General features: G+C 38.5%; 6 protein-coding genes across 15 annotated transcripts; 1 reads left to right on the forward strand and 5 right to left on the reverse strand.

Moving 5' to 3' along the window:
* Window positions 1–207: 207 nt before the first annotated feature.
* Window positions 208–79,660, reverse strand: LOC109420404 (receptor expression-enhancing protein 4). Of its 9 annotated transcripts, none has more exons than XM_062860931.1 (8): window positions 79,368–79,660; window positions 44,400–44,472; window positions 17,608–17,805; window positions 17,350–17,463; window positions 6,592–6,818; window positions 6,403–6,520; window positions 4,602–6,075; window positions 208–1,600 (listed from the first exon to the last, which is right to left on the reverse strand). In XM_062860931.1, the coding sequence occupies exons 1-7, from the start codon at window positions 79,397–79,399 to the stop codon at window positions 4,732–4,734; spliced, it is 2,106 nt and encodes a 701-aa protein (XP_062716915.1). In that variant the 5' UTR covers window positions 79,400–79,660; the 3' UTR covers window positions 208–1,600; window positions 4,602–4,731. The 9 variants fall into 9 exon arrangements, with proteins under 9 accessions (XP_062716915.1, XP_062716914.1, XP_062716913.1 ...); XM_062860930.1 differs by lacking the exon at window positions 79,368–79,660 and adding an exon at window positions 53,066–53,574 and having other exon boundaries at window positions 44,400–44,895; XM_062860929.1 differs by lacking the exon at window positions 79,368–79,660 and adding an exon at window positions 53,066–53,574 and having other exon boundaries at window positions 44,400–44,967.
* Window positions 20,474–22,799, reverse strand: LOC134292140 (uncharacterized). The gene is made up of 2 exons (XM_062860934.1): window positions 22,325–22,799; window positions 20,474–22,264 (listed from the first exon to the last, which is right to left on the reverse strand). Exons 1-2 carry the CDS (start codon window positions 22,782–22,784, stop codon window positions 20,490–20,492), a joined length of 2,235 nt encoding a protein of 744 aa, XP_062716918.1. The 5' UTR covers window positions 22,785–22,799; the 3' UTR covers window positions 20,474–20,489.
* On the reverse strand, window positions 22,941–25,567 carry LOC134292141 (uncharacterized). Its single transcript, XM_062860935.1, has 6 exons — window positions 25,242–25,567; window positions 24,959–25,086; window positions 24,589–24,897; window positions 24,072–24,267; window positions 23,666–24,013; window positions 22,941–23,568 (listed from the first exon to the last, which is right to left on the reverse strand). Exons 1-6 carry the CDS (start codon window positions 25,366–25,368, stop codon window positions 23,084–23,086), a joined length of 1,593 nt encoding a protein of 530 aa, XP_062716919.1. The 5' UTR covers window positions 25,369–25,567; the 3' UTR covers window positions 22,941–23,083.
* A 5,461-nt stretch (window positions 79,661–85,121) lies between the features above and the next one.
* On the reverse strand, window positions 85,122–91,115 carry LOC109402332 (baculoviral IAP repeat-containing protein 7-B). Its single transcript, XM_019674998.3, has 4 exons — window positions 90,750–91,115; window positions 90,380–90,680; window positions 85,745–87,059; window positions 85,122–85,484 (listed from the first exon to the last, which is right to left on the reverse strand). The coding sequence occupies exons 2-4, from the start codon at window positions 90,557–90,559 to the stop codon at window positions 85,396–85,398; spliced, it is 1,584 nt and encodes a 527-aa protein (XP_019530543.3). The 5' UTR covers window positions 90,560–90,680; window positions 90,750–91,115; the 3' UTR covers window positions 85,122–85,395.
* Window positions 91,116–105,476: 14,361 nt separating this feature from the next.
* Window positions 105,477–108,280, forward strand: LOC109420402 (acetyl-CoA acetyltransferase, mitochondrial). Of its 2 annotated transcripts, XM_062860936.1 has the most exons (4): window positions 105,477–105,635; window positions 105,806–106,451; window positions 107,192–107,750; window positions 107,967–108,280. In XM_062860936.1, the coding sequence occupies exons 1-4, from the start codon at window positions 105,615–105,617 to the stop codon at window positions 108,256–108,258; spliced, it is 1,518 nt and encodes a 505-aa protein (XP_062716920.1). In that variant the 5' UTR covers window positions 105,477–105,614; the 3' UTR covers window positions 108,259–108,280. The 2 variants fall into 2 exon arrangements, with proteins under 2 accessions (XP_062716920.1, XP_019550276.2); XM_019694731.3 differs by lacking the exon at window positions 107,967–108,280 and having other exon boundaries at window positions 107,192–107,918.
* A 6,416-nt stretch (window positions 108,281–114,696) lies between these two features.
* LOC109420401 (ribosomal RNA-processing protein 8) lies at window positions 114,697–116,456 on the reverse strand. The gene is made up of 4 exons (XM_019694730.3): window positions 116,280–116,456; window positions 115,743–116,221; window positions 115,007–115,243; window positions 114,697–114,947 (listed from the first exon to the last, which is right to left on the reverse strand). Exons 1-4 carry the CDS (start codon window positions 116,352–116,354, stop codon window positions 114,734–114,736), a joined length of 1,005 nt encoding a protein of 334 aa, XP_019550275.3. The 5' UTR covers window positions 116,355–116,456; the 3' UTR covers window positions 114,697–114,733.
* Window positions 116,457–144,179: the final 27,723 nt, after the last annotated feature.

Below are 144,179 nucleotides of genomic sequence, written 5' to 3' on the forward strand. Positions count from 1 at the left end.
CAAATCTCGGCATTTGTAAACCGAGATTCGGCATACTAAATCAAGTGTGTAGGTATTCCTAATTTGATTACCTTCTGGATGTTGGATTTGTCAGTGCAGCGAACTCGTGGTCCATATTTTGGCAGAATCTAGAATCGAAAATGAGTTTTATCCACGCACAAGTCAAGACGATCAGGATGTTTGGAAGAAAATAAAATAACTCACTCATTATTCCAACATTGAAGTTTTATTTTATCTGTCTGTCATTACTAGACCGTGAAATATTGTGATACTAACTAAATCCTGGGGAACTGTTCCTACATACGTACTTCAACATGGGAGTTACATTGAATGCTTCCTAGAGTCTTAACCTCATACAATAAGTTTGAGCATATATTGTGTCATTTTCAGCGCGTGCTTGTCTCTTTTTGTCTGCTTTATCATCAATGATCAATTATATCCAGAGCGAAAGCTGCAAACAAATAAAACCCATCTTTCTTCAAGGTTCACTTCATACGGACTAACTCTTTTAATTGTGTGTTTGCTTATTTGTTCGTTTCATTCCAATTGAATAAAAATTCACAGCTCCACTAAGCTAACATTCTCATCCAGGGTTTGTCACTTCAATTTGATTTTCCATTCCAGGTTGTTGTCTATATTGATAATCACGTGCCATTAGTAGCATAATAATTTTGTGTTATCTGATCGTAGAGAAGATATGTTATGAGAAAACAGAATCTGTTTTGTTCGCATGTGGCTAATCTTCAATGAATATGGCAATTCAACGTCTGATACATAGATAAAGTTGTCATCCTATCAGCTAGCTTGTGGAACTGGTGGTTCAAGGTTTTTATTCGGTAATATGAAGTTCCAAGAAGCTAATGTGACAGAAAATGTACTGCAGGTATTTACAGTGAGAACGGAGATCAAGCGAAAAAGTTCAATATATTAACCAATAAAAAAAAATTATTCGTGAATTCTGTTCTAAATAACAAGATGAACAAAAATACTTTGAAGATGGTCTAAAACATAATCTAATGTAAAGCTTATTACTTATAGATAGAGATAAAACTTCCTCTAATCAGTTCCATTTTCTAGGGATCAGTGGTTCACTATATATTTGTTTGGATTTTGGCATTTCATAAACATTAATGTGACTTTATGCTCTTTTTTCGTAATAAATGCTTTCATGTTATATTCATCTGATACAGAGATGACATTCTGCTTTTTTGTTTGTTTTAAAAGTACCATAATTGCATCTTCACTCCTCTCGTAAACGATTCGTAATTAATATAATAGTCTAAGATAAAAATCGTTCATATTTACTCGTACCGAAAGCAATAACTATTGTGACGCGATTAAGCTCTTGTTTGTTGCCGTGCTCATCGACCGCCTGTCATCATCAACCTTTGTATTTCCAGTAATAGAAAGCACCTTCCGAGATGTGTAAGTCGTAGAAACGTTAAACGTATAGAACTAAAGCATGGAACATAAAATGTTTGAAAATGGTATCTCTACTGATACCTCGCAGGAATTATTTTTCCGTCTTCGAGCGGGTTTTGATGACTTTTTCCGGTTTCTTGGACCGAGGTAATGTAGTGCAGCTTGCAGACATTTTATCCTGAAATTAAAACGTAGTGGTTCAATAAGTATCAGTAATATATATGTCTTTATAACATGTAATTAGTAAAAAAACAAAATGGATTAAAGGTTTTAGCTTACAGTAAGTATTGCTGAAAATGAATTAAGCTGCAATAACATGAAGCAATAAATCTATTGCACGCCGAGACATTATTTGCAAACCAATCTCTGATACGGTTCTTCTATGCCACCAAAAGGAAATCCAGACTGACATCTAAAAATGGCGGAACAACCATTGCACGACTCATGTTCTTTGTCTCTCCTAGGTGTATTTCATCTTATTTATGCAAACTTATCCCCACGGACTAACAGACTTCACATCGTTTCCCTTTTTAACGAACTATTCTAATACTCTGAAGTTCGCAAATCTCTCGCTCATGGCACACGCATCGTTTGTGCTCCTGTTTGACGTTTGCTCACAAAAGCCACAAACTTACTTGCAATGGTCTAATATGACCTGTATGACACAGGAGAAAAAATATATATTTATGCACTTCTGATATATGCACCTTTTTTATGCTCCGCATAAAAAGTGGGAGGGCTATTCCAGGGGGCCAGCAAAAGGCAAAATCCCCGTAGCTCACAACAAAAACACGTTTAAAATTGTTTTCGCTGAAAATTTATGCATTACACAATTTCTTACTGATTTATTTGCTATCTCCGCGTTGTCGTGTAATTTCGAACTATAGATAGTAGAGTAAACATAGATCCGTAATGATTAGTAATCCTACATTATAGAGATCTGCGGAGGCGGCCATTGTAAGCCAATCGTGCAGAGAGAACTGTCAAAGTGTGAGCCAAATGAACATGCTTATCGTTCGTAGGAAGGCGTCGTTTGAACGGTATTGCAATCGGAACTAAATAAATTTAAATTATTTATTTTTAATATCCAGAAATTGACGGCATACGTAAGTTTAGTGAAAAGATAAAATTTAATTATTTCTGCTTTCAGAAGCTCATGCTTATGACGAAACTTTTGTAGCTGCACTTGTCGAAAAAAATCCATCGCTGCTTCTTGCTTCACTTCTGCCGATATGATTAGCGTAACACTTTAGCAATAAATTTCAAATTTCGTCGATTGCTCCGCTATTTTACAAAATTTTGAAAAAAAAATTCTATCATGATTAGAAAATGTAAACAGAACAACTTGAACCACAACGAAGTCACGCACAAAGTTTGAACATCTAGCTTTTTAGCAAATGTTGGCAGCTGTTGTAAACAAAAGAAACAGCGTTGCCGAACCGACATATGTAACTTCCGCTCATCTCTATGTAGAGGATTTCTAGTAATGATGAATCCGTTGTATCCAAACGAACTGTCAAAATCTGTATCCAAACGAGCATGACGTCACGATTTGGACAACATCAATGGAGCGCATGACGTCATATTCAATCGTCTCACTCTTGAAAATTACTACTTACACGCTTGAAACATTTTAGTTAGCGGTGTCCGCGGATCTATGTTTACTCTACTATTTATATTTCGAACGATTGCACGCTAAAATTTTGGTAAACTTTTGCTAGTTTTACACGTTTTACTTAAGTAATAACTTATGGTAATGACTAATTCGCAAATGTCGTGCACATCTGTCAGAGTGCCCAAAAGTGTCAATTTCCCAAACATGTCAAATTCATGTGGACTACGGCACATCTATTCGTGGTTGACGTCCGTGCTGCCCCGCTGGGCTATTCAGAACAAATATTGTGCATAGTAAAAAGAAGTCGCAGGGGCGTCTCGGGTGGTTTCAACAGGGTACCAGGAGATCTCAGGAGCGTTTCAAGAGGGTCCCAGGAAGCTTCAGGGCAGGGAGTACCAGGAGGTCTCAGGGTAGCTTAAATGGGTCTCAGGGTCGTCTCAGGAGGTTTCGGGGGTTCCATGGGGCCTCAAAGACGTTTCAGGTGGGACTCAGGGGACTTCAGTGGAGTTTCAGAGGGTCTCAGAGACGTTTTAGAGGGTTTTAGGGTGACCCAAGGGGTTTTATGAGTCCTATGAGTATTCTCAGGGGAGTTTCAGGTGGTCCCAAGGAGCCCCATGAGGTGCCATGGAGTTTCAGGGGTGGTTGAGGATGTATCAAGGGATTTTTTCTTCTCCTTTATGGCTCGACGTTCGCGGTCAAACTTAAACTTGATATACCCCCCAAGGGATCTCAGAGCCATTTTAGGGGTCTCAGGAGCATTTCACGGGGTCCTAGGGGGTTTCCTGAGATCTCATGGATGTTTCAAGGGGTCTCCTGAGATTTGGAGGGGTTCCTGGGGTCTCTATCAAAACGCGCCTGAAATCCTCGTAATCCATTTGAAATTCACTTAAAGACCCTTAAAATCCTGAGTCCTCTTTAGAAAACCGTTGAAGCATCCCTTAAACCTTCATACATAATCCCATTGAAACGCGCTTGAAATCCTCGTTTTCAATTTGAATTGCCCCTAAAATCCCCTGGAACACATTGGAAAGGCTCCAAAAATTCCCTGAAACGCTCCTGAAAACCCTTTAAAACTCCCCTGAAATGCTATCAAACACCTTTAAAACCTCTCGGAACGCCCTTAAAATATTCCTGAAAGCATCTGAAACTCTCTGAAATGTTTGATCCTTGCGTTGCGATTTTCGAGGGGTAACTTGGATTTGATAAATATTATAAGCAGATTCTGCTTCACTGATGCTAGACAGATTTCGTTAGCAAATACCTAAGTTACATTATTAGAGAGCTAACAGATATAATTCTTTTTTTTTTCAGAAAAAATATATCTGGAGTAATTATTCGAATAAAGTATAAAATATTAAATGATAAATAAGAAAACCTAACACTACAAAAAACAAGTAAATGATATCTGAATCGAACATGCTTAACGTGAAAATACATTTTTAGTAATTAAAATAAACAACTGAAAACACGTAAACCAATGAAAAAGTAAATGAAATATTGCACAAAATGCAACTAAACTCACTAACTAAGCCATGAACTCAAGCAAAACAAAACCATTACGTACAGCTGAAGAAAATTCCATAGAAAAAAGTGCCTCTCGATCGTCTAGTACACAAGGAATTTCAAGCAATAGTTCTCAAGTACGGAAATACGGGAGGAAATCTTGTCAAGGGGGGTCAGTTTAAGGATAAAAATCAAATTTCAGTTTCCTTGGGAAGGAGCGAGTCTTTCGTCTGGGTTTGCGTTATGTTTGTACTGGATGTCCCCGGCGAGGATGGACCGTCGTGCTTGAACATCCCGGTTAACGAACTCATCAACTTTTTGGATTTGTGTTTCTTGTCTTTGTCTTTATCGGGGGTGGTCGTTGGTGCGGAAGCATGTTTGGGTTCAGGTGGTGGAACTGAACCAATCGATGGATTGCCAATTCTTTCGGGAAGTTTTGGAATGGTAGAGGTGGTTTTCAGAATCGGAGTAATTTGCATAGGTTTAATGGCCGTGGGAACTGGAGGAGCTTTTCGTTTTCCATGTGACAATGGTTTTCTGGGAGTCAAGTCATCCATCTGACTGCTGCCATCCGAGAGAGCTAGTGACGAAGTTGATGACGTCAGATCAGATATAGAGATGCTCAACTGGTTAGGAGGTTCTGCTGGAGATTGAAGGTTCTCCGGGGAAATGGGTTTGAGTTCAGAGGTTGTGAATTGTTCATTGGAGATCTTGTCTGAAGAAGGTTGTTGTTCTAAATCTTGGAGGTTTTCATTAGTGTCTGACAAAAGTTCAGAAGATGTCTTGTTTTCGGTAGGCGAATCTATTGAATCAGTGGAATTATCCAACAAAACGCTACTTTGTACCGATTCAATAACTGTTGGAATCGTGTCAACGTTGTCTAATACTTTGACCTCCACAGAATCCACACATTCTACATTATCGGTTATCACTGGTTCATCTATTAGAAGCGGAATATCCACGGAAAGTTGAATTTCGCTACCAGCATCCGTTTCTATTTCCAGGAACTCATCTTCACTAGAAACAGAAACAGTGTCACGAAACAGATCTTCCGAAAAACTTTTCTCCGATTGGTCCACTTCAGGTACTGAAGCTAACATCGAATTTTCAGCACAGGGGTCGTCCAATTCATTGCTTCTCTGATAATCTACGAAAAGGGCTTCAGTAGTGCTAATTTCTGATGGGAGTTGTTCATCATCTGTCATAGTGTGTTCGGTGGAAGTGGCTGTTTGTTCGTGTCTCCTATCTTCTGGCGGCGTTGATGTGTTTTCAGTAGAATGGATCTGTTTTTGTGACTCCATCCACTTCAAAAATAATTCATAGTTCTGATCTACTTCCGGTGGGATGATATTCGGAGATGAAGGAGCAGTGTAAATTACGTGACTGTGAGATTCTGGGAAATAACTAGCCTGTGTAATTGCTGGAAGTGGACTGGGAGGAATTTCAAACAGTGTGGCAGAAGGAGAAACGAACTGAGAACTATTGCCATAGAATCGGTCTGTATCTCTGCCATCATAGAAAACAACGTCGTCATCCTTGTGTATGAAAAAAAAAGAAATACTATAATTGAAGCGTGCAATAAAACTTCATTTTCTAAGAAAGTGTAAGAAAAGGAAAACAAGTCGGTTTAGGCTTGACACTATAACAATTTAAAACTCAACTACATCTAAAAATGGGTAAACCTGCTTCATATATTCCATCCGACACAATCGTCTTACGGCATCTTATAGTGGTTCTCAGGGATGGTATAAAACTGAAGAAAACGAAAGCGATAATTCAACATATAGAACCCCAATATACGTTTATGTCAAGCCAAAACCTTTGGAAAAGTTTATTTATCCAGCCGGAATGATTGAACTTACCTCCCGTGTTTTAGATTTCACACGTGGCCTAACGGTATTACTCATCGAAGCCGTTCGACTCAGTCCGGGTTCGGCACTCGAATATCCTGAACTGATATCGTCTGAGGATCGAATATAACTAAAACGGAAAAAAAAACAGAAAACGCTCAGATCAAGAACATGGACACAACCTAATGCTAAGGAACCTACTTATACGGCGGCGGTGGATTGTGGTGTGGTGTCCCGGCTATTTCCACCTCTGGGAAATACATTTCCACATGGCGACCGCCGGAAGAGGATCGGGCACTTTTGGAGCGCAGCACCCTCTGGGGCCGGGTCAGTTCGTCAATCTCCTCCTGGGTGCGGTGCGTGTCCGGTTCCGACAGGTCGCTCAAGCTGTAGCTTTTGCGTAGCGTTTGCACCAAACCGCCACCACCCTGGGATGCGAAGCGTGATGGTCGAATGGGTGTTTTGCAACGGAATTTACGGGGAAAAGAAGACACGAATGAATAAACCAGGAAAAATAATTGATATGTATAACATTGCTCGATAGTTCGAAGGATGTAAAAAGTTTTGAGAGAAAGTCCAACTAAAAGAAAAATACATCCTTCTCACTTAAACCGGTACAGCAATGATTGTGTAGCTTGTAATGAAAAAGTTACGGTGATGAATATAACAAAACAGAAAAAAGTGCATACATACCGTGAAAATTAGAAGAAACGAAGACGGTTAAGATACGTTACACAAACTTAATTATTTGCAATAAGGTTTTGCCTTGAAGCGCTATGCGGAAGCGATTGTTGGTAAGCTGCCTAGTTAATTCTCTTTCATTTCACATTTTGCAACAACGTTTAAAATCATTAGAAACGGCTTTGAAGCAAGGAGGAGTTGCGCCAGCTCGATATTCGCATGGATTTTTGTTATAACAGTGTGTGAAGAAGAATACGGATCAGGATCGCGGTTGGTATTATTTTAGATGTGAACAGGTGAGCTCATTTCATTTGGATTTTTCTATTAAGGTATTGTTAAGAATCAACCGTATTCTGTGAAACTCGAATTTAACGGCTACGCAGTCTTGATAAATCAAAACAAGTTGTTATCTAACCTAACATAAGTTTTTCGTTTTTTGTTCTGTGGTTTTGTCTGACCAAGGGTATTATCGGCAGCTTTGTTCTCTTCATCATGAGGGGTGTTTGTCGGTTAAATTGCTTGAAACTTGGTTAAGAGTTGCGATGGGATCGCGATCGGGTGGCATTATTTGAAGGAAAAAGTGAAAAACTGACGCGTGTTTGGGGCAGTTGCGATGGGGATCTCGGTCGTGTTGCATTATTCAAAGGAAAAAGTGAAAAGTGACACGTGTTTGGGGCAGGTGCATTGCCCTTCCTCGTGAAGTGATAAAAATGAATGCACACTTGGTAGCAAACAGTATTGCGGAAAATTGAAGGAGTCAAGGAGTGGTTGCGGTCATCCGATGACATGGGTGAGATCATTCCGAGTTTTTTTTTCTTTACATACAAGAAGCAGTTGGGGTAATTTCGCCAATGCATTTTCATGAGGACTCCTGGAGTATTTAATATCTGCAAATTAATCTTGTAGCTCTGGTTCTGACCTAATACACTAGTTTACAAAATAAAACGAAAGTTGTGAACTTCTGTCTACGACCAAAATTTTTGAAGCATAATTTAGCGCTGATTTCGAAACCGTGCTTAAAAAAAATTGAAGTAGAACAGTTTTTGAGTTTCAGTTCAATATCGAGTTTTAGAATTTTTTAAAATATGGAATTTAAGAAAATTCAAATATGTTGCGTTTTGTTCAACCAATTTTAAATCTTTTTCCATAAATTTGACGCTGAATATAATACTATTCGATCATCTCAATCCAGGTTTTGCGTCAGATATTAAAGTCAAGATATTGGCAAATTTTGGGGACGATCTTCTTAAATTTTAGCAAATTTTCCAAAAAAATATATGAAGAAATGTATTTTTTCCAATAAGAAAAAAACAATTTAAAAATTCTTTCTCAACGTTCATTTGACATATCATATGTAGGCGAGTTACAGTAAAAAATTCAGCTCAATCGGAGCTTTGATTATGGAGAATGAGATGTTTGAAGTGAGCGACTTTTCTTGAAAATAGAACAAAAATCGATTTCAAATCATCAACCTTGTATGGAAAATCGAAAAAATTTCCGCTCTACTGCAATTTTTTTCCTTCGCGTTTTTGAACTCAGGGCATAATTCTACACCAAAAACGGTCATCAGCTTACCGAGTTCAAAAATGCTGTAAACTAGTGATATTGAAGCGATAAAAATGTTAGGTGAAACTAATTGCAGCTCAAAATAATCACTGAGCAAATTGAAAATAATTGGCTTAATTATTTCAACGGCCGTCGATCACAGGAACTTCTCTTAGTGAAATACATAATTCGAAAATAGCTATCTCTTAAAAGTTTATTCTCCGTATACTCTAAGCTCAATACTGTGGGAAACGCGCGACTATTTCCGTGAGTCGGTCGGTTTTCTCGAAAGGAAGATGGGGATGCGTATTTTGAACCCGAAATCAGAAGCACGCGATAACTTTCGTGGGAAAATCGATCGTTGACGTATGTGTATTACCCTTACTATCGCGACCAAATAAATCATAATCGGAATGAAGACCGTGTCCTGTATTTTCATATAACTAGTGGATCATTTCACCTACCAAAGGTGGCCCCAAGATCCACATCTTACCCTACCCTACTAACAAATACTCCTTCCCGAGAAAACTGTGGGGATACTGTCCCGGGTAGAGGTAAAATACTGACGATCAAAACATGATATTGGTTTGATTGATATAAGAGATAAAAGATCTGAAAATAATATCTGAAAAATGTTCCTGGAACATCTGAACAATATCAAAATTTGATATTTCAAGATCATACGAATAGCTCGCTGCTATTGGTTAGATCCTTCAAAATCTAAATATGATTTGATAATGATGTTCCAGGAGTAAATTTTTTATTTTATTTTTAGATCTTTTATCTCTTATGTCAATCAAACCCATATCACTTTTTGATCTCCATATCAAAATATGCTATTATTGAGCTCTTTTTGTCTACTCGGGGTGGATTCCACGGTTTCTAGTAGCAACGGTTGTCTAACTAACATTCCTTCCCCTTTCCCGATGACCGTAAGGACGTGGCCGGCGCCGTTATTGACTTTAAAACAGGGCTACCCAACGTACGGCCCGCGGGCCGCATCCGGCCCGCGAGGACATTTCATGCGGCCCGCGGCACGAATGAAGAAAAGTTATGACTTTTGGCCGGTGGAGCAATAATTTTGAATGTTTCCCTTTTTCCAATGAATTATATTTTCAAAACAAGTTTGACATATATTTTTAGGTAAATTTTCAAAGATTTTCAATCAGTTATTTTGAGTTCTGTAAGAATTTCGGCCAGGAGAGGCCTCAAATTTTCACAATGAACTTTGAAATGTTTGCAAAATTTTCAGAATTCTGGCTGACATTGCACATAGCAATTTAAAAAACAAACATGTCAGCGTAACCTCAGAGTAATTCTACTCATTTTCAGAATTTCGGTTCAAAACTTCAGTTTATTGTGCGCAATGGCTTAATTTTCTCCAACAGCGGAAGGAAAAAAAATCTTAAAATTCATAGAAGATTCAATAAGAATTCTTGTGTATTTTTGAGATTACGAATCTTCGTTTATGAAGACATTTTTTTACAATATCGTCTCCAACTCCAAAATTATTCCAGAATTTGAACGAATTTGGATTTATAGGAATTAGCCATAGCCTTGGCAAGAAATGCTCAGAAAAGTTTCAAGAAAACGTATGAATTATAAAATTTCAATTCTGGCCCGTCAATTGGTGTGGAGTGTAAAATATGGCCCGCGATCGTTAAAGATTGGGCAGGCCTGCTTTAAAATATTAAACTCTCGAATTGTGCACATTGAAAGTGTGTAGCTAGTCCCAAGCACCATTCATTGGGTCTCTGTGCAACTTCGATTGTTCTGGTCAATCACGGAGTAGCAACTACGAGGTGTACGGTTATCTTTACTTTGCTTTGCTTTGCTTGCTTTGCATTTTCTACTCGCAGTGTAAGAGAATATAGATCAAAGTGAACTATGAAATGATAGATATGATAGTATTCGTATGCAGAATGTATGTATATGTATGCAGAAATTTTAAGTTTTCGAATTTTGCCGCTAGGTGGCGCTGTAAGCGTTCAATAATCAAACCCTTTGGTATTACTGTAGGTGACTAGTGGGTCAACGTTGTATGGAGAAACTTTAAATTTGATCGTATCAACCCGGAACAAAGCTTTTTCAATCTATATTAGCGTCCAAAGCAACTGTGCAAAATTTGAGAACGATTGGTTGTGTCCCCGTATTCCGCATTGCGATTGAAATTTGTATGGAAGTTAGTATGGGAAAACGTACTTTTTTGCATTTTACACGTAAGTTGAATTCTTTTGTCTAATATCATGTAACTAATGACGTAAAAGTATAGCCCAGGATATGCCGAAAAACTTTGCCGAAGTCCACAAAGTGATCCGACGCTTGTGAAAAAAGTAATTCGCCTGGTGAGATTTTATTATTGACTAGCTGTCCCCGGCAAACTTTGTCTTGCCTACTGCGTTTTTTGACGTTTCAAGTCCGTAGCCAAGCGCCCAAGTCCCCGTTCAAAATGTATGAAAACCCGATTTTCAAAAACTCTCAATTTTCCCATGTTTTAGGCCTCATAAACCTTTCTTGGGTGAAAACTAACAGAATAAGACTTTGACGACCCAAATCTGACCATCCGTTTGCAAGTTATGCGCGGTCCCACGTATGCCACTGCATTTTTTATATATAGATTTTATTCCTTTACATGTTAAATCAGGCCAAACATTTCAATAGGTCCTATCTGCATTTGAGAGGCTCTCTTTGTTCACTTTCTCTTTCAATTATTGCAATGTAATGGTACACTTTTAAACCATTTTTGCAGTACAAATCAAAAGACGATTGTTATGCACACTTAAAACAGAATGCCGAGATCAGCTGTGCGGATCTCGGTTAAAGTTCATTTGCTGAAATCTCGGCTAAACGCTTGACGTTTAATGTTTGATGATAGCGGCACCCATGGGTGCTGCTATGAACAAACTTGACTTTTTGCTGATATCTCAGTTAGATTTCAATTGCCGAGCGCTCGGATGTGCAAATCTCGGCAAAAGAATGAAAATTAGCCGAGCTCAACTGAGTGTGTGACTATCGTTCAATGCAAGGAGACAATCATAATACAAATAAACAGCTGAGATATTAACGAAAGAGAGGGAAACCAAAGAGAGCCTCTCTTCTGCAGATAGGACCTTTAGACATGTTCGGCCTGAAATGTTAAGCACCACCGGGCAATCTGTACGTTAAAACTTTTCACAAGTGTCGGATCACTTTGCGGTCTTCGGCAAAGTTTTTCGGCATATCCTAGGCTATACTTCAACGTCATTAGTTAGATCGTTTTAGACGAAAAATTTCAATTTATGAGAGAAATGCAAAAAAGCACGTTTTTCCTTACTAAATTCCATACAAATTTCAATCGCAATGCGGAATACGGGGAAGCAACCAATCGCCTCCAAATTTTGCACAGTTGTTTTGGACGCTAAAAGGAATCGAAAAAGCTTTGTTCCGAAAAATCGACTTTCTTGACCCAGTCTAGTGACTATCAGGCTTGACAGAAACTCCCTCGCGAGAAAATGAGGAAGCGATTTCGACGATTTTCTGAGGAGTGAAAATAATACCGTAAACCGGGGTCAAATTGATCAGCGGGGTGAAATTGATCATTCGGATACTACATTGTAATTCCATACTAGGAACTCTTAAGCGTCGTAATGATCTAAAACTTTTTACGCCATCTGGTTCGTAGCTGTCTAGAGATGATTGTAGACTTTTAATTTTTTAGAAAAAAGTTAGTTTTGCCTTATTTTTTAAAGGAATTTGCAAAGTATTTCTCATTTAGCTGAAATCATTGCTACTAAACAATCGATTTCTAATAGGACTTCCCGTAAATTCTCTGTTTTAACATTTTTGTGGAACCTTGATTAGGAAGTTTTGTAGCTAATCAGAACATGAAATAGTTATAAAAAAGTTCATTTTATGATGAAATAGTCATTTATTGCGATAGAAACCACTTATTTTAAAGTCAATTGCCTACCTTTAGGCGTTTAAGGGGAAATTTCCAAATTTAATTTTGCATTTAAAGTATTAAATTCACTAGTTGTAAGATTTTAAACGCGTTATTCGGTTTTAGAAGAGCAAAATTAAGTGGAGAAGGAAATTTTCCTTCCCAACCGATGCTTAATTGTATACTGATCAATTTTGCCCCAAGGTGGCATTTCCAATTTTTTGATATTTGGAGTTATTTAACTTAAAGTTTAAATTTGTTGAACAAAATTCTGTCACATGGTTCCATGGAGATCCACTGGGTACTGGTTTTACAGAAATTCTTTTGGCAATATTTTAATTGGCACTGATGTTATCCGCAAAAGTTGTTTTAAAGTGATCAATTTGACCCCGGATTACGGTACTCAGAAATCACAACGCAAATCCTCAACAGCACCGAGCGCGAGCTTACCGCGCAGCGAGGAGTTCGTCCAACACTCATAATTACTTGTTGTGTTTCTCACGTCCACTCACACTCAAAATGCTCTCGCGAGTTCCTCTCCCATACAAAGAAAGACTCTCGAGGCGAAAATCGCACTCAAAAACCCGAAAATATCATCGGCTCTTTTTTCGTTCCCCTCTTCCTCGCTCAGTTTTTATTGCCTCTCTGTTTGGGGTTCGTTCGCTCCCTCGCGACGAGGCAAAAGCAAAACACCGCTCTAGAGCATGTTGCAAAACTCTTTTGATTTCGAGGAGGATTATCAAGCCTGGTGACTATATGCCAAACAATTTTGAACGAAGACCGCAAAGTGATCCAACGTCTGTAAAAAAAATTATACCCTAGGTAAAATGAGGATAAATTTTATTGTTGTTTTTTTTTCAATACATGTAAAGGAATAATATCAATAATGAAATCTCAATACTAAGTATACAAGTCTTTGCCTCACTTTGGATAGGGTGGTAACTTTTTTCACAGCCATCGGATCACTTCGCAGTCTTCGACAAAGTTCTTTGGCAAGTCACCTACAATAATACCAAAGAATTTATTAATTGAACGCTTACAGCGCCACCTAGCGGTAAAATTCGAAAACTAACTTAGATTTTCTGCATACATTTGGCCAAGTTTTCCCATACAAACTTCAAGCGTTTTGAGCGCCCCCTTAGACTCAACCGATTTCGCTCAAATTTTGAACGTAGCTTCTGGGAGTCCAACACAACTGATTTAGGAGGTAAGACTTGGCGATTTTCAAAATTTTTGTTTTTCATATAAGTGTGAGCCACCCTAATAGGCAGTCGGGAGCCTGAAATTTTTGCCAGTCTTGGTATGGTGGTATGAACTACCAACCAAGCCGATCTGTTTAAAAGTACAGGTCGTACGGCAAAAGTTTCACGCATTCGATGTATTCATTCAATACATGGCCTTCATGCCAAATTTCACCTTCTATAAATTTTCACACTTGTTCACAACCTAACGAGTACTATCGCAGGTATCCATCAATTTATTATCCACTTTGATCTCTACTCCCTTACACTCTGAGAAGAAATTGACCGATAAAGCCATAAAATGATTATCTACGAATTTCTTCCTTTTTTCATAGAGATTCCTCCAGATATTTTTTTAAAGCATTCATCTAGAAAACCATCGTTTGATTTTCTCAAAAATACTCAAAAAAAAATTGCTAAGGATTGCTTTAGAAATTCTACAAGAGATTAAAAAAACAAATTTGCATTAAATATTCCTTCAAGATGTTTCTTTCCCAGAAATTGCCCCAAGGTTTTCTTAAGTAAGTCTAAGAAAATCCTCCAAGGAAATTTTTCTACAATTTTTTTCAAAGATTCTTATAAGGATCCTTATGGAAAGGCTGGAAAACATTTTTGGAGATTCCTGCAGAAATTCACACAGCCATTTCATCAGAAATACCACCGAGTATTTCTCTATGTATTTCCTCAGAAATTCTTCCGGGGTTTCTTCCAAGCGTACCTCTGGGAATTTCTCTATGGCTTCCTCCAGGAATTCATAAAACATAGATTAGGATATTCCTTCTGCACTTTCTTCTGAAATATATTTAGACACTTCTTCGATATTCTTCAATTACTATAATAACTTCAGAAATTTCAGTAGGGATTCTTTCAGAAGTTCAAGTTCCTTCAGGAATTGATCTTGCGGGTCCTTCAGAGATTCCTTCATGAGAATGTACAAGTGAAGGAGAACTTTGACTTACTGTGACATACTGGAGCTTTTTCTATTGATACTTGTTAGTCGTTTCAAATAAACCGATCAAAATGTGTTTCTACTATACACAGATAAAAATAATGAGATTTACACGTCATGTAAACTTCATTTTAGCCATGTAAACTTAGTGTTACGATGGTTTACATGATATATCATGTAAATTTGTGTTATATGTCATGTAAACACACAGAGTCATGCTGAATTACATGACACATAATGGAAGTTTACATGACATTTTATGACTTTTACATGATATGTCATGTAAACTTCTGTGATATCCAACGCTCCAATCATGTGCATCATATATCACAGAATTTTACACTATTCTTTCGATCTGTGTAGGGCACTGCATGAAATTCTCTCTTTCTCTTTCACTTTTCCAGAGATTTTGTAAACAACAAGAACATAGGCGCCAACTTGTGACGTAGTTGGGGGGGCGAAGCTCTCCAAAATTGGACAATATTCAACTTTTTTCAGCTCAATGCACTAGTTTTCACGTGAATAGGCCTAAATTAGATGAACTGCGTCGATATTATCCGAATTTCATTGATTTTGAGAGGCCTTGCCCCCCCCAACTACGTCACAAGTTGGCGCGTATGAACAAGGTCAAGAAACGTCAAAATCCCATACAAAATCAGAAGAATGCAGTGCCCTAGCCCTATGCGATTCTATTTTTGCGTTTCATCCGATTCCCTGACCTTCTACGAGTCTTTGTCATTCGTTCGGCAACAGAGGTATCACATGTTTTCAGTTGTGAAAATGCCGGACAACAAACCTGCAAAACTTGTGTTTGCAAGAGATCCGGGAGGTACAAGAAGACCTGGAGGGCAGCGTGCAAGGTGGACGGATCAGGTGGAAAGAGATCTGGCGGGCGAGCGTTGAGCGTAACCGAGGTTGGTGATTGACAGCCACGAACCGTGTATATTATTGATTTAATTTTATCTTAAATTTGCTGTTATACCAAATAAATGAATGAATGAATGAAATCTTCTCGGTTTAAACAAAAAGTAGGAAACCGCGTGATTCGTGATGAATAAACAAAAAAATGTTAATTTGATTTAAAAAAATGTTTTATTTTCATAACAACTATTTGTATTTGTTATCGAATTCTCAAGGCAAAAAATGTGGGGGAAATTTGTGCTTTCATTGTGGTTGTGCTTATTCTGGTTCTACTACAATCCTGATCGATTTTGCAATACAATCTGGATAAAACACTATTTTTAAACGCTCTTAATACTAGTCTATGATGTGCTGTCAGGGATTTTGTCACACGTGGACGAGGTAATCTATTTGCTTCGGGTTCGTCCCTATTATGTACTTATTCTAACAAAATAAAACTTAAAATGCGAAGCAAACCTCCACTGTCTGATGGAGGTCTGAAAGATGTGCACTACATGGATTGGAGCTCGATAGCCTTGGTATGCTGGAAAATGTCAAGAAAGTGAGTTAAATGAGTTTTATTTTAACATGCCGCTTTATTTTTAAGCACTCCTTCTTCCATATTTGTTAAATCAGCACACCTAAATCACACTTGAGGTTTTTTTTTGCGTTTCTTTGATCAAAGTTAAAAAATAAAATTAGACCTAACTGGCGATTGTTCTAATGACACAGGATAAGTTATGAAACTAATCAGTTCTTTGATAGTTTACGAATAAAACATAACTTGAGCACTTCATTGGTGTGAGCGATCGTTTAAGACGAGTAAAGTTAAAGCATGCCCTAGTCAACATCAACGTCCATTGATTCCGAGTCCTTGCGGAGTTTCTTACGACCGCGGGTGTTAACTGTTTTAGTTGGAACCGAATTACTTGTAACGGGAGTGGTTCTACGACTTCGAGTGGTTGTGGAACCAGTAGTGGTTTTCTTTTTCTGCACCGTCCTTGACCTCGCAGAACCTTCCTCAACGTCTAGTGAGCTTACTTCATCGAAATGCAACTCGTCGTTAGTTTCGTTGTTAGCATGATATTGATCGATGGCAGCTTGCGCTTCGGCAAGCATTTGCTCCTCCTCCTCAGAGTCGATCTCGTAGATAATACTGTGGTTAAGCGTGTTGGCTTGCGAACGCTTCGAAGCGGCTTTGTTTAACGCAGATTCTGCCGAGCGGGAACGTCTAACGCGGGAAGTATCCGTCGGCACGCTAGGACCATCTACCTGTGATGTATCTTGGTGAACTTCCGTCAGCGAAGCGGAAGCAAGTGAGTTATCGGATTGACTCTGGCGCATCAAGCTAGGCATTTGAGGTGCATTTAAAGCCTGAATTTTGATATTTGGTTATGGTTTGGGTTATTTTTCGTGGAGAAGAAATGAAACGAAAAAAGAAAAGAAAGGAGAAAATCCAATGTTGTTTGATTGCTGGCCGTCCTGTGCTGGGCAAAGGCGTAATTTTGACTGTTGTTATCAGTTACTGTTGCTTAGGCTTAGAAGATTAAAACAAAATAAAATAAAAAATAACGTTGATTTAAAGTGATTTAAAAAAAAATAATCGTGCAAGAACAACGGATGTTAGCTGAACAAAAAAAGATCAATTAAAACTATGAGTGATGATTGTGCTCTTTGAGATAAGTAACAGACAAAAATTACAGCGAAAATCCAAGAAAACATACCTTAATTGCAGTTTGCATGATAACATTAGTGGCATAGTTGACACCTTTGGATCCTAACTGTAGCACAGCCGTATAGCCCTTTTCTTTGGCTTGGTTGATGTAATCGTCGATTTCCTAAAAGTGTTATTAGAAAAAGTGTTGTATGAGACTGTTTCTATGAGTTTTGACGAGAGCAGGTACAGCCAGTACAGAAGTGTCCCGCTTGCTTTAAAATATAAGCTTAACCGAAATATCCCGCTCGTCCAACCGAAAACCCACCTGTTCTCGTCGGGTCAGCATCGGATGCACAAACTTTCGATAGAGCGTTGAGCTGCCCCGCGTTGCCGGCGAGAGCAACCATAGCACGATGATGACTTTGATTTCGTAGTAGAACGGGAACCACGAGAGCAGAATGTCGGTGAACGTCTCGATGCAGGTGAAAAACGCAAACACAATCCAATACATCATCCATTTGACCTAGATATAATTGGAAGAAGAAGTGACAGGAAAAGTGTGAGTTAATCCGAATAGATAAAAAATATTAAAAGAAGTAACAATCTAATGGAAATCTTCGATAAAAAAATGTTCCTGATTTCGCAAATCTTATTTGAGACAATCTATGTGCTACTAATACTAAGGTGTGCTTCAACTTGAGTTTCAAATGATAAAAAATAAAGCTTGCTGCTTCTGTGAATGAAGATATGTAGCAGCCCAATCGAATGCATAATCTAGACGATCATTTTGAGAAACAAAACTGATTTGGAGATTTTAAGCATATTTCAGTAAAAAATTCAGTTCGCGTAATCATAAACGGACTTATGCTCTACACCTGAGTTCCGGCTACATGTATTGATCTTTTTCGAAGGATACATAATCACTCCGTTTAATCGTAAGTTAAAATCTGTTGAACATAGTCGCACGTCATTAATTGAGTGGTTGAGTTCGATCGTTGGCGCACTTTTCAAATCTGCCGGTTCACTTATATAGGTATTTGTTCTACCTCTTACACTCTTGCTCTTGCCGGTAGCTTTCGCGCCAAATTCGGATTCGTAACATAACCACAATCACAGTCGATCCCCATAATCGTAAAAAAAAACATTATGCACATTATATTTTTTACCACCACGAGAACAATCATGCTAGACAATCCCGTTCGAATGCACACAATTTAAAAAAAAATGAGATGTATATATTTGGGAATTTCATATAGGGATTCCTCTGAATGTCTTCTGTGAATCCTTCACATTCCAGAATTCCTTCCAGGACTTTCTTCAGTTTCGAGAATTTCAGTTCTCCGAGAATACCTTTTACCAGATTATACAAGGAATCATATCAAGAACACTCTGGGAGATTAGCAAATGGAGGTCCTGGAGGAATCAATAATGAGACTTCTGGAAGATTTTGAAGGATTCCTAAAAATAAGCTTCTGGGTGATTTCCATAAAGAAGTGGAGCCACTTCGGCGGGGCTCCTATTGTTCGCAACCATTGCGAAGAGTTAGCATTTCTACATAAATCATAGATTTCGACACATTAAATAGACGTAATTATCTGCCTCTTTCCATGCACTAATAGCTTATCAAGTTTAATCAATGAATCATCACAGTAGACTGTCGCCCTGTATAAACGAACCAAAAGAGAATACGCAACCTAACAACTGATAAGGTTAGGACCCTACTGCACCACGCAGTCGTAGGCTGATCACGTGATTCAGAAAGAAAGCATGATAAGGTGTCGATGTGTGATTCCTTTAGGTTTAGAATTAGTATATAAGCACTACTTGAACCAACGAAATACATGATCTTTTGTCAGTCGAAATAGTGCGTTTCACTGTGAAAGAACTCATCCTCGGGAAGTGACTCCTCTACCAAGGTGGATTTCAATCCTCTAAGAAAGCCAGGACTTCTAATGCAAGTAACCAGCTCTTAGGTTTTGAATTTTCATCTCAGAAGTTTCACTTCACCTCTTCGACAATATTTTATCTGAGCCACTTCAGTAACCTTACGCTCTCAAACCATTAGAGCAATCGGCCTGAAGTTTCGCAAGGATACAATATTTCGAAAGGTTCGAGATTATTCCGCCAAACTGCAAACGTAGCAGTGTGTCCGTCTCAATCAGCCGATTGAGACGATTTCATCGGCCATTCATCAAGGCCACTCATCGAGGCCACCTTCAGCCGAAGGTTCCGCCAGTTTCCACCAATGGTCAAGTAACGACCATTTTTTGGTCCTTCGAGCCGGATATCTGATCCACAACCGTGTGAGCGGAGACACCCATCCGCTAAAGGTTGCTGCTAGCCACAGGGGTTAGTCCAGTCCAACCACATTCCAGGAGGAATACAAGGATTCCTCTGCACAGCTACATCTATAGTTAGGACATAAATCCACAATTGTAGGTGGATGATCGGTCCACTCCGTTCCCAGACCGTTGCTTCCGGAAACAAGTTGGTGACAATCAGCCGATTGTACCATCAAACCTCTAAACCGTGATAACACCCAAGAAAGGAAAGCATCGTCGTAAAGAAGTACATTATCAGTGAAAGGAAATCAAAGAAATTTCGTGGTAATCTCTGTGTCCAGCTACAAAGCTGTAGCAAATGAACAATATTAGGGAAAGACGTGTTCCCAGAAAACAGTAAAAGTGACCCATTACAAAGTGCAAGAACTATAACCTAACACGCAGAAAAAAATATATTAAACTCTAAAATAAACGACTTTGAATCAAAAATAAAATACCATTGATCCACGGCCTAAGTGCGATTTTCATTGAATCAAAGACAGCGAGTATTAGCTTCAAAGCATTTATTTTGTTGTTTTTAAGTCTAGGTTACTTTAGCTTGATTGTAAATTCAAAGTGAAAAATATTTGATTCTAATATTTAATTTCATTGAAACAAATATTTTACGACTTTATTTCAAAAATATTTATTTTTGAAGCAAAAAACACATTTTTTAGAATCAAATACTTTTTTTTTTGTTTTAAAAAATATATTTTTTGATAGTAATATATTTTTAAAAGACTATAAAAAAATATGAATGAAATGAATTACCTGCTTTCATTGATTGCGATCTTATAATTACTGAGACCATTGGTCGAAATTCTCTCATTAGTTATGAGATCGTATTCAATCAAAGCAAATAATCCAATAAAAATGAATAAGACTTTTAGGGAACAATATTTACTATATTTACATAATTACAAAATCTTAATAATAGTTTTTCGTTTACTCTATGTAAATTGACTGAACGCATCTGCAGCTTTTCGATGTTGGTAATGATTTGCTTTTCATTTGTTTTGTATACTTCAAATGACTGGAAATGATCAATAAATTGACGGGACTGTATTCTACAACAAATCAGAACGAGTTTGTCGTTATTATCCAAAATTATCTTTTCCAACCAAAAAATGCTCATCAAACTATGCTGCATTATATAAAAATACATATCGTTGCTAAAAACCATTCCGTGCTTCTGAAATTTGTCTATGTAGCGAATGACGTCACCAATCACTATGCCATCAGCACATAATAGCTGTTTGTGTTCATCGCTTAGTGGTGAGTTGAGTATTTGAGATTCTCGTAGATCTATTTCAGGCACTACAAAATTTTTACAGAATACATCAGAAGCAAATTTGAATCCCGCCTTGATTGCTAGAGATTTACACAAATTTATCTTGTTGTTAGTCGCTCTGCTATACTGTTTTGAGTCTCGATGTTTTGCTTCCTCTCGCATAGCCCACTGATGTCGTGGTGCACCTGATTGCATAATAGATGTAGCATAATGTAACAAGTTATGGTGCTTGGGTTTGAGTGTATCGTTAAACAATGTCAAATATTGTGAGTGATGATCCTGTATTAGCTTTTTTAAATTATCCAGATATTCAATTGGAATTTCACGCAGCATAAGAATGTGACAAATTTGCAGCAACAGACAAAAATGGTTCCAAACCTCATCTTTCTCAGGTATGAGCATTCCAATAATAAGTGGAAGGAAGTTTACTAACGTTTTAATTTCACTTGTAGTCATTTTGATTTTACTTTTTGATATGTTTGTATCTCTAATATCGCTGGGTATATTGGACGAGTTTAGATTTCCGAACACAAACGTATTTTTTCTAAAATTCAATTCGTCAAGTGAAAATATTTTCTTTACATTTATAAAATAATTAAAATAGTGGCCAAGTCCGTAAACGCATACACCTTCCCAAAGGTCATGCATTAGGTCAAAGTAAACATTGTAAGTTACATGGAAGGAAGGGATCTCATTAAATATGCTATCTCGTTTAATGCCACTAAGCGACACGTCGTCTAAAATTAAATCTTCTTCATAACTTTTAATAGTTCTGAACGTCTCAACGTACTCGACTGTATCGTTTTCTCTCTGAGTTCGGTTTCTTTTACATAGTCGACAATAATAATTGGCTCGGGCGGACTCAACAAGGTCCAAAATACCAGAAAGTCCTAAGTTATCACCAGTAATGAATCCTAACATAAAATGCACTACTAGTTTTTCTCCTCTAACGTGAATCTCTAACCCTTCTTCTTCTAATTCGATGAGTATGTCCACTAAATTACGAAAAAGATAACTGTTATCAAATTCCTTTCTGTCTTCGGACAATATAAAGCCTGCTATATGGATGTTCGACAGTTTTGTCAAAATATGTACAGGCAAGCAGGGAACATAATAATAAATTCCGCAAATTGAAGTTTTTGACGCGTGAGATGAAACGGTATCACCGGTCGTAAAATCATCAAAAAAGACATTCAAAGGCACAATCAGCTTCTTGTCACAGTTCACCGTGCGTTGCTTCCAGAGATTACCATCGATCATGGTTCGGATGCATCCGTCACTCGAAGGCGTTAAGTTTTGTAGAATGATATCCAAAACTCCATCTGATTCCAAGTATTTCCGAAGTTGAAATTTCAATGGCATAAGAATAGCTGAAAATTAATAAGAATTATAGGGTATCTAACATGTAGCTATAAAAATTAATATTTCACCTGTAATGGGGTCGTTGCTCATTTGTTGTTCATTTCGTACGATGCCCGGACGTAATTCGTTACTAAGTACAAACTCTTTCGGTTCTGCATATAAATCGTTTTTCTTCAGATACTGAATGAATTTGTATTCCGTTTCGTTGCAACGCATGTTATTGAATAATTCATCAAATACTGTTTTACCATCTGCCGTAATGCATCCTGAAGACTCCAATAATCCAATTATGCTATGAAGCGGGTTCAAGAACATGTTCTGAATATCTTGGTGTATATCAAAAACTACTTTTCTCGGAAGAGTGTTCGCACTTAGGTATTTAAGATTGAAATTTAAAGAAGCATTTTCCATTTGATTGATGATCATATGTAGATTATGTGTGAATATTGAAGTATGTGTCGTCTCATCAGATAAACGCCCGTCCTCGCGCCCGTCGTATTTGTCATCATGGCCATCTTCAGTTATCATCGCCTGTCGACCGTCATTGACCGGTGCTTGATGAATGGTCTTGTCTGTTGTTGTTTCGGTACGTGTAAAAGAATCTTCGTTACATGGCTGCTCTACTGTGCCATCACTTACAGTATTGTTGGTTCGCTCAAAATGTTTGTTAAGATGTCGGTAAAATGAGTGTTTGACGTTATATTTCCTGGAACAATCACCGATGTTGCATTCGTATACATCTAGGTTTCCATGGTGTTTATTTAGATGGTTATGTAAACGATGAATTGATTGCGATTTCCAAGTACACCGAGGCGCTACACATCGAATCATGATTCTTGCTTGGGTTGTTGAACACTGGTACGCAGCGAAGAACACAATGCCACCACGTTGATTTGTTCACGAGGGACCTCAAAATCAAACATCAGATTTGCCAACAAGTGCCAAACCGACAATGATTGGCGGGGAAAAGCAATACCATATGATTTGTAAATTTTCAGGCAAACGTCGAGTGCTTTTTGAAAGCTCGGTAGCTTGTAAGATGTAACGTTGTTCCATACGGAAAACGCCGATGGATTTTTTGGGTCTTCTCCGTGGGCCACAATAAATGGAGCTAGTTCGACACCTCGTTCGCGTGTTGTTTTCAATATCTTTGCAAGTGTAGTTTGGAGCTCCGACAAATCCTTGACCAAAATCGCTACGCTTTCCCGGGATTCAACAAAAGAAGGCTTCCATCGCGGCTTGCCGGGTGTCCTGAGAATGGGACTCGGCATGATATGGTGCAACAACCAGATGGTGATGAGTCCTCGTCCATCTATTAAAAAAAACAATTATTGTAAATTAGTACAAACATCAAACGATTCCAATATTAAAAATGTAGACATTCGAGGGTTAACTTCTATTTAACCTACCGTCAGAAATGTCATCATCCTTCAGGCAACTTAGTAGAGCTTTTCCGGCGGTATCAGTAACTTCAGCTTCCAAAACAGGCAATACCTTCCCGACAAAAGTTTCCCATCGGTCAAACAGCAGCTTTTCCTTTTCCGGAAAACGTTGTTGGAAATCTATTTGGATTAGCTGATATGCTTGGTGATGTCTTAGTACAGGATACTCAGACAAAATCGAAGCGGTGTTACGTTTTTCTTCGCCAAATAACTCAATGAGTCTTATTTTTGTCGTCTGCTTCCACTTTATTTTTACCTCCTCCCAGTCGTCCTGATTATGGGTTATCCACTTTTTGGTGCATTGGTATTCCGTTGCTAGAAGAAATGCTTATTGTTAGTTTCAGTATTATGAGCTAATATAGTTAAAACTTACAATCTGCTTGCGTAAGGTCGTTGCTCGAGCCAGGCCTTTCAGTGTCTATAGCACCCACTTGGCTCGCGTCCTGAACCGCCAGCCTTTCTTCTTTGTAATTTATGTTGCGGTCACGTAGTGTTCCTTTTGGCAATTTCCTCAGTCGAACTTTTCGACCTGCGTTATCAGTCGTCCATGTAGGTTGATACCAAGTTTCCTGTAAAACGAAAGATCATCCAAAACTCTCGTCAAATAGTTAAGCAATATCTGCTTGTTGAATATAAATCAGGACCAACAATTGAAAAGGCCGCATCAACATGTTGTAAACAAACATGTTTCTGTCGACTTGAGGCCTTTTGAACTCCACCCACACACCTCACCACCACTAACAGAAAGCGCAAACATCAAGCTTTCTGTTAATGGTGGTGAGATGCGTGGGTGGACCCAAAAGGCGACTGCAACGTGTTTGTTTACACAATGTTGATGCGGCCTTTTCAATTGTTGGTCTTCAAATCATCAACATATAAAAAATACTTACTTGTGGTTCACTTGGAAAAAGGGAATGCAGTTCAACAGCTCTGTTTTGCAGTTCGGAGGACGTCAATTTTGAAAACCGGTCCTTGAAGCCGTCTACCACGATTTGTGTAATGACGCGCTTATCGAATCTTGTCAAGTACTTTGCAGTTTTATACTTCTCGATGATGGCCCTGCCTTTTGCTGATGTCTGTAGCAAGTAAGTTGCTGTACAGTTCCCTCTCGTTACATCAGCAACAGCCGGCGGGGGTGGAGGCGGCGTACTGGCAGATGCGGATTCGGCGGAAGAATCAATGGATAGTGGAGGAAGATTCTGTCAAACAAGAAGGATTACCTTAGTAAAAACAATTTTACGAACAGCAGCAGATGCTTACCAGGCCTTTTCTCCATTCGTTGATGCCGTAGATGCACTTCGTCCTCTCCGCTAGAAACGGCTGCGGGATGAGTTCCTCAACTTCCTTACGTTCGATTATCTTGAGCAGATCAACTGTGTAGCCGTTATCTAGAATGATGAAAATTTTAGAAATAAATTCCATGACATAACCTAGTTCCAATTCCAAACTTTTTTTTTTTCGTTTCCCGTTTACGCCATTTGTTTTGCATGGTGATTGGAATTAGGTGATGTCACGGTTATTAGTTTCACGTTATTGTACTTACCAAGGAAAACACCCACTGTGTCATCCGATAAACCAAACGTTTTTAACAAATTTAAGGTTTCTAGATCGTCGGTGCCGAGCGTTTCGACTACGACCTCTTCTTGAACTATTTCGTCCGGCGAGTTCATTTTTGCGACAATAAAAACAAAATGGCGGTCGATACACTTGTGCAAAATGGTATATTTATTTCAAAGTACTTATTTTTTTAAATCAAAGACACAACGACTTTGCTTCTAAAACTTTTTTTTTTGAATCAAAGTCGTTTAGTATTAGAATCAAATATTCATTTGCTTTGATTTGAAAAAAGTTTTGAATTTGAATCAAAGTGGTTATGCATTTGATTCAAATATGCGACTTTTTTTCTGCGTGAACGATCGGAACAAACTTTCTACATTAAGTACATTAAAATCTGAAGTAAAAAAAGTGTTTTACCAATGCCGATTGAACATACTCCAGTGAAAGAAGTAAATACCGCACAGAAGATGTCGGATATGAAAACCTCAGTTCATCTACGTGGCCAAGTCAAGGCCAAAATAACGCGCATTCGTAAAGCGATTGAGGAGGCTAACGCGACAAATGCTCAATATGACTCCGCGCAATTGAAAATGTTTTCCCACAATCTGGAAAATCATTACAAAGAGTTCTTGAACATCCATCATCATGTGGTGGCAGTGTGCCCTCCCGAGAGAATTGAAGAGCAAGATCAAGTATACCTGGTGTTCGAAACACAATTCAATGAAACCTATGTGTTGCTGGAACGAGCAATACAGGCAAGCCGTGACCGTTCCGTGGTCCAACCGCAAGTGCAAACCAACGAAAGCCCTCGCATCATTGTTCAGCAGCAGCCATTAAAGGCTCCAATTCCAACTTTCGATGGCAAACCAGAAAATTGGCCTCGCTTTAAAACCATGTTTTCGGATGTGATGCGATCCTCCACCGACTCAGATTGCATCAAGCTGTACCATCTCGAACGCTCTCTAGTAGGAGCAGCTGCTGGCATTATCGACGCACGCACTCTCAATAACAACAATTACGCCCACGCTTGGGAAATTCTCGAAGACCGTTTCGAGAACAAACGGGTAATCGTTGATATCCATATCCAAGGTTTATTAAGTCTCCGTCGTCTGAACCGGGAAAATCAAAAAGAGCTACGAGAACTCATCGATGAAGTGACTCGGCACGTCGATGGGTTAGCACTTATCGACAACGAGTTGGATGGAGTCGGAGAGAGATTTGTAGTTAATCTTGTGTCTGGAGCATTAGATAAGGATACCAGGAAAGAATGGGAAGCATCCATCCCGCATAAGGAAATTCCATCCTACGAAGACACCATTGAATTTCTAAAGAAACGGTGTGCCATCCTCGAACGCTGTGAAGGTTCATCGAAAATTCCATCAATCATGAAGCCATATATCCCTGTAAAGAATGCTGCCAACCAAATGAAGAACGCACAAGCCAAATCATGTGCTATTACCAGAAGTTCCGAGACAATTTGTGATATATGTTCTGGTATGCATTCCAATTTCAAATGTGAGGTTTTCCGTGCCATGTCCATTCCTCAACGCCAAGCAAAGGTTCGAGAGCTGCGAATGTGCTACAATTGTCTACAAAAAGGTCATCCAGTCAGTTCCTGTAGTTCATCCAGAACCTGCCAGAAATGCCAAGGTCAACATAACACACTTTTACATGTTGAGAAAACATCCTTTGTGAATACGAAACCTGTGCCATTCAAACAAGAGCTTGGACAAATCCCAAAAGTTCCTGAAGAAAAACCTATTACAACATCTTGTTCAATAAGTAAGGCTCCTCTTGATAATAGCCTTTTGATGACGGCTGTTGTTAATATTCTGGATAGTAATGGCAAATTTCATCCATGCCGAGCATTTTTGGATTGTGGATCGCAGGCTCACTTGATATCGGCAAGACTTCTGCAAATGTTAAAGCTTCCACACATTCCTGCCAAGGTTGAGATTATTGGGGCCAATGGAAAAAAGACAACTCTCAACAATATGGCCAAAACTGAAATACGTTCCATACATTCCGATTATCATGCACAAATAGAGTGCCTCGTTACAGATCGGATCACAGGTGTGATGCCATCTCGAAAAATCAACACGCAATTCTGGTCAATTCCTCCCGGATTACCACTTGCAGATCCAACGTTCCACATTCCAGGGGAAATAGATCTCTTGATAGGAATCAAGCTATTTTTCCAACTACTGATGCCAAATCAGCTGAAGATTTCCAACGATCTTCCTATACTTCAAGAAACTCGTCTAGGATGGGTTGTCGCTGGAGCTATGGACGACGAAAACGTGGATTTAATCTACAACCGACAACAGTGCCATGCTGTCATTCTTGATCCACTGAATAAAACCATGGAAAAGTTTTGGTTTCTGGAATCCGTCGGATCATCTCCATTGCTATCTAACGAAGAGCAGCAATGCGAATCCAAATACTGTTCAACAACTACTCGTGATATCAACGGTCGCTACATCGTTCAGCTACCTTTGAAGGACACAGCATCTAACCTAAAGAGCAATCGATCCCTTGCTCTCCGTCGATTTTTTATGCTAGAACAGAGACTTAAGAAAAAATACGAGATGAAGGAGTTATACGGCAAATTTATTGATGAATACAAACAACTTGGTCATTGCCAGCGAGTGAATGAGCTTGACGACACTCCAGGAAAGATAACTTATTATCTACCACATCACGCAGTCCTCAAACCATCAAGTTCCACAACAAAGCTTAGAGTTGTGTTTGATGCCTCAGCGAAATCCTCGGGTGTTTCCCTCAACGAGACATTGATGATTGGTCCAACAGTCCAAGATGACCTCTTTTCAATTCTTTTAAGATTTCGTAGGCATCGCTATGCCTTTACTGCAGACATTTCCAAAATGTATCGCCAAATCCGCATCGACCCAAGCCAGACATCCTTGCAACGAATTTTCTGGCGAAAAGAACCAACCGATCCGCTGGAAGTTCTAGAAATGACAACCGTCACCTACGGGACATCCAGTGCACCATTTCTAGCCACGCGAACTTTGAAGCAATTGGCCATCGATGAAACAAAACGCTATCCCGTAGCGGCGAAAATTGTGGAAGAGGATTTCTACGTTGATGATGTCCTTTCTGGTGCCGATACCGTCGAAGATGCTATTCAATCCCGATTGGAGCTGACCCATCTTTTGCATTCCGGAGGTTTTCCCATACACAAATGGTGTGCTAACGACGAAGCCATCATTGAAACAGTTCCAGAAGGGGAAAGAGAAAAATTCCTTACCTTTGAAGATGCTGATATAAACGAATCCATAAAAACGCTAGGATTACTATGGGATCCAAAAAAGGACATTTTCCTCTTTGTTCCTGATTGTTTTTCATCAAACCAAGAACCTCCGACCAAACGTCGTGTTCTTTCCGAAATTGCAAGGCTTTTCGATCCCCTTGGTTTGGTGTCTCCCGTAATAGTGAACGCCAAGGCTATAATGCAGCAGGTATGGTTAAGCAAGTTAGATTGGGACGATATACTTGAAGGTGATTTACTTACGGAATGGCAAATATTTCGTGATTCACTTCATCAAATCCAACAAATCAGAATTCCAAGATATATGGCACTACATGCAGCTATTCATTACGAAATTCATGGGTTCGCCGACGCGTCCAACCTGGCATACGGTGCGTGTATTTATATTCGTGCAGTATCAAATCAAATCGTGAAAACTACGTTGATATGCAGTAAATCCAAAATAGCGCCAATAAATGGTCTAACCATGCCAAGAATGGAGCTCTGTGCTGCGCTATTGCTATCTCGATTAGCCTCAAAGGTTGTTCCTGCCCTCAAGATGAATTTCAACCAAATCACATATTATTCTGATAGCCAAATCTTCCTTGGGTGGCTAAGAAAGTCTCCCATTCAACTAGAATTATTCGTTCGCAACCGTATCATGGAGATTAACAATCAGACACAAAACGCCCAATGGAGGTATGTACGAACAGATGAGAATCCAGCTGATGTGGTATCCCGCGGCCAACTACCACAACAGCTTGCCGTGAACTATTTGTGGTGGAATGGACCATCATTCCTCCGCAACCATGTGATCCAGAATGAAGAACCTGAACCTATTCCAGATTGCGAGTTACCAGAATGGAAGCCCACTGTGATTGTTACGCCTGTCGTTCGACTCGAGACTCTTCCATTTATGACCAAATTTAGTTCCTTCCGACGACTCCAAAGAATTGTCGGATATATTTTGCGATTTATAAGGAACACTAAATTGCCTAGGTCCCTAAGAAATATTTCAAAATTTCTCACCATTCCTGAGATGAGACAATCATTGGAAGTCATCGTCAGATATATCCAACAAACCGAACTATTTGAAGATATCCATTCCCTGAAATCTGGTCAACCTACCCGAGCAGAAGGGCATACCTTACAAATACCATACGAAGAGCAACATGTGCTCTAATACCTAAAATTGTTATTGCTCCGTTATTCTACAAAATGTTATGAGAACATCATAATAACATTTGGAGGTATTTGAGCAGAGTTTGGTATTGATGTAGTATTTGTTGGTTTAGCAGTGAAAATAACCGAATAACAGGATTTGCTATTGCATCATGAAGTCATCGATCAAATGAAACATTTAATAACAAAAAATGTTATTAGTTTGCTATTCAATAACTTTACGATAACAAATACAGCACTTGAAATTTTAGGTATGCATTCATTATTGAAATAACAAGACTTGTTATTTTCTAGGTGTTATTTATACAAAATTTTGGTATTCGTTTTTGTTATTTTGCCTCTTATTACCACCTAATGAAGGGCATATCAAGGTATGGTAGTATTTAAGATAAATACCTTGATATGTTATTCTCTTGTTATTTTCTTCTGCTCGGGTACTCGTCGACTTGCAAACCTTTGTCCCATCATAGATAACGATCTTCTGCGTGTTGGAGGTCGGTTGCAAAATTCACGATTATCATACAATGCTAAACACCAACTAATTCTTCCAAACAAAAATCCTATAACGGAGTCCCTTGTGAGAGCATTACATGAGGAGAATTTACACGTTGGTCCGTCCGGCTTAATATCCCTCATTAGACAACGGTTTTGGCTCCTCAACGCCAGAAACACAGTACGTAAGGTAACGAGATCCTGTATTATTTGTTTCCGATCCAACCCAAAACTGCTTCAACCACCAATGGGTAACTTGCCCGAAGCCAGAGTGGTTCCTTCCGCTCCATTTTCCAGAACAGGAGTTGATTTTGCAGGGCCGATTTTTATTCGTCGAGGAGGAAGAAAATCAGTACCGGTCAAGGCCTATATCTCGCTATTCATCTGTTTGTCTACAAAGGCAATACATTTCGAAGTCGTATCGGATCTGACTGCAGCAGCATTCATAGCAGCACTCCATCGATTTGTGGCCCGACGCGGTCTTGTCGAAGAAATACATTCAGACAATGGAACTAATTTCGCCGGTGCTAGAACTGAACTACACGATTTATATCTGTTGTTTCAAAAGGATCAAATGCAAGGAAAGTTGAATGATTTCTGTCAACCACGGGAGATAATATGGAGATTCATTCCACCTCGCGCTCCAAACTTTGGTGGACTATGGGAAGCCGGAGTGAAGAGCACAAAAACACACTTGAAGAAAATATTACGCAATGCTTCCCTAACATTCGAAGAATACTACACTGTGTTGACCCAGATTGAGGCTATCCTCAATTCACGCCCTCTCTTTTCCCACTCCACTGATCCTACTGAACTCGAGGTGATTACACCAGCGCATTTCCTCATAGGTCGTCAATTAACTGCTATTCCTGAACCTACCTTGGAAGATGTCCCAGAAAATCGGTTGACCCGTTGGCAACATCTACAGAAATTACGGGACCACTTTTGGAAACGCTGGTCAAATGAATATTTGAACACATTGCAAACTCGTCAAAAATGGACCAAACATTCAAAAAACATTACTCCAGGAGTTGTAGTTTTGTTAAAGGAAGAAAACACGCCGCCCCAGTCGTGGAAATTAGGCAAAATTGTGACAGTGTATCCAGGTGCTGACTGCACTATTCGTGTTGCTGATGTCCAGACTGCCGCTGGTCTGTATCGCCGACCAGTATCCAAGTTGGCCCCACTTCCCTTTGAGTCTAATGTCCCACAATCCAATAACGCTTTAGATTTAAGCGCGGGGGGTGAATGTTCGCAACCATTGCGAAGAGTTAGCATTTCTACATAAATCATAGATTTCGACACATTAAATAGACGTAATTATCTGCCTCTTTCCATGCACTAATAGCTTATCAAGTTTAATCAATGAATCATCACAGTAGACTGTCGCCCTGTATAAACGAACCAAAAGAGAATACGCAACCTAACAACTGATAAGGTTAGGACCCTACTGCACCACGCAGTCGTAGGCTGATCACGTGATTCAGAAAGAAAGCATGATAAGGTGTCGATGTGTGATTCCTTTAGGTTTAGAATTAGTATATAAGCACTACTTGAACCAACGAAATACATGATCTTTTGTCAGTCGAAATAGTGCGTTTCACTGTGAAAGAACTCATCCTCGGGAAGTGACTCCTCTACCAAGGTGGATTTCAATCCTCTAAGAAAGCCAGGACTTCTAATGCAAGTAACCAGCTCTTAGGTTTTGAATTTTCATCTCAGAAGTTTCACTTCACCTCTTCGACAATATTTTATCTGAGCCACTTCAGTAACCTTACGCTCTCAAACCATTAGAGCAACCGGCCTGAAGTTTCGCAAGGATACAATATTTCGAAAGGTTCGAGATTATTCCGCCAAACTGCAAACGTAGCAGTGTGTCCGTCTCAATCAGCCGATTGAGACGATTTCATCGGCCATTCATCAAGGCCACTCATCGAGGCCACCTTCAGCCGAAGGTTCCGCCAGTTTCCACCAATGGTCAAGTATCGACCACCTATATTGGGCACTTTTCTGCTATAACTCAGCCAATTTTGAACCAATTGAGACATTTTTTGGCACGCAGTGACATACGTATAGTATCTAGCCGTTTACAAAATTTCAAGTCAATTGGTTTGTAATTGACTGAGTTATAGCGACAAATGCCCAAAATTCCGGCCACTGCCCAAGTGGCTCGCTACCCCATGATCTCCTGGAAGATTCCTGGAACGAACTCCAAGATGATTCCCAAAAAGAAAGTTCTAAAGAATGCCCAAAATGAACTCCTGAGGGATACCCAGAAGGAACTTCAGAAGAATACCCAGAAAGAGCTCCTGAAGATTTCTAAAATGAGCTTCTGAAGAGTTTCCAAAAAAAAAACTCGTGAAGGATTCTTGGAAAGAACCCTTAAAGAATGCCTAGTGAGAAATCCTGGAGAATTTATGAAGGCGATTCTAGAGTGAATCCTGTAACAGCTCCTGAATGAATACATAAATAGGAAAAAAAAATCCAGAAGAAACTCCTGCAGGCATGCAAGAAAACCCTTTGCAGGAATTCAAAAATAACTGTTGGAGAAATCCCGGAAGAAATTCCCGGAGAAATTTCTGGACGAATCCCCAAATTACTAGAGGTTATTTGTTGGGCATTTTAGTCTTTGGAGCGAAAACCCAGAAGGTTTTCCTGTAAGAATTCCAGAAAAAGGATTTTCAAAAGGAACTTTAGGGTAAAATTTATAATGAAGAAATTCCAGAAACAAACCCTTGAAAACCCTAAGGATCAGTAAATCGTTGAGATGTTTAAAAAAACCTTCTCATGGAATTCCAATAGATAACTAAACGGGACCGTATAAAATTACCCATACCCATTACTCCAACCGTATAACGGAACCGACACTGCAAAATATTTTTGCTGGTAATCAGCAAACTTTGCTGATTTTTGGCGTGCTGATTGCATTCAGCAATACAAATTACTGAGTATCAGCAATTATTTTTCAACTTTCAGAATCATCCAGCAATTTTGACAGTTGATCAGCAAAGTTGTGCTGAAATTCAGCAAAAATGTTGCTAAAATTCAGCAATTTCTTTTGCTGATTTTTGGCGTGCAGGAAGCATTTCAAAAAATGTGGTATGCAAAGGCGCGGCTACGTCCAATTACGTGGGTAGGACAAATGTATGGAATCATAGAAATGTTTTTATAGCATTTCTATAACATTTTTAACATGTTAAACTTTAGTGTAAATTACGTGGTATATTCGGAGAAATTCAAGGCGAAAAAAATATACTGAATTCCATTTAAGAATTCCAAAGAAATGCACAGAAAGGATTTCTATTGAAAGATCCAAAAAGTTCATATACTTGAAGGGAAAAAAATAAGAAGCTTAATTTAAAATTTCTTTGGAGCAATTTTCTTGTAATATCTCAACATTTACTGTTACAATTGATAAAGCATCTCCTAGAAAAATCTTTGATTCCTTGTAGCAGCTTATTTTGGTGTCCTAAGAAAAGTCTTTGTGGGGGGCACGAAGAAATTGCGATCTACCTGGGGCATTTTTTTTTTAGAAATATCTGGAGTAACTAAATATTGGAGAAATCGTTCAAAAATGTTCATTTATTAAAAAAAAAAATCCTACGTTCACAGAATCTCTGAAACATTTTTATAATAACTTTTTGGTTAAACTTTTTACAGTATTTCTCATTGAATCCAAACCAAATTTCGTGTCTACTTCTTGATTTCTTTATAAACAGTATTTCCAAGTTTTTGAAGTTATTCCAATGGAATCACTAAAGAAATCCTGGCAGGAAATGCCATATAAAAAAAATGGTAAAAATCGAGGAAGGATTTGTTCAAAAAAGCCAAAAAAACTTCTAAATTCTTATATAATACCTATTCCTACATGAATGCTATATCTTTATGTGCTTCACTGAGGAATTCACTGCGGTATTGCTGGACATTTACTTCATGGAATTTCTATGCAAAATTTCACATTCCGAATAACGAAAAGCTAAAAAATGTTGAAGTTTAAGTATAAGTAGCGGTGCAGCCGTTTTTTTTTTCTTTAGAAGGTTGTTCGATACAAAAGTTTTCTCCAAGTTATCGATTGTAGAAGAGAATATTTCATTATTTGTATATATTGATATTTTTTTTTGGGTTTTCCTTGAAAATTATGGGTAGGACAATACATGGACTGTCCTACCCAGCATATTTTGCTGGTAGGACATGTCCTACTTGTCATATCCACTCCTCGCGCCACTGATGGAACCCCATACATGCCCTTAAATCTCAGTGATGTTGTTGGAGGAATCTTTGAAGAAACCGTTAGGGTGAACCCGAAAATAATCCTGATACAAAATTCAAGAGATTGCATATTAAAATCTCAAAAAAGTTCCTACCCTAGGAGCACACATGTCATATAAGAGTAACGGCAGCGCAAGTTGTGGAGAAGCAAATATGTCATAATTTGTGTACAATATAATTACATCAAACTAACTTTTATGCAAACAAAACTGCCGCAACTCCTATATGGCATGAGCGTTAACTTGCTTCCTTCTGGAATATCATCAGAAGAAGCTCCTACAGGCTTTGTACAAAATTTTGTGAATTTATTCCTGCAATAATCTTAGAGAAAACTCATGGTCCTGGAAGAATTTCCAATGGAAATCTCAGAGGAAGTCCCACCGGAGCAAGCTCTGGTAGATTTTCCGGAAGAACTCCTAAAGAGATTCCAAGAAAAACTTCTGCGAATACCCCAGAAGAAACTTTTAGAAGTATGCCATAAAACTTTTATGAAGTGGCGGGCAAAAAATTCCTACAATCAATAACTTCGTGGTGTTGAAAAAACGTGGGGCCCATATAGCCGAGGCGGTAAACGCACGGGTATTCAGCATGACCATGCTGAGGGTGACGGGTTCGATTCCCGATCGGTCCAGGATCTTTTCGTAAAGGAAATTTCCTTGACTTCCTTGGGCATAGACTATCTTCGTGCCTGCCACACGGTATACGCATGCAAAATGGTCATTGGCAGAGGAGGCTCTCAGTTAATAACTGTGGAAGTGCTCATAGGACACTAAGCTGAGAAGCAGGCTTTGTCCCAATGAGGACGTTACGCCAAGAAGAGAGAGAGAGAGAGAGATGATTCCCAAAATGAACGTTCTAAAGAATGCCCAAAAAAGAACTCGTGAGGGATACCCAGAAGGAACTTCAGGAGAATACCCAGAAAGAACTGGAGATTTCTAAAATGAGCTTCTGAAGAATTTAAAAAAAAAACTCGTGGAGGATTCTCGGAAGGTACCCTTAGAGAATGCCTAGTGAGAAATCCTGGAGAATTTGTGAAGGCAATTCTAGAATGAATCCTGTTGCAGCTCCTGAATGAATCCAAGAACGTATTTATGGAAAAAAAAGTCCAGAAGAAACTCCTGCAGGAACCCAAGAAAACCTTTTGCAGGAATTCAAAAATTACTGTTGGAGAAATCCCAGAAGAAATTCCCGGAGAAATTTCTGTACGAATCTGACACATTCTACCGTGACGTAACAACGTTTTGACGCATTCGTAGTCAGATTTTCCACTATAACTCATGAAAACGAGCGTAAACCGCAAAATATTTTTTCATATTCAGATTCCTTGTAAAATTTCTGATATATTTGTCCTATTGAACATTTAGTTTGCATCAGAAAAACGTGTTCAAAATGCGTATTTGTAGCGTCACGTTACAACGCGCTAGAATCCGACCCTCTCTAGCGCGCTACGCTTACAAAATCTGCTCGGATTTTTATGATATTTTATTTTTTTTTCCACCATTGAAATTTATTGGTTTTTTCTTCAATTCAATGGAATAAAACATTTAAATTTCGGATTTTTTTGTTGAATAATCGACTTTGACATTTCGTGACGTTACAACGCCCGTTCAGTTTCAAACAGGGTTCTGCTCGCGTTGTAACGCCACGAAAATGCACATCATGTTAGAATCAGAATAATCAGCCAAATTTACCTGAATTTGTGAATATATCATTGCATTATCTTCACTGCTTCAAGAGGAACTTTATTCTATTGAAAATCCGTTTTGTGATAAATGGCTCGGAGGGCCAAGTTATTGCTATCAATAGTATGAATACTCCTTCATGAAGGTTAATGACACCGGCACCCATCTATGATTTAGTATCACCCATATTCTTCTAGTTTTGTTCCACAGTCTAGCGCGCTGAGATCCATTATTTTGCACCGCCAGATATTTAAATTTTTCAGCATATAACTCATCACACCGTCGAGATAAGGCACATTCTACCGTGACGTTACAACGTTTCTACGCATTCGTAGTCAGATTTTTCATTATTATTCATAAAAACGACTGTAAACCTCAAAATATTTTATCATATTCAGATTCCTTGTAAAATTTCCGATATGTTTGTTTATTTAGTAACATTTAGTTTTCATTAGAAAAACTTGTTTAAAATGCGTATTTGTAGCGTGACGTTACAACGCACTAGAATTCGACCCCCTCTACCGCGCAACCAAGATCTTGAAAAATTTTAAACTGAAAATTTCTCCCACCATTGAAATTTATTGGTTAGTTCTTCAATGCAGTGAAATAATACATATACATTTCGGATTCGTTTTTGGATAATCGACTTTTACATTTCGTGACGTTACAACGCCCGTTCAGTTTCAAACAGGGTACTGCTCGCGTTGTAATGTCACGAAAATGCACATCATTTTTGAATCAGAATAATCAGACAAAATTGCCCGAATTTGTGAATATATTATTGCACTATTTTTACTGCTCCAAGAGCAACTTTATTCTATTGAAAATCCGTTTTGTGATAAATGGCTTGGAGAGCCAAGTTATTGCTATCAGCAGTATGAAAACTCCTTCATGAAGGTTAATGGTACCCATCTTCAGCCTAGTACCACCAATATTCATCAAATATTGTCCCAAAGACTAAACCGTTGATATTCATTACTTCGCACCGCCAGATATTTAGATTTTGCAGCATAAAACTTATCACGCCGTCGAATTAAACATTTTTTCAATAATTTATGCAATGTCATTGATTCAATTGAAAACGCTTTAAGATGTGCGAGCAGTTATTGAACCAAAGACATAGGGTATCGCGCTACTTGGGCGGTGGTTTTCTTCGTCTGTTATTTTCGTCTGTTTTCCACTGTAACTCGGTCAATTTTGAACCGATTGACTTGAAATTTTGTACACGGGTAGATACTATACCTATCTCACCGCATTCCAAGAATTGTGTCAATTGGTTCAAGATTGACTGAGTTATAGTGGAAAACAGACGAATATAGAAGTCACCGCCCAAGTAGCGCGATTCCCTACCTGAGGATCTGCATACCACTTAGGGGCATCAATTTCTGTCATTCCAGAGACAAATAGACCTAATTCTGACAAAAAAAAGTTGTTTGATAAGTCAAAAACTGTGAGATTCAGACACACTGATTAGTTGAGAAACTATTTTTTGGTTAAATCTTTGGGCACTTTATAAGAAGTTACAACATTTTGAATATTTTTAGAATAAATATAAAGTGTATTATTTTTCAAAATTTCAACTACCACTAGTCAATTAGAAACTTGAACCAAACGGCTTTTGAACTGAATTTTTTTGACAAGATAAACAACTTTTCCAAAGACATCAACATTCTAAAAGTCTAAAGTCTAAGTAATTAGAGTCCCGAGATATATGAGTTTCAGTTTCGTAGGTGTTACGTCTGTTAGTCGGTGATTCTTGTTGTATCAAAAATAGATGTAACACTGACGTAATATCCATCCCATATATTTCAAGATCCTAACTATTGAGACAGTTGGTGTCCTCGACAAAATTGTTTTGCTGGTCAAGAACTTTCAATTGATGGGCCGTATCTGGCCGTATGATTTCAAATCCTTCCACTAGGAGGCGCTAGACGGCATTAACCTTTTTTAGTTTTACTTATCTCAGGATCGCGATTAATGGGAAAGATGGTTGCTTCATTAAAGTTGTTTGGTAGATCACTAGGCTTTCAGTTCAATAGCCGTATGGTATTAATTTCTGCCACACAGTGGTGGTAGTTGCAAATTTTCAAAAGCATGCCAATTTTATTAATTACCCACATTCAACAAGCAGTAACTTTTTATAAAATATATCAAAAATTCTCAAATTTTGAGTGATAGTTCCTCATCTTGTTATCTGTAATTTCTACAATTTTGGACTTGATTGGTTAGCTCTACACAAAGATGGAGCGCTTTAAGCAGAATCACATTTTTGACTGTGTTCTATAACCTCTTATATCTAAGGAATAAGTGAATCAAATTAAATTAAAATTTGAGAGTTAAGAATTATTTATTGATATTTGATTACAATTTGATTTGAATACAATACATATGTCCAAAGTGAAAAAAGTTCCAGCTTGTAGAATACTTTATAAGAAATTCTAATCCCTTGCCTGCTTTTGCAAAATGGAAATTAACGTCTTCTAGTGGCAGAATCTCGCATCTATTGGTAAATCAACTGCAAGTCCTTTACTTACCAAACAACTTTGCCGAAGAAATCGTATTTCTATGTAAAAGGGATCCTGAGATGTATGAAATTTAAAATTTGTAGGTTCTCTAGCGCCGCCTGTTGGTGGAACTTTAAATCAAACTATCCATCAACTGTAAGTCTTTGACCAACTTAATAACTTAGTAATTTTGTCAGTGTTTCATCCGTTGGCCACTCATATCACAGAAATTTTCGGTTTGAGTGGTATTAGATTACGATTAAAAATATTTATAATATCGCAGTACAATTTCATCGTAGATTTTGGCCTAACACCATCTCCCCCGTCCTTCAAAAATCTACGTAGTTTATTAACCGGCAATAGTACGCAATTTATAAACGAAATCTTGAAAAAGAGCTCATACACAACGAGAACGAAACTGTTTTGAATATAGAACTACATTTGTCCAATTCAGAAGCCGTCCAATCCAGAAAGATTTGGTCTTTTCCACAGAACTTTTTTTTCGTGACGTTACAACGCAAACTTCAACCAGGTGAAACTCCGGCTTCCGTGAACCGATTTCCTTTTTTTTAGTCTCATTTGAAAGATCTTTTCGAGTACAAAGAGCATACAAAATTTCATGTTTGTAACGTTTTCCATATTTGAATAAAATTTAAAAATGTGGATTTTTCGTGACGTTACAACGCAATAAAAACCCATACTATGATCAGCCATATTTCAGAGTTGTAAAGTCTTCCGATTAAAAATCTTTTTATGCTAAAAAATCTACATACATTTATCTACAAATGATGGAAGACTTTTGAAAAATCAGTGTGTTGGTGTTTAAAATACGATAGTTTGGATGAAAAGTGTGCCTAAAAGACTTTCAATCGCGATTTTAATGTTAATCTTAATCGTCGTTCAATTTATATTTATTGTCACACTAATATCATGTCGAATACATTTTTGGATGACAAAAGTAATGTAGATGAAAATGTCACATATGCCAGAACTCAACTTTGAAAAATTGGTATTGATGATACGGGGCCCGTAGAATGTGTCATCTCCATATTTACTTGAGGTTATTTTTTGGGCATTTTAGTCTTTGGAGCGCAAACCCAGAAGGTTTTCCTGTAAGAATTCCAGAAAAGGAATTTTCAAAAGGATCTTTAGGGTAAAATCTATAATGAAGAAATTCCAGAAACGAACCGTTGAAAACCCCAAGGATCAATAAATCGTTGCGGTGTTAAAACAACGTCTCATGGAATTCCAATAGATATCTAAACGGAACCGTATGACATTACCCATACCCATTACCCCAACCGTATAACGGAACGTCATACATACCCATAAGTCTCAGTGATATTGTTGGAGGAATCTTAGAAGAAACCCTTCTGATTTAAGAGATTGCATATTAAAATCTCAAAAGAATTCCTACCCAAGCAACACACATGTCATATAAGAGTAACGGCAGCACAAGTTGTGGAGAAGGAAATATGACATAATTGTTGTACAATGAAATAATTACATCAAATTAACTATTATGCAACCAAAACTTGCGCTGCCGCAACTTCTATATGGCATCTGCGTTAACTTGCGTACTTCTGGAAAATCATCAGAAGAAGCTCCTACAAGCTTTGTACAAAATTTTGTGAATTTATTCCTGCAACAATCTCAAAGAAAATTCAAGGATCAATTCCTGGAAGAATTTCAAATGGAAATCTCAGAGGAAGTCCACCGGAGCAAGTTCTGGTAGATATTCCGGAAGAACTCTTGGAGAGATTCCAAGAAAAATTTCTGCGAAAACCCCAGAAAAAAAAACTTTTAGAAGTATGCCATAAGATTTTCATGAAGTGACGGGCAAAGAAAGTCCTACAATCAATAACTTCGTGGTGTTGAAAAAACACCAGTTCAACATTGGCAAGACAAGATCCTGCGGGCACGTATTTAGAAAAGAAAGGAAAAAGCAAACGTTATTTTGACTGGCTAAAACGGGTCCTCTTGTTCAGTGTCAATAATTAGGGATGGAATACGTCCAAGTAATACTTTAAGTTTCGTTTTCCGAGGGCGCATTCCTTTCAGGATTTAATCAGTTTTTTTCCAGGATTTACTGGATAAATTTATCCGGATGTTCCTGTGAACAATTCTAAAAGAGTTCCTCTAGGAATGTCTTCTACAGTTCTTCACGAGATATCTGTATCAATTCATCCGTTAATTTTTGTGCTAGAGGGTTCCCCAGAATTCCTCGCGGAATTTCTACCGGAACTATTAAATACATTTCTCAGGGATAAATCCTAAAACATCATCCCAATTCATTCTGGGGTATCTTACAGAGATTACAGATTTTCACTGAGTTTCACCCAAGGCTTCTGCCAGAAGACCTCTCACGTTTTTTTCAGGAGTTCTACCAGTGATTTTTCCTGGAGATTCTCCCGAAGTGTCAACAAGAGAATTTCATTTATAGTTTCTCACAGGATTTTCCGCGATTTCTTCCGGAATCCATCGAGGGTTGTTTCCAGATTTTCTTTCCAAAATTGTTTTCTTAGATTTTTTCCCGGGATTTCAACAAGTTTCTTCCTGGTGATTATCCTGAAAATTTTACCGAGTTCCTCGCGGAGTTAGACCCGGATTTTCTTCCGAGGGTTTTTCTTCAAATTATTTTCTGAATATTTGGAATATCTTCTCAGAATTCTACTACCACCTCTTTTGGTAGTTACAAGTAAGAATTACAAAGAAACCTCTAAAAAGGGAGGGTTTTAGGATGTCCAGGAATGCTTGTAGAAAATCAAATAAACATGCTGAAAGAAGAATAAAATTGGGTCGATTTTGAAACTCCATGCATCAGCGTTTTTCAGTGTCCAAAATGGGACCTTCTGTCTCGTAACCTTTATTGAATTTCGAAGCTACTGTCTGCGTTCAGAAATCTATTCTGAAATAATGAGTTTTCAATCATTCTGGTTAAAATTATAGATTTTCCTTGTGTTCTGAAAAAGAGTTCAAGTTTTTGCTTGCAGTTTGTATAGTTATATTTCTAAAAATGTTTGAAACATCAAAACTCTGTAAAAAATAACGAAGTTTCAATAACAAACCACCGAACTAACAATCACTCATTTAACAGGCACCATTATGACGAATTAATTCAGCATAATGTTGAATAACATTTGAATTATTTTCACGTACAACCTATGTTCGGGTTTTGTTTTGTTTGTCGAGTTGTGTAGTATTGCATGGAGTTAGGCAGATGAAATTTGGATCCCAATGGCTTACGTAATGGAAATACGTACTGGTGGATCGCCAAATTGTTTTACAATGAAAAGTGGGTTGCAAGCTGAAAAGGTTTTAGAACCCCTTTATGGGATGAACAATTGGTGAACAATTTTGCCTCTAACCCCCTCAATAACGTTCGGAATTTCTGGAAAAACATGAGAGGATTACTTCTCAGATTTCTACTGGCACTTCTCTTGGAAAATCCTTAAATTTTCCTTGAAATCCTCGAATGAGGTATTATGGTTAGAAAAACGGGAATAATCTCTAAATGAATCCGGGAGACATCCCGGTTGTAATTCCGAGCGAAATTTTGAAAAATATATAAGGAAACTCGGAACAGTTCTTGCAAATTTCCTTGAAGAAATGCTGAAACTAGTATCACGAGGATTTCCTAAAGGGATTGTTACATTATTCCACGATGAATTTCGGTAAAGAAATAGAGAGGAATGTTTTTCTTGAAGAAATTTTAAGGGCCATGGAAGGATTCCGTATTGAAATTTAGTAAGAATTCCCTGAGCAGTTCTGGGTGGAGTCTCGAAATGATTTAGGGGAGGAATCTAAGAAAGAGGGTTTAAGGGTGTATAATGTATATCCAGGAATGCTGGAAGAAAAACAAGCAAACACGCTGAAAACATTGCAATGAGGAATATAAATAAATAAATCCTTAGAGGAATTCAGAAAAATAAATCGAATAGATTTATACACAAATCCCTTAACGAATCACTAGATGAAATCTAAATCCTTGAAGAATTCTTGGGATCATTGGCCTCCTCCAGGATTCCAGGAAAGTATTCAGTTTACTATTTTCGGTTACTCTAGAGACGACTAGTTTTACCTTTTTTATTGATGCAGTATTAACAGAAAGCTATGATACCGTCAAATGGGGTAACTTGCAACACTTTTCGACTTTGAAGCAATATCATTGAAAATCTAAACATTTGAAACATCCTGTGAAGCATCGTGTACGCTAATTACCCCGAGTAGAATACTATGCAGCACTTGGTTTACCAAAATACTTTGCCAACTAATCAGGAGGTGCGAAATACATGCTTGTTGCAAGTTTCCCCATCTGTGGGGTAACTTGCAACATAGGACATGAAGCTAAGTTAGCTATCTTTCAACAGCACTAACAATCTAGTATTTAGTCGTATTATAAATTTTTGATGTTATGCATGTAACATACCATGAAAAGATGTACACTAGTCAATTGACATCTATTTTTTCATGAAAGGATTGATAGTTATTGCAAGCGAGAGTATATCGTTTAGCAGCAGGTCTCATGTCCCTCAAACACAAAATATATATGATTCTCGAGAGTTAGCACTCATTACAAAATGTCAACAATGATTATTGTCATTTCTTGAAAAGGTAGAGTGAGTCATCTTCAAGTAGCTTTCAGTTTGAAGTGGTGTTTGGCAATTTCAGCTAAATTAACATGATTGAAACACACCTATTCTACTTTGTAAATGTCAAACTCGCTAATGTGGGTATTAAACTGAAACAATTTACTCCATCTAGATTCAGAATTGATGTTGGTGATTGCTTTACAGCGTTCAGAAACAAAAATTGAACTTTTAACATGATGAAACATGAATGAAACTTCAAAATGTGGTATTTCCTAACAATGTTTGAAGGTCACGTGCAAAAAATGTAAAAAATGAATTATCATTTGAAAATGAACGCGTTACGTAATCAATAAATGATCCATTTCGGTTATTTCTGTCAAATATATAGTGAAATGAAGATAAATAATAGAAGGTTTCGTCAAATTCAACTGTTGCAAGTTAGCCCATAGTGGTTGTCGAATATAACAATGATTTGTTGCATTACCTTGTCGATAAGTTTAGCAAACTTTTATCGTTTAGCTAAGCTTACTATTAGGTACCCTAACTGCAAGCAAGGTCATCAGACTTATCGCACCTACCATAAGGGAGAGGTCAAGCACGATTTTCATACTTGTTTTTAAGGCATGAAAGGAGCAATCCGTTTTAACAGTGTAGCTAAACCATAAACAAATAAACAAAGCTAATTTTTATACTAAATCGATCTTTGATACACATAATCTCTATAACCGAAATAGTAGGGCATACTAGTTTTCATTATTATAAGAAAATGCTTCACATTTAGTGTATGTCATCGTGTTGCAAGTTACACCGCTGGCGCTGTTGCAAGTAACCCCGTTTGACGGTACATGATAAATTTGCATCGGTCCTTCATCACCAGTACGTACGAATATGAAAATGAGTCGCTATTAGGCACGGCCTAATGTAATCCACTATATCATACTGTTGTGTGACTATAACTATAACTATGACTATAACATGCCATCGTGAATGCCACTATCGAATCACTTTATACTGATGATGGTGTATTGTACAACTTCAATCAGAGTTCTCGAATTGTGTAACATTGCCCTAATTCAGTTCGTAATATGATTCTTGTAATTTGGTTAGCGGAAATCCTACTGTTAAAATATTTAATTCAAAAAGTATACTTACATATTCTTTGACATTTTTGGTCCTGACTGCTTTGTACGATGCATAGGCGGGGTACAGCGTGCCGAAGAGTAATCTAAAACCGGGAAACAGAATGTTGGAGCCGAGCGTTCGCGGACAGATGAAGATTGCGACAAGTGAGCACAGGCCCATTCCGGTGACGGACATTCGAGGGAATGGAATTTTCGACAGCATCTGAAGAATGGCCCCGAATCGTGATAATGAGCTAGCCACTTGCTCCTTACTGATGGGAAGCGGCTCATCCTGGTACTCTTCGACCGTCGAATCGTACACACCCCCACCGTAATCAGATTCGTTCAACGATGATAGCGAATCATTGTAGCGCGTGCGAAATCTAACATTCGGCGGTACACTTTCAACACTATCGTAGAACACTGCTGAGTCGTTCAGGTAAACGTGCCGCTCTCGACCGTTCGCAGCTGAAGGGATACGCCTTCTAACGTACAGCTCTTCGTCTGGCTCCGGCGCTGCCATTCTGCTATTTTTAGGATAGTTCCGTACCTCAAACTTATTAATTAGACTACTAACATTGTTGTCCACGTAATATCTTCTGCTCATGACGAACGGTTTTCATTTGTTAACTTGCAGATCAATATCACATTGGTATCACACTCTTCGAAGCATCACACTTGAACCGTCTTCCGTGACGATTTCACAAGCGCACAGAAAGCGTATGGAAGCGCAAGCAGGAAAATTTATTGATCTATTCCATCCGAAAACACAAGCCGGAATCACGAGTCGTGAATTTGTCCCGTGCACGATTCTCACTCACGAACGGCAGCAACGACAGTGAAAACCAACGTGAACAACAGCAACTTCTATAGTACCGTTGCACTGCTGCACGGTTGCACTTTGGTCTGACGACGGCAACCGACAACAACGCCAGAGGCTATAGACACCAAGTGCAGAGAACACACACTCACTCTCGATCCGTTCCGTAGTCCCATTTCCCTTCGATTTCCCAAAGGTTTAGCGCTGGTGGATAGGTTGGGTTCGAATTTTCATCGTTTATTTGTGCAACAAGTCACGAAATGCGATCATCTGCGTTTTTTCGTCTCCGGCGACAGCACGCTGCATAGACGAGCTGAAGAAACATTCCTTCCTTTGGCTGAGGGAGGCTGCTAGTTGGTGGTAAGAAATGCACACATCACATCAGTTTTTCTTTCAGTTGGAAAGTGAGCAAGACAAGACACATGTGTGAACCGTCGTCGTCGACGTCGGGTGGAGCTGTTAAAACTAATTTTAGAAGCTAAACAAAAGAAGCGTTGCGATTTTCGCGCAACAACGAACGGTTCGTGCCGTGCATTTTGGCCGAGGCAATGATCGATTCAAATCAACCATAATAGCGGATGATTTGTGGGTGGGAGCAAGCCAGAGTTTGTTGAGGAAACTAATGCACTTTGATTGAGCAAGTCATGTCGGAAAGGTTTTCCTTGTAGGCTTGATATCCCCCATGCATATGGGGGAGCTGGGAAAATAATGATCGAAGACTAGGGCGATTCGAAAATTGTTGAATGCTACCCAAATATTCAACAGTCTCGAACAATTCTATTATAAACCGAATGTTAATTATTCCCGCTTAATGTAGATTTTTGGTGCCCCAATAATGCCCAAATATGATTATTTCAAGATCATTACAGTTCTTGTTTCGCTGATGACACGAAAACTACACTACCAAAAATAATTTTAGGAAATGGCTGTTACTTGCTTTGACGCAAACCCTCATAACAGGTGTCACAGTCACCAATTCACAACAGCTGGAAGTATTTATCTAACTGTTTGGCATTGTTCAAAATTAGTCTTTTATTTATTTATATTTCATTGATATACTTATAAACATGCTATATTTCATTCTGCGTTTAGGGTATTTAGCCAATCATGGACCCTTAACCTATAGTGTACCCCTATTAATTATTCTCAAATTTCTGGCTCAAATCTGCTTCTACCGGTAAACTTCCACCGGAAGACCATGGCTCATAGTCAGAGCCGTAGCGTGGTCCCATGGTACCCTTGGCAAGCATCCAAATTGGCGCCCCACGACGATTGAACATTGTTAACTTGCAAAAATGTGGTCATTCATTTTCATCTTTCAAAATGTCTTTAGCTGCACTGCCCATATTCGCATAGTCGATGTAAGCGCCAGTGTACTTTTCAACATGCTTTTGGAATTTTAACAATGAATAAATATAAAGTTCGAGATTTTTTCCGCGTTGACATCTAACTAAGCGTTAGACCTTTTTATCTTTTTAATAAAACTGGTTACAAATATGCACACGCGTTAGATATTAGCTTTTGTACGGTGGTATTGCCAATGGTGGTTACATCGACTATGCGAATATGGGCAGTGCATTATGGTGTTTCGAAGAAACTAAATTCCCTCGTTTTTTTTTTTACTTTCTTAGAGTGTTTTTCACTTAATAGAGTTTCAGTGGTTTTCAGGGATCCTCAAACAATCTATTTAACAATATTTGGACTCAAACGATTCGAATTGGTTTTCCCAGAAGGTTTCTTCTGAAGTTTTATCGAAATATTTCCCAGAAAATCTGTAAGAAATTTTTCAGTAAACATTAGACGAATCGTAAACAAGGAGAAAACCAATAATATTTTATTTTTCAATTTTTTTTTTCGTGAATTTTAACTAATGCTAATTCTTTACGCACAAGAAATACCAGGAGGTAATCCTGAAGAAATTTATGTATAAGTATTTGTTAAAATCTCTGGAGAAAATCATGAATAAAATAATGCTAGAATCTCTGGATGAATTGCTGCAGGAATATCCGGAAGAATAGCTGATGAAAATCTGGGAGAGATTTCAGCAAGAATTTCTAATGGAATTCATGGATAAAATCTTGCAGGAAGTCCTGGAGCAGTTCCTGAAGAAATGCCGGAAGGAATGCCTGTAAAAAATGTGGAGAACCATTAGAAGAATTTCTGAAATAAGATTTTTTGAGGGAATCCATGAAAAGGTTTCTTGAGGAATCTCTGTCTGGAGGATTTCCTAAAGAAATATCTAGAAGGTTTTTTTTTGAAAAAATCCTGGAGGAATTCAAGGAAGGATTAAAAAAAAAAGCTTTGGAGAAATTTTGAATATTTATTTCTTAAGATCTTCCAACGCAATACCTGGAAAAAAATCTGAAAAAAATCTAAATTTATGGTTTTTTGGAGGAATTTGTGAAAATCAAAAGTTTTCTAGCAGAAATTCATGGAGCTATCTTGTAGCTATATGTAGGAATTTGTAGAAGACTTTCTGAAGGAAACTGGTCGAATTTCTAAAATAATCTATGTATGATATTCTAAAAACAATCCTGAAAAAATTTCTGAAGAAATTCTCGGAGACATTTTTGAAGGAATCTAGGGATATATAAAGTAATCTCTGCAGGATTTTCTACAGGGATGCTTAATCCTAATCCGTAATCCTTAAAGATATTTTTGCAGAAATCTCTATAAGAATTTATGAAGGAAACTTGGGAAAATTTCTTGAGAAATTCATTGAAGATGTTCCAGAAGCAACCCAGGAAAAAATAGTGAAATGCGTATTGAGAAATAAAACGTTTAACTCCTTGAAGAATTTTGGAAGGAATCAGTGAATGAATTTCTGAAGATATCCTTGAAGAAAATTATATCTGAATGTTTTTGGAAAGAATAGAGAGTATGGAAAATTATCAAATAAAATCCTTCAAGAAAGATCCGGAAGAACCCTTTGAACAATTTCTGAATTGACTTCCAGATAACTTCGTGAAAGCTCCCTGGAGGAATTTCAATTTTTCTTCGTGAAATTTCATGAGAAATCTCCAGAAGAATTCTTGATTTGATTTTTAAAGGATTCATGAAGAAGCTTCCATTTTTTTCGAAGAAATCCCCAAAAGAAATAAAAAAATGATGAAACAAAACTAGTAAGAAATTCAGAAGAAAGACCTGGTAAAATGTATTGAGAATTCCTAGGATATTTAATTTGTTCTGAGGAATTATGAACTGAAAAGAGCATCATCTGAATATTTTCCATTTAAAATAAATTTTGTCAAAATATTTCAATGAATGCGACGAATGCCCTCGGAAGTAACTTCTAGAGAATGTTTAGGAATAATCAGAAAGGAACTTTCACTAGAACTTCGAAAGCATATTGATTTTGCTTTACTCATTGAAATAACAAACTAAAATAGTTTCTCAAAATAATATAGTAGGCAGTGAATCAAAATTCAACCGTCGCGCAACAATAACGACAATGTCGCAACCTGAATTTGTTGCGACATTCTACCCAATGCGACATACGTTTGTCCCAACTTGAACAGAATAAGACAAAGATCGTGCACCACGAGTTTAGAGATTTTTAAGGCTTGCATTATGATTTTCGAGCGGGAATTTCGAGTCGGTAAACACTGCAACGCTGCTGAAGATGTATCATCAAAAAGTTTCGATTTTGGGTTGGTAATAATTGATTATTCACGAGTTGAAAAGTACGCAACAAATTCAGGCTCCGTTTTGTTTGTTTTATCTGGTACCAGTTGGGATAAAGAGTAATCGCCGCGTCTCCTTTGTTGCTTGTGTTGTGCCTCTTTTCTCTGACAATTCTCTTCACTGATAGTAGGTAAATTTCCTGGTAACATCGTGTTAAATATTCAAAATAAGCAAAACAAAATTTGAATTTTTGAGAAATCGGAAGAACGTAAAAAACACATGATCAGTCTTAGATACTTCAAACAGTGAAATCTTAATAACATACATCCTTTTCGCTTTTAACCCTAGGGCTTTTGGCACCCTTCTTAGGCTGGCGCCCTTGACGGGGGCCCACCTCGCCAACCGCACGCTACGGCTCTGCTCATATTCCAAGACAGAAGTTCCATGTGTCGAAACTAGGCTGGAAAGCGCTAATTTGATTATTTAAGCAAATTTGTAAATGTAAACAAGTCTAGGGGACAACAGTTAATTAAAAAAAGATAGGAAATATATAGAACTTGTTGCCCTACCGTTGGTAATGACAATTCAATAGGACACCATCGGTGAAGTACTAGAATTGAAGTAATGAGCTGTATTTTTGTATGGTGAGAAGATCAATTCTCCGTTTCTGCAATGAAATAGTTCGAAAAGCGTGGGTATTATGAATTCCTAGCCTAATTTAACCCTCCTTTGGCATTAGGGGCTGTTCATAAACCACGTAGACCAAATTTTGGCCATGTCAGACCACCCCCCCTCCCCCCTCGTAGACTTTTGTTCATACAAAAAATTTGAAATTTGTATGGAGCGTAGACTTTGGCCAGACCCCCCCCCTCCCCCCAAAAAGTCCACGTGGTTTATGAACGGCCCCTTAGGGTCATTTTTTACCTAAACCGTACACTATGTCAGCGAGCTGCTGCCAACGTGATGTGTGGCTTCGTGGTCGTGCGGCTTGTGTCACCAAGCATTTAGTCGCATCGTGCTAGGGGCGCGGGTTCGATTCCCGCCGCAGCTGTCAGGAAAAGTTTTCGGCTGTGCCACTGGGCGTTGCATGCTAGTCCGTTGTCTAGTGTCGTGCTTCCTTCAAAGAGCGAATAGCTCACTGGAAGTACTAAACGTGTCCGTGTCTTTTTTTTTTAAAGGAAGGTCAATGCTGTTTGAGCAAAACTTTGGGTAACCGTGTTGTTGTTTTCTACATTTCTTGAAACTTAAACAACACAATCACCCAAAGTTTTGCTCAAACAACACCAAGGAATCATAATACCCACGCCTTTTTCACTATTACATTGCAGAAACGGAGAATTGACCTTCTCACCATACAAAAATTCAGATCATTACTTCAATTCTAGTACTTCACCGATGGTGTCCTATTGAGAAATTATGATCTTGTACCGACTTTTCGAACCCTCTAAGCAGAATACCCTCTTTGAATGAGTGTAATCAGTTTCGTACCTTTTAATTCCGCCCTATGTTGCTTATCCTTTGACAAAGGATAAGCAACATAGGGCGGAATTAAAAGGTACGAAACTGATTACACTCATTCAAAGAGAAATTATGATTTTTTTACGATCAGAGCAAACTTCAGCTACTAAGGGATCCACTATTGGTAAAATATCCTATGATCCATTTGATGAACACTCGTATAATACAAACTGTTCACTTCAATCAGCTTGGCTGTCATAATATTTTTGACACATACAATAATCTGTTATTATAACCAACAAATCACTAACGATTGCCTCAGTAAATGTACAGTAAATTGACGAATTCCATAAGCGTTTTAGAGACGTTCACAACATTTCAGAATTCAAGGAATTTCAAAGGAAAGTTTTTGAGGAGATTCTGGGGTGTTTCAACACGTCTAAAAAGAACTCGACAACACAAACACAAATGTATCACAACAAGTTGACTTGTAATGATCTAAGAAAACGCCATAGCTAAAGCTCACCATTTTGAACGGACAGTTAAACAGTGTCCGTGATCAGTGGTGAAAACGTAGAAAATTAGTAGGAAACTAAAACCACCCACAAATGCAGGCCAACATAATTCTACACCCAACAGACGTTCCCAACACACCACTCTATCTCACGCTCAGATACACGCTAAATATGTACGACAAGCCAATACACGATATATGTTCACAAACGTAAACGAAAGATCCAAGTATGAACAATTTTGATCAGATGTCGAGCAAAAAAAGGAATAAAAACCCTTTTTCAGTTTCACCTAGAAGAAGGCTGCCAAACACAGCCGAAACATCGGGCAGTTAGCAAGCTACCGTTTGAAATCTTGAGACTGAATAGCCGAAAACTCCGAGTATCAGAATCTACCAGTCGAAAACCACAGTAAAATTCTATGTTATTTTTTTTTGCTTTTAGTTACAGTTTAAGCTTCTGTGAGTCTGCAGCAAATGCTAGGGGTAGACTGTTTTATAAGATTACTTTATTTATCGGTGAGTTACGTCACTTAAGCGCATTCGCATAGGCAAACTTATATCAAACTTATTTCAAAATTTAAACCCTACAAACCCTGCTCAACGAAATGTATACCCTAATGTGCACAATATTCTGCAAAACTTAGCATTACAAGAGTAACTCAACATTTGCATGCCTTTCCTTCCAACGAAATTGATCAATCGGTACAAGCCGTATGAACTAATCCGTAAGATAAATAGGGTATCGGGATGCTTCGTTGGCATAGCCCCCTCGTTCGGCCTATCTCAACATTAACCAAAAACTCAAACAAACACGCATAACTGGATATCGGAAAAGCTATACGGCAAACAACTGTAACATTTCGTTTCAATTTTAGAACTTTTGAGCATTAAAAATGAATGAAAATTTCACTTTGTTTAGCTTTTGTAGACGCCATGATTCTTCGGCTTAGTGGGTAGTCTATACACATGATCATAAATGGCATGATTCTGGAACATTTCGAACTGACTTTTCAATAACTGAACATTTGATGCGACGGTCAAAGACGCTATTTTGAACTTGTATATTTGTTTTCAACGAATAATAAATATTTTACAAGTTGAATGTGGGCCGAATATTGAGGACATTTTTTTCACTATGTACCCAAATCTTGGCCCATCAGTAAAGTGACGTCAACAACACCGATAAAGTGACGTCAACAACATTGCTTGCGTAAGAACCAGAAAGAACGAACAGGAAGAAAGATTTTGTGTACGATGACTGTAAAATTATAACACAATAATAGGGTTGCGTTGTTTTCGTTAATAAATTAAGAAAGAACTTAAGTTTAAGTAATTTATTTACAGTTTTTTGAAAATTTGGCTCCAAAAATGTAATGTACAAGTAAGATTGGTGAACAAACAGAGATAATACTTCAGCAGAAATATTGAAAAAATTAGATAATAAGTGGTTCTAGTGCATGGAAAGCAATAGGCCAACGTTGTATCCACTAATAGGCCAATTTTTGTACCATAGACCAACGTTGCATACCATCGCATCGAGTCTTTTCAACTTAATAAAGTAAATTCTTGAATATTTACGTTAGTTTACTTCCAATTGGGGAAACATGCATTACCTTGAGTGTGTAATAGGGTCAACATATTATTTCTAGTGCTATTAATTCATGAGTTATGGTCAAAATTGTCAATGCGACTTGCAAATTAGGCCAAGGAATGGTACATATACCCTATGTTGACCGAATTTTAAACACTGACCGCACGTACATCAATCTCCATTCCTCAATCACTTCTTGCTCCACCGACCGATTCAGGCACAAATGCAAAAAACCTGTCTGCCACATTTTGTACCCAAGATGTAACAGCTATATTTAAATAGCATTTGTACGTTCTTTATTCCGTTCGCAATGTAAGATGCCGCTTGTATCTATTCACTGGCGTTTCCTGCCGTCCCACAACGAAGGAGATCACGCTTCAGTTTTCATTATTATTACTACAACAAATGTTCACCGCCGGGTGACGACACGAATCGCGTAGCTTTAAGCGGGGTTTATTTTTATCCGGCCACATCTAGGACTGCCACTTGACACACGACCGAAGAAACTTGCGGCTCAATCAATAGTAAACTTTCATGGATTGATTCTAGTTTATCTCTAGCTGATCAAGTTCGATGCACCACATTGCCAAACTATTTAAAACGCACATTCCACACTTAAGCAGTACAAGCACCCTTGCAAAAACGAAATCTTCAGAAGCAAATGAAAACTGTAGCCAGAAAAAAAATCACAAGCGCACGATCGGACGCTTCTCGACTGGGGCGAAATACGCAGAACAAATTCGAACGAACGCGAGTCAACGACTGACTCGATCTCGAACGAATTTTTCCGACAAGGGTGAGAAAGTTAGAACACTCGATCATGTGTGGAAAGTGCCTAAAGGGATCAAATGGTGTTGAGAAACGACGGTGGTATGTAATGGTAATAAAAAATCTCGAAATCTGAGCGCGAGTTTCCCCCGTGAGTGTTTATTTTTCAAGAGAGTTGGGTTTTCCACGTGATGTAACCCTCGAAAGGTCGTACAAGGAAATGAGAGAATGTTCAGAATAAGCTATAATATCGTGAGGAGCTATACTTTATGGCAGTTTTTTTTTCCTTGTACAAAGTATTAATTTCGCTGAAAAACTAAGAAAGCCCAGAAGGAACTCACGAGGAATACAAAAAAAATCTGTAGGGATTTCAGAAAATAATCTTGGAAGAATTCCCGTAGGAAACTCTGCAGAATCGGAGGAATTCCTGTACGAGTTTCGGAAGAAACATCTTGATGAATGTTTTGATTAAAACCCTAATTGATTTTTCTTAACACATATCCGCCCAGCGTCCTATTTATAGGACAGATGACCCGAACGCCCAGCGTCCTATAAATAGGACAGTCGTTTTGATGTGAATATCTCCAGAATTATGCAAAATTTTAGAATACTTTGTTCAGAGAAGATGTCTCCACACCCATACCTTGCTCATAGTGGACAATATAGTTTGTGACTGGTTTACTAGGTGGCGTAAACGATGCTGCAAAGAATACATATTGCCACGATGTACGTATGTATATATGTATGCCGGAACATAGGCATAACCATGGGCATAACTCTGGAATGCATCAAGAAATTTCAATCAAATTTGGCATACACATTTCTTAGGATGTGGGGGTGGTATCAGGGGTATTTTAATTCAAGATGGCGGCTTAGGTTCCAAGATGGCGATCAAAACCCCAGAATATATGCTTTTTAACGGCAATGCTGCTTCGGATAATATGCAATATGGGTTTCTATCGATCGGGCTTCATAAGTAGAACTCAAAAATGAATATCCGACGCCATTTTGAAATCCAAGATGGCGGCCATGGAATGGTAGTTTCATCTATAATACCATGCAATATGGGTATCTATCAATCGGGCTTGATGAGTAGAACTCAAAAATCGATATTTGACGCCATTTTGAAATCCAAGATGGCGGACCATATCCAAGATGGCGGCCACGGAATGAAAGTTTGAGCTATGATACCATGCAATATGAGTATCTATCGATCGGGCTTCATGAGTGGAATTCAAAAATGAATATCTGACGCCATTTAAAATCCAAGATGGTGGACCATATCCAAGATGGCGTCCATGGAATGGTAGTTTGAGCTATGGTACCATGCAATATGGGTATTTATCAATTGGGCTTTATGCGAAAAAGGGTAGAGGGTCATAGTGGATGATGGGGTAGTGGGTAGGGTAAACGGTGGAGCAGACAGTCGGGTCAGAAGGATAGAGTAGAGGGAGTGGAGTAGAAGGTTAGAGTAGAGGATAGGGTAAACGGTGGGGAAGAAGATAGGATAGAGAGTAGAGTTGAGGGTAGGAAAATGGTTAGGGTAGAGAGTAGGGTAGACGGTACAATTATGCACAGTATAGACTAGAGGGTACGATAAAGGATATGGCAGTGGTTATGGTAGAGGATAGGGTAGAGGGTAGGGCAGATGATAGGTTTGAAGGTTATGATAGAGCGTAGGATAGAGGGTTGGAATAGAGGGCAAAGAGGACAGTAAGGTAGAGGCTAGAGAGTAAGGTGAGGAATTGAGATGAGATTAGATAGGCTAAGGTATTTTTCGAGATATCTCCAGGAATTCTTTCCAGGATTTCTTCAGGCATTCCTTTCGAGAATCTTCCCAGGTTTATTCCTGGGAATCCTTCAGATATTGCTTCTGAGATTTCTGTACGGATTGCTCCGGAGTTCTTTTCAGGGATTTTTGCAGAGGTTGCTTTGGAAAATCCTGAAAGGATTTTTTTAGTTATTCTTTTCTAATTTCCTTCAGGGATTTGTGCTGGAATTCCTTCAAAGATTTCTTCCAGAGTTCAGGCTGTGATTCCAGAAGGGATTCGTCCCGAAAAGAAAATATGAAAAATATAGATTTTTTCCGAGATTTTGTTCAGGCAATCCTAGATTATAGAGACATCTTCTATGGTTCTTACAGGAATACCTGCTAAGCTTCTGGCCGGCATTCCTGTCATGATCTCTCAGAAATTTTAACCACCATTCTTTCATGGATTTCTGCTGGAATTACTTCACAGATTCATTTTAGTATAGTTTCAAAGTGTTCTGTCGAAACATATTCAGAGAATCCTAATGAAATTCTTTTTGCGAGCCGGGATCTTCGCTCGGGATTTATACAGCAATTCCTCCCGGTTTTTTTTATGTGAATATTTCATGAATTCCTACAAAGCTTTCAGCTGAGATTACCTCAGAATTCTACCAGATATGCCTCTCAGAATTCCTTCAGTAAATCCACCCGGGATTCCTTCAGGGATTTCTACCGGGAATGTTCTTCCCCCCCAGCGTTATGTTTTCAGACTTTTGTACGTAATTCCAAATTACAATTGGTAGAACGAATAAAATTGATTTTTTGGGTGGTTCATCATTCATGTGGTTCATGTATCCGAAAGACACACTACCTTTTCGATGTTACTTTGATAGTGCCCAGAATTACACCATAAAACCCACACGAATAAAAAATCATGGAGTGAACAAACATAAGTGGAGAAGCCGTGTAGAGTATATCTAGTTGAAATTTTATATCAAAACATAGAATGATGATGAACCTGGGCGTGTTAGTGGAATACCTGTAAGTACGAGACTAGTCTGAAAAGTTTACGTATGGTGAGTGCGTAAAGAGAGTTTGTTGGGTACAGTGTTTTAACGTTTGGTTATGCTACACATAGTGAGCACTCTTTATTTGATTTGCGAAATGTTGAACACTGCAATAGAAACATAAAATTACAAGGGCCATGCATTGCATACTTTTAGGCGTTTGTCGGGTTATATTTCTGCCCCAATTTATAAGTCCTTTTTCTATTATTTTTGAGTGGTTATCATCGCCCTCACTTGTTTAGAGCTGTTTTGTATCCATACGGATCAGAATATAACGATAGCGTAGAAGTTGTGCTGAAATAGAACTCGAGAACATTATCAGATATTGAGGACCTACAATGAAGAATTTTTTTTGGAACTACACCATAGACTTCCATTTTTTTCGTCAAATCATGCTTATTTTATTGGAACTTGACCTTTGATAACAAATTTATTTAAAGATTTAAATTGTGAGACACCTTGGGCGTTAACGGGTTAATGAATTCCGATTCCTGATGCAGCTTATGAAAGTATCCTCAAAGAAGGAATTTAAAAAGGGACATTTGGGTAAATACGAACTTCTGAAGCAATTCCAGGGTTCAGAAACTCTTTCTTCGAAAAATTCCCATCGTTTTCCAAGAGTTACTGACCGACCTGACCGACTGATCAGTTGAAACGCTGGTTCGAACACTTTGGAAACCTTTTTCAAGTGTCGGCCATGCCATCAACACCTCAGCATGATCTGCCAAGGGTTCGACACATTACCCGTGACAACACCGAAGCTTTATCAGTGCAGGAGATAGAAACAGCCATCCGTAGCATGAAATCGAATAGAGCCCCGGTGCACCGCGGTGGCCGATTGCATATTAGCTGACATGCTCAAAGCAGTATCCACACAACTTCTGCATCAATTATTGTGGAATAACCGGCTATTTGTATTCTACCGGTTACCGGTTACTGGTTAAAAATCAACTTGATTGTCAAAAAATGAATGTCGCTGAATAGCTAGTGGCAACGAGGAATAGCGCATACAATAAAAATGTTTAATTTTTTTTTTCAAGTTACTCTTTTTATAAAAAGGCTACTTTGGAGGCCATACTGAAGCGACCGGTAGAATACAAGTAGCCGGTAAATCCACAATACTCTGCAACATATGGGAAACTGCGTCGTTTCCGGTCGACTGCATGCAAGGCGTCTTACTAAAGGTACCCAAAAAAGGTAACTGACTGTATGTGATAATTGACAGGCCATCGTGTTACTCTGTATCGTTCTCAAAGACTTGGTGTTTTTTCGGCTTTTAGTCACAGAAAAAGCGTTGATCATTCTAAATCATTGCCTACGTTTCGATACTGTGGTTGGAATCTTCATCAGGGTTCGATATGAATCAACTTCTGAACCTCGTGTTGATCACACGGAGGATTATCGTTTTCATGAGGGTTGTGTACCTGGGGTCTCCAGTTAGCCTAGTGATTAAGGCTATGGATCGCCAATCCGGAGGCGGCGGGTTCGATTCCCGTTCCAGTCGGGCAAATTTTCTCGACTCCCTGGGCATAGTGTATCATTGTGCTTGCCTCACAATATACAAATTCATGCAATGGCAGGCAAAGGAAGCCCTTCAATTAATAACTGGGGAAGTGCTCAAAGAACACTAAGTTGAAGCGAGGCAGGCCAAGTCCCAGTGGGGACGTAGAGCCATAAAGAAGAAGAAGAAGAAGAAGAGGGTTGTGTACCGCACTTGTAACATTAGATCAACCCAGCACCCTGGTTAAGATGGTGGGTGAGTTGTACGCTTACTGTCAGTGTTGTCAGTGCAGCTTTTATGTCTACAAAAAAGTTTGGTGGATTAAATTGAAAAAAAAACAATGAAAATTTCACATTATTGTAATCAGGATTAATTGATTACACAAATTGGAAATATTTCCGTGGTGTAACAATGATGCCAAATGCCAAGCAAAATTCATCGTATATATGTTGCAAGATACTTCCAAAAATTGCAACGCGCTTCCATTATAATGTACTAACAAAATATAAAAAAAAATCCTGGTCATGAGAACATTGTTAATAAGTTTTCTCAACATGGCTTCCCTTGAAATCTAGGCCGGTGGTCGGTCCATTATCGATGGTTTTAATCAACATCACCATAAGATCGACTTAAATTTCTTTCAACTCATGCCAGAGCTAAAAGCATAACTCAAGAATACTAGGATTTATAACGTTTTCAGTCTGGTTGGCCTCCATCAAGAACGTCTTAAATTTGTTTCATCTTAAGCAATCGAAGAACTATTAATCAAAAACTTTTTAATTCGAGTAAAAAAAAAGCTTTAACCTGCCTTCAACATTTTTCAAACTCTTGTTTGAGTTGTTATCTAAAGTTCTGAATTTATCAATAGAAATACTCTTCATATGTATTGCAACACAATGTCACGGATAATTATTTTTCTTTGAAAGATTCTGGCTTTATATGATTCTGATCCATCAAAACCATATGATATTGTACTAACGCGGATTTAGTGATCTCGGCGCGGATTTCATAAGGCTTGGCGCGGATTTTGCGGTTTCCAAATCGACCCTTCTGTAACAGCCCTGTGACTTGAAAGTCATCTCGAGCTCTTATACGCCTCCGAAAGCCCACGATCTGGCTAGTTGGCCCAGTCTTATTATGATCTGCAGGACTTCGTATGCAAACCGGCTTAGGATTTCGGGTTGTATCATAGTTTTATCGTATCCCCGATACAACCTTCTAAATAAAACCATATTCTGACTTGTAAAATATTTGTTTTGATTATTTTTCACTAAAGCCTGTATCCGCAATATTTGGGACATAGAAGTACGGCAGTAACTCTGTCGTGAATCAATAAAAATTGGCCAAAAATTAACTGAGAACTCTTCGATGATTGTTTTTTTTTGCAAAATTTCATAAAAATCGATGCATTACTTTTAACTATGGATGAGAAACAAACAAACGTGGTTTTTAAGATTGCGTACAATCATCACCCATTTTCATTCGCATACTAGATGGTTCTTTTCTGCTACAATTCAAAGTTCTGTGAGGATAATTATGAAATTTCGTAAGCAATTATGATACTTATGACACTTTACTTTCTTGCAAAATTTCATCAACTTTTATCATTTGGATTGAAAGTTACTGGTGTTGATAGGGGATAGTGTTAGTGAAAATGTTTTATGTTTTTCATGTTCGATGTTTGCCCATTCATAACTTTTGAATGTTTCTGCCAATTTTTATGAAATTTTCACTGAAGGTAGTTGATTATGTGTATATTATGCCTGCAAAATTTGATGATTATTGGTGTAGTACTTTCAACAATACAATCGATACAATAAGGGGTACTCACTAATTGTTGTCTAAGGGGCTAAAATCACGGTCAGCCCCAATATATGTTTCGACTATAAAATTGTTGATAGTGCATCGATTTTTTTTTGAAATTTTGCCAATGCAAGTAGATTGAGAGGTTTGTGTTCAAAATTTCAGCCATTTCCTTTATCAAATTCAAAAGTTACAGCGCTGACAAGCTAAACCAACTACAAAATTTATTCAATTGTTCGCGTTCTACTGTTTCATTGCTACAACACAAGGTACTTCACCGATTCACATGAAATTTTGCAGGTGTAATGAACGCATCTTAAGATATTATCAGGCAAAATTCGAGCAATTTCAATGTATCTATTGCAGAGTTACAGCAATATTTCTGTGTCCCGATTATTGCGGATACAGGCGTTATCAATGGTTGATCGTCAGAATAAATTATGCTTGGTTGTTTATCCAGCCATCAATTGGAAAGATGCCGATCTGGAATTGAGATTTGTTTTCCTATTTAATACGTGTTAGAAGACATGCCACGGGAAATTAGTGGTGAATGTGACTATGATAATGACAAAAAATATGTGCGCCATACAAACTGTGCATTAATTGGAAGTTAAATGCATTTAATTTACTCGGTGGAATTGGGTATAAGAAAGGTTTTAAAAAGGTGGCGGAATTTTAAAGACATTATGTAATTTTTCTGAAAATGAAATGACGGAAACGTGTTGATCGTTAAGTTTGATCTAAAGCTGTACGTGAAATCATAAAATTGAGTAATGATTTTCTGTACTTACATAAATTATCCCGGCTAAGCGACATATTTTTCTGATAAAACTCTGTGTTCCTGATGATTTCTCCAATAGGGCTATAACTGAGCTTATGATAGAACTAACGGTTTTATCACAGCAATTATTAGTCTATGTTACGGCCACGAAATCTTTTACATATTGGTTTTAAGCATTTCCTTACAGTTTTGTACATTTGTGTTTTGTTGAAATGGTATACAATAAGTAGTAAAGCCAATTCATGACTAATTGCAAGTCTCTAATTAAAGATGTTTATAGCAGAAGCTATATGATAGTTTTATGGAATACCAAAGGTGCAAAATAAAAAACTAATATAGAACAACTAGCTTTTTCACATTCTCGCAAAAAAAAACAAGATTAAACACAAATAAACCTTCAAGGCATGCTGATTGTTACTTGGGTAGAAACCATAAGAGATTGAATAATGGTTTCTTCAGCAAACTTGCTCTCAATAAGTTCTTTTACAACAGAGAAGTAGAAGTAGAAATAACGTTTAACACGTTTAACAGCAAAAGCAAACGAAAACTCCTATTTCAATTGAATGCTTTGTGAAACAATTTTCGCCTGAACTGACCTGCACTACGCAACGATAAATTACAGTGCTGCATCCCACGAGCCGCAGTAAGACAATTGTCTGTTTGTTACACACAATCATAAGCAATAATAATAATCATTCATAGTTACTTGCTTCAGTACTGTCACATAGCGCATATTGCACAGTGGAATTTGCTTTGAGGATTCAGTATAACCGATCGCTTCCAATTCTCCACTGGATGCCAATATAATTATAGTGCTAATTCTGACGGCGCAGTTGCGAAAAGATTTGATCTTCAATTATCATCCGGTTCATTGTACATGATGTGGACGAGACCGCGAAGTAAGGTGTGCATGATGAAAAAATTGCGTCGTAATATGTGTCGCTTTTATACAAAGAAGTGAAATCGAACGAAAACAGATCTGACCAAAATTAGTCATACCTATGTAAACATATAAAAACGAATGAGGATATGTTTACTCGTATCATTGAATACTAAATACCTAATGGTCAAATATCCAAGTACGCTAGATTCAGGAAACTATAAATGAAAATGTTATGTTATGTGGGGTAAATATAAGGATGAAAGTAGCATTACGATCAGCACATGAATGGTGTCAAGAACGTGGATGTAGCTATTACATGACATTAAAGTTAGACTGGGTCAACAAAGTCGATTTCCTAACAATTTGTTTTCGATTCCTTCTATTGTCCAACCCAGCTGTGCGAAATTTGGGAGCTTGGCAATTTGTATTGGAATTAAGACTTTCTCATTGGTGTTATCCCTTTACATATTGAATGTACACTCCCGATCATAAGTTTGGGGTGACCCCCTCAAAAACATGTAATTTTTTAGGCTCATATCTTCGTCAATTCGCGTCCGATTTCAAAATCCAAGATCTCATTCAAAAGATAAAAAGTCAAAGAATCTTTGAATATTAATTCATATAAAAAAAATGAAAAAAGTTTATAGGTCAACTTAAGCTAGAGTTGCCAAATTTTTTGTCGCAGGGTCACTCCTCAAAATGATGTGCCGGCCAAAAGTTTGGGGTCACTATCGTAAAACTTGGAAAAGTGATTTGTTGATATCTTTGTCATCTTTCATTCAATTTTAATTCTTCTTGGTTTATTTGAAACACAATGAATGATACTTAGGGGTGGTGGGGGTAAAGTGGACAACCTAAGCATTTTGGTCGTTTCCCGCGGAAATGCGGCAAAATCCATCTGCTTTTCCGAGTAACATGGAAGGTAATGATATACTCTAAAAATCTTGTAAGGGATTGCCTTTAAAAAATATTGTTTTCTTTGATTATTTTTTCACCAAATCGTGCATCAAAACAGCGTGAAAAAAATTGGTGGGGGTAAAATGGACAATCGATGGGGTAAAATGAACAAGTCGTTAAAAGTTATATAACAGCATATTGTTTCTATGTTTTTAAATACAAAATATCAAATTTTATACGATACCTTTATTTTGTTGTTTTTAAACTTTTAATCAGCGGTCGGAATTTTCGCTCATTCTCACGAAAATAGAATTCTCCCTCACGCCAATTTTCAGCGAAAATCTGGCTTGAGAAATCTCCCGCACAAAGAGCAGAGCGAAAACATTTTTTTACTCACTCCCAAAGGTGCGAGAATTTCGTTTGCCCTTTGTCGGCCGATTATGTTGTCTTTCCTTGACTCATATGACGCCGACGATGATTGGTTTTATGCATTATATTTTCTACACCCTCTGTGTGGTTGGCGTGGTGGTGTGGATAGAGTGCGCGTGTCGCGTATGTTTTTAGTAATGTTCCAGGTTCGAATCCCGTCGCGGGCACAATTTTTGTTAATCTGCTTTGAGAAGATTTTCGTGAAAATTGGTTGAGAGAAAATTTAACGGAACGAAAAGAATTTATCTGCAGGTTGAAGCGATTTTCAGTTATCATGAATCGCTACTCTCGAATGAAGCGCTGGAAGGGAAAAGTGTTCCTCAAGCAAAATAGTGAAAATAAGCTCTCCCGCCGCCGTGAGAATAGCCATATTTCGTATCGCTGAAACGAAAATTACGAACCCTGCTTTTAATACAAACTTTGAAACACACTTAAATAATTATTGTAAAAATAGGGTAAAAAACAAGCACTGTTTTGAATGAAAATTATATTTTGTTGATATCAAATATTTTTTTATAACTTTCTACTTCAACTATCTCACGATAGGTATGACGGCTGATAATTCTGAAGTTTGCAAAAAAAAAAATGAAATTTTGATGAAATTTGAACCGATTGTCCATTTTACCCTCACGGTCTGATTTTGTTAAAATTATTTCCAAAACTTTTTTTTTACAAAACTTAAATTTTTTTTCGGTCAAATATATTCCTCAACGTGGACTTTATTGGTTAAGGGTGTAAAACTTGTTATAATTTGAAAATAACTTACGAGAAAACCTTAGCAATTATACAGTCATAGCACAATCATGGGTCACCCACAATTATGGGTCAATTCCATTTGAATTGCATGGTGAACTGACTGACTAATAATTGTGACAGAGTGACCCATATTTGTGCAATGACTGTAAGTAGATTTTACATCATTTCCGATTTTTCACGTGATTTTTTTTTAGTTTTTGGTATCTTGAAGAGGTTTATTTGATTTTGATGACGGGCTTGGTGGTCTAGTGGCTACCGCTTCTGATTCGTATGCAGAAGGTCATGGGTTCAATCCCTGGCTCGTCCTTTTCATCCTACTTTGTATCTTTCTATCCACTTTCTCTCGCTCTCTCTTCTCTACATATACAACTCATGTATATTCATATGTTCATAGCCATCGCTAGAACCAGAAACGAATTGGAAAAAAGTCGTTTCCCTCCCTTCCAACTTCCACTCACATCACAGTGTATATATAACGCCTATAAGTTATGCAATCAAAGCGTGCTGTGCCGCTTGACCATATTCACCTTATTCACCACACAATCTATCACGAACACTATAAATAACCCCTATCCATGGATCGCATCACTGACCCAACGGTGACTCCCAGATCTCCCATCCTTTCCGTCTAACAACAAATACCCCAGTCCGTGCGGGTTGTGGGGACGCAGAGTGCTCTCGGTCTCTAGTAGCAACAACCAGTACACTCTAACATTCCTTTCCCTTCCCAGCTGACTATAAGGACTTGGCCGGCGCCGTTATTGATCAAATATGCATGAGCTGCTAAAATTGCACTTTGAGAATAAGTGGAATGTCCCAGCCCCTTATTCAGTTGGATCACAGTGCAACTGGTACCAGTTCAGATCAATCACGGAGGAGCAACCATTGACATGTATAGTCAGAATTGATCGTTGATCGATCGAAGAGGTTTATTTGCTTTTGATGTTCAAGATCAGCAAAAGTGTAATGTTTCATGCTTAGGCATAAGCTTCAATCGTTGAAACATTTTGAAAAACAATAAAAGCCATGAAACTGTACCCTGTCCATTTTACCCCACCTATCCACTTTACCCCCACCACTCCTACTGCATAGTTATTGAGTTTGTTAAAATGTACGTACTAAAACTTAACGTAAAATTGTCTATTTTTTTCGTAATGTGTTATATAAAAATTGTTGAATACGTTAAATTAAATACATCAAACGTAAATTTAGTTAATTATCTTTGAAATGAGCCAAAAAGAATTAAAATTGAACTATAGATGACGAAGATATCACCAAATCACTTTTCCATGTTTTACGAAAGTGACCCAAAACTTTTGGCTGAGGGGTGACCCCAAAGTTTTGGTAGATGACATCAAGAATTAATTTACTTAATCACTTTTTTCCTAGATTTTTCAGCCAAGTTCGGCGAAAAGCAGTTGAAAGCTAATAGAAAATAAGTTGTATTACCGCTCTCATCTTAAAATTTGTTTGAACCTATTTCCAGCAAGACTGCCGTAAGTTAATATAATTTTTTTTAGAAAAACAAAAATAAATCAATAAATATTTTGAATGAGTCATAGGGTTTTGAAGTCAGACGCAAATTGGCGGAGATATGGGCCTAAAAAATGACATGTTTTGTGGGGGTGACCCCAAATTTTTGACCGGGAGTGTACATCTAAAGCTAGCTCAAATGAATATGAATTATATCAAGCAAAAATTTGGTAATTTCTAAACTCCCCGCCCTTTACGTCACAATTTTAAAACGAAATACCTAATACACAAAGGGGCACAAACAAGGCATGATCAAAGCGAAAAAAACATGTATGTTTTCTATATAAAATCCAACGCTTCAATTAATTATCACAAAAATGCACATGGATCTGTTGTATTCCAAACTAATTTATTATAGCATCTTCCAAACCATGTACGTCAAACGCTTCCTACAAAGAACGAACAGAATCAGCTGATTCCTTCCGTCTCGTTTCGGGTCAGTGCGACCGTGTAGCCGGCATTGATTCTACATAAAATTACACCATTTATGGAAACCCGGCTGATATTGATTTTTCTCTGCTAGGCTCTCAGCGCACTACCTAGTAGTACAACTAGCAACCAGTTGACTCATACGTCAGCGATGGATCTATATGGACATACATACAGACTCGCACATGTTGATTGACCTTCATCAGACTGGATGGAGCTCAGGTAGTATACGCAAAATGGTTAGTGACTTGCGGAGTCTTGAACTTCAGCTGCTTCCGAAGGTATTTCCACCTCCGCATTGTTCTCAGACCCGCGACGGATACTACGCCGCCGATTCAACCCGAGGGAGTCACAATAATTGTTTAACACCTCTGGTTGCACGTTGCTGTACCGAGGAGTGCGCCTCTGGGAAGTGCACCATGACCATGGCTGTGCGGCGGGCGCTTGATGATGCATGACTCTCAATGTCGACACAGCGTAAAACTTAGTGTAAGGGTACGAACCAACCATCAACATCGTTCCTGCCGCAGCGCAGCAGATCGCGATGTGGGTTTGGCTAAATAGGCAATTTTTGTTTTGCGACCAACGAGTTGAAAATAAACTCAGCAAAGAAGCAATCTGATGAACGTTTTATTTTTTTTTTTTCTTTCTTTTTTCATCCGTAGGAGGCAATCTTGGAGAATGCTGAGTAATTTCTTCTACTTGAAATGGAACATGGTTTGGAGAGCAAAGTTGTATATTAGGTTGACCAGAAGTCGTCGGTTTTACTATATATCTTTTTAGTTTTCTGTAGTTTGTTGGGTCAGCTAGGGCAAGTCTCGTTGGATAAATGTACGACTCGTGCTGAAAAAAACAACTTTTTGCAACTCGTTACATAAATAACTATAAACGAAAATGTGTACCGTCGTTGGGGGTGACAATGGGTCAGAGGGGCGAGATTGCGTCAAAACATTATCTAAAATATCTCATCAAATATTGCGAGTATCGAATCAAAAATTTTATGGTGGCATTAGAAATTAGAAAATTAGATTTCTAGAACGATTTGTTAATATTTGACAAATTATCGAAAAAAGCTTGAAAACAAGGTCTTTTTAAAATGCCACTTTTAAGGCTCGATGAAACATCATACTTTTAGGTGGATTGATACTTTAAAGAATCTCAAACGCATAACCTTTACATAATATAGTATTAGTAGTAATATCAACCTTGACCAGAACTTCATCAACTTCCTTTATTGTCAATGCGGAACGAATTCGATTCTCTTGACCCATTCTCACCCCCCTCGAAGGGGTGAGAATGGGTCAATTTTCATACACTTGAAACTTTAAAGAAAATTGGCATACTCCAAATATGTTTTCATCATCTGTGCATGTATTATCAAAGATCACATTCCAGTGATCAAAGGACTTTTTATGCAAAGACGCAACATTTTTAGAACAATTAATGTGGAAGTACGCATGTTTGACCCAGTCTCACCTCCAACGACGGTAGTTATGATTTTTCGAAGTTAAAAAATAGCCGAAAAACACTAAATAGATTTGAAGCACTTCTTAGTTTCAATGGGTTTCACAGAAATTTTGATCGATTTCCTTATTTGGGATGCCAATCAAAATAAAACAGTGGACTTGAGAATCAATGAACATATTTAAAGAAGTGGACAGGGCTAGTACTCTTATGTCGTTTTCGTTTTTGATTCAGTTCCAACCTGGGTGCGGATATTCTGCTTAGAAAATTGAAAAAGTCGGCACAAGACTCTACAAACGGGACCTAAAAAAGTGATAGTTTGGTTTTGTCATGCCAAAAATTTATGAACACAATTAATTTTATAATTCCAATGGAACCAAAATACGTTATTGTCATATTTCTACTTATCAACGTGCATTAAAACTGTTTCAAAATATTTACGTTCCATATACAGGGTGTTAGGTTCATTCGATAAATGGTAAAAAAAAGTTCTACGCATATGGTCAAATCTCAACCGTTACGTAGTTATTGAACTTTCTATGTTTTTGATTATTATTGCCTTAACTGGCTATAACTTTAAAATGGTCAAACTTATCGCCATTTTGTTATTGAATTTTCTATCAAATGCCATCTTTGAATCGATTCGTTTAGTTAAATAACTAAGTTTTCTAGAGCAGCTAAAAATAGTGCGTTTTAATTTGTTTTTGACAATTATCTTTGAAACATGCGTAATAAATTAAAATTCTTTCTTTAGCAAAGTTGTGGCCCCTGTTCCACTCTACAATTCGTTCTTTGGCACCAAACTTCTAGCTCTTATCGTTTTCTTGCAATTTTGTTTTAAATGTGTGGCACAGTGCGCAAAAGAGGGCTTACCATGACAGTTTCAAATTTATGATCTGAAATGCGATTTTCGAATGAGTGTAATCAGTTTCGTACCTTTTAATAAAGGTACGAAACTGATTATACTCATTCGAAGAGGGTATTCTGCTTAGAGGGTTCGAAAAGTCGGTACAAGATGAAATGCGATGTTTAAATCGAAATTGCAAGAAAACGATGAGAGATAGAAGTTTGATGTCAAAGAACGAATTGTAGAGTGGAACAGGGGTCACAACTTTTCCAAAGAAAGAATTTTAAACTATTACGCATTTTTCAAAGATAATTGAAAAAAAAACAAATTAAAACACACTACTTTTGAGCTATTTGCTCTAGAAAACTAAGTTATTTAACTAAACCAATCGATTCAAAGATGCCATTTGATAGAAAATTCAATAATCTTTCGAATAAGGGTAAAAAACTGCGATAAGTTTAATCATTTTCAAGTTACAGCCAGTTAAGGCAATAAGAGTCAAAAAATGGGAAGTTCAATAACTTCGTAACGGTTGAGGTTTGACCATATCCGTGGAACATTTTTTTCCCCATTTATCACCCTTTAAAAAGTTTGCACTCAGGAACCTAACACCCTGTATCATGCATATAATGAAAAGTGAAGCAGATCTTCATTTACTGCATTTCACGAGGCAAGTGGGACCTATTCACAGTTTTTATTCCAATGGCTTAATATAAGTTGCTGCAAATAGGGTAAGAGTTTTGTGGTATCGCGCATAAATTACGTATTATATAATATAACAAATCGTTGAAAATGAACTCAATTTTAACTTTTTAACTCTAGCAGCTCGTGCAAAATAAATTGTTTTTTTTTTCATACAAAACGCGCCATGAAGTGAAGTGACAAAAAGATTTTGAAACTTGTTCTTCATATTACATAGTTGATGAATTTCGGGGATTCAAGATTTTGAGTAACATCTTCTCCCTTACGATCATTAAATAATGTTTCTTTAACCGCCAATTTTGAAAGGGTCGTTTTACTATTTTTATTTTTCAAAGATGGTTCCTGAATGCTCATAAGAACTCAGTATGGTGCGTTAAATGAAAAAAATAATGGAAGATATTCAGAGGAAAACATGAAAAATACATGCACTTGAAAAAAAAAATTTACCCAAGGATTTACCATTTAAACAACAACTTCATCATCTAAATAGAGGTAATTAAGTATAATTCTACAGTAGATTACTTGAGGTGTCAATTTTTATTGACTTCTGTGCTAATTCCGCCTTGGGTAATGGACAATGCGAGATCAACCTATGAATTTGTGTTTATTTTCATAGGTCTCACTTGCCCCAGATAGCGAAATGCACTGGGGTAACTGAAAACAGCAAACTAAAGGTCATAAATATAAAACATATGCAGTGTTTTCGCTTGAAATCCTTTGCAAGAGCTCCAAATATTATCCTGAAACCGTAAAAGTCAGGCTTATTCTGCGCGGCGTGTGAGGTGACACGAGTCGAATGAGGTGACAAAAGTCGACTCGCCCCATTTGATTTACATTAGTCGTCTCACGTCACGTCAAACCGTCCGTCGCACCTCACACGCCGCGCAGAATAAGCCTGAGTATTTATAGAATTACAAATCTATTTTTAAACGACGAATGTAGTAGAGCATGTCAATCTCACCTAGTAAATTGATAATAACATATATACAACAACTCTTTATGGTTGAAAAAATAACAATTTATGTATCCAAATAATCCGTAGGTATGATACCTATGTTTTCCATGTAGAATGTCTAGTCTTAAAAATAAATAATTAAATAAAAATATAGCTGTAGGTCTCACTCGCCCCCGATTCTCACTTGTCCCGGGCTAAATACCTTATGGAAAACGCATAAGAACACAAGATCAATATGAGACAGGGTAAGTAGTTGAACATTGATAACATGCAAATAAACGGTAGCATCATCCTGTCCCCTTCTAGCCTTAGGACTTTTCGGCGCCCCTTTGAAGCTCACTTAGCGGGGCCCATACTACCGTAAGCTACAGTTACATAGGATCACAACGGCCTACTGTTCGCCATCATACCAAACAATTTAATTTTGATTCATAATAGTCATAATTTGATTACTGATTTGAGATTCGGTCTTCTGAGTTAGACTATTTCCTCTATTTCCTAAAAGTTTTTTTTTGGTTTAAGGTTGAATAAGCCGTCATTAAGACTTCTTCAACCACAAAAGCTTTGTTTACGTGTACCACGCTTTAACGCGGGTTTAGGTATTAGAGTGTTATCTGCTAATAAATACCACTAATCCAAACGATACGATATCAATTTCCAACGGAATTCACTCACTGATATTTTGTTTTTTTGACCAGTCGGAATGAAAGCGTGCACAGTGACGTTACTACTCTATCCCCTCTGATTATACGGCGTTGGTTTTAAGTACAAGTTCGTTAGTATCCCAAGATTGCCGACACAATGGCCGACTTTTGTACCTACTCATGATTTTGAGCGCTCAAAAAAACTACTAAACCAGCGCATCGAATCTTCCTATTATATTCTTACAATTGAGGAAGAACGAACTTAAAATTACACAATTGTTAGTAAGCTGCTTCTCGAGATTTGTGCATTTTAAGTTTGGAAGAAATCTTAAACTGGGATTCAAACACGTTCGTCCTTAACGGCATCTTTTTCCCCAAAATGTTAACGCAATATTTGCGTGTTTTTGTACAGCTTTCGTCAAATGCTAATCGTACACGCCTCTATCAGTGGGACAGTCATAAACAAATAAGAACCAATACCGCTGCTTCCGCTGTGCAGACAACTGGCAATATAAACAGTTACCCATAGCGTGAATGAACGAACAGTTTTGCCTGATTCCACATGCGATACGTTAAATTCAATTCTGTCCTATTTAATATTCAATGCATGCAGTCTGTTAGTCATAGACAATACGCCTCTGAAGAACTTGTGAATAAATGCATTTGATCCGAAAAGAATCGGGGAAGTGAAATGTGAAATGCTTCGGATAAAATTGAGCTCCACGCAAGGGAATATTCTCGCTTGCTTGGATCGAGGCAATACAACACAGCGAGCACATTGAACTTCACTATGCCAAACCCACGCAGGATTAGTCGAAGTTGTAGTGCGGCGGCGACAGGTCTGGCACTTGTACGTAATATGCTTAATTTAGTAACTAGTTACCTAACCGAGATACAGCACCATGCAAATATTAGATGGCAGTTGGTAGCTTTCTTCTCCATTTTTGGGATTACATTGTTGAGGCGTAGACATTAGCTCTTTTTTTTTCTTTTACAACTATAATGTCTATCATAACGTTGATGATATTCTTCCACATCATGTACCTAGCTAAGAATAAAAATATTGAAATATTCAAAAACGAATTAGAATAGTTTGTAAAAAAGCACAATGGTTGCGAGAAATTGGCAGGCTAATTTTCAATTTTTTTAAGTGTGATAATATTTTGCTGCATGCATTCCAATATTAGGTAATAAAAATACCCAATGATAAAAATTGTACAAACATTGAAATAGTGACCAAACAGTAGTGGTGGTACATATCCGGATGAAAACACTATAAGAATAAACTTGCAAAATCGAAATATTTTCTTAGCTTTGCATATACCTACTACAAGGAATGTAACGCGTAATAGATTGATGGATTGGAATAAACACTTAATAGTCTGATTTTATGGCAGTAATCTTGCTTCATCGTAATTGAGTCGTTATCCTTTTTGGCGTAACGTCATAATTTAGACAGAACCTGCTTCTCAACTAGTGTTCTATAAGCTCTTTCCACTATATAGAATAAGTATTTTAGTTTGTAGTGGAGCCTCGTAGCCGTGCGGTTAGGGTCAGCAAGCTTATAATCGCACCATGCTATGGGGTGAGGGTTCGATTCCCGCTTCGGCGTTGAAACTTTTCATGAGAATAGTTTCTTCCCCGTTTCCACTGGTGCATGCTCCGTTGTCCGTTGTCTCATGTTAAGTTTAAAACAGTCTGTACAGCCGAAAGCTGAAGACGTTGTCCGCGTCTTTTTTTTAGTGACATTACACGAAACAGTTGATATATAATATAACAATCAATAATCGATGTCTCCTAAACCGTGCGTCGGGCATAATGCGCTGGAGAGCCGACCAGATCCACTGTCTAGTGCACTAAGTTCGTCGTTAGGTTTCACGCATGGGTTTTGAGACAGTTGCCGCGTATAGGGAGTTTTATCCGCGACGACAGTAAGTGATTTTCTTTCAAGTAATCTGCATTATACAACATTTGTATTATACGACCACTAGCAAGAGCATTGCATATTGAGCCACAATTGCCTTATACATGATGTGACATCCGCTTATGACACGGTGCACGCCGAATGAAAACACAGTTTTATATTCACAAATAAAATAGGTAGGGTATCGGGATGCTTCGTTGGCATAGTACCCTCGTTCGGCCTATCTCAACGTAAACCAAAAACTCAAACAAACATGCATAGGGAATCGCGCCACTTGGGCGGTGGCTTCTATTTTCGTCTGTTTTCCACTATAACTCAGTCAAATTTGAACCAATTGACACAATTTTTGGAATGCAGTGCGATAGGTATAGTATCTACCCGTGTACAACATTTCAAGTCAATTGGTTCAAAATTGACTGAGTTATAATGGAAAACAGACGAATATAGAAGCCACCGCCCAAGTAGCGCGATACCCTACCAGGATATCGGAAAAGCTATGCGCTATACAGCTGTAACATTTCGTTTCAATTTTGGAACTTTGGAGCATTTAAATTGAATGAAAATGACACTTTGTTTAGCTTTTGTAGACGCCATGTTTCTTCGGCTTAGTGGATAGTCTATACGCATGATCATAAATGGCATGATTCTGGAACATTTCGAATTAACTTTTCAATAACTGAACATTTGATGCGACGGTCAAAGACGCTATTTTGAACTTGTATATTTGTTTTCAATGAATAATAATTATTTTACAAATTGAATGTGGGCCGAATATTGAGGATATTTTTTTCACTATGTACCCAAATCTTGGCCCATCAGTAAAATTACGTCAACAACACCGATAAAGTGACGTTAACAGCATTGCTTACGTAAGAACCAGAAAAAACGAACAGGAAGAGAGATTTGGTGTGCGGTGACTGTAAAAATATAACACAATAATAGGGTTGCGTTGTTTTCGTTACTTAATTAAGAAAGAACTTTAGTTTAAGTGATTTATTTATAGTTTTTTGAAAATTTGGCTCCGAAAATGTAATTTAAAAGTATGTTTGGTGAACAAACAGAGATAATACTTCAGCAGAAACATTGATAAAATGAGGTAATAAGTGGTTCTAGTGTATGGAAAGTAATAGGCCAACGTTGTATCCACTAATAGGCCAATTTTTGTACCATCATAGACCAACGTTGCATACCATCAAATTGAATCTTTCCAACTAAATTAAATAAATTCTTGAATATTTACATTAGTTTACTTCCAGTTGGTGAAACATGCATTGCATAGAGTGTGTAATAGGGTCAACATATTATTTTTAGTGCTTTTAATTCATGAGTTATGGTCACAATTGTCAAGGCGGCTTGCAAATTAGGCCAAGGAATGGTACATATACCCTATGTCGGTTTGCAGCCACATGGAAATCGAACAATTAACGAGACAGAACGTACTGATGGTGCGCCGTCGCTGACACGATGAACTTGCAAACAAATGCCTGTTCCGGTTGATGGTTACCATGCGCACTCTGTATACCCATGGTATGGGTTCCACCTGTCTGTAACATGCGGGGAGGAACAATGAAACCGTCAACAGCTCTGGGACTACATGATTGCAAGCAAAGTGAACTCTGTTCAAATGTGACCGTAGTTTTGAAATAATTTTGAATGTGCTTTTTCAGTCACTAGATCTTCTAAAATAATAATGTTTACAAGTTCAAAGTTGGTGCTGATTATAGTTTGTATGTAGCTCAATGGCAGTTTTGATTTTCCGTCGGTTTTTAAAGAAATACTGGAATGTCAGGAGTTGATTCAGGATGATCGGAAGTACTAGGGTAACCTCAAAGGCGAAGTTACGCCAGAAGTGGCACTGAGAAATTATCTACAATTTGCATTCGAAATTTGGCTTACAACCAGTCCTGCAAAATATCAGTCTCAGTGTCTGTTTTTCAGCCGAAAATGCATGACTGCGGCGGTCGTTTTCAGTTCCTCGATGTGAGAACTGACAGAGTCCGAGAGCTCCATTCGTGAGCGACCCAACAAGATCAATTCCCAATCATCCACACACTACTCATGCTGAAAGGCCATTCGTCTCAAGCGGTGGCTTGTGAGAGTGAGTGCCCTATACGTTAGCACGGGTGAAAACACTCAACTACAGAAAATTGAATGGAAATTTAGCCCTGTCAGCTCTCGCATTCAGCACGCTGCGTGCGAGTGTGAGTACCCATTTCATTTCGCTCCCGTGCTGCTGATCGGAAAGCAACTTTGGCAGGAAAACCAAAACGGAGAAAATGAAAAAAGCAAAATATCGCTATCATAAAGGCCTGTCGAAAAATTGCAGCACTGCTTACAACCTTGCCTCATGATTTTGCTTTGAGATCCTCATAAAATTCATGTAAACGTTCCTTCTGAGATTTATCCAGATACTTCTGAAATTCTCCCGAAAGTCGCTCCGAGGTTTTCTTCAAAAATTTCTACGGGAATTCTCTCAAAATAATGTCTGAAATTTCTACAGACATTTCTTCTGAAACTCCTCCAGAAGAACAAAAGTTCTTCCTGGAATATCTCTTTTCAGGAAAACCTTTTGGGACTACGTCATAATGTTGGACTACGTCATAATGTTTCGAATGGAGGATAACGTACATCTGAAACCGACCTTCTGATAATGTTGTTATTGATCAATCAATCTTCTGTATATGAAGGGTCAAAAGTAGACGTGCGGAGCGGACCCACATGCAGGGAATAAATATCCTAGAAATGCTCAAGGACTTCTTTGTAAGAATCCTTCAGTTTAGAAGTTGTAGGAATCTTTCAGGAGTTCTTTCTAGGAGTCATCCAAGAGTTCTTTGTGGGAATCCTCCAGAAGCTTATTTGGAGATTTCTGCATGAGTTCCTTATGGAAATCTTCTTGGAGTTTTTTTTTGTGAAGAATTAGCATTAGTTAAAATTCACAAAAAAAAATCTACAGACCTTCTGGGAAGCAGTTTCTTTGCAACTTCTCTAGGAGTTCTTGAAGAAATACATAGATCGATATTTCAGACTCTAGTTTAATGAAGTAACAAGTTCTACTAAAAGCTCTAAAGTAATAGTAAAGGGAATAGATCGATATATTAAGCATCTTTTGAAGGAATTTCTAGAAAACTCGCAAAACAAATGTCTTGATTACCAGAGTGATTGGATTATCCGGAAATGTTTTTCATGTTCCAAGATAATCAAGTCCGACCTGTAACTGTAGGCCAAAAAACTTTGTCCAAGATCTCAACGTGATACAACGCCCACGAAAAAAAAATATACCATGAGCTTAGTAAGTTACGAATAAATATGTATTGTTATTCCTTCACATGTAAAGTAAGAGTAAGAATCAAACATTTATTAAAAGGTCTGTCACGACAGTTTGATATCGATATATATCCAGTAGACCTGTTCACTTTGAAACTTTTTTTCTCCGATTCTCCGTGACACATCAAATTATCAATCCACATGTAAAACCAAGTCTTCAGTCCAAAATTGAGCCAAATTGATGAAGATTTAAAGGTGTATCAAATCGATTTTGTGTTTTTTTTAGCCGTTTTCACAGAAATTTACTCAGAAATTCACAAAATTGCTCCAAAAAGATGCCGGAGATATCGTTAAGATATAGTTAGAACAATACTCTACAACTTTGCCGAAGACACTACGGTGTTTAAATTGCGTATTTCGAAGTTATTCAACAATTTTAGTTAAAAAATCGCGAAAAATCACAATATTTTTACGATTTTACATATAAAAGTCATGTAATTTTACATTGTTTTAAGTGACTAAATTAATTGGCGATTACTCCTTTGTGTGACGAACATTTCGTCCATACATCGTTTTTGTGTAGGAATTCGTTTTCATTGACTAATTATCAAAAGTATGTCACGTTGATACTAAAAATCGCACAGAGTTACCAGCACGAATTAAAACAAAGTTACCCATGATTAAGACGTCATGCCATCGTATTCTAATGTCTTTTGATTTAAGTATCAGAAATGGTACAGATGGTAAGGCTCGAACTTGCGGATCAGAAGGTCCCAGGTTCAAGCTCAAATACATGATAAACTTTTTTTTTCTTTCTTTGTAGCAGTTAGGATGATGAATCTGCCATGACTTACAGGCAATCTCCCAAAGAACAATGATCGGGACCTGCCAATTATGCCCATTCCAGGACTAGCTAGATATTTAGTTTATACTTGTTGACAATAAATCGTGTCGACGATATCAGCTGGGCAAAATATTGAGCATCTGTTTGATAATGATCAATTAAGCTAAAACAATTCAATACGATGATGGAACTGCTTCTGGAGGCAACATTTTACAGACAACTGTGGGTGGAGCTAACTTGTTATCTATCTACCCACAAATCAGCACAACTACAAGATGAAGGGAAACTTCATTCTTACTATGTACTCTACGGTTCCGAAACAAATTGCAATGAGATGCAGTGCGTAGTTTCATCAACTTAAAGCAGGATCGAGACGCAAAAAAATGCTATTCCAGGACTCGAACCTTGAATCTTCGAATCCACAATCTCATGCTTAACCAACTGCACCAAATTTAAACTGATGCAGATGAGACAAAGAAGTGTAATGACGTTTAAATCATGGGTAACTTTGTTTTATTTTATGCTGGCAACTCTGTACAATTTTTAGTATCAACGTGACAAACTTTTGATAATTAGTCAATGAAAACGAATTTCTACACTAAAATGATGTATGGACGAAATGTTCCTAACACATAGGAGCAATAGCTCATAAAATTAGTCACCTAAAACAATATAAAATTACATGACTTTTACATGAAAAATCGTAAAAATATTGTATTTTCTGGTGATTTTTTAACGAAAATTGTTGAATAGCTTTGAAATACGCAATTTGAACACCGTAGTGTCTTCGGCAAAGTTGTAGAGTATTGTTCTAACTATATTTTACCGGTATTTTCGGTACCTTTTTGGTGCAATTTTCTGGATATTGAAGTACATTTTCGTGAAAATGCTCGAAAAAACACAAAATCGATTTGATACACCTCTAAACCTTTATCAATTTGGCTCAATTTTGGACTGAAGCCTTGTTTTTGCATGTGGATTGATAATTTGATGTGACACGGGTAGGTCAAAAAAAGTGAACAGGTCTAATATCCAGTTTTTTTTCACTGTTTTCTGTTTGTCTTATTTATTCTATATCTATGTATATCAATTTCATCTTTTATAAAAATCAATTTGAAACCGATTACTTCTTTACTTTACTTTTTTTTACTGAGATACCTATTAGTTCAGTAACAAATTTTGAAAACGACGTATAATCAATGCTACACCATTGATTATACGTCGTTTTCAAAATTTGTTACTGAGTTAATATTTCTGATGCGCAAACGGCTGTGCGCGATTTGGTCTAATCTGCAAATTTGAGTGAGTCTAGTTCTGGTACTTTGGTACTTGTTAAATAATCAACATTTAGGTCGTTTAGTAAATACCTTTATAAACCAGTGTTGCAAAGATTCAATTCATTCATTTGAACACTAATCAACCAATTTGTTCAGTCATTTTTCCTTCTAGTTATGTACAAAACAATTTCATTTAATCAGAGCACCTATCAAATGAGAAGCGAACCCTTGTCAATAGGAAGCAATCAGTGAAGTACTAGATTGAAAGTAGTGAGCTGGATTTTTGTATGGTGAGATGATCAATTCGCCGTTTCTGCAATGAAATGGTGCAAACAGCTTGGGTTATATGATTTCTTGCCTAGTTTGATGCTGTTTGAGCAAAAGTTTGGGTAACTGTGTTGTTGAAGTTGCAAGAAATAAATAATACAACAACACAGTTACCCAAACTTTTGCTCAAACAGCATCAAATTAGACAAGAAATCATATAACCCAAGCTGTTTGCACCATTTCATTGCAGAAACGGCGAATTGATCATCTCACCATACAAAAATCCAGCTCACTACTTTCAATCTAGTACTTCACTGATTGCTTCCTATTGAATAAATTGTCACTCGAATGAGTAGCTTGACACGAAACACTAAAAACCCCGTAAAATTCCGCCATACTGAAAAATGTCGAATGTCGGGTCAAAGTCGGGCCAATTTTTATCGAATGTTGGACCACTGTTGGACCACCATCGATTAACTATTGGGTCTAAGTTGGGTTTGGTGGCCAAAATAAAAATAGGTGAATGATAGGTTGATGTCGGGTTTGACGTTATCAACGATGGTAAAAGCTTTGAACCTACAACACCACACATTTCTGGAGCAACATTTGAAAAAGGCATACAAGCATTGGTAAACAATGACTTCACACGTCGCTCCCAAGCCCCCAACAGCTTATTCACAAAAACTAAGACCGTTATCAGATAGAGCAAACGTCGATCTTTCGGATAACGCTGTTCATTTGCGTGGGCGGGCTGCTGTTATGCCCTACAGAGCGTTTTCGAAAAAAGACACAAGACCTCTTGGGCCCTTTTCAAATGTTGCTGCAATTGTAGCTGGGGTTCAATTGAATGATATGTGCCTTGACTGAGGCTGGAGCTGATGTCAATTGAATGATCAAAGGCTAGTCATTGATATTCCGATGGTAAATGGAAAAATGAGTGGTTACCTATCTCAATTTCAGCTTTAAATATCGGTTGATACTGATTTTAACCCGGAACGTGGGTAGATCACCTTCTAATGGTGCGTTACGGCGTTAGATCTACCATAACAATTTTTGATTTCGTAATTCTCCAGCTCGGCTAATTTAAATGCAAGAAAATTACAACATCAAAATTTTGTTTACTTGTTGTGTTTTGTTTTATTTTTGTATTTTCACTACTAATACTCCATTTGTTTCAGTGTTATTGCTTGATTTTAACTATAACTTTAATATATTAACTATTTGTTTCAGCGCTGTTCAGGTAAATAAAGTTGTTATTGTAATGTAATGTAGGTCAATTATATATCATAATATTTATTATTTCAGGTAAAATCAGGTAATTGGTCAACTATATAATTAATTATATTTAAATTACATGATATATGGGATTTCGGGAGGGGTAGCCTAAGGAAGCTAAATGAACTGGTTTCTGGGCAAATGTTCGTGATGTGGCCAGACTTTGTCACGAGATAACAACCATCGTGTTGTCTTCCGAAGGTTTCCAGTGAATTTAGCTTACTCTGCTACAACAAGCCATCAGGTAGATCATTCCCTTCCGGTATGACTGCAGCCATAGGTAATCCTTGCACTGATGGTGGGTACTCAATCATCATCATTATTAAAAAATATCTCGATTTTTACCGATTTACCTGCAGTTTATCATCGATAATCATCTATTGTAGAACTAAGAGGGGAAACGTTTGTTAGGGACTGAATCTTACCGGGCGATGAAATTCCACCCAACATAGCATAAAAATGCGTGGATTTATAATATATCAACGACGAAAGACGCTTCAGTTCGTAGATAATAAACCCAACCATTAGAGACAGCTTACACAGCCTCCATGTAATATCCACAACACCAGTGAAAGAAGAAGTTTGCATTCATTATCGATCGACCGAGGGCTCCAACAATTCTCCATCCTTCACTTCAGCCTTGCATCCGCGGCAGCTAGCCATCGAAAATTCCATTCCACTAGAACAGCTCCGGTGCGGCGCCTTATCCATTATCCTTCAACTGCGGTTAAAGATCCGACATCAAGCATCTTTTGCCACATCCAAAAATGGAAACTAATTTGAATAATCGTAAAACACCACTGTCGCAATCTACATCCTCGCACAAATGAGTTGGTTCCTCTTATTTTTCCTGCGTCTTTGTCGCAGCACAACCGAATGTAACACATCATTCTTTATTGGATTGGAGAACCATGTCATCCAAGATTACTCACATCACAACTCGCGAAACGATGGCACTGATCATTTTCGTAGACTAAGACCGCTCATGGGACACCTGAATGGCCACAAAACTATAGTATTCAAATAAAACCTAGTTACCACGCCGACCGATTAGCGATATTGATATTTTTTGTTCTTCCCAGGAGGATTTCACAAACTGACAGAACACTCGCGTTCGCGTACACAAACGTACCCGACCCAGTCGCGTTTGAAAATCAACTCGAGTCGGGGCTAGGGTCGAGAGAACCGCCAGGCCAAACAGGCTGCTTTGTTGCTTGTTTTGCCGTCTCCTCGCGGTGGTCAACCGTCAGCTGCTCTCTCGATCAGCAGTCTTGCTCACGAAACACGAGATGCCAGAGCAGCTGTTCTGAGAGAGAAACAAGTGTTGCCAATCAGTAAGGATTGTGCTTTTACAATGAAGTGAATATTTTTCATATTTTTGATAATAATACAGTGTCGGACAAAACAATACGACAATCAGCCGTTTTTCATACAAAATGGCCAACTATGAGGATATGGTCATATGGTGCTTGGTATCTAGCTTGTATTCCTCCCCTGTTGGGGAAATTAAGCCACTGCGTCCAATTAAGCTGAACTTTTGTGGCATAATCAGTGCCAAATTTAGGGGGGGGGGGTCAGGCCCCCGGGCTCCCACATTTCAGGGGCCCCCACAAAATTTCAGCGAGAAACAAAAGTAGTGCAAGAAACTCCTCTTGCTTTGATTTTGGTCATAAGAGTTTCAAATTACTGTCTTGGCAAGATGTATGTGATGTCGTGATTTCTTTGAGAAAAAAAAATGTGTCCCCAAATTATATTACAATTATGTTTTTTGTGCAATTGCTTAAGAAAAAATACCGGAAATCCCGCAGAAGATCTTCGACTGAATTCTAGTTCTGAACTTCAAAACTATAAATCACAGAGTCAAAAAGTTCCTGCTAGGTTTTTTTTTTCTGTTCAAAGCTTTTGAAAACATTTTGAAGAATTTTAATGTAGTTCTTGGAAGAAGTTAAGCGTTTTTTTTCGCAATGGATCATTAAAATAACTAAAACCGCCGCTATGAAAAGAGCAGTGGAACTCATTAGTTTGATTTGAAATGAACACCAAAACCGTTAAAACTTTTTTTTAGAAGAAATGTAGCAGCTGAGTGTATAAAAAACATAAATAAAAAAGGTAGCATGAATTTAAAGCAGGTTATTTTGAAAAGTTTCAGTCCGTTTTTTTTTTCTTGAGTTGAGAGATTTGCTTAATGAATCCATGGTGAATTCTTGATAAAAAAAAACCATAGATTACTTAAGAAAATATTAGAAGAAGTTTGTGGGAGATATTAGCTAAAAATTTGTCCGGGTTTCCCGCTAAAGAAGTTTACGAAGGAAATTAAGTCAGAAATTCCATCATGGACTTGAAATGGGATCTCTCTACAATTGCTTCAACATTTTGCAGATTTCTCTTTGATTTCAGAGTTTTGTGGAAAATTCTTTTGGAAGATCGCCAGTCACCCATGGCAGTCACATTAGAACAAGTTTTTGTTCAGTGTTCATTTTTCATGGCGATCGACCATCCATTTTTCCAGAGACTGTAGCAGGAATGCACCGATTGCGCTACATTTTTTTTTTTTTTCTAGAAATTTGTTGAAATTTTTTGCTGTAAATTCTTCTTGCAGGTTCTCTATGAACTCTGGCATGAATTTCTACTATGTCTGGGATCTAATGCTGCGATTACACTCTTGAAAAGCATTTTTTACTTTACATAAATTTATCATTGTTTTAACGCTACAATTTCAACCCTGTTATGCAAAAATTTAGTAGATATAAACTTTTTTTCTAGTTCTGCTTATTGTTCTACATTCAAATTCTTCTATAACGACCTTAACATATTTGTAAGAATGGTTCATATTTTTTTTCACGTTACATGGGGAAAAATGTGTCCTCTTTATAAAGGGCTCCCGAAACTCTGTGGCCCGGGCCCCCACATTTGTAAATCCGGCCCTGGGCATAATATAATACAACAGTGACATGGGAAGATTTGATCCTTAAAGATTACGCATTATATGTACGAAAAAATAAAATTATATTCGGAAGCCTCCATTTACGTTGAATTCTAGTATATTGAATGATAAAATGTGTCAGATAATTATTATTTTTGTACCATGATCCCCCTCAAGGCTCCACATTTTCAAAGTACGCCATATTCTTAAAAATTTAAGGAAATCTTACAATTTGAAATACCGTGAGGTCGCCATTCACCGCTCATTTTGGGTCAATTTTACAAAAAAATATCAAATGTTAGTAAAGTATCGTAACAAAAGTGAATGTAATATGCTGCCACAAAATAGTAGTTTACGCAACAAGGTGCAGAATGAAGATTTTTACAGCACAAGTCGTACATTTATCCAACGAGGCTTGCCGAGTTGGATAACTACGACGGGTGCTGTAAAAATCGAGTTCTGCACCGAGTTGCGTACAACGTTTTTTGCAATTTCATAAATTACCGTTTGAGGATAGTTTTTAACAAAACTTTTCCATCAAACTGCGCACTGATGTTCATTGCTGTGTTTAAAGAAAATCTGATCATAGCATGTTATACTGTGCAGTTGTCACAATTTTTTAAAACTGCATCCAGAAAGCATCAAGAAGTTGATCAAAATTGAAAACAGTGCTGTAATGGTTCATTACGCAACGCAAATCAGTGTTGTAACGAACCATTACAGCATTGTTTATTTGGTGTGGGAAAGTAGGCCTTTTCCTGACAGATTTGCGTAAGGTAAAACAGCCTATTACGATGAGAAAACTTTCATTTCATTAAGTTTTTATATGAGTGTACCTGAAATCACATTTTTGAAAAATATTTCCCTCAATGCGCTGCAGGGCAGCATGGGAACTGTTTAGGGCAAACAGCGGGAGAAATATCCAACAGTATAAACCGTAAAAAAATCCATTTTGATAAAATAGGATGAACTGAACATCTTGAATCATCAATATTATGGTAAATAAAAGATATTATTTTGAAGAATTAATAATTTAGGGTAGGGCGGGGCAAGATGAGCACCCTAAGGATCACTTTGAGTTTATTGAAAGTGAACACAATTTTTCAAGGTACCTCTCAGTAATTCTTTTCTATATCATGTTTTCTACCACCCATAAACATGGCAGGGTTCAAAATTCACAATAAGGATGATTTATTTGACTAAACAAAAAAGATGTTTTATGGTCAGTTCGAACATGCTGCGGGGCAAGACGAGCACCCCTACGGGGTAAGAAGAGCACTTCATTAAAAACCTAATATTTTAACTATAAATTGGCCATACTGTTATTGATGTAGCAAATCTTGTTTATAGCTATGGTATCACGTTCCAAAATTATCAGTTTCTTTTAAGATTTTTTAAAAAAATGCGGTTTTATGATACTTTATACGAAATGACCCGAAAAACAATTAACGATTATTAAGTGACTTATTTTTAGAAATTTGCGCAACCCAATAGTTACAGAGGATACGGAAACCTATGTTTGGCACTATTGAGTGGATTACAATAATTTCAAAGTATTTTCTATACTCCCATCAGGGGTGCTCATCTTGCCCCAATATAGAGAAATAACTAAAATTGAATAAATTTAAATGTTTGTTGTTAGAAAATATTTTCTAATATAACTTAAAATGTTTTGTAGTATGCTAGTAATGTTGGCTGATAACCAGAATTATGGTAAAAAATTGATTCTGACGTAAAAACCTTATTTTATTTTGATGATTTCTTATAAGAAAATGCAAAAAATCCATGCTATTCACTAATTTGACGATATTTTTCAATTCGTTCATTATGAAGCACCTTTTTTTCAGGTTTACAAGCAGGATGAACTTTATTCTAACGGATTATGATGTTGTTTGGACAAAATTCATCATAAAAGTAGTGAAACGGAGAGGTGCTCATCTTGCCCCGGGTGGCCATCTTGCCCCGTCCTACCCTATGTGGCTTCATGAAAAAATAATCCAGTGAGCGGTGAATGGATCCATTATGAGCGGTGAATGGGAGCATGAGCGGTAATAGGAGCCAAGAGATAACACATTTTAGTTTTCATTTTTTCGGTGCTAAACATATTTTACGATCGTTTTATATTTTTTCTATAATAACAACATAATTATTGAGTTGTTAACGAGAATTAATGTGAAATTTTCGCCAACGTTGATTTTTGATGTCCTAAACTTTACGAAAATGCCGTTAAATGAGCGGTAAATGGCGACCTCACGGTACACTATATTTATCAAAAATACAAGAAAACTTAAAGAGAAAACGAATAGTAAGCCTCTGAAGTTATTTTCGCTTTAAATGAACCATGTGCTCAAAAGGGGATCAAGTGTCACCCATTTTTGTAAAAACTTGATAAAACATGCCTCTATAAAAACGCAGTTTTGAAGACTTGAACAATAATTCAATGCCTTTCTGTTGTGATTAACTTGCCATTCTTTCTGTGCGAAAATCGGATCTAGTTTTGTGTTTTCCTTAAAGTTACTTTGTTAAATTAGGAAAAAGGCAGCAAGTCTACCTAGTCTCCCCTAGACTAGGAACCAATGAATTGTTACGAACGTGAATATTCTTCAGCCCCTCCGATTATTAAGTAGCGTGCCGGCCCTGAGACCCAGCTAGAGGGGTTTCATGCTGCTGAGCTTGTCCGGGAGTAATTTAGGGACCACTGTGGCTAAGGAGTAGCCCTGCAAGTCTCTGTAGTTACAATATAAAAGACTTTAATATGAATCGATTGAAAATTATGTCACATTTGTTGTGCAAGCACATGGTTAAGAATTGATTGATAATTACGATCACTGTATAGTGTTTTGGCCGACTTATATATAGGGTGGGGCGGGGCAAGATGGGTCAGTGCCATTTTTGGGCGCATTACTCATGTTTTGTTTATGTTAATAATTTTGTTAGATGACCAGCATGAATATACAAAAGTTTGAAGCATTGATTGAAAAATTATTCACTCTCATTTGGAAATAAAAAATAAAATGGTTTTTAGTCATTTTTCCTATGCGATACATTTCATATAATCTCCATATAAACGGCCGCGGGGCAAGATGGGTCACCTTCAATTTTGAAGGTAATTTTGGAGCATTCAAAAGTTATTTATTTTTTATTACAAGACTATCTCATAAATGACTTAAATCAAGCAGAATGAACGCTCAAAATTAAAACATAAAATTATGATAATTTTTTAGTGAAAACATCGATTTTCAAGTCGCCTTAGGACCACTCAAATCGTAAAGTTTTTTTATATTCCAAATAAATTTATAAAATGTTTTCTAGTAGCTTTTGTTTACTCAGTATGGATATGGAGCATACATGAATGCGGAACAAATCTTATATGTTGACGTTTTTCGTTGAGAAAATGTGAATTACTTAAAAGGTGACCCATCTTGCCCCGCACTTTTTTCACGGCGCCAAATCGATCACTTTTTAAAACTGCTCGTTTAACATCATATTTTGTATTTAATGATCTTTTTATCGACTTTTAGCATAGCTAACTAGTGTATTAAAGAGTAGCGGACGAATACAAACCGATACGATTTGTATTTACAAAGTTATGGTGATCCATCCTTAGGTGACCCATCTTGCCCCGCTCCACCCTATATATTTGTTCATTTATAAGGTATATTAGGTTTAGGTATGTGGTTTAAGCTTTTGAAATTTGAACAACCACATCGTGGATGCAATTCAAGGAGTGTGATATTATTATTTTAATAATATAAGCAAAATGTCAAGTTATACAATTATTTATTGTATCTTATCTGCGAATTTCGCGCAACGTTAATACTAGACGCGCAAGACAACTCGATAAACCACTTGATATCAAGCGCATTAGTACTTATGCCTACCTCATTCATGTAAAGAATCGTCATGAATTCTTCCGCTCAAGCAATGTATCCAGAAGGATCACGGAGGAATTGATCTTTCCATTGTCGATCTTGAACACACAAGACAATTGTAATTCTTCCACCATAGGCAAACTATAAACTAGGGTGCAAACGAGATTACGATAAGAACGTACGAACTCGTCCTTTGATCACAGCACGGCATACCGGACAATTCGTTACTGCTGGAGCACACTGCACGCAAGAAACTGCAAGTAGAGGATAAGGAGAGGCATATGAAATATTATAGTGTTAAACGAAAAAAAAACTTAGGTGTAGCAAAATAGGCTTAAATAAGTTCTATGATTGAGTAGGATGTCAGACCGTTTGAGTACTATTTTAGGCATTAACCAAATTTAATAGATATTAAATTAACTTTGTCATAGCAAAAAAAAATCCTAAAATAGGACCCTTGCCCAAATGGTCCAACACACCGTAATACATATGACATGATCATGTTTCAACTTACCCAAATGACCACAGGGACAGAACACCACACCGACCTCATCCGCCATACATATCTTGCACTCGCGAGCATCTTTCAGTCGTTTGTTTTCCTCTTCCAGTCGTAGAGTTTTATCAATCTCCGTAGCTTCGGTGGGCCTTGCTGCAGCAGCCATCTGGGCTAGAGATTCAGGTACGTTGTTGCATTTCACAGCTGTGGATGTAGTGTCATTATGGTTCGCGATGCTGGAGGTAGACGGCGGTGATAATGCATCAGCGCCAACGACTACTTCTCCATCAGATGCTGGCGCAGAATCGAAGGAGGGCGAGGGAGTGGAAAAAGTTGAGCTAAATGATGAGAGGTTGGGTCCTGCAGTTGAAGAAATTGCTGTCCACAGAAGACGAGACACCTCGTTCTCTATGCGACGATCCATACGCGATGACGTGCTGGGCTCGAGTTCTTCATCTTGAATTTGACCGTCAAGAACTGCTTCTATTAGTGCTTGTGTATCAGCGTATGGTTGACCACTGCTTTCCAACTGCCGTTTGGTGACAGCCCGTATACGACCTGCATTCAGTCCCATAGATAACGCTAGTTGAACTGGTTCTGTAGCAAGTGCCTCGTCAAGACTCATGGTCACCACAGCTTGGCCACTGGCCTGCATTTGTTGCTGCTGGTTTGTGCTTGTGTTCTTTATCTGGCTTTGAACATTTTCAATGAATAGTTGCCCTTTAACCAATTGTACGAACTGACATTTGGGGAAGCACCTAGCATGCTCAAACCACGGATCATCATCAGCCAGCCAGAAGCGTAAACCGCCATCACAGTAAAAGCAGTGGACTTCATCTGCTCTGCCTAAATAATAGAAGCCAGCTTGAGCCAATCGTTCCGGATCTTGGATATGTCCTGTGGTCCAATTTTCAAACGATCTGATTCGCGAGTCCAAGGAACTAAACTGCGGTGCATAAGGAGATTTTACTGGCTGTATTCCAATGCTAGAGTCTAGAACGGGATTAGAACTGATGCTACTCGAGATAACTTTTACGCAATTGGGAAAGAATTTTTGATGCTCGACGAACGGATCATCGCCAATTTCCCATTGACCAATGACACCTTCGCACCAGGCACATTTGACCTGATCCGCGTTGTACGTATAGTAGAAACCGGCTTTGGCCAGCGAGCTAGGGCTGATGTGCGATACAGGCCAGTTTACGTACGTTGCCAGACGATGTTCTTCACGCTTCAGTTCATCGGCATCAAAAGAACGTACGTTGTCGGTCCGATCGGGGTGCAATAGGAATGCACAATTTGGGCTTAGCTCTCGATGTTTGGATTCAATCTGAAAATATAATGATTAATTGATTGTTAGACATCGGCATCTAGAACTATAGGGGGTTGTAGGGCAAGATGGTAACCCTAAGCATAGGACTCAAATGAATAGTAACTTTTATAAGAGTAAGACTAATTAACATTCTTTTCATTCATGTGACAATCACACATTTTGGTTGATAATTTACCACCACCCATGGCGAAGATGTAATTTCTGTTCTTCACTGGAATTGTCGTGGTATTGTACCGACATTAGTTAACAATTTACTATGCGATGATACTGCTTTATCCCAAAACATGGCTGACACGCGATGTAATACATTTTTTTCTAATTCTTATATCATCCAACTCTTATGGAAGGATCAAAACGCAGCACTCATTTATAGAGTCACTTTGCTTCCGATAACATGTATTGAAGCCGTCACATATCAGGTGACTATCCGAGGTGAAAGCCTCAGAGTCGCCTCCATATATCTTCCTCTGAGAACTGCAATAGCCCACGGGAATCTCATCCACATCTGCTCGGTTATGTTGGAGCCACGGTACCATAGCTTTCAAATCCTATGGTACAGATTAGATGGAACTGGTACGATAATAGCCGTTCAACCTTGATATATGACCTCTGCGACGACTTAGGGGCAAGACACTGTGCAATCGAGACCAACTCTGAGAGATTCTGGGTTACTCTTTTTATCGATAATCGACGAAATTTGTTGAAAGACTTCCCTAAAACTGCAATTTTCATTCAGGACACGCAACACTTTGCAGTTTGACATTGGTACCAGATCACACTTTGGCATAAATGGGAAAAGTTCTGAGGAACTGTGAGGAATTCTGAAGTACGCCTCGAACACAGATTTCCTCTCGTTAGATCTGTCTTGCCCCTAGGCGACGACTTCAACATAAACATGTTCAACACTGGAGCCACAACTAGGTAACTGGTTTTGCGAAATTTCAAGAGTTTTGTGAATATCTGAACATACACCACAATAAACAAAAGTTTATCCTTTGGAACTACGAAAACACATAATGATTCAGCTTTTAAGACCAACAAAGTGATTATTTTATACCAGGATTAGTTTTACCAGCAATTTTTATCCGCATTTCCAAAAACGAGTTACCTAGTTCTAGCATTAAGGGGACGAATTAGTTTTTAAGATATCGTGATCACCGTAACGGCACTTTTGAAAAACATCATTTCGAGATAATTGAGTTTTGGGTTTTGTGCTTTGCCTTATCTTTATGGAAGGTGCTCCTTACAATTGGCTGTAACTTTGGTTCTAGTCCTCATTTGGAATGCGCATTATCAATTTTAGATTATGCAATAAAAAAAGTTCGATTTTTTGAATCCCAAAAAGTATGTAACCCCTTAATGAACCATGGGTCTCCAGTTAGCCTAGTGGTTAACCCTCGAGCAGTCGCGTCGTTGGCTACCTGCAACGACACCACACTCACGCTATATACCAAAAGCATGCATTTTTCATAGTGCGTGTACTCAGTACACGACGCGACCACTCCCGGGTTAAGGCCATGGATCGCCAATCCGGAGACGGCGGCTTCGATTCTCGTTCCAGTCGGGAAAATTTTCTCGACTCGCTGGGCATAGTGTACACTGAGGCAATAACACTTAGGATTTTCATAAGTTGTAATTTATGAATGGGCGATTTTTCTGATTCATTACACTCTTATTTATTTTATAGCTTTTATGCTTGCGTTTCATACCTATAACTTATGATTGCCATAAGCGGCATGGTTGTGAAAAAAGCATTTTTGAAAACTATCAAAATTGCTACAGTAAGGGTATAGATTAGCAATTAGCTGCGGCTTGGACAAACACACATTACTCAAAGATCTGTTTTCGGAACTGAAGGACATAAAAAGTCAAATTGCCTTCATTTCTTTATATCAAGAATTCTCCGCCCAAATCAACAACAAATCTGGGATTACGTAAGTAACACGATCGGTCGTACTTAATCGATCTTAACGACAAGGAGCAAATTTGACGGTCATATTTTTTGCCACAGAATGTTTGCCACTAATGCAAACTTAAATGAAAGAAAAAATGAACGCGCTCCTTGTCTTTTTATTTTAAATTATCGATCAAGAAAAATCAACCATTCTACTTAGTGGGTAATTCCAAGATACAATGTCATGTCATGATTTAGAGAAGAATTAATTCATCCATTGTTAATACAATTAGAATACGAATATTATTTTATTTACGCCATGAAATTCATAATTAAAACTGAAAACTTATGATTTTGTTAAGGGACTGGATATTGAATTTTTCCCTCTTAATCATAAGTGAAATTTATGGCTTTCAACAATAATCGTAGTGTCGCCAAATCATAAGGGGGCTTACGTTCTTCGTAAGTTTTTTTTTTTGCCTCAGTGTATCATTGTACTTGCCTCACAATCATTGGCGTAAATACGGAGGGTCTAGGGAGGGTTTAGAACCCCCTAGAATCCGAATGGCTCCCTCTAGAAAATCTTCAAATTACACTGCGAAGGATATTAAAATTGGCTCTTAAGCTCCCCCTAGGAATTTCACCTAGTGACGCCAATGCTCACAAAATACAAATTCATGCAATGGCAGGCAAAGGAAGCCCATCAATTAATAGCTGTGGAAGTGCTCAAAGAACACTTAGTTGAAGCGAGACAGGCCAAGGCCCAGTGGGAACGTAGAGCCATAAAGGAGAAGAAGAAGACGATAAACCATGGTAGGCATATGCGGGTCATTTTGTAACTTACTGATCTTTATTTTATTATTTACATACGAAATACACCATAATAAACGTTAAAACTTTTTTTCAGATTCAGCATCAGCATCAGTTGGTTCAATAATTTTCCAATATTAGAATTGAATGTCATTAAATGATCAACTTAAAAACTTAAGAACATAAGAACGTTTACAAATCCACACAGAATTTTATATAAAAATAAGCGAAAAACTCGATCAGGAGTGAAAAAACGAAAATGCCCCATAAACACATCTCTTAACAATACATTACAGTGATGACTTGAAGATTTTTTAGAAGGATTAGTGCAGCAAACAATTTTATAAAAATCAATCATTGGAGAATTATTCCGAAAATATTCCGAAATAATTTCTGAGGTAACAGTGTATTACCTGTAGAGAATGTGTCTAATCTTACAATACCCAGTTGGAAGTTTTTAGTTTTAATTTTAATTTTTAAAAAAATGTTCAATTTCATTTGTTTTTTAAATTCGTTTCAATCTGCCTCAGGGTACCTATAGAAATCACGATATGAAAAATATGCTCTGCATTTCGAGGGCTGTAATTGTGTTGAATTTTAATAGCATACTCACATTCGATACCGAATTTCCCACGAAGATAGTCACTCCACAGAAGTGGCATTTCACGTTCAAGTACTGTTCGGTGGCGTAGAATCCTGCCCTGGCTAAATGGACCTCGAACGCATCCTCCATGACCCATTCCGTGTCTTCCCAGCGACGGTAGGTGCGAACCCGGTTCACTTCAACATTCATGGCTGCTACTTTTTTTTTTCGATGGACCAAATCTCACACTCTCACTTTTCGCCTAGGCTCCACAACAAATTACCAAAATGTCGAACTCCGTAAGTGACCCTCGCACGATTTGTTATGATACCTGCAAAAAGATAGACATTAATTTATCATACCCTTCTTGGTAGGTAAGCATTCTAAAAACAAAACAAACCTCTTAGTAAACAGCATACATCGGATATAATGCCCTGTTTATGCCTGCCTGAAAAATGTTTGCTTCACGATCGATCCAGATTATTGTTCGTGAACGAATGTCACCATATTTTTTTTTCTTTACATTCTAGATTTTTCAGGCATCCATTTGCGCGAAACATGCATCTTTATTCGCAACAACTGCACACTCGGAGATTCATCAGTTTAAAATCAGAGACATTTATAAAATTACTCGATATTCCACGCTTTCTGCAGATTATATTCTAAGGAAAATCTTTTTCTTTGCTAACAGTAGATAAGTTTTTTATTTTTCAGTAGTAGCAGCACAGCTTTTGTGCAACCTTGAGTCTGACAGATGGGTCAGATGTTACCTTTGACGGTTCTGCTGAATAGCACATGTAGGTCTCGTTTCCAATGTTTGTCGACTTTGCTGAATCAGCTCTGTATAAATACTTAAGTTTTGAGAAAAACAAAAAAATAATTTTCCAAATGCTTAATTCTCAGTTAAAGTTAATTGTAGTATTTTTTAGAAAAGATAAGATAAATTTATTACATTCGCTCACAATAATGTAAAATAAATGTCCAGACTGCATTCACATTCATATTGCACTATCTTAATTTAGAGTGTAACATATGGCGACTATCTTGAAGGAAAGAAAGCATTAGAACCGCATTGAACTTTATCAATCTGTTGGTTCTATTATATTATCGGTGCAGTTGAAACCAGAATTTTCAACACGGGAATGTGAACTAGACTGGTGTGCGTTATGATATTATTTAGGATCAATTTTTTTTACCATAGTTTCACTTGTAAACCAGATTTACCTACCCCCAGAATTGTATTTTGTTTATTGAACAAGTTGGATTGCAGGAACTACCGCGCGATCACACTACTGAGCGCTGCCTACAAGATACTCTCTCAAATTTTATGCCGCCGTCTATCCGCGATTGCAAGAGAGTTCGTGGGGCAATATCAGGCTGGATTCATGGGTGAACGCGCTACAACGGACCAGATGTTCGCCATTCGCCAGGTGTTGCAGAAATGCCGCGAATACAATGTGCCCACACATCACTTGTTCATCGATTTCAAATCGGCGTATGATACAATCGATCGAGAACAGCTATGGCAGATTATGCACGAATACGGATTCCCGAATAAACTGATACGATTGATCAAGGCGACGATGGATCGAGTGATGTGCGTAGTTCAAGTATCAGGGACACTCTCGAGTCCCTTCGAATCTCGCAGAGGGTTACGGCAAGGTGATGGTCTTTCGTGCTTGCTGTTCAACATTGCTTTAGACGGTGTAATTAGGAGAGCGGGGATAAACACGAGTGGAACGATTTTCACGAAGTCCGTTCAGCTGCTTGGTTTCGATGATATTGCCCCAAGTAACACAGAAAACATCTTTAGATTTAAAAACTTCAAAAGATGCTCTATAAACGTATTATAGGAGCATTAGAAAACATCAAGTGTTATTTTTAAGTTCATTTTTTGTTGCGTGCTGACTAATAGCAAAAGAACATCTTTGGTTGTATAGCATGAAAAAATACGTATAAAATTCTAATATTCAACACCTATCACCGTCCAATGTTGACAGCAATAATTGTTTACGTTTTAATTCGAAGTTTGTTTAGGAACCATACTGCGGTCATCCTGCGGCTACTCAGTTTCATCCGCCAAGGCTCTCCCAAGTGATGCGGGGGAAAACCTGCCTACGGCAAAAATCAGCCGTAAACCAACCTAAGTAATCGGCTAGATATTAAATAAAAAAGATCTTCAGCTGGACCGGGACCAGTTTAGTTTCAATAAGGTCGACAGCTCGATACAGCGCTGAGTTTCCATAAGGAAACTAACATTCCCCTCGCCAAGTTTTTTTGAGCAGCCGCAATTATCGTCCCTGTGCAAACAGGGTCAACATTCACTGAGAAGTATCCGGAGAGAGAGCTTGGCGTTACGGTCCATTAGTAAGCCAAATCAGCAGCCGGAACACGGTCGACAAATTCGTCAACAATTTCCAGCAAGATACTGTTTCGATTTCATATGCTGCATTTCATAGTTGCTGCCAAGTACTCCACACTCAGGAACCATCCAATTACTGGTTGTCTTCTGGCCAATCTACTGGTTGTCGACATAAACTAGTCGGGTATCACCGTTATCTGTAAACTGTGCACAATTATTTTTACCGATAATCTTACAACTATGAGCCTCAATCAGCATAATAAATCGCCATTACTATTGATTTTGTTTTGACACTGACAGATCAACCAACTAGCTATATTATAGTTATTTTGGCGTTGTAGTGATTATCACAAAACAAACAAAGACGTTAGCATGTTGAAAAGCTGTTATTTCAATGTATTATAAATGTATTGGCAAGCTCTAGCTTTATAGTTGCTCGCGAGATGTAATTTTGATGAAATTTAAACTTCTTCTAAATCAAAATAAAATATTTGTTTTTTCTGTCCCTCTTTATTCTATAGGAAAAATGGTTCGAATTACAGTACCAAATGAAAATATGAGTACGGTAATAAAAGTATGAAACATAATGACATTATAAAACATTCCTTGATTTGCTCATCGTCATTAAAGAAACTGCTTTAAAGTTTAATAATGTTCTATTATGAGCCATTGTTTGTCTATAACGGGTCAAGGGTCCATTTTAATGTATGAACCAAAATTACAATTGCATACAAAATATTTTGCACACCACTGTAAGCTCCATGGGCAATCTGCCATATTGCTTTTTCCGTGCGCATCAAAAACAACAAACAAAACTGTTACGTCCTGGAGTTCGGGGTGGCCGGGAGACATAGCAGTCTATTCAAACTCACAGGCGTAGCGAATAACAAATTAAAACATAACTTTATTTACACTAATAGAATGTACAATACAAGGACGACACGTTACTACACGAAGGCTACATTACTTCTAATCTAATTAATCTCTGCGAATGTGCATCGGCCGAGGCATAACGAAATGCTATCGCCGAGCACGCAGATCGGCGAGAGCATGAGAGCCAATCCAGTGGTTCTCAACATCTCCCCCTCTAATTGGTTTGGCGGTAAACCATAACAGCGGTCTTCTGGCGCAGGAAGAGCGATGATGGTGGACGTTATAGCTAGCGTTGCCGGTGATCAGGTTGACGAAGACTGAAGTACGGAAGACCGGAGCTTGATCTTGATTCCACCTTGGTTTATCATCCACTCGAAGACGTCGCTGAACACTGAGGCACGTCCACGTGCCAAATCCATCCGATGCCCATGTCGATCCACAAAATATTGGGCGAATTTTGGATCCGACTTGACTCTGATTGGTGGGCGCTTATCGGAGATAATTTCTGCTTCCCGAAGTGATCCGACATTGCATGACTTGAACACCTCTGCTGCACACTTTTTCTGCTGAGCGTGTTCGAAAACCTCATCACTACTGTCGTCGTGTGGTGCAGGTACGACAATAGGGTTTTTTATTGCTTGCTTCTGCTGCTGTTGTTCGTCACGATGAAACGTCGACACGGGAACAAACAGCTGATCCACTCGTGGCTGCCGCGGTTGCTCATCATTTATTACCGCCGCCGTAGAGTCGGCATCGTTTGGAAACGGTGCTTGGTGTTGTGTTTCCTGCTGTTGTGTGCTGATCGGGGAAGACTCGTATGTTGGCTGTGATACTCGAGTAGCCCAACATAGTGAAAACATCGACTGCATTTGTTGGTTGACTGTTTTCATTCGCTCCGCAAAAGCCTGGTACTGGAGCTCCATCAGCCGATTCATACTGCTGTAGTATTTCTCGCTGGCCTCTCGCATCTGCCGAAACTGCTCATCGAGGTATTCTTCTCGATCGAGTGGAAACCGGCCTGACGATGATGGCGGCGGTGGTGCTCGTACCGCTGACTGCCCATCATATGGTAGCGAATCAATGGGCCGTTCATTGATTCCAGCTGGGGTTTGATGCGAGGGTTGATCGTTGAACTGGTGCTGCTGCTGAGAACGCATTTCCACGGGCACTGATGGGAATGGAGCATTTTGGTTCTGGTATACTGACCTCAGAACCGGCGAGTGTTGCCACTGATCCACCTGACGCTGGTGCAGATCCTGTCCAGCCATTGAAGCCGAATGCTGGCGCTGTGCTTCATCACTCCGCCCGATGTCCATCGTGTCGCCATCGCCCATCTTCTCCTCCGCGGAAAACTTAACGTGTCGCGGGTCCTCACTGCACGCACGGATTTCTCGTCGCCACTGTTACGTCCTGGAGTTCGGGGTGGCTGGGAGACATAGCAGTCTATTCAAACTCACAGGCGTAGCGAATAACAAATTAAAACATAACTTTATTTACACTAATAGAATGTACAATACAAGGACGACACGTTACTACACGAAGGCTACATTACTTCTAATCTAATTAATCTCTGCGAATGTGCATCGGCCGAGGCATAACGAAATGCTATCGCCGAGCACGCAGATCGGCGAGAGCATGAGAGCCAATCCAGTGGTTCTCAACAAAAACAGTATCAAATGGCTGATTTATGTTACATTTTTCAATTCAAATCAATGGCGCATAAATTCTTAATGACTGAAACTATAAGTTTCACCATAAATTTTAAAGCGCAAGTTAAGCAATCCTCTAGCACAGGGGTTCTCAATCTTTTTCAGATTGCGACCCACTTTCGATTTTTAAAGATTTTGGCGACCCACCAGAACGTATTTTCATGAAATACGCCATTTCGGCAAATTTGGACTGACTTTTTAATAAATACATTTTATCACTTCCTTTGATATACTAACGTCACGTAGTTTCCAAATTTAAAAAAAGTAAGGTTGAGGTACCCATGGGTCCATTTTCGTTAAACTCAAAGAGTTTGAGATAAGTTACCAGGTTTCTAATCAAGTGTGACTCCAAGCAGAAGTACAGAACAGGTTTTAGGTATTCTCTCACATATTCTAGAAATAAACAAAAAAAATACATGTTATACAAATTCTTCGATAGTATAGCAGCAATTTTGTTCTTCTGCAGAACTATAAAATTTACTTTAAAACGAAAGGTCGAATTGAAAATGCTATAAATGTTTACAGTGAGTGGGTTAACATCAAGTAGAGTTTTTAGAATTGTAGTACTGCTGGATGGTCAGATGAACCCTCTTGAAAATTTTAGTCATACGCATTTATTCTATTTATGTTTTTATTGAAATCACTTTTCAGTTGTTCTGATTACCGTAAAAGCTCATATTATCGACATTTAGCCAAATTTTACCGAAGATAAGTTCACTTAAGTTGGGTAAAAGTACGGTTTCTTGCCGTAGATTGGTAATTATTTACTGAGTTTTGGTATTTCTAATTTATATTTTGTTATTTTTACTGCTGAACTTGGCATGTAAATATCTAACTGACAATGCAAACTGCAAGCAACAACAAAAATCCTTTTGATTGAAAACTAATCATTTCAGAATCGATTTCAGAACGCAAATAGTAGAGTCAATATTCAACGTACTCCAGACTAAGACGAGAAATACAAAATATTGAATAGAATTGTGGGGAAACCGCACTTCTAGAATTAACTCTTGTAGAATCCAAGGAAGTATTTATTCATTATAAAATGGTTAGCTGACAAAAGATAAGACATTTATTACAATATCGCCCAAGCCTTCGCGACCCACCAAACATCAGCCCGCGACCCATAGTTTGAGAAACGCTGCTCTAGCATCACGGAACATGTCCCATTTTATTATTCGATATTCACAAATTTAGTTATCATCAGCTCAACTTATTGAAAATCTGTTTTCATGTTGAAGAATCTAATTTCATGTGTTCAGAAAAAATAAATGATTTCTTAATTTTTCATTTTCCATGTTTTTTTTCTGAAACTAGCCACGCTTTGAGTACAGTTGGGTCTCTTAAGGGACTGGTCATATATATGCAATCTTCAAGTTATATAACTTTCAAAAAGCATTATTACGAAAATTGGGTTTTTAAATTAAGAAAAATGTATTAATTTTTTGCTTTTATACGAAAGAGCACCTTTTTCTGAACCACTATGGTTTTTTTTCAGATTTTTTGAACTTTATTTTGGTACGTAAAATCGATTTCGAAGAGATTTATCGAAATCACCTTTTGACAGCTGGGCAACTGCTTGACAGCTCCGCCCAGTACAAAATGCGACGAGGGGTGATTCGACAAATCGCTCCCATACAAACTTCAAATTGATTTTTAAATAGGTCCCCGGGCACCAAAATTCATGAAAATTTGGATTTAGGGTCAGTTTTGCATGCAGATTCCGAATATGGAATTATCTCAACACCGTTAAGGTGAATCGGGACGCTGTGTTATTTTTCCTATCTTCCCTCTCTTTCTAACAATTTGCCTCGCGATTTTGAAGATGGTAATCTCGATTTCTATCGCATAGATGAGGCTGAAAAACAATCAGCATATACACTGCAAGTGAGCATACACAATGATAGATTTTTGTTCCATTTTATGAAGTAGAATCCGAGATTACCATCTTAGTAGAAACAGAGCAATGGCGGATATTTCCTCGACCGTCCCGTCCGCCCTTAAAGAAGCCAATTAAAATAATAAGCACTATAAAAGTTTTCTACATATCTCTATCACCTGGAAATAGCTTAATTTCAACCTTTAATTGTGATTGTGTTATATGTGATGTTTGCAAGTTTTCTAATTGATATAGGGTAAAAGCTCCCTTAGTGGAGGTAGTACCAATAGTGGTGGTAGTGCCAATTTAGCACTATTTCCAACAAAAAGCTTGCCAATAACATTTTTAATAGATGCATCATAACTAATTAATAACAATAATTCAGTTTTGTGTTCAGGATTTGCCGAAAACCCTATTTTAAACAATTATTTTCCTTAATTTTTGTGCTCCTTTGCACCTATAGTGGTGGTAGTGTTCCTATAGTGGTGGGTCCCATAAGAATTCAATGGGATGCGCCACTATAGGAACCAATGTTAAATTTTACCTCCATAATAGGAACCGTGTACCTATAGTTGGTGCAAGTGATTTATTAGCAAAAACTGAAATAAACAATGGTTTTTACATTTTTCCTAGCAAATTTAAGTGAAAAACTACCGATTAACGTTTTCAGACTTTTTATTTTGTGGTATTATCAATTTTATTCAATTATTTTTCGGCAAGGAGCTACTAATAGCACCACTATTGGTACATTTACCAATACCAATCACTCGATTCAAACTTATCAATATTGGAGAGTTGCTTCAAACGTACCTTTTGAGTTATATAAGTGTATTTGAGTACATCTTAAATAATCTGTAAGATGTTTTATAAGCCGCCATTTTTTGCGCTGTTTTGCTTATATAAGTGTTTGATTTAGAGTCAATAATGCAGGAAATGAACAGCGGACTATGTATGAATCGTGAATTTTAAACTATTATAATACTAGTTGTGCTACTTGGGTGATATTATTGCTCGTAAATTTGAGACGATGGCGGAAACGTACATCCGACTAAAGAGGCCAGGCGAATCGGATTAGTCATTAATGTGTCGAAGACAAAGTACATGATGGCAAAGGGCTCCAGGGAGGAATCATCGCGCCCGCCACCCCGAATTTATATCGACGGTGATGAAATCGAGGCGGATAAAGAATTCGTGTACTTGGGCTCACTGGTGACCGCCGACGACACCAGCAGAGAAATTCAGAGGCGCATTGTGGCACGAAATCGTTCTTACTTTGGACTCCGCAGAACTCTACGATCGAATAAAGTTCGCCGTAACACGAAGTTAACCATTTACAAAACACTGATGAGACCGGTCGTCCTCTATGGGCACGAAACATGGACCATACGTACAGAGGACCAACGCGCCCTTGGAGTTTTCGAACGTAAGATGATGCGTACCATCTACGGCGGAGTGCAGATGGAAGACGGGACTTGTTGAAGGCGAATGAACCACGAACTGCATCAGCTGCTGAGAGAATCAACCATCGTCAACACCGCGAAAATCGGGAGGCTACGGTGGACGGGTCACGTCATCAGGATGTCGGATAGCAACCCGACTACAATGGTTCTCGAGAGTCATCCGACCGGTACCAAGTGGAGGACGATCTGCGGACCCTACGCAGAGTGTGGAAGAACTGGAGACAAACAGCCATGGACCGAGTGGAATGGAGACGGCTACTAGTACAGCAGAGGCCACCCCGGCCTTAGCCTGATCGGTAAGGTAAGGTAAGGTGTAAATAGTGGGCCGGTCTCAGCGAAAATTGCCCATATGCTGTTTGTAAGCAAAAATGACAACTTGTTTATATTTTGCTTATACATTTTTCTGGCGCACTTTGAAAAAATAGTCCATTTTTTTTAATGCAAACGTTACCATCTTCGAGCATCAAAAAACATAACTGAACCAAGTAACCTAAATCAAACTTGTCGAAAAATAATTCTTGTAACACAAATGAAAAGGTCTTCGAGTCTGGTATAAATTCATGGAACTGTTTGTGGGGTGTGAATAATGATTAGTGATATTCCCCTTGCGTGTCCTTCCCCTAGTAAGCATCGGTGACAGCAATCATCATGACGAGACAGGGAGTGTGTTGCTGCCTCATTGAGGAGTGGAGCTTTGGCGGAGCCAGTCGCCTGAATTGCGAGGTCCCGTATCATGCCAAGTGATTCTACTGCAGTTTGCTAAGAATGTCGGAAACGGATGGTTATAGTGAGTTGCGTAATATTCACATTGGCGATCCTGCCAGGAGTGCATCATAGTTTATTTCAAGTTAATCAAAAGGTAGGTAGAATCACTTGGCATGTAAACAGTGAGAACAATTGGTTGTTTGTGTGTGTGAAGTGTTTAGTGCTACAAACGCGGCGAGCTGAGAATGCGAAGTAGTTTTTTTTTTTATCCGCGCCGTTGTGGATGTGTATGCTACGGTTCGAGCACATTCACATACACCCAGGCGCGGTGGTATGGTTGACTCTCGTTGTCGACTGATAGCACGTGATAGTTGAATGGGTGGTTCGTTAGTCGATCATTGCGTGCATGCTTGATCATGTTCTTGTTCGGCACTTGTGACCACGCTTTCGTAGGATGGTTCCGCGGATTGTTCATGTGCATGTTGTCACTCGGTTGAAAAGTAAAGGCAAACAAATGACGTGGTGTGTGTGGCGGCAGATAAGGTAATCGGTAATTGGGAATAGAGTCGATAAATACTGGCGGTGACTCGAGGCTGGTATGATTGGAAAAACAAGGTAAGCATAAACGGGATTTTTCGCTTTGGAGCGAATTAATGGCATGTGGAACCGCTAAAATTATTCTGCATAAAGAAAATGCAGGGACGTGTAATGAAAACCGTCCAAAGAAATAGCGTGTTGGACAACCGCTGAAAAGTATTCTGCATAAAGAAAATGCAGGGACGTGTAATGAAAACCGTCCTAGAAAATGGCGCGTTGGACAACCGCCGAAACTTGTTCTGCATAAAGAAAATGCAGGGACGTGTAATGAAAACCGTCCAAAGAAATAGCGTGTTGGACAACCGCTGAAAACTGTTCTGCATAAAGAAAATGCAGGGACGTGTAATGAAAACCGTCCAAAGAAATAGCGTGTTGGACAACCGCTGAACAGTATTCTGCATAAAGAAAATGCAGGGACGTGTAATGAAAACCGTCCAAAGAAATAGCGTGTTGGACAACCGCTGAAAACTGTTCTGCATAAAGAAAATGCAGGGACGTGTAATGAAAACCGTCCTAGAAAATGGCGCGTTGGACAACCGCCGAAACTTGTTCTGCATAAAGAAAATGCAGGGTGTTATGGTAGTGTAATACTACCTTTCGAATATGTATATATGAATGAGAAAGAGAAAAGAGATACTATCGAGTAGCGAGAGCCGAGCTACCTCTCAAGTTGTGATGTACTCAATATACGAAATATAGTCAGAAATGTTTTACCTATAGACCGAACAAGATGTGTTTCATTGGTGTACCGAGTCCACTTTCTTGTTCACAACACAGGGATGTTTAATGAAAACCGTCCAAGCAAATGGCGTGTTGGACAAGCGCCATAAATTGTTTTTGCTAAAGAAAATGCAGGTATGTATAATGGAAACCGTTCAAGGAAATGGCATGTTAGACTGTTGGATAGTCGCCGAAAACCAAGGAAATGGCATCTCTGTTTCACCAATACGAGGTTTCTGTAGCCAAACTGACAACCTGTCTCAACACAGTAGCTTGGTTTTTTTTTGCGGGACAAGAAAACAAGAAGACATATCAGTCCCCTACCGAAAACAGCTCAGCATAGAGAAGATCCAGAATCGTTTGCCTTTGTCTGCCGTTGAGAAAAGGCCGTATTACGCGCACATGAGAACTTTTTGTTCGGAGTACCATGTACGTCATGTCCCAAAGCAGAAGTTGGATAAGAAAGCGAAGATGATTTTCGTCGGGTACGTGGATGGACAAAAGGCGTGAACAATCCTCGGTACCCAATTACGTAATTTATGTTTAGTCCTTTACTGTCAGATCGGTGTAACACGCTAAATATGATTTACACAAAATGCAATTTACACGGGAAAAATACACGGTAATGCATATTATTGGATACCGGACTGAACACACAAAATTTAATGGTTTTCTTTGGTACATCGAGGTCTTGAAATTAGTTTATGGTAGTATCGTAATACTGCCAGAGTTGATGTACACGTGCTGTAGTCCCATGTACGGGAGCCACATTACAAGCAAGCTCCCAGGAGCACAGTACATTTTGAGACTGAAAGTTGTGCGCCTCATTTTTCTCAAGATGTGTCTCATGAGCTGCGTCTCATGCGCTGATTAAATTAGAAAATTTCACGACAAAAACTTCCTAAACGAACGAGAATTGAAACCTTAACCTTTGCATTGAGAGTCCCTAGTCGTATCTCATAGACCAACCAGACACTTGTGTTCTGTACGGAAAAAAGTTGTTGAGGTTCTTCGTTACCAAGAAGTTGTTTTTCACCTTAGATACCAACAGCTCACGCAGCGCATGAGACGAGCTCCCCGGGAGCTATGTGCCTAGCTCGCACCCACCAGATTTTCGTGAGCCTCCTAGCAGCGCAGCACACTGCGATTTTGAAGAGCTGGGAGACAATTTGGTGAGAGCCTCGCTGTCACATTTATGTACACATGAGAAATGGCAAAGTATGAGGCAATTTTCCTGAGTGTACGAATCGAAGCAGGGACTGAACCCGAGTGCTTTGCCGGTTGCCGTGGACGACGGCTCTGAGTCTGAGGAGGAGATGGACTGACAAAGATAAAGAGAGCAATAGCGTGGATTTGGGGTACATTGTGGAAACAAATCACAAGCCTGATTGTTAGACTATTTTTTTTTTCGGAGAAGAAGGAGAATGTGGGGTGTGAATAATGATTAGTGATATTCCCCTTGCGTGTCCTTCCCCTAGTAAGCATCGGTGACAGCAATCATCATGACGAGACAGGGAGTGTGTTGCTGCCTCATTGAGGAGTGGAGCTTTGGCGGAGCCAGTCGCCTGAATTGCGAGGTCCCGTATCATGCCAAGTGATTCTACTGCAGTTTGCTAAGAATGTCGGAAACGGATGGTTATAGTGAGTTGCGTAATATTCACACTGTTGAATGATGAATTTTGAATAATAAATGGCCGGGGTTCTGCTAAACCGAACTAAGTGTCAAAAAGATAATTCCGAGATAATTAAGCTTAAAGTTCAACCACTCAGAAATAAACAACAGCGGAGATTATTTGAAACTTTTCCGCACACATGTAACATACAAGCCTTCATTAACCATCAGAAATGAAGAATACATGTAAATTATTTGAAATCATTGATATAATTACATTTTATTTCTTGGTACTTTGCACTAAGTTCACTCTGGCTGATCAAAAACATTAGAAAATGGTTTATAGTTCAGTTTGGCTGAATGTGTTTTTTTGTTTCAGATGAAACCAGTGGGATAGTGAAAAAAATCTCGATTTTTCATCGTCTATCAAGTCGAAATCGATATCACTCACAATTCTTTACATGAATCAAAGAGAACGCGTATAGTGTGGTAGCACGAAGGTCTCAAAATAGTTTGAAATATGAACGGCGGAAGCCCTCGCAGCTCAGCCCTTTCCACCCATGCTTTTACTTCATACGCGGTGCATGTGGAGGCACAGAGCAAGAGTGAATATGTCAAACGATGTCCTTGCATACCCTGAGGTCTTGAGATGTGAATGTGAAGAAATTTGTGTACTTAAAATTTATGCTGGTCGAAGAAAACCATGAAAATGTTCTGCCAAAGTGCACTAAGTACAAGAAAGTTTTCAAAAATATGAAAGAGATTCGAACTTGGATCATCTGAGTGATAACCAAGCGCGTTACCTCTAGGTCATATTACCTTGCTGAAGGTCAGTCGTTAAGTCTGAATCAAGTTCTAAACATTCTTCTCAAGGATGGTTTTCGTGAAAACGCCATTTATCGATCAGCCAAAGCGAACCAAGTAGGGTATTGGTTCCTTTATTAAGCATGTGGCTCCCATTTTCATCCCACGAAAAACAAAGCATTGAGGCGCTGTTTATTTTGTTTCTTATTTTTGTATTTTTTGTTAGAAGTGAGCACCCATGAAAACAAAAAGAACGGAGTCAATCGGTGCCGTAATCACTTGTTTTCGAATAGGATGAAAATGGGGGCATGAGATTACTGATGGCACACCTACCCTATTTGAGTTTTTTCAAGCTTTATTATTCTAATTAGGCTTGTTGATCAATGACGGCTCCTGTGTTAAATTACCAGTACCGTGTGCGCACCTAACTTTGCGCAGGTCCATACTTTGCGCATTCTTGTAAAATAACGAAACAAATAATTAAATGTCAACATATTTACCAGTTTAATCATTGCACTAGCATTGTGTAAACATAAACATTATTTGACAAATATTTAATTGCCATAAAATCTTTGTTTATGTTGAATAATAAACAAAAAATACACAAAAATGTCAAAATTTGCCTCGCCTTAACACGGTTGCCAAGAAGTAACTCTACTAAAAATCAACATTTTCCTCGATAAAACTGTGCAACTATGATTAATTTTGCAGTTAATTGACAAAAAAGGTGATATTCTAGTAATATTAATCACAGTTCGTGATAAATTTTTCAATTTAATTAGTAAATAGTGGTGCGCAATGTTTGGAACCATTATTTGCCCTGTGTTCCTAATTTTTGCGCACTTTCAGTAAATGCATGTTGAACGTTAATACATGACATATGAACTATTCAAATATTATGTAACACCAGTACTGATAATTTCAGGCCTGTCTCTCCACCATGTAGCAGATTTTGTATAGAAATTAGTAGAAAATTGTATGAACCGTAGCACTATGGCACTCTCCATCTGTCTACATTGAGACGTGATTTGTGAACAGTCCTTTCATGGGCAAATATTAAATAATAGCATTTTTGATTATAGTTTATTGCATTGCTAACTGGACTGCGACAAAGTGCGGAATCTCAAATAAAAGTGCGATATTGCATGAAATCGTTCCGGTGTCTTCACCGCACTTATTCTTTACGAGCTAATAAGTGCGGTGAAGACACCGGAACGATCTGACGCAAAATCGCACTTCTATTTGAAATTCCGCACTTCATCGTCGCACTTATAACCGCGCAATGCGCAATACTTTTTTGAACAATTCATAGCATGCGCAAAGTTAGGCACACTATGCGCAAAGTTAGGAACAATCGAAGATTTTGTGCGCAAAGTTAGGAACAAGGCAATGAAATAATTTTTCTATTTTAAGTATTTTTTGGTTATTATTATGAATTTTTTAATATTTCAGACTCAAAGAAGGATCATTAGTCTATCGTATGAGCATGTTGTTCATGATATATTTTGTTTGTTTGTATTTTTTATAACGACTAGAAATTTGATTTTTCTTAACTGCGCAAAGTTTGGTACATACACGGTATGAGGTGTATCGACATAACGCTGGTATTAAAAACCAGTTGGTTTTTGTATTGTTGAGAATAAATTGATTCTAAAATGCTGTGGACTTGGTTCGGTCTGGCTGAATGTGATTTGGAAAAATGGCAATCAGCGCCATTGAAACATAATTGGTTCCTCCAACACCAATATTTCTAATAACGTGTTCATTTCTCTCACCGATTGTATCTATGAGTCGTTTAGAAGTTAGAAATCTGACGGCTATGAGGAGAACTTGAAATGTTCATCACCTGGATCAAAACTAAAATATTTCGCTGATTCTATCGAATGGTTTACAGTTCATTCTGGTTGGACGCAAAATACATAATGTTTTGTATGTTCCGCCAAACAGAAATTTTGAATTTACTCCATGAAGAGCTGTCAGAATTACTGGATTTTTACATGGAAGGATGATCATCATTTTCTTCACCTAATGGTTAAGAAAACTCAATTTTTCAAAAAATGGTCTTTAGTTCGGTTTAGCAGAACCCCGACCAAATTTAATTAATTAAGTTTAATTCAACATATCTAATTATGAGATTTGTAAGCCGAAATTCCGGAATGCCCAAAATGTTGATTTTTTCAAATTTTAGCGTTTCGGAGGCAATGCGTCTCTACAACTCCAAATTTAATATTTGAAGTCAATAACAATAAATAATCTGTAAGTTTTTTTGTTTCGAGACTACCGTTCTCGGAATTCGTCTCTTATCTGTACGTTTGGCACAGGCTAACTTAGGAATCCCAGTTCAACTCATCACGTTTCAGACATCGACTGGCTTCGATTTGAAGCTGCCTGCTTGCTGATTTCAGTTCAGTTCATTTACCTATACGTCTGAACACACACGCATCGTGGTGTGTCTCCCTTGAAGCGATAATTGATTAAATTAAATATTAAATCGTAGTCGGTATCGCTACTAAGATTAGAAAAATATTATTTACGGGTTCAAACATGTTTCTCAAAGTGAATCAGGTAGATACTTATGTGAAATACATCATTAATTTCTATGACAATTGTTGCTAAGGACCGGTTTCCTCATGACGTAGAAGAACAAGAAGTTTTTTTGTATTAATATCTCTCAACCGGTGATTGTGTAACATCTATATTTACTAATTTACATATTTTTCTTCTCGCCACCGAAGGCCATCGCCCAAGGAGTTCGCCGTTATTCGACGAAAAGACACGATGTGGTCATTGTGGCCGCAACCCGAACCCCTATCGGAAGTTTCCAGAGCTCTCTGTCGTCTCTGACGGCCACCCAGTTGGGAGCTGTTGCCGTGCAGGGTGCTGTCAAGCAGGCAGGCATCGCTGGCAGTGATGTTCAGGAGGTGTATATCGGTAATGTGAACGCTGCCGGCCTGGGACAGGCACCGGCCAGACAGGCCGTGATTTTTGCCGGTTTGCCGAAGAGCACCATCTGCACCACCGTCAACAAGGTGTGCTCATCGGGAATGAAGAGCGTTATGCTGGGAGCTCAGACCTTGATGTTGGGTCAACAGGAAGTCGTGCTGGCCGGAGGAATGGAATCGATGTCCAATGTACCGTACTACTTGAAGCGTGGTGCCACTCCATACGGAGGGGTACAACTCACTGATGGTATCGTATTCGACGGGCTGACGGATGTGTACAACAAGTTCCACATGGGTAACTGTGCTGAGAATACGGCCAAGAAAATGGGCATCACTCGTCAGGATCAGGATGAGTTTGCCGTAAACAGTTACAAGCGCAGTGCTGCGGCTTGGGCTGATAAGGCCTTCGACGCTGAAATCACTCCAGTGACGATTCCAGGTAGGTGATAGGTGATATATGCCGGAAAATCAATAGCCAGAAGACCGTTCACCAGAATGGACTGTTACAGAAAATTCTATCATTATCCTTTTATAAAATGTTTTTAAATGCAAGTTGTATTATTTTGCCAATAAGATGATTTGACCTTGGCCTTACATTCCATATATTGAAGCAATTTTCAAAATCATTTAAGGATTTTTGTCGCCCAAATTGCCTTATATCTACCTAATCGTATCATTTAGTTTGTTAGGGAAAGGTTTAGGCCAATTCTAGAGTCAACAAGATTTGGAATACACCCCATGATGAAGAAAACACTGCCTAAAATAACCGAACTTGCCCTGTGATAAATTATATTGTCGACTACTGAACAGCTTTTCATGGTTCTTGTATGTAATTTCCTATTGGTATCACTTAATAAAAGTCTTAGTAAAGATTCGATTATTGAAATTTTAGAAAGTTTTGCATTATAACTGAGAAATTCTCTGTCCATATTCAGGTGTTTGACGGGACATATAAACATATAAAAAAAATGTTTTCGTGTTGGCTTTGCACAAGATAAAAAATACCTGATTTATGATACGTTCAGTGGAGTAGTATTCATTAAAACCGGTTAAACAGTGTTCTGACAAATTGAATTCTGGAGAATGGTCTTCCAACAAATATCAGACAATCGATGATTGATTCATCAGGGCCAGTATTGTTTTAACTTCATTGTTGCATTAAACAATATACCTTTTCAGGTAAACGCGGCAAACCGGATGTTGTCGTGAAGGAAGACGAAGAATACAAGCGAGTCAATTTCGATAAATTCGGTCAACTGGCGACCGTGTTCCAGCGCGAAAATGGTACAGTTACGGCAGGAAATGCTTCCACTCTCAACGATGGAGCATCGGCACTGATTCTAATGACTGCAGAAGCCGCTGAAAAGTTCAAGTGCAAACCACTGGCCCGCATTGTTGGATTCGCCGATGCTGAGACGGACCCGATTGATTTCCCAATTGCTCCGGCTCTGGCTGTTCCAAAGCTACTTCAGCAGACCGGAGTTCGCAAGGAAGACGTTGCCATGTGGGAAATTAACGAGGCCTTCTCGGTGGTCGTTGTTGCCAACCAGCGCAAACTGGACATAGATCCGGCAAAGATCAACGTACATGGCGGTGCCGTTTCTCTGGGCCATCCAATTGGAATGTCCGGTGCTCGCTTGGTGACTCATTTGGCACATTCACTGAAGACTGGACAAATCGGATGTGCCTCCATTTGCAACGGTGGAGGTGGTGCCTCGTCTATCCTGATCGAAAAACTGTAAGATCATTGCTTTCATCATAAAACTGTCACAAGTGCTTCCAAAAATTCTGTAAAACAGATGATCAGGGATTTCAATATGATATGAAAAATGTGCATTTATTAGAATTTTAAAAACTGTTTCATGTAATACAATCTGTGAAAATAAACCAATTTCAATCCGTTTAACGGTTGTCTTCCGTTTCTTTTCCCCCTTCCATTGCATATTGAAAACAGAGCAAATCCTTCCCCGGAAGATTCGAATACGGGGCGACCCACGCCGACATTAACGCTTTACACCCACGACCATTGCTCGTTGTGCGATGATTTGGTGGAGGAACTGGAGGCAAAGTTCAATGGACGTTATCGGCTTGAAAAAGTGGACATTTCAAAAAAGGAGAACATCAAATTTTTGCGACTGTATCGGTACGACATTCCAGTGCTGTTCCTCAATGGACAGTTTTTGTGTATGCACAGATTGAATAGCAATTTATTAGAACATAAGTTAGCTGAATCAGAAAACAAATAAAATGTAAGATTCCCATGTAAAATATGTAGTTAATATGCATAGAAGCCTAATATTTTTCCACGACTACGTTGGGCAACTTTTGTGGCAAAAAGGCTAAGCGCTATCCTTTCCATTGCTGATCTAGATCGTCATTTTCGAATTCGAAATCATCCGGTTTACACAAATAGTTGAAATGAAAGTCGCATTACAGCCCCATTTAACCTTTTCATAACTTAAGATATGAAAAGTATTCATTTTCATGGGCGGGAAAAGTCTCTTGATAGACAAACGTGAGGAAATTGAAAAGTAGAAGCAGTACTTCGATGAGCACCTGAACGACTTGGAGAACGTGAGCACGGGGAACTAACGTAACGGAGGAAACGACCTTAAACAGAGGAAATGCCTTAAACGTCTTCCTGGAAAGTTAAAGCACGAGTTGGGCTCGACAGCCGCAGCTAGCCGGGAAACGATTTTCACGATACCCTGTTGCTTTGCGGATCACATGGATATTAGGTATAGCCAAAACATTTGAAACAGCTGGCAGAGCTATACACCCGTCAGAAACGCGAAGCAGCAAATGTTGGACAGGTTGTGAATGCAGGTTGTTAATGTACATAATATGCAGAACCGAGCACGACAGGATTCGTCTGGAAAGTAATGGTACGATAGACGGAGATATATTCGAGGTAGTAGAAAAAATCGTGTACCTCAGAAAGTTCTAAAATTTCTTTATGATAGGTTTTCAATGCAATTAATTTAAAAAAGTCATAAATTAGTCCATTTACGTTTTTTTTTTGTTTTTTTGATTTCATAATATAAGCTTCCGATGAATCATATTGATAAAGTAACAATTTGACTTAGATTTAGATCCATTTGGCATGACTTAATTGTCTACTACATAATTATGTAAAACCATTTAATATCATTAAAATGATGTTAACCCTCGAGCAGTCGCGTCTTCTACTACCTGCAACGGCCTACGTTCACGCTGTGTATCATAAGCGTGCATTTTTCATGGTGCATGCACTCAGTACACGACGCGACCGCAGCCGGGTTAAATTTAAAAATTGCAGACTTCTGTAGGGGAATTTAAAGGGTTTACACTCTAATATCATGCAATTTCACGACTTAACATTTCACAAATTACATTTTATATTTGTTAGAAATTTAAATAAAGTCTTCGTAGACTCATTTTTGACCATCTCAGACCCCCCCTCCCTCTCGTAGGCTTTTGTCCATACAAAATTTTCAAAATTTAATATCATAGACATGGCCAGACCCCCGTCCCCCTAAAAGTCTACATAGTTTATGGACAGGCCCTTTTTAAACTGTAAACTGCAGTTTTTTTTTGTTCTTTTTTTCCTCATCTGTAGAGCCTTTTACCCACTACGTCCATTATTTAGGAATATTGTGGTTTGACCCATATTTAATTTGGTGCTAGTCAAGTATCCTGTCACAATTGAGCTGTGATGGACAATAGTTGATGTAACACCTGATCCCAACTAGGCACAACTCGTTTTATAAAGTTTATTACCCTGTTGGGATTACTTCTCCGAATTTCCAAGGGCTCTAGAAACCATTTACCAAATATCCAATCTGTGATGGTACAGCACTCCGCAGTTGCAGAGTAAATGTTCGGCAGTTTCGTTATCCGTTTGACGGAAATGACACTCGGAGGATTGGATTTTTCCAATCTTACTTAGATGATATTTACTCAGGCAGTGGCCAGTCATCAGACCAGTAATTACCCTGAGATCTCTTTTGTTTAGATTCAGTATGGACCTGGCTTTTTCTAATAGAAATACACTAGAACGCCAATGGCGCTGTACTCAGTTTTCCTATTAAATTATTTTAATAACTTTAGTTGTAATAATTGATTATGTTTACGTGCCCATTTTGAAGAGGACCTTTTGTTTTGGTAAACAAAATTTATTTGACACTTAAAGTACCGCTACTGACGCTGTAAGGGCGAGGCAAACTAGATGTTAGTCACACGAACAGTCGCGACATTGGATTTCTGTGGCTGGTTATTCTAATCTTTTTCTGCACTGGGTTTTATGAACTTATTGCTTGCTTGGATGTATTCGTGGCATTCCAATTAGATTCTACCGTGGACATTTCCAAAGTTTTTAGTTTCATCCGAAGAGCACACTCAGGAACTCCACAGAAAGGTTCAGGGCCTACAAAGCTTGATGCCGCACCCTGTCTAGCTAAATTGCCGGCGTTTTCATTTCACAGAATTCCACAATGACCGGGCACCCAGTATAAAGTTACCTAGTTCCTACTGGCCAATTGCTTCAGAGAAATAATGCATTCCCACACTAGCTTTGATTGACACGTGAAAGCTTTTAGCGCATTTAGAACCGCCTGACTGTCCGAAAAAATACAGATCTTTTTTTTTTTTTTTTTTTTGCTAGGTTTCTAGCTGCACTCTGAATAGAGTTGAAACCTCTACACTAGACCCGAAGATAGAAAAGAGTACGTAATCTTTCAGAGGCAGTTTGCCAGCCGTACGCGGAAAATGATATCCATTAAGACACTGTTGCCTACTGACTCAGAAAGTTACGGTAGAAGGTTGGAAAGTTTTCAATTGGTCAGTCAGTCAGGATATGCCTATGTAGTGTTATGGTCACACGGTTTGTGTTTGTTTCCTTGTTTGATTTTGTGGTATGGTTAAATATGTTTTTCTCCTCGTTAAGTCAGTTGTCGTATGTTTGTTTTTTTTTCTCATCGAATCAATCGAACCCTGTATGTGAAAATATAGTCGATCCTGTGTCAAATTGTTTTCTTGATTTCGCTAATCGTTTTCTACTTGTGTTCATCTCTTGTATCCTTAAATTGTCATCGGCCCAAAATCCACAGAAACATGTAACTGAACTTCTGAACATCTAAGAGATAATTAAAAATAATTCGTTCAATTGTTCTATCCGTCCTACCTAGATGAACCATGTCATTTTCTCAAGCGTAGCCTAGAAATGTCAACCTAGTCATACACAAGTAACGTTGTTCAGTTAATATGAAGCAGTCAGTTTTTGTCCAACATGTCACGTCGAACGCATTGACGTCAACAATGCGTTTAAGTGTTCGCACGTTAGCTTCGAATCTATCAGCACAATTAAGTGCTGCAAATCTCCTTCCCACTATTGATTCTTTGGTCGATTTTAATTGCTTTATTTAAAGAAAATATGACCAACTAACATTGTAAAAATTCGAAAAAGCGACTATGACATTAATAAATTACTAATCAAAATCAACCGAGAAACGTGGGAAATAGAGCCCAAACAACATTTTGAAGTCAGCTGGCTGTAAAAGGTTCCAAAACCTGTCACAAATCCTATAATACTTTTATTAGGATTTGTAACGATCATCAAAACCTTCTCAAATCCAACTGACTTGGAACTATTGCTTGGGAATAGACTCTACTGAGCCCCGGCGGTTCCTCCTGTTTATCGAGCATGTCTGATGCATATGATCAGCCATACTCCATCTGCAGCAGCCGGTTCGTGGTGAACCGTTGGAGGCGCATTAAAGTGTTAAAAAGGTGATATGTTTCACTAAAGAACACTACATTACAATAATAAAAATGAAACTCCTTCACTTTAATACCGTCAACCCCTGCGAACTTGGCCAGGGAAAAATACAGATCTTGGCAAACCTATAATTTCTTTTCAGACAAATGTTGGCACACTCTAGAATGGCTTGAACTTCCGCTTGAAATACAGTGGGACTGCATCCCATTGGTATAGCCTTACTGATACCGGGGCCAAAAACACCAGCTCCAGTATTGTCTCCCATCTTGGACCCATCAGTATAAAATACAATAGAACCTGGATGTAAACTTGGCCCACCAGCATCCCAAACATAGCGACATGGTTTCACCACTTTGAAGGGAACATCATAGTTGGTCTTCGTTATCATCCAATCTTCTACTGTTTTTATGTCCATGTTTAATTTGAATCCTTGATAATCTTTGATAATCCTCAAATGTCCAACAAGATCCCCGTCTAGGACTTTATTGTAATGTATAAACTGCAGGGCACTTTTTGCCGCTTGTAGTTTAACAAATTGATGCAATGGCAGTAAATTGAGAAGGGCATCCAAAGCAACTGATGGAGTGCTTTTCATTGCTCCTGTCATAGATATATAGGCAAGTCTTTGTAGCTCACTTAGCTTCTTTTGACAGGTTGCCTCATTTGTTTTGGGCCACCAAACAAGTGAAGCATAAGTACCTACTTATTTTTTTTTTTATTATTTACAGGAGAAAAATACGGTCCACTGCGTCATTGCTCCGTTTAACACAGCAAGGGCAAAATACTGTGGAGGGTGCCCTGGTACTCCACAGGCACCGTTAGCGGTTAGGTTTTTATTAGACCCCCCTAACCATCCATTCTTAGGCACAGTACGCATTTAGCCGCATGACACCATGAATTAGGGGTCGCCTGTTTGGTGGACTCTTACCACCGGATCAGACAATCCGTAGTGATATTCTTAGCCAGTTGAAGGAACTGCTACCGCCACTACACGGCTATCTAGGCTGATCGGGAATAGAAATTAATATTGATGATCAACTTCTTTCGAGCCCGAACAGCCGAGAAACTGCAGTTTAACTCCCTGCCAGATTTAACTCACGAAAATATTAAAATTTTCAAATCAAGGAACATCTATTTTATTAAATAATAATAAAATAATATTTGAATTTTTAAAATTTTAGCTTACATTTTTTTCTATCAAAACTAAAATATTCAGTCTGAAATACTAAAAGGGTACTGTCCCGTTAAATACGGTATGTATGGTCAGCCTAGTTAAACCAGATTAGTTAGATACTTCAGCCTTCCCTGGGCTGCAAAACGGAGAGTCGATAAGGAGAGCTTCCAACATAGCTCTGGTCCTCACAAGTTCCTACCTCATGCTTCCACGGATCAAGCGATGACAAAGACCTCCAGCTAAAAGTTGTGTGCTTAGTTGATAGTGCAGCCTGAACACTGTTGTTCTTCTGACTTCAGCTAGAGATCGAGGAGGTGCGGCCTAAACAGTGTCTGTTCTGGCATACAGCGGCTGAGTAGAAATGCTCCTCCATCGGAAGCCATGCGGTGAGGCAGCGTAAAATCACTCAGTTCAAAATTCAAAAAAACACGTAAAAAAATTCGTAGCATTTCTTGACGAATCATGCAAAAATAAGACGACGAAAGAAAATTTTGTATGAAGTTTTCATTTACGTGGCCGCGTAAAAAAAAAACCGGACTGTACCTATAGCTAAGAAGGCAGTGGACCTATCCACCGTGGTGGATAGATAGTGGCCTCACAATTGGATCTCCAACGTGGAGCTCCATCGTCGATGTAATCAAAAGCCGACAGCGACAGAAATTCGGGAGCGAAAGTGGAGGTGCCACACTAAGGTGGCCCACACTTATATGAAAAACAAAAATTTCGAAAAATGCCAAGTCGTATCTCCTGAATCAGTTGTTTTGGACTTCCAGAAGCTACGTTCAAAATTTGAGCAAAATCGGTTGAGCCTAAGGGGGCGCTCAAAACGTTTGAAGTTTGTATGGGAAAACTTGGCCAAATGTATGCATAAATATTAAGTTTTCGAATTTTGCCGCTAGGTGGCGCTGTAAGCGTTCAATAATCCAACGCTTTGGTATTATTGTAGGTAACCATATGCTAAACAACTTTGTCGAAGACCGCAAAGCGATCCAACGTCTGTGAAAAATTTATACCCTAGGTAAAGTGAGGATAAACTTTGTTGTTGTTTTTCCAATACATGTAAAGGAATAATATCAATAAAGAAATCTCAATACTTTGCCTCACTTTGCCTAGGGTATTACTTTTTTCACAGCCGTCGGATCACTTCACGGTCTTCGACAAAGTTGTTTGGCATATAGTCACCTACAAAAATACAAAAGGGTTTATTTATTGAACGCTTGGGCCACCCTATGCCACACTCTACGCAGGGGCGGAAACTAAATCGGCAAGCAATCGTTAGATTGGAACCCTACAGGATATCGCAGCAGAGGCAGACCTAGAGGCCCATGACAACGCAGCCGCAACAACAAAATATAGCAAGTCGACAACAAATTTGACCTGGCCACAGATCAAGACGATGGCGGGCAATCGCCCAGGATGGAGATCTTTCAATTCGGCCCTCTGCACAACCGTGGGTGCTCAGGACTGAAAGTAAGTAAGTTCCGCCTTCCCTGGAGATGGTTCAGTACAATACAGATCAGATAATTTAAAGAATTGATATTCACAGAACTGTTTGCCATTGCTTATACATTCAGCAACTTCAATCAGTACTGGAAAGCACATCGGCCATATGCCTAATATCAAAGCTCCCTGAAAGATATAATTCAAGCCCAAAGAATCAAGGGAATCAATTGGGCTCTTACCATCGGAAAAGGCGGTTCGGAAACCGGAATCCCACCGTTATGAAATTTCTCTAACAATAACCTACAAGAAATCAACAGTTCAATTTGCATATATTCAACAACCTTGTTCATCATCGTTTCTTGTAAAGGCACGGCTTCAAACTGTAATGCTTACCTTTGAGGGACGTTTTATCAACTGACCTCACCTTTTTGAAGTTGAAAAAGTAGAAAAGCTTATGATTCAAGTCCTTGTTGTCCAAAAGGAATCCACATTTGTGAACACAATCAACGAACTCTTTAACGTTGTCGAAACGAGACACAACTTCGGCAATTTTCAGCAAACCACTAAAAAATAAATTACGGTTTTACAGAAGAAACAGAAACAAACAATAATAAACTCTTACCCAACTTTAAGCACTCGATTAGCTTCCAGAAGGAAATCGCGCAGATTAGTTCCCATCAGCGAAAGGCAAAATACGGCCACATTGATGGAATTGGTTTCCAGAGGGGTGTGTGCCATATCGCAGGCGATAACACTACTATTTGCGGCAACCAAGTCCAGGGAGTAGACTTTCTGCTCGATGGCTTCCGCTAATCTTCCTTCGCCGCATCCGAAATCCGCAACAACGTAATCAGCAGGTCTGAACATACAAAGGGTAAATTAAAAATGTATAATTATCAAGAACATCTTTAGTATTCTGGCACGATAAAGACTGCAGTCTTACCAATGGGTAATGCGTAAACTGTAACTTTAATCCTTACTTTCGCAAAGTACCAGCCAGTAATCAATCCCGGCGGAAGTTTGATTTTAGAGTAACGGGGAAGGGGAGATTGGTTATGCACTGCCTAGGATCGCCTAACTATCCCATATGAATAGGAAACCCAGCAAATATGGGACTGATATGCGATCATAGGCAGTGCAAGCCTTAGCTTCTCGTTTCAGAATGTTCATTTTTTTTTCCCACAGCAAAATCAAGATGTTCAACTATCACCTGGAACCGAATTCAAATTTCGACCGAAAAAAAAGCTGGTATAAAAATGTCTAAACCGAACAAGAACAATAAAAGAATCAAACCTGAAATTTGCAAATCTTCACCTGCACCTGTCCACCTTACTTAATACGTAAATCTTGTAACTTACAATTTACTAAAACTTTTGATGATCCGATCCAGTGGGTTGACCGACCACTGGACAATCTGATGTCGGTATCCTTCGTGGTACGCTTGGAATGCGCTGGGATCCTCCTGGAATAATCGCTTGGCCTCGGTTCCGGTGGTTCGGTAAAGCTGTTCGTTAATGAACCGAAATCGCGAGCCCTTCAGGCTGTCCACCAACTTCTCACGAAAGTTTGCGGGTTTCGTAGCAGGCGCTAATTTCGGTTTACCTTCGGCACTTTCCTTCGATGCTGGATCACTTTTATTTTTTCGTTTTCGATTCTTCGGCTTAGCTGCTTCCGAGTTTTGGTGGAGTTGCTCAACTGATTCGGCCGGTTTCCGTTTAAGATGTTTTGCGCCTGTGACATCGCCTTCCTCCGGGGGTGGCGCACGAACGAAACGTCCGGGAGCAGAAGCGTTTGAATCACTTTTTGCCTTAATTTTTCCATCTTTCTTTTTGGTCATCTGAAAAATGAAGTTGAAGTTTATTTGGATATTCTGAACACAAGATCGCACCACAAACCCTTTTCTTAGTAAAATTGAAGCTGCTTGATTCAGGGCTGTCGTCCCAATCATGTTCTGGGAATATTTTATCCATAATTTTTATGGATTTCAACAAACTAATTTACAAATTTGAACGTTTCACGAGCAACTGCATGGAGAAAACGGAGAAAATCGAAACGAGCGGATCAAAACAAAAACACGCGGCTGTGCCAGTGGTGCCAAACTTGTGTTTGACATTGCAAAGACGGATTCTGCATGGTTTTATACACTAAAGCAAAAGAATAATAATAATTCAAAAGTAAAAAGAAAAATATGACCACAGAGAACAGACATCCAAGCACCGACGAACCGACGTGACAGTGGCGATTCAAAAGTGTCCCCCCCAAATTTAACGGTCGACCGCCGAAGCGAGCGATCGCTTCTGTCAAATCAGTGCAGACGCGAACCGTTTCCTATATGAACACACGTGGGTTCGGTGTCTAGCTATCAAATCATCGCGAGCCGTTATAGAGGTGGCGATAGTGTTCGGCTATTTTTCATCATGGCGTCGCGGACAATAAATTTGAATTTATTTGTTCTAGCTGTCACGTCGGTTCGTCGGTGATCCAAGTCCAGTTCCGAAACTGTGTAAGGAATTTAACGACCGTTTGAAATAGGCAACACAAGTGGCAATAGCGTGGCGCTGCAATCGGTTAATTTCCCATACTAATTTAATTCACCACTAGAAATGTTTCAATTCACCACTGACTGTGGCAATATGGTGTTTGGTGTAGAGATGTCATTCGTTTGAAAAGAACTGTAGTTCTACGTTCTCTACAAAATTGAGATAACTGATAGTCTCGCAGAACTGTTCTTTTAGTTTTTCCAATGAACGAATATTTGGTTCTGAGATAGCAAATGTTGTAAATGATATAACCCAACCATCTCACAAAATAGTACTCCCATGACATGCAGCCGGTCAAAAAATGGCAGTTGATAATTAATGGGTAAATATTACAGTATCACATCACAAATCTTTGCTATTTGGGCGGAGACAGATTTGATTTTTCATGTGGACCCGTAAATAACACGAGCAAACGTCGAGCTTCGGTTCATAAAACAACCATAAAAACTACTGAACGGAAGAACGGTTCTAAAGAACTAGTTATTTCTAAGGAACTGTTCAATTGCGAATGGTTCCCTTAAAAGAACTGTTTTGCCCATCTCTAGTTTGGTGGCGTTAATGTTGTCATCGTGTATTGGTTTGCAACCTTACTCAAGTAAAGATTCAAATCCTTACACAACTTTCCGAATGAAATTTTGTTCTAGCCTGGATATCTGTTCTCTGTGATATGACTAAGCCATACCCCGAATTTTCAAGCTCGTTTTCAAGGGCACAAATCTGAAGAACCGACGGTCGCGTTTCGCTGAAAAGTTGATCGATTTGTCACCACCAGCGGGTAAAAAAACAATCAAATTTTCAGCGCAATTCGACTTTCAGTTCTTCAGATTTGTGCTTTTACACTGAAAGACGGCTTGCGGTTGAAATTACTATTGTCAGATTTCTTGAAACGTAAACACCGCGCGGTCGTTGAAATGTTTCAAAAAGGGGCTTTGCACAAAAGTTCACGCGGTCTATCGTTTTCGAAAGGAACAGCCGCACCGTAGGAAATGCCGCAATGTTATTTCCCATAAGGATGAAGTAAATAGGGAGCGAAAACCGCGGCTGTACCTTTCGGAAGCGATAGGCCGCGTGCACTTTTGTGCAAATCCCTCAATATTCTGAGGGTCAACATAAATGCACAACGCCACTTGATTTGTGCAGACTGAGTTTCGTTTCAATTCAACAGGATTATGTTTTCAATTTTACCATGGACCCGATTCACAATTAAAAAAAGCTTCTGTTGGTAACCGGAATCGAACCAAGAATCTTGAGATCACCAGGCTCGCACGCTACCACTCGGCTATCCAACCGGTTCGATGAGGAAACGGTTCGATGAGAGGAAACGGAATGCACACAAGAAGCGTTTGTGGGTTGATGATTATGTTTTGCCATAGTAAATTTGAAAACATTTCTGTGCTTGTCATAACCGCAAGCCGCCTTTCAGTGTATAAATTCGAGGTATGGCTTTGTCATATCTTTACCTTAACCTTCCTTCTGCATCACGTTGGGCTCGCTGGCGTAGGGTTATTCATGTATTTTGGACATTGGAAAATTCATCCCCTAGCTTATGTTCCTTAAAAGCAATAGGGTCCTAAAATTAAAGACGAAATCTCGCTTATATTGAATAATACGATCAAGCATGGTATTCTAATCGGAATTGTACTTTACTCGAACTTGGAAAACAAAGGAATAATGAGAAAATTCGAAATAAGTAAAATGGTAAATAGTTCTACTTTGACATTTGAGGTCAACCTTGTGTGACTGAGCTCGACATTTTTCGCACTGGGATTTCAAAAATGTTCACTGTAAAAAATCTGCACTCTGATATGAACCAGTGAAGAGAATGAGCCATTTTACGAGACGTTTCGGATCAGCTGATCGCTCATTTCATGAATGAAATTTTGACAAGAGGTTGCGCCCAAGCCCGTGAGTGTTAATATCAATATCAACACTGTTGTCGTTTCGTAAAATAGACTATTGTCAGACAAAAGAGGCACAAAACAAGCAACAAAGAAGGCGCGACGATTACTCTTTATCCCAACTGGTAACAGATAACGACATGATCTCGAAGATTTTTGTTGCAGACAAAACGGAAGCTGAATTTGTTGCGTACTTTTCAACTCGTGAATAATCAATTATTACTAACCCAAAGTTGAAACTGTTTGATGATAGATCTTCAGCAGAGTTGCAGTGTTTACCAACTCGAAGTTTCCATTCGAAAATCGCAACTCAAGGCTTAAAAATCTCTAAACTCGTGGTGTACGATGTTAATCCTATTATTTTCAAGTTGGGACAAACTTATGTCGCATTGGGTGGATTGTCGCAACAAATACAGGTTGCGACATTGTCATTATTGTTGCGCGATGATTGAATTTTGATTCACTGATATGAACAGATTGGCACTTGAATTCGCACTACTGTCCAAACAATTTGTTATCATCTAAATATCATTTGAAAAAGAACATCCAATGCCTCTTCAGTTTTACTGGAAGTGCACTTCAATTCATTGTTGATAATATTTTGATTTCAAAATACAAAATAAAAAAGTGTACTCCCGCAACACCAAGATTCGATACCAGGACCTTGAGATTCACGGTCTTCTGCTTTACCACACATCTGATGATTAGGTGCGAATCGAAGCGAAATACTTTCTACTACCTGTCATCTATATTTACTTTCATGCCCAAAACAGTAATTACCAAATCAACAGCTTTTCCCTTTGGATTGTATTGCTTTGTACATTAGTGCAACTCGAAGTAATTTTCAGTTTATTTCTTCGATGGGTTTGTTTTGGTTCTCAAATCAAAACTGACAGCATTGCGATTTAAAAGGAAAAGAATTTCTATTCTTGTTGATTGGGACGTTGAATAGTTAAGGGATTTTTCCCTTCCATCAGAAGCGTGCAGATTTTTTGCCGTGTTCCTACACTGAAAGGCGGCTTGCGGTTATGACAAGCACAGAAATAGGGTACTGCAAGCACCTGATCTAACCTCACTTTGTCTGACAGTTCAGCGAGCTTGTTTACAAGGTGTTAGAATTTTGAACGAGCGGCGAAAATTAAATTTACGTTTTCCGTCCCGAAACCATTATGATACGGATATATCCATTATATTCAACTCTACTAATACAAAACCAATCGTCTGATTACCGTTTTACTGAAATTGAATCGAAAAACAGTTTTGCCGGATCTCCGCCAGAGACTAAGTCCTAGAGATGGGAAAACTGATTCAATTTTGAGAGTGAATCGCTACCGATTCACTCTCAAAAAAGAGTCGACTCTTTTGATCGATTCAGTAACTCATTTCCGGGATTTGAAGAAAATGTCAATTTCCGATGTGAGCCAACTTCTTTTCGTACAAAATTTACTTGCATGGTATGTATATTGGAGATTTTCACAAACGTCTGAGCATAACGTAGTGAAATACAGGATTCGCAGGTTTTCGTTAATTTCTCCGAAGAATCGAATCGCTGGTGCGAGCCGGCTATATAATATAAGTATGGAAACAAAATTAATTGTCAAAGATTGCAATGTTCTGCGTCGAATCATCATGAAGTACGTAGTCATACTAACTCTTTTGAACATCAGCGAATCGTGACTCTTTTGAAAAGAGTCATGGCTCACTCACTCGTTTTCGCGAATCGATTCTTTGAGTCGATTCGCGAGTGAGTTACCCATCTATACTAAGTCCATGTAAACAAGCTCGCTGAACTGTCAGTGTACGGCTTCGTGACGTCATCTTGCAGAATCCTATGTTTTCAAATTTACTATGGCAAAACATAATCATCAACCCACAAACGCTTCTTGTGTGCATTCCGTTTCCTCTCATATCAACCGGTTCGATAGCCGAGTGGTAGCGTGCGAGCCTGGTGATCTCAAGATTCTTGGTTCGATTCCGGTTACCAACAGAAGCTTTTTTTAATTGTGAATCGGGGGTTCATGGTAAAATTGAAAACATAATTCTGTTGAATTGAAACGAAACTCAGTCTGCACAAATCAAGTGGCGTTGTGCATTTATGTTGACCCTCAGAATAGTAATTTCAACCGCAAGACGTCTTTCAGTGTATCTGACATACACGCTAAGGTCAGTTTACCTTTTTTCCAAAAAGTGCACAATCGCAAATATGCGTAAATGATACTCAAATATAGGTAAAAAAGACTCAAATATGGGTAATGTGTACCTAATTGAAACCCAAATATGGGTAAATATTACCCATAAATACGAATGTGCACTTTTGCAAAATATGAGTTTTATTTACTCATATTTGCGTAAAGTTTACGCAAATTAGAGTAAAATTTACCCATATTTTAGAAAAATAGGTAAACTGACCTTAGCGTGTACATGGTGAAAAAAAATCACTCAAAGTAAGGTACACCGGGGCAAGTTGAAACGGCTGGGGCAAGATGAAACGCGAAGTTTTGATATAGATTTCAATATAATTTTAAAATTTTTCTTTCGCCAAAAGATTGTTTGAATCAAAAACTATGTGTTATGATATTCAAGCTGTTTCCCATCATTGGATAACATCATGTTAACCCGCTGTTTCATCTTGCCCCACCCGTTTCAACTTGCCCCGGTGTACCTTATGTGTTATAAGCTAGGGACGAGACAAAAGGCTAAAAAAATAAAAATTATATATTTTCAACTAATGGTTAATAAAAACGTCAAAAAATGAGTAAATATGTACTCTTGAACCATATATTGTGGTTTAAAACAAGAATCCCGATAGGACTTTAGGAGCCTATTGATTATTTTCCAAAGTTTCTAATACGCTTATAATATGATTGTACCACAGACAAACAGACGTAACATTTGTGAAATTTTGATCGACCACGCTTTTCACGATCATTTCTGGACGAACATTTGAAAAGGGCCTATCTGCTTTGCGTAAACAAACATGTTTTTGTCTCTGTAGGGCCCATCTGCATCCACCCACGCACATCAACACCCTTATCAGAAAGAGTGTTCTTCAAGCTATCTGTTAAGGGTGTTGATGTGCGTGGGTGGATGCAGATGGGCCCTACAGAGACAAAAACATGTTTGTTTACGCAAAGCAGATAGGCCCTTTTCAAATGTTCGTCCAGATTTTAAATTTTCATAGTTGTGGCTTTCACAACCAGAGGCGTGCACATCGTTTTTCTATGCATTTGACGTTTCACACTAGCGCCTTCTGTTGACGATATTTCTCAACACAGTGATTCGTGCAATTTTTCCACCAGGTGATGGTAGTGTGAACTGGGCGATGCATTTCCATGAAAATCGTTAAAAAAAAAAAAAAAGGCTATTACACCGTCTTCAGCCAGAGGCTGCACAGACTGAACACATTACTTACACTAGACAACGGACACGACACAGAACACCCAGTGGCCCAGTGATGAATTTTTCGTTTGACGAAAAGTTTCCACCGACTGGAGCGGGAATCGAACCCACACTCCGAGGCTTACGAAACGCCTAGACGACTGCCGCCGCTAACCGCACGGCCACGAAGCCCACAAAGGTTAAAGGTGTTACGTATGTTTGTCTGTGATTGTACTTTGAGTTCCTGGTGACAAAAACCTTAACGAAAGCATTTGAAACTGAGAAAATCACAATTGCCAATCGCCTGTTAGAATTGCATTTGGGACACCATGTCTTGGACACCCTCAGGTATAATATATAATTTGGACAGGGCAATTATCTGAATTTTAAGCCATGAATACTGCTAAATCCGAAGTTTAAGGTGCCATTAGACTGTTTGCCATACGCCCATAATGCCGAATATAAGCCATTGAAATCCGACATTTATCCAATGTTGCTAAATATGATTCACGTTACGTTGGTTTTTTGTTGGAGTTGTTTGACCAAATATTTGTTACGTCTAATGGGACCTTTTAAAATTTCTGTAAGAGTGAAAGAGAAGGAGATAATTTCATGCAGTGCCCTATTAAAATATTTGATCAGGATAGGCTGCTGCTATACTTCCGGATGTTCTGAGTTAGCGCTGAGCCACAGACAAACAGACGTAACATTCCCACCGTACACCGATCTAACAGTTGGACAGCATCCATTTATTACGTAACGCTAAAATCGTCAAATTATCCAAGCATTCCAGCATATTTTTAAATTGCATCAATGATTTCTGCAGTAATTTCTCAAACTGCAGAACCTCAAGAATACATAATAAGAAATACAATAAGTGCAGAACGATACTGTGAATCACAAACTTTTGATATAAAAATTCGAGTTTAATGCACTACCGTGTGTAGCTTTTTTATTTTTCTTACTAACTCTTTACAACAAACACGAGAAAGAGAAAGATGGGAGAGAGGGCACTCCCCACATCACCACACTAAGTTTATTAACTCTATTTCATAATCGCACCATGCTAAGTCTCAGCATGGTGCGATTATGAAATAGAGTTAATAAACTTATGTCGTTTTCGTTTTTGCGGCGGTGCTACACCACTTCGTGCTACACTTTTCACTGAAAAAACGAACATTTTTGGTGCAGTTGCGTTGGTGTGCGTAAATAAAAACCAAAATATTTACAACTTTGCAAACGCTGATTGGTGGACACGGTGCGCACCTGCTACACTCTCGAATTTTTGAGTGCTGCACTATCTTGGGCGGTGCAGAAAAAGTGCTACACCGGTGTAGCACGAAAATCAAAAACGAACATTTTCGGTGCAAAAGGGCTACACCGGTGTAGCTCCACCGCAAAAACGAAAACGACATTAGTTTATTACCTCTACTGATTATGACGACCTAGCTAAACCACAGACAAACAGACATACTACTTAAATCCTGATTCCTTCGCAATCACATGGAGCATGTGGATTCAACCTGACGGCAGAACGAATGTTCATGAAGCAAAGCGATACACGCGGTGTGAAAGCCATCTCGAATGCAATTACCAGACTGCTGCTGTATGCTAATCTGATTCCATGGAATGTTTAATTAATGATGATATTTAACGCATTCCATTTCTCAAGCCATTTCTAACTGAGTCTCACATTGGTGCACGGGACAAAAAGGATGACTTGCTACAAAACTGTGACTAGGAAATTTCAACATTGAACAGTATCATAGATAGGCTTACAGATTCATCTTGAGCAGCATCCATTTATTACGTAACGCTAAAATCGAAACTTTTTGACCCCATCCCTTCTCCGTAACGCTCTTTTGTATGAAAATCCTAATTTTTTTGTATGGGCCGTAACGCTTGGCCGTACTCCCCCTCCCCCTAGAGCGTTACGTAATTTATGGACGGCGCCTTATATCTGAGACACATTGGTGGAATCACGTATGTGGCAACCCCACCTAATGCATCTGACAGGAGCCAACATCTATCGTGTATCAACAATGGAATGCTTTGTGGATACACAAATGTTTACATACAAGATGTTGGATTCTTAAAAATGGCGGCCTAGCACCCTGGTGAGTGGAATTCACCCAAGTTGCCAAAATTGTTCTGAGGATTTTCTAAAATAGGGCGGACAACACTTCGGACACAGACAAACAGACGTACCACTTGGAACAAATTGCGATAAAAATCGTCACGAAAACACAATCACCCAATGCTAATTAGGGTGTGTTACGCAAACCACTCAATAGGTGGCGGTAGTGAGCAAACGTCAAACAGGAACAAAAACGATGCGAGCGCCGTGACCGAGTGATTTGCAAACTACAAAATATTTGAACTAACCGTTAAAAAGGGTAACGATGAGGAGCGAGTAGAGTGAGACGTCTGTTTGTCTGTGCTTCGGAGCTTATACACTCCCGATGAAAAGTTTGGGGTCACCCCCTCAAAAACATGTATTTTTTTAGGCTCATATCTCCGCCAATTTGCGTCTGATTTCAAAACCCTAGGTCTCATTCAAAAGATAATAAGTCAAAGAAACTTTGAACATGATTTAAAAGAAACTTTTTCAAAAAATATTGTATGTTAACTTAACCCACAGTTGCCAAATTTTCTTAAAAATGAATATAAACTTACGGCAGTGTCGCTGGAAATTGGGTCGACCAAATTTTAAGGTGAGAGCGGTAATATAACCTATTATCAATAAGCTTTTAACTGCTTTTTACCGAACTTAGCTTAAAAATCTAGGAAAAAAGTTATTAAGTAAATTAACTCTTCATGTCATCGACCAAAAGTTTGGGGTCACCCCTCAATATGATGTATCAGCCAAAAGTTTGGGGTCACTTTCGTAAAACATGGAAAAGTAATTTGGTGATATCTTCGTCATCTATAATTCAATTTACTTTTTTTTTGGCTCATTTCAAAGATAATTAAATAAATTTACGTTTGATGTCTTTAACTTAACGTATTTAACGATTTTTGTATATAAAAATGTTATGTAAAATTAACACATTTCAGCACATTTCAAAAATGATGCAATTTTACGTTAAGTCTTTGTATGTAAATTTCAACAAATATGCGTGGTTGAATCACAGAAAACAGACATTTAAGCTCGAACAAAAATACGTCGAAATCGTGTGTAAAGGATTTAAGTGTACCTCAACGCCACCAACGGAGACTGCCCCACATATAAAGTCGATTTGACCCCACGATGGCAATGTTCATCGTTAAAATACACTAGCTCACAAAGCGACACGAGCGCCAAACGGCCAAAAACGGCGAGCACTGGAAACAAATATGACAACACAACAACAATGTAAGCGATGGGACGCTAGCGCCACGCAACGGGAGCATAACCACATACTCAGATATAACCGTTACAAAGTTTTACACAAGGCAGAACGCGAAGATAGACGTCTGTTCTCTGTGGTTGAATGTCTACACTCAGAAATAAGGATATTCATGAAATGACTATTTTTCATTCATTCCGTTACTAAATTGCATTTATACATAAAGATTTCTAAAAAATAGACTCTTAGTGCATATATTTCATAATAAGAATGCATAAATGAATTTAAGTGAGAGAATGCATAATTTCCAAACACCTGATTGGCGGAAACTTACAAGAAAAGCGCAGCAGTTATAAATTCTGTATCTGTATTTTCCGCTTTCGTTATATTCTTTTAAAATTTGCATATAAATATTTGTAATATTTGTATTAGTACAACTCGACAAGTTCCGCATAAGGGATACAGTGCAGTGATACGGAGATACTATATCTGTAGGAAGCGCTTTTTGAAAAATGGCGCGGTGAGCAAAACAAAAACGTGACAATGAAGATTATCCTTATCCCATATTTAATTACACCATATTCTTTGCAGAGCACAGATTGACACCGTGGACAGGTTCCTGTTGGTGGCTCAAGATATGAGGATGCGAACTTGGAACATTGCTCATGGGCCAGGCTACTCATCTATAGAGTCCAGCAAGTTATGAGAAGTGATGGATTCTCAGCAAAACCATTGAATGTTGAAATTTTGAACTTTGTCAAAACGATTCCATTTATTTTTTAAATAAACTTATTTTTAAGCTAGAAACGCCTCATGTTGAAATTTTACTGCTGATTCATTGATTTATTATATTGAATTGAAACTCCTAAAGAGAGGTGAAATTTTACTTAAATTTATACATAAAATGCATAAAATTAAGAAAAAAATCAGAAGGAACCATTTTTTCAAAAAGTACTAAAAAATATGCATTTTGAAAACTAAATGGTATATAGTTTTGCTCAACTAATACACATTTAGTAAGTTAATGCATGAACCCAGTCGAACCGCAATTTTGCATAGAAAATATTCATTAATGACTTTATTTATTTCTGAGTTTATGCAGCAAGTACCATTCATTATGTATCAAACAAGCCAAGAAGAATTTAAATTGAATGAAAGATGACAAAGATATCAACAAATCACTTCTTCATGTTTTACGAAAGTAACCCCAAACTTTTGGCCGATACATCATATTTGGACCACTGATACACAACTAGCTGATGAACTTATAGCACAAACAAGCAGACGTTACACTTCGAACATTTTTCGAGTCAAATCATGGTCACGGAAACATATCCGCCCAATGCTAAAAGGACTATGTTGGACCGACCACCAACTAGGTGGCGGTAGTAAGCAAACGTCAAACTCGAACAAAACAGATGCAAGCGCACGGTTGGGCAGTTGGCCAACTATCAAATTAAAAAAAAACGTTAAATCGGTGTACGATGGAAATTACGCAATTTCGAAAATTTACAGAATCGTTCTGGTTAAACACTATTTTTAGACAACTAATTTTTGAACTGTCATATTTCGGAAACCAGTTGATCAAATTAAATAAAATTTTCAACGTTTACCAACAATATATTGATACTTGATACGACGCTATAAAATGTTTTATTTTCTCTCGACGAATAAAGTTATACCGGTTTGACATTTTTACCCATATAGAGGAAAATAAATCAAATATGCAGTACAACACAAAAATTACTAAATGTGATCTTTCGTTAATCCAAGTAGGCTGTCATTTATCTTATTAGAGATATCTTGAGAACAAAGGTAGAGAATAAAATCACATTTTTTCGAGATAGATTCAAAAAGTGTCAATCCATCATATCTTTTTGACGTAGGACTACGTCTCTGTTTTCTATACCCGGTGTCATTTCAAAATTTATGAAACCAAGAGCGTTACGTTTGAGTGAAAGATTTTAAACGCTCACAGTATCTTTCCCACTGAATGAAATGATAAACAAATCCCGTTATCCGAGAGATGAAACTCCCACGTTCAATTTGTAATATTCGGTGAACCTAAAAATCATTGATAAATAGTTGAAAAGTTGTTTTAAAGTTAGACATTGAAATCGCTGAAATCTATAAATATGGGTAGCGGACTAATTTTCTCGTTCAGTCTACCAACGCTTTCTGATTGGTGCGCATCGTGGGGGCAACTACCTACGATGCAGGAAGGAATGCGATCATGCGAGAGCTGTTCGTCAGTTCCATTTCGACCACCGTCGAGGTGACACCTCGAGCTGGGCAGCGGCACATCGACTCAGCGACGACACTCGGCTATCGTACTGATAGCACCGGGAATCTCATTCACGGCAGCAAGCGGCGGGCCAGTTATCGATGGCGTCTAGCGTTGAGCGCGGAGAAAACCAACACGAATTGCGTGGCATTGTAAATTCATCAAAATCGTCCATTATTCAAACGGTCCCCAAGTAACCATGACGCTTTATATAGAACATTATTTTCGCTTTATAGTGTATTATATGACATGCGATATAAAGTTGTTTTGTCATATAGGCACCATTAAAGTAGGTTTAAAGTCGAAAGTGGCGCTACTATTGTTGATTTACAGCAAGCTTTACTGTGGTGATTGCTAAAGCATATAAAATGCTTGTACCTTATAGCTAATGCAATCAAATCGCATGGAATGTCGTCACGTGTCGCCGCAATTTCGAATAGTACATCTTAAACATCATGCTTAGGGCTGCATAAAAACGTTTAAAGATTTTGCAGAAAATTGCTGTTTTTCAAATTAGAGCCATTTAAAAAAGTCATGTTTTTCCATATAGTTTATGTTATTTTTCTATTTTTAACTTAAATAAAATTTATCTTACCACACTTTTTACACGTTTTGAACAAATTTGATTGGATTTGATCGAAAGTTGATCATTTAATTGAATTCAAATTGATTTTCTAACAAAAAACGCAAAAAATGTTGAGTTTACTGACTTATACCGTTTTTTAAATTATTGAAGTTACGTAATTTTTGGAAACCCCTTTTGAAACACTAAAAACACTATATAACGTATCTAGACAACCTATAACTTCGATTAAACACATAAACAGAGTTTTGGCCGAACTTTATCTTTTTCCGGCCATTGTGCGGCGTTCAGCATTTAGTGCGGAGAAAACAAACACGCATAGTGGCATAGTGAATTCATTTAATTTTCTTCCTAGAATTATTCATTATCCAAACGGTCCTTTTAAGGACCATCGAAAATGATTTTTCGAGAGCTGTGAATCGGATAATTTCATTCCAACGAACGGGAAAAGTGTAGTATAACCGAAAAGTGAATTATTGAATGCTTGGTGACTCAGTCAGCAACAATTATGACGCCTAATTGTTCCACCCGGACTTTGGCAACGCATTATCATATCCGGACCATTTTGCGTGAAAAGTTTTTCAATTCTAACATTTTTCAAATTAAAATGATCTAAATCATCTAATATTTTGGTTACATTATCCGTTCAATGGAAATTTTCTCATTTCTCGGTTGAGTAATCGTTTGATGCGTCTGGAGCATGAAGGGCGGGTCATGCAAACGAAATTAACTGAAAAGCCAGCCGAATGGGAGGAGCTTCATATGCTAATCTAGGGGTGTAAAAGCTGTGTCCTTTGTTTTATGTCTTCATTTACCTTGGATCGGCCAAGGAGGTAGGATGTTGTGAATGCCGGGCAACTCACTGGAACAATCCGTTCCCAGCCATCTTAGCAAACTGCAGTAGAATCACTTGGCATAATACGGAACCTCACGGTGATGGCAACTTGCTCCGCCAACAGTCCACTCGTCAATGAGGCAGCGTCACACTGACGACGACCCCGTCATGGTGCTGGCTGTCACTGATGCTTGCTAGGGGAAATACACGCATGGGAAATGCTACTCAGCTTTGTTCATACCCCACATTCTCCCTCTTCTCCGAAAAAAAAAGTTTTCTTACTAGCAGGCTTGTTATTTTTACGCTCAAACCCTCAATTTCGTTCTCTTCATCCTTATGGCACCAATGCAACAAGATACACTTCAAGATACAAGAATTAAGACGAATGGCCACATTTACTTTTTTGTTTAGTAAACGCACTTTTGTTAATATCGAACCTATATCATTTGATTGATAACTTGCAATGCTAACCGATCATCTATGGGGTTTTGCCGAGCTCCAATAAAAATAACTATAACACACGCAGTTGGATGATGCGTCTTCTCTCCTTCAAGCGCACGTCTCGTTATGTAGCCGGCCCTGTTTTTCTCTCACTCAAATCAATAGTTATTCACGATTGCGAAAATTCGACGCATTCAACGAAAACGAACATATTTTGTAAGAATTATTTGTCAAAAAAGAAAAAAAAACAAGAGATTAACGAATTTGAGATTTATCAGACTAAAGATTCCGTATATCATACAACTCCATTTTCAATGCTTCAATGTGATGGTACAGATGGACCATATATAATACACAAATGTCCTTTATTATACGAAAATAGATTCTACAAAACGAGTTCGAAAGAGGTTCTACAACATATTTTCAGTAGATATGTTTTCATTGCGTACTTCGAATTTTAAACTGTTTTACGATATGCAATTTTTATGGGCGGTTTTCGTTACACGTCCCTGCATTTTCCTCACGCACAGCTTTCGGCAGTTATCATGCAACGCCATTTCCTTAGACGGGTTTCTTTACACATCGCTGCATTTTCCTGATGCAAACAGTTTTCGGCAGTTTTTCAATAACGCCATTTCCTTGGACGGTTTTCATTACACGTCCCTGCATTTTCCTTATGCAGAAAAATTGTCGGCGGTTATCCAACAACGCCTTTACCTTGGACGGTTTTCACTATACGTCCCTGCATTTTCCTTATGCAGAAAAATTGTCGGCGGTTATCCAACAACGCCTTTACCTTGGACGGTTTTCACTACACGTCCCTGCATTTTCTTTATGCAGAATAATTTTCGGCGGTTATCCAAAAATGCCGTTTCCTTGGACGGTTTTCATTACACGTCCCTGCATTTTCCTTATGCAGAAAAATTGTCGGCGGTTATCCAACAACGCCTTTACCTTGGACGGTTTTCACTACACGTCCCTGCATTTTCCTTATGCAGAAAAATTGTCGGCGGTTATCCAACAACGCCTTTACCTTGGACGGTTTTCACTACACGTCCCTGCATTTTCTTTATGCAGAATAATTTTCGGCGGTTATCCAAAAATGCCGTTTCCTTGGACGGTTTTCATTACACGTCCCTGCATTTTCCTTATGCAGAAAAATTTTCGGCGGTTCAACACGCCATTAATTTGCCCAACCGAAAACCCGAGCAAAAACCAACCCACGAGTATTTTACGGCAACATTCACAATAGTCAAACACCTCTATCATCATGCACATCAACCTGTTTGCATTTACCGTTCAACCGAGCGACAACACGAGCATGTACGATCCGAGGAATCAACGAAAGCACGACCATCCATGCCGAGCAAGAACATGAAAAAACATGCATGCAATCATCGACCGACCACCTATCCACAGCGTGCTACCAGTCGACAACAAAAATCAACCACGTCACCGCGCCTTTGTTCATGTGTTTGTGCTAGAACCAAGGCTAAAACAGAACGCGGTTGGAAAAACAAAAACTTTCCGCGCTCTAGCTTTCGTCAGGAACCGCAGAATTGCAACACCCACTTCACTGTGTTTGCAGCACCACCACACACTTCACACACCAAAACGATTTGTTTTCTCTCACTGTTTTTATGCCAAGTGATTCTACCTATTTTATGATTAACTTGTTATTGATTATGATGCACTCCTGGCAGGATCGCCAATGTGAATGCCGGGCAACTCACTGGAACAATCCGTTCCCAGCCATCTTAGCAAACTGCAGTAGAATCACTTGGCATAATACGGAACCTCACGGTGATGGCAACTTGCTCCGCCAACAGTCCACTCGTCAATGAGGCAGCGTCACACTGACGACGACCCCGTCATGGTGCTGGCTGTCACTGATGCTTGCTAGGGGAAATACACGCATGGGAAATGCTACTCAGCTTTGTTCATACCCCACAGATGTCATCTCCAGCAAGCAGCCGCACATCGACTGCGATGACTCTCGGTTGATAGCACCAGGAATCTAATCCACGGCAGCAAGCGGCGGGCGAGTTTTCGGCGCGGAGAAATCCAACACGCATTGCGTGGCATGATGAATTCATGCCAAATTATTCAAACGGTCCTTTTCAGGACCATCGAAAGTGATTCCTCAAGAGTTAATTGAAGAAATTTCCACCCTCGATCGAGAAAGGTGTACTTCGTTGCCAGCAAGAGTGAAGCCGGTGATTTATCTCATCCACGGCAGCAAGCGGCGGGGCAGTTTCAGGTGGCGTCCATCATTCAGCACTGAGAAAACCAACACACCTTGCGTGGCATGGTGAATTTATGCCACTTCTTCCCTAAAATCGTCAATTAATCAAACGGTCTTTTACAGAAACACCAAAAATTATTCCTCAAGAGTTGTGATTTTTTTTTCTGTATTAACGAGATTTTTAGCCCTAGGTTAGTTCATCACGGGACCCACGCTTTACTTCCCTTCCGAAGGAAGAACTCACATTTTTTTGTGAGTTTGTTGGGAGTGGGATTCGATCCCAGGTCCTCGGCGTGATAGTCAAGTGTTCTAACCATCACACCAGGTCCGCTCCACTCAAGAGTTGTGAATCAGATAATTTCATTCCATCGAACGAGAAAAGTGTGGTTCAACTATCCAATATTTTGGTTACTTTAGCCGTTCAATGAAAATTTTCTCATTTCTTGGTTGATTAATCGTTTGAAGCGTCTGTAGCATGCAAACGGAATAAACTGCAAAGCCAGCCAAATGGGAGGTGCTTCATCTGCTAATCTAGGGGTATAAAAGCATTGTTCTCTGTTTTCTTTCGTCATTTTCGTTGGATCAGTCAAGGAGATTGGAGGTGGATGTCATCTCCAGCAAGGCAGCAGCACAACAACCCAGCGACTACTCTCGGCTATCGTGCTGATGATAGCACTTGGAATCGCATCCATGGCAGCGGCGCGGTGGGCCAATTTTCGACGGCGTCCAGCATTCTCCGCACTCCGCAGAGAAAACCAACACGCATTGCGTGGCATTGTGAATGAATCAAAATCGTCCATTATTCAAACCGGTCCTTTTCAGGACCATCGAAAATGATTCTTCAAGAGTTAATTGGATAATTTCCAACATCAATCGAGATGTAGTGCAACCAAAAAGCAAAAGACAGAGCATCGTTGCCAGCAATAGTGAAACTGGTCATTATTGTAATCCACGGCGGTCCAGTTTTCGGTGGCGTTTATCATTCAGCACGGAGAAAACCAACACGCATTGCGTGGCATGGTAAATTCATGCCATTTCGTTCCTAAACTCGTCAAATGTTCAGGTGGTCATGTTCAGGACCACCGTTAATTATTCCTTAAGAGTTTGTGAATCAGCTAATTTCATTTCATCGAACGAGAAAAGTGTAGTGCAACTGAAAAGTGAAAGATTGAATACTTGGTGGCCCAGCAATAATGATGAAGCCGGTCACTAATGGCCTAATGATTCCACCCGGAATTTAACAGCGCATTATTCTATCCGGACTATTTTGCGTGAAACATTGTTTAATTAAAATTAGTTTGAACATTTTTCGAATTAAACTGATCGAAATTATCCAATATTTTGGTTACTCTATCCGTTCAATGAAAATTTGCTCATTTCTCGGTTGATTAGTTGCTTGATGCGTCTGGAGCACTCGGGGCGGGTCATGCAAACGTAATAACCTGGAAAGCCAGCCAAATGGGAGGAGCCTAATCTGCTAATCAAGGGGAATAAAAGCAGTGACCTCTGTTTTCTTCCGTCATTTTTGTTGGATCAGTCAAAGGGAGTGAATGTCACCTCCGCAGCTGCGCACCAATCCTGCGACGACTCTCGGCTATTTAGCTGATAGAACCAGGAATCTCATCCACGGCAGTAAGCGATGGCAGTTTTCGACGGCTTCCAGCATTCAGTGCGGATAATTTTCAATTGTCTTGCCGAAATCTTCTATTATTTAAGGACAAGGTATTTGGAGTACATCGCTCAAAATTTCTAGAGCACCGTTTTTTAGAACCGTTGAACGGATTTGGATTAAAATGCATCACGCTATTGACAACCACTGAACAATTAGCGTGATGCATTTTCATCCAAATCCGATCAACGTTTCTAAAAAACGGTGCTCTAGAAATTTTGAGCTATGTACTCCAAATACCTTGTCCTTAAAACCATCGAAAATGATTCCTCCAGAATTATGAATCGGATAATTAAAAACGACAGACTGAAAACTTAGCAACAGTATAGCCGGCCTCTAATTGTTCTAATTGTTCTAGTATCTTATTCGAACAAATTGTGCCTGAAACATTGTTTCGTTCTAATATTTATCGAATTAAAATGATCTCAACTTTTCAATACTTCGGTTAGTTCATCCGTTCGATTAGAAATTGTCTCAAAGAACGGTTGATTAGTCGTTTAAAGCGTCTGACACAAGGTGGGCGGGTCATGCAAACGGAATAAACTGGAAAGCCCGCCGAATGGGAGGAGCTTCATCTGCTAATCTAGGGGCATAACAGCTGTTTCCTCTGTTAACTTTCGTCATTTTCCTTGGATCAGTAAAGGAGAAGGGAGATGTCACCTCCCAGCTAGGCAGCTGCACACAAACTCAGCGATGACTCTCGGCTATCGTGGTGGCAGCACCAGAAATCTCATCCACGACAACAAACGGCCGCATTCAGTATGAGTAAAATCAACTCGCATTGCGTGATGAATTCATGCAATAATTGTCTTGCAAAAATCTTCCGTTTTATAAACGGTCTTTTCCAGGATCAGCGAAAATGATTTCTCAAGAGTTATGTTTCGGTAATTAAAAGCGACAGACTGAAAGCTTGGTAGTTCAGCAATAGTGAAGTCAGCCACTAATATGTTCTTCGCAGATGAAAACAACGTATTATTGAAAGAGTTTCACGTTAATCTTCAATTAAAAGGATCTATCTAACGCCGTTCAATTATCTAATTATTTTATCCGCTCGATGAAAATTCTCTCGTAGAAGAGTAAATTGATCATTTCTCTTCAAAACGAAATAACTCTTGAACTAGTCAAAATCTTCCCAAGTAACCGAACAAGCTGAATAACAGCTTCTTGAGCTTAAGTTAGCTTAAGAGTGATTTGTTTTACTCTTATACAGCAAAAATGATTGTTGGGTTATGAATGCGTTCAGCGAAAGCGATCGATCACACAACAACTTTACTCAACACATCAGTCCACCCATTTGTATTATCATAACAACAAACATTGTATTATGAGAATATAAAAGTCGTTCCAGCCTTTGTCCTACGTCAACATTGCGGTTATGTCTCAGACATTACCCACTCCTAGTTTTTCAAGTTCAAAAATAAGTTGTTTTATTAAATAGTGTTTTACTAGAGCACATTTACTTCGCGAAAGATTAATCAATCGATCTCAAATTTGTACAATGATGCGCATATAGTAGGTTGACAAGCAGCACGGGGTGAATCTTCATTACAAAAAGCACTCTATTAAGAGATACAGTATGATGAAATTTTTTGTGCAAGAAAAAAAATGTTACCTTTCTTAAATGCCTCCCCCTGTAGTATCTAATATCGTTGATCCACAGTATGCAATGAAACGGGATGACCCTTTTTGTGGACAAAAAGGAATTTGATCCACTCCTTTGTTTTTGTTTTGTATTTCAAGTAACGACATGGCGATTGTTTGATTGAGCAGCTATGGCACATAAAAGTTAACAATTTGGAGAGAACTCAACATCTCTTATGAATGTGACTGCACCGTAAACAATGAGAATTCAATCTGCCATAAAAGAGAGGTCTCATGATAGAAAAACTAACTTACCAAGTTTTATATGGAGGCAGCAGAAGATACACTTGCCTCGATGGTAATCATATTCACATATTCGTTAGCATCAATAAAATGGCACGATGAAAAGATATCTGATGTCGTAAAAAATAAATTGCTGATATTATCGAGCTGTATGTGGTGCCCAACAATACTGCACAGGCTCTTGAAAAAGGCGTATAGAAATGGTGGTCGCAATCTGAGAACAAATAACAAATGGAAGCAACTCTCTAGGAAAAAGCTCTCTAGGAAACAGTGAATAATTATAACATCATTGCCAAAATAAAGACTAATCTCTAAAATATACTTGTCCATATACATAAAGGACTACCAAACACTTAATGTGCAACTTATAAATTGCCTGATCGTTTTCGGGAAGTAAGAAGTAAGAAGTAAGAAGTAAGAAGTAAGAAGTAAGAAGTAAGAAGTAAGAAGTAAGAAGTAAGAAGTAAGAAGTAAGAAGTAAGAAGTAAGAAGTAAGAAGTAAGAAGTAAGAAGTAAGAAGTAAGAAGTAAGAAGTAAGAAGTAAGAAGTAAGAAGTAAGAAGTAAGAAGTAAGAAGTAAGAAGTAAGAAGTAAGAAGTAAGAAGTAAGAAGTAAGAAGTAAGAAGTAAGAAGTAAGAAGTAAGAAGTAAGAAGTAAGAAGTAAGAAGTAAGAAGTAAGAAGTAAGAAGTAAGAAGTAAGAAGTAAGAAGTAAGAAGTAAGAAGTAAGAAGTAAGAAGTAAGAAGTAAGAAGTAAGAAGTAAGAAGTAAGAAGTAAGAAGTAAGAAGTAAGAAGTAAGAAGTAAGAAGTAAGAAGTAAGAAGTAAGAAGTAAGAAGTAAGAAGTAAGAAGTAAGAAGTAAGAAGTAAGAAGTAAGAAGTAAGAAGTAAGAAGTAAGAAGTAAGAAGTAAGAAGTAAGAAGTAAGAAGTAAGAAGTAAGAAGTAAGAAGTAAGAAGTAAGAAGTAAGAAGTAAGAAGTAAGAAGTGTGAGAAGAGTGAGTGAGATTTACACCATTGAATCGCGATGCACATGATGCTACGTCAAATGTAATGATCAAATCAGGAGCAGTCGCCCGTGATGATGCATTATTGGCCAGCTTTCAATCATGTCTGATGAAACTTTATGACATTATTACAGAATACTACTCCCACCACCTATAATAGTGTTCCATCAGGTTGCTCTTTTCCTATTAAAATATTTAAAGTGCTGTGTAGCATCGGAATGCCATTTATATGAAAGCGATGGAGCATCATAAACACATTTTTATGTAAATATGACTTCTTGTCGGTTCTCCACTTTCAAGGACCTCCAGCCAGCATAGAAAACCGAACAGGGAAAGCGTATGTACGTGTATTCGCGCTCGCCGATTTTATTGCATTATTTATGAGGATATCTTTCAACAGTTATTTTTCCGTCTGAGTGAGTGTGTTCCGTTCTGCATGCTGGCTCTCCTTTTGTGTGCAGCTAAAAGCTCTCGCACATCGACTTGTCCTTAAAAATTGAAGCACTTTTCCAACTGATTGTGCACCGGGTTTTTGGTTGTAGGAGTGCTTTTGTTGAATGGATAGGTAAACATGGGGTAGCTGGAACACTGGTTGGGCGCATGAGTGTTACCGATAACCGACGATGTTTGATTATTATATATTTATTTTATTATTTAGTTTTCAGATTAACATAATTTTTACGAGACGAGTAGCTAAGCAAGAGTTAAAGAGATGAATAGCGTTATATAGCATCAATTGTGGTTGTGGCGACCTTGTACTGCTGCCAACGCTGTTTTTTTTACTAAAAGAGAATAAAACTTCTCCAGGAAGCCAACAAAGATATGTATTTGCAATCCTTTCAGTTTTCTTTTTGTATGCACAGAAGACCCTTTATCCTATTTGCACAATACTACCTGATTCCTTGGCAAAAGATTTTTCAATGGGTAGCTGCTTTCACTGTACGTACAGTGATCAGCAGCACACAGGTGACACCTTGCCCGTCGTATAGCCTCGAGCACAAGAGCGCTGTTTGCAAATCGTTATTCAAACGATCAAATATTAACGCGAGAGCATCAACGTGACGATTTTTAATGCCTTCGAGCTGTTTCTATTCGCCCCCAAAACGACGATTCGACCGCTTGGGAGTGTTGTCGTCGTCGTGATGGTGCTTCCCGAAAGCAATGTCAAATTCGTTCGGGGTTTCAAAACATTGGAAAGAAATTCATTATTTTTACAGTCAGATTGAGATTTATGAGTAAATGAGTGTGATCAGAAGGTATAACTGATTATTCTGAGCATAACAGTATTTTTTACGGCAGTGAAAACTAATTAGAAGTACGATATTTCTGGGTCTGAAAATCGTTCAGGCGAAGTGGACAGCAAATCTAACCTAGAATATCCTACAATTCTAACCTCAACTCCTCACTTGCACAAGCCGGATCTCATTTTTCACGGAAATGGTAGAACAAAATGCAAAACTAATGCACGTGCGATCGAGGGAATCAAAAGTTCTACCATTCCCACTTAAAAAAATTGTCGGATGTGGGTTGTAATTAGGAAAAATAAAATAATTCCCCCAACAGATTATGTTGATAGGTATGTAAAAAAGGTAAACATCATCAGTTCGGTAGTTGCGCTACCGAAACAAAGATGGGTAACAGTATGTTTTGTTTTGCCCTTGAAAGCCAATTCTCTTCGAGTAATAGGACACAGTTATTTATCCTATCTTAGATCACAAGCATAATAGATTGAGTTTAAATAAGGGCGAAAGTAACATGAGAGAGTTCTCTTCATCGACTCTCTCTTCTGCAAATTAAAGTGACAAGATGTAAATTCAATCGAACTTTTTTACACTTAGACGCTAGATTGCATCGCAATCTAGCGATTTATAACCAAAAAGTTCAACCATACTTGCATCTTGTCACTTTAATTTGCAGAAGAGAGAGTCGATGAAGAGAACTCTCTCATGTTACTTTCGCCCTTATTTAAACTCAATCTAGATATGTGATATCTGAACGAATGACCTAAGCATCATTTCCCTTGTAATTAATTAGCTGTCAGAAACATGATTATGTTGTCGTAACCATCAAGTTCACGATAGACCTAAATACGCTCATCGCATCGTACGATTGCTGCCAACAATGTTCCTCCGAAGAAAAATCCTAAACATATTGAGCAATGATAAATGAAAGAGGTAGTTCATAGTAAAACCAACAAATAGTGAGGCACGTGTGATACGTAACTGAATATTTCATAGCAAACATCTATGGCAAGTGAAGGGATATTCCCTTCAACACAAAAGTGCTAATGCACTGCCAGAGAAGGCAAATATGTTGTTAGTACGTACGTATTTGCTTTCGCTGACAAGGAACTAATGCTACAGTCCATCAATTTTCTATTTAATGCTCAGATCCGGGCTGTCATATTTTGGATAATAGGCAGTTTTTATCATTGAAGCAGGGGGTGGCTGTATTCGTTCTCCTGACGAGGCATTAAGGCATGCTAGTCAATCTAAATTTCATATTAGTTAGGGTTTTTATCTAATTTCAGTCAATCCAAGCACCGACTAATACAATCCTGCGTTTCGCCTAACACGTCATGGTCAATTTGGTAGAAATAGTTATTTTTACGAAACCTTTTAATTAGCCTTCAAATCATTTAAAAAAATATTGTAAAAGAACTACAGTTTCCTTAAAATAATTAGATTGAATAATTGTCCATCGAATTTAGTTTCCGTCTAGTTCACGTATATTTCGGACCAGTGAATCAAAATTAAACCATCGCGCAACAATAATGACAATTTCGCAACCTGTATTTGTTGCGACAATCCACCCAATGCGACATAAGTTTGTCCCAATTTGAAAATAATGGGATAAACATCATGCATCACGAGTTTAGAGATTTTTAAGCCTTGCATTGCGATTTTCGAACGATAACTTTGAGTCGGTAAACACTGCAACTCTGCTTAAGATCTGTCATCAAACAGTTTCGTCTTTGGGTTAGTAATAATTGATTCCATTTTGTCTGCAACAAAAATTTTCGAGATCATGGCATTATCTGTTACCAGTAGGGATAAAGAGTAATTGGTGATTTGATGTTGCATTAAGAAGAAGAAGAATGATGGTGTTTTGAAAAAATGCTATCCCTATAACACAGGGGAAGTTTTTAAAATGCCTCTATAAAATCTAAAATAAAATCTTATTAAAAACGGTTTGATGTACAGTGTTAGACTTTGAACGAACTACAAATTAAGTACCTTATCAAAAAAAAAACGGTAAATTTAAATTCATGTGTTCAATATGTAGTCCGTCCAAAGTCTAACACCGTACATCAAACCGTTTTTAATTAGATTTTGTTTTAGATTTTATAGAGGCATTTTAAAAACTTCCCCTGTGTTATACACACTAAGATCAGCTCGGTATTTTTCCCATCTTTTTACTGAGTTCTCAGCAGCAGATTTAACTCGGTACGCTCGGTTGTTTCTTTTGCGGATATCCTATAAATGAGTTACCGAGCTCAGATAAACTAATAAACTGTCAAAAGTTACTGATGCACGGTAAAAATTGTTACTAGTGAAGGGTAAATATGATTACCGAGTATACCGAGATAAATCTGCTGTTGAAAACTCAGTAAAAAGATGCAAAAAATACTGAACTCAGTGGAAAAATTACTGAGCTGGAGCATCTGAATCTTAGTGTGTAGGGATACGATTTTTTCAAAACACCATCATTCTTCTTCTTCTTCTTCATGCAACATCAAATCACCAATCGTCGAACCTTCTTTGTTGCTTGTTTTGTGCCTCTTTTGTCTGACAATTCTCTTCACTGTTTCGGACACAACATTAATTCAGTTTCCGGCATACCCTAGCGTGCGCAGCTTTTTTGTTTTTCTTGCTCATAGACCACCTCACGGCGAAATTCTATCTCTTTTGCTCCTTCAGAAAGTTTAAAAACAACAGGACCAACACCTGTCAAATTTGACAGGTGTTGGTCCTGTTGTTTTCTAATTTCCCGTAGGAGAGAAAGAGAGCGATTTCTTGATGACGTCACCGTGCAATGGGCAATTCTCTTTGATAAACACAAAAAAGAGCGAGATAAAATAGGGGGCAAACACCACCTCTTTTATCTGTTTATCTCTCGTGTTTGTTCACGAGATTGAGTGAGAAAAAGAAAAATCTGCGCGCGCAAGATCCGGCACATCTTCTACGCGACACTATCCCGACGTCTCCACTAGACAGAAATGTCTTGCCATTTTGCTGGACAGATGTGTCATGACAGAAATGTTATCTCGCTGTTTGCATGGAAAGCAGCGGTGTTGATCATTTCTGTTACGTTTTCTCTTTCTGGCAGCAAAATGGCAAGACATTTCAGACTAGTGGAGACGTGGGGTATGGTACATCCCAAGTATTGCAGACTACATCCCAAATTGGACTATCACACTTTTTTTGATACGCCAAAAAAGTGTGATAAAAGTGCACATTTGCCTCAGATCGTCTCGACGTCTTCGGTGCACTTATTCCTCCATTTACAAGGAATAAGTGCACCGAAGACCTCAACTCGATCCGACGTGTCCCTGCGCTGCAATCACACTTTGAAGGTGTGTGCACACTATTGTGTCAGTCCAATTTGGGGTGCAGTCAGCAATAACAATTTTAATTTTATCAAAGTTTTTTAGCGATTCATAAATCCTAAACATAAAACCATTGATGCCGACTTGAAAATGCTCTCGAGTTCTTGTATGCCTCAATAAGCCCACGTTCTGGCTAGTTGGCCCAGTCTTATTAGGGTCTACAGGACTTCGTATGCAAACCGGCTTAGGATTTCGGGTTGTATCATAGTTTTATCAACCTTCTAAATAAAACCGTCTTCTGACTTGTCAAATATTTGTTTTGATTATTTTTCACTCTCAATGTTCGATCGTCAGAATAAATTATGCTTGGTTGTTTATCCAGCCATCAATTGGAAAGATGCAGATATGGAATTCAGATTTGTTTTCCTTTTTAATACGTGTCAGGAGACATGCCACGGAAAATTTGTGGTGAATGTGACTGTAATAATGACAAAAACTAAGTGCGCCACGCAAACTATGCATAATTTAAATGTATTTAATTTACTCGGCGGAATTGGGTGCAAAAAAGGTTTTTTCAACACAGCGGAGATTAAAAGACATTATGTAATTTTTCTGACAAAGCAAAATGATGGAAACGTGTTGTATGGTTTAATTTGATCTTAAGGACATACCTAGTTGCAGGGGTTACAATATGGCAGCGAGTATGGCCGCCACTCTCTCCCTTATACCACCCTCCCCTCACCATAGTCATCGTGAAGTGCGGAAGTTAGCGAATAATTTCTCAAAATTATACCTGCTTACCTTCTCAAATTGCACTCAGGTTGCTACTTGTGGTAGACAACTATATTTTTCATCCGTCAGGAAGTACTGCTTTGTAATTTTCACAATATTTTCACAATTTCGTGCCAAAAAGTAGCACACACTGCACTTTTTTTTCTTCAACAAGCGCGTCACCCTTTTTTAAATCACCATTTAACAGTCTTCTACACAACACAGCACTGTAATAAGTTGATCGATTACGTGAAATTGTCTGCACTTTCGCCTGACCTACCGTTTATCGCGAAAAACTTACGCGTTTTCCACTTTCGTGGTCGAAAACCCGGATCAATTTACATCGCGGTTCGCTAAAACGGAAAAGCGTACCGTTAAACTGAGTGGTATTGTTCAACGTACGGTGAAATTGGGCATATGCAATAAATCATATGTGCGCCAAAATTCAAAGGTACAACTGCTATTTTAATACAGCTCATTTTGGAACGTTTTTGTTAGTTTATTTGACCAAGCCACACTACACTGTGCGCCGTTTGATTTGTTTGTTTTGAGTGGGTGGTTGAGAGGGTTATTAGAGCGGGAGCCAAACTTATTATTATGATCTCGAGCAACCTTCACCTTAAGCTGTACGTGAAATCATAAAACTGAGTAATATTTTTTCTTTATTTACATGAATTATCCCGGCTAGGCGACATATTTTTCTGATAAAACTCTGTGTTCCTGATGATTCCTCCAATAGGGCTAACCCTCCTGAGGTAGTCATAACTGAGCTCATGATAGAACTAGCGGTTTTATCACAGCATGTTTTTGGTTTATGTTACGGCCACGAAACCTTTTGTTGGTTTTATGCATTGCCTCACAGTTTTGTGTATTTGTTTACAAAAAAAATCTCTCCGACAACAACCGCAAAGGCAAGTTTTATTGGAATGGTATATTATAAGTGATAAAACCAATTCATGTCTACTTGCAAGTCTTTAACCCTCGAGCGATCGCGCTGTTGTATTTTGTACAACACGTTGAAAAAATCTCGCTTCTTGTACTCAGCATTAGTGTGGTGCTGACGCAGGTAGTCAACCGCGCGAGTTACGGAAGGTTAATTGAAGATGTTTATAGCAGAAGTTATATGATAGTTTTATGGAACGCCAAAGGTTCAAAGTAAACAACTACCACATAAAACTAATTTAGAACAACTAGCTTTTTGACAAGCTCGTATAAAACCAGGATAAAACATGAATAAACCTTCAAGGCATGCTGATTGTTACTTGGGAGGATGGTCAAACATTATGCGATTTGACCGTAGGAGTTTATTCGAAATGTCGGTCAAATTCTTCGCATTCCAAATCAATTCACGTGTTCAAAGTACGAATAAGAAGAATGTTTTTAACCTTTCATGGCGCGCACCTGTTTGATATTAATCGCGCTACGACGAGCGAGTTTTTTTGACAGTGTTATTCTGTACAGGGTGGCAACGTAGAAATGATACACTGAAAAACTGATGCAAAATTCAAACACTACCAACCTTCTGTCTCACTTCTTACGTCATGCAAACCATGAGAGAGGGGTTACAAACCGACGTCATCTACACAGATCTATCAGCAGCCTTCGACAAATTGAACCATGCTATCGCCATTGCAAAACTTCAAAGACTTGGGGTGGGAGGAAGTCTCCTAGATTGGTTTCGATCCTACCTTTCTGATCGCCAATTAATAGTCACCCTCGGCGACGTGCACTCCAGGAAATTTCCTGCGACATCGGGCATCCCTCAGGGAAGCCACCTAGGACCTCTCATATTTCTGCTATACTTCAACGACGTGAACTCAGTGCTCGAAGGACCTCGCTTGTCATATGCTGACGATCTCAAAATGTTCCTGCGAATCCGCTCGATCCATGACTGCCACTCTTTGCAAGAACAACTGCACACCTTTGTAAACTGGTGCAGCACGAATCGTATGGTAGTTAATCCGGCTAAATGCTCAACGATCACTTTTTCCCGGAGGAAGAAACCAATCCGCTTCGACTACAAACTTGCAGGCACAACTATCGAACGCGCTACTCAGGTGAAGGATTTGGGAGTTGTTCTGGATTCCCAGCTGACGTACAAACTACACATCTCCTATGTTGTGAATAAGGCATCTAGCGAATTAGGTTTAATTTTTCGAATAACGAAAGACTTTACAGACATTTACTGCCTTAAGTCTTTGTACTGCTCTCTGGTTCGTCCGATTCTGGATTACTGTTCAGTTGTCTGGAATCCATATTACAACAATTCGGCTGAAAGAATCGAATCCATCCAACGACGCTTCCTACGATATGCGTTGCGCAGGTTACCTTGGTTAAACCCTTTGCGTCTGCCAAGCTACGAAAGCCGCTGCCGATTGATTGATCTGG

Source organism: Aedes albopictus, chromosome 3, assembly GCF_035046485.1.
Source record: "Aedes albopictus strain Foshan chromosome 3, AalbF5, whole genome shotgun sequence".
In the NCBI taxonomy this organism is placed as follows: Eukaryota; Metazoa; Arthropoda; class Insecta; order Diptera; family Culicidae; genus Aedes; species Aedes albopictus.

Coding starts and splice junctions, on each gene's coding strand:
- LOC134292140 (XM_062860934.1), bottom strand. CDS start 22,784: ATGATAACTGAAGATGGCCATGATGACAAATACGACGGGCGCGAGGAC. Junction 22,265..22,324: donor GAGCAACGACCCCATTACAG/GTGAAATATTAA, acceptor ATTAATTTTCAG/CTATTCTTATGCCATTGAAA.
- LOC134292141 (XM_062860935.1), bottom strand. CDS start 25,368: ATGAACTCGCCGGACGAAATAGTTCAAGAAGAGGTCGTAGTCGAAACG. Junction 24,898..24,958: donor ACGAATGGAGAAAAGGCCTG/GTAAGCATCTGC, acceptor CTTGTTTGACAG/AATCTTCCTCCACTATCCAT. Junction 24,014..24,071: donor CGACCTTACGCAAGCAGATT/GTAAGTTTTAAC, acceptor CATTTCTTCTAG/CAACGGAATACCAATGCACC.
- LOC109420404 (XM_062860925.1), bottom strand. CDS start 52,622: ATGTGGCAGACAGGTTTTTTGCATTTGTGCCTGAATCGGTCGGTGGAG. Junction 44,968..52,545: donor ATTGAGGAATGGAGATTGAT/GTACGTGCGGTC, acceptor CGTCATGAGCAG/AAGATATTACGTGGACAACA. Junction 6,819..17,349: donor TCATGCAAACTGCAATTAAG/GTATGTTTTCTT, acceptor TTCGCATCCCAG/GGTGGTGGCGGTTTGGTGCA.
- LOC109402332 (XM_019674998.3), bottom strand. CDS start 90,559: ATGAATGTTGAAGTGAACCGGGTTCGCACCTACCGTCGCTGGGAAGAC. Junction 87,060..90,379: donor TGGGAAATTCGGTATCGAAT/GTGAGTATGCTA, acceptor TTATATTTTCAG/ATTGAATCCAAACATCGAGA. Junction 85,485..85,744: donor CTGTCCCTGTGGTCATTTGG/GTAAGTTGAAAC, acceptor CTCTACTTGCAG/TTTCTTGCGTGCAGTGTGCT.
- LOC109420402 (XM_062860936.1), top strand. CDS start 105,615: ATGTTTCTCAAAGTGAATCAG. Junction 106,452..107,191: donor CACTCCAGTGACGATTCCAG/GTAGGTGATAGG, acceptor ATACCTTTTCAG/GTAAACGCGGCAAACCGGAT. Junction 107,751..107,966: donor TCTATCCTGATCGAAAAACT/GTAAGATCATTG, acceptor TATTGAAAACAG/AGCAAATCCTTCCCCGGAAG.
- LOC109420401 (XM_019694730.3), bottom strand. CDS start 116,354: ATGGATAAAATATTCCCAGAACATGATTGGGACGACAGCCCTGAATCA. Junction 116,222..116,279: donor TCAATTTTACTAAGAAAAGG/GTTTGTGGTGCG, acceptor TTCATTTTTCAG/ATGACCAAAAAGAAAGATGG. Junction 114,948..115,006: donor AATCGAGTGCTTAAAGTTGG/GTAAGAGTTTAT, acceptor TTTATTTTTTAG/TGGTTTGCTGAAAATTGCCG.